The 132,265-nt window shown below is 40.1% G+C and overlaps 1 protein-coding gene and 1 long non-coding RNA gene across 4 annotated transcripts in view; one reads left to right on the top strand and one right to left on the bottom strand.

The window, feature by feature from the left end:
• The first annotated feature begins 10,601 nt into the window (after positions 1–10,601).
• Positions 10,602–97,045, top strand: MTR (5-methyltetrahydrofolate-homocysteine methyltransferase). 3 transcript variants are annotated; one of them, XM_020787259.3, is made up of 33 exons: positions 10,604–10,745; positions 12,930–13,141; positions 27,596–27,685; positions 29,655–29,724; positions 31,845–31,937; positions 32,402–32,508; positions 33,309–33,368; positions 37,043–37,137; positions 44,762–44,862; positions 48,038–48,099; positions 49,952–50,019; positions 51,624–51,703; positions 52,849–52,961; positions 53,671–53,811; positions 55,721–55,906; positions 56,355–56,534; positions 57,639–57,755; positions 57,844–57,984; positions 60,693–60,782; positions 63,417–63,569; positions 64,438–64,545; positions 69,266–69,366; positions 71,084–71,151; positions 72,196–72,316; positions 74,383–74,464; positions 78,146–78,244; positions 78,375–78,450; positions 80,399–80,554; positions 81,158–81,354; positions 86,022–86,222; positions 87,826–88,018; positions 93,719–93,831; positions 94,507–97,045. In XM_020787259.3, exons 1-33 carry the CDS (start codon positions 10,697–10,699, stop codon positions 94,591–94,593), a joined length of 3,810 nt encoding a protein of 1,269 aa, XP_020642918.3. In that variant the 5' UTR covers positions 10,604–10,696; the 3' UTR covers positions 94,594–97,045. The 3 variants fall into 3 exon arrangements, with proteins under 3 accessions (XP_072849299.1, XP_020642918.3, XP_020642927.3); XM_020787268.3 differs by lacking the exon at positions 10,604–10,745 and adding an exon at positions 11,535–11,614; XM_072993198.2 differs by lacking the exons at positions 56,355–56,534; positions 57,639–57,755; positions 57,844–57,984; ... (13 more) ...; positions 93,719–93,831; positions 94,507–97,045 and having other exon boundaries at positions 10,602–10,745; positions 55,761–55,901.
• A 15,448-nt stretch (positions 97,046–112,493) lies between these two features.
• LOC144585880 (uncharacterized) overlaps positions 112,494–132,265 on the bottom strand; it is a 29,878-nt gene continuing 10,106 nt past the window's right edge. Inside the window, exon 2 of the long non-coding RNA XR_013540477.1 lies at positions 112,494–114,459. This is a non-coding gene — a long non-coding RNA (uncharacterized LOC144585880). The remainder of the gene's footprint in view (positions 114,460–132,265) is intronic.

Raw genomic sequence — 132,265 nt, 5'->3', positions numbered from 1 at the left:
AAAGTCCCATACAGAATTTGTGGGAATACAATTTGAAGACAGAGTTCCTATATCGAGCTATTCTACTAGTGATGGTGTCCATATTTGACAGTGGCCCTGGTACCCACCATGTTTTCCCAAAAATAAGGCAAGAGTCTTATATTAATGTTTGCTCCAAAAAATACATTAGGGCTTATTTTCAGGAGATGTTTTATAGTCATGTCATCTTCTGGTTGCTGCACAATGGTGGAGGGCAGGGTTTCACTTAACTAGGGCTTATTTTTGGGGTAGAGGTTATATTACAAGCATGCTGAAAAATCATACTAGGTCTTATTTTCAGGTTAGGTCGTTTTTGGGGAAACGGGGTAGTCAATTAGCCATTGTTAGTCACCACAAATTACACAAACTGTACATGAACATAAATAGAATTCTAGCCTCCACCTAGTCCTTAGGACGGAATTGCCTAATTGCAAAGAAGTACAAAAGCATAGACACACTAACAAGGCAGTTCATTTGCTTATAGCTGGCACAACAATGAGTTGCACAAGGCTAAAAGTGCCTATTCTCTGTCAAAAGATGGCTTCAAAAAACAACTGATAAACAAAACTGATAATTAGCAACCTGATGCTTCAATTTCCATTTAATACTTCCTATATGACATTGAGAAGTATACTAGCACCAACAGAAGTGGCCTTTGCCAAATGGTTTCTGATTCATGAAGATTTCTGCTTCCCAAGGAAGACTGCAGGGTAATTGTAATTTTGAGTTCTAGCTAAGAAACATAAGCAATGAATTGATTGAGTGTCTTCTCTCAAAGAAATACCCACCATTGTTTTACTCGGAGGACAAAGCATCCCCTCTGGTAAGTCTATTCTTTCTGCCCCTGCTTTGGCACTGGGGAATTATTTTGGCCTTGTACCATTTCTCTTTAGAAGTCACCTGAAATTTATGTCTTTGAAGATTCAGTTAATGTGCTATTTCTCTAGCAATCAATTTTGGTCTTTTTAAGGGGGAGATTAATGCACTAGAACAGCAGGTATCTCTTGTATTATGATGGTTTTGTTTATCATGTACAGCCTCAGAGTAGTGTTTTTCACTAATCAGGCAGTATAGCAATTCAATAAATAAATAAATAAATAGATAAATAAATAGATAAATAGATAAATAAATAAATAAATAAGCAAACAAAGTTAAAATATTAAAACAGCTGGGTTTATTTTAAAAATTATACAATTATCACAAAGTTCAGATACTTTAAAATTGTTTTTAACACTGGAGCTAGGGTGCAACTACATTGCAGCTCATTGTTAATTTTGATGTATTTGCTGTTGACAACATGAGATAAAGCTAGTTGCAAGTTGATCCAATCCTTTTCCTTGGCTATTCAGTATGTTTTATTCAACTAGCAAAGAGTAACTTTATTTTTAATTAGTGTCTCCACTTGCATTGTGTTTTTTTTCACTTTCTGGTTTGTGTGACCAGCTCTATTGGGCCTCTGGGACAGTAAGTGTGTGTGAGTTCTTGCCACGAAGAAGATGTTTTCAGTGAGGTGGAGTGTGATGGTTTAGCATTACTTTCCTCAGCATCACATCCCTAGGGACACCAGCCCCTTATGTTTCCTAAACAGGGTTTTTCTTTAGATGTTGATTTCCTAGTTGAACACTACATGAGAACACTGGCTGACTGGGGATGTTCAGAAGCAAAGCCCTTTGAGTATCAAGTTGCATGCAGCACACATGCACATGCTTAATGCTGTCACACACATACCATTGTGCCTAACAGACCTGTAAGGAGATTGAAGAGTGAAAGAAAGTCACCTACCCATGGAATCCTCCATCTCCTCAGCCAACCCTCCCACTCTCTAATTGCCAGCCCTAAATAGTGTCTGAACAGCACTAGGAGAATGAAGAGAGAGAAAAGGAAAGGATGAAGGGAAAAGAGGTGCTCCTTCCCAGTTCAGTGCTGTTTCAGAAGAGTGCTACACCACTTGCAAAACATTAAAAAACACACACAAAAGAATTGAAATACCTAGTGATAGGCTACGGGAGGACAAGAATTTTGTATTATATATATATGCACATCTAACACTTTTATATGTGTTCCAAAAAACTTGCAGTAATTCATTTGGCCATCTCAGCTGTTTGGGGGAAATTGGCAGTGGCAATTGCTGTAATGGGCCAATGAAAGATTTGGAAGAGACGGTGACAGTAGTAGAGGAGGGTAAGGGTCATATAAAGCTGAGGAGAAATGTAGCTGATTTGACATTTGAAATCTTATATCGACATTTGAAATGCACCTTCCAAGATTTGTGAGCAAATGCAAATGTAACTGAGAGAAACTGGCAGATATTCAATACAGAAATCCAGGACAATCTCCTATGTGATCACGCCCTAACAGAAGTACTGTAATAGATTAAAAGTAGAAGCCTGGACATGTCTGTTAGGAGGTACATTCCTCTTAATAGTTTCTGGTAAATGATTATAGGCAGCCATCCACAGGTATTGCATACCACGTTTTTGCCACAGCTATTTATATATCTAATAATTGGGGACTTTTGATCACAAAAGAAAACTGGCATTTATTTTTTAAAGATATATACCAGCTTTTAATTTTTTTCCCCAAGGCTGCTCACAAAGGAATAATACAAATAATTATTTGGCAGCCTTTATTTTTAAAGAAAACTGGAAGTATCAACAGCTATGCTCATTTCCTGTGGATGAACCCTGACACTAAAGGCCCAACATAGTTGCTTTTGTTTCATCAGAGCTCTGACCTCAGTGTTTCAAAGTGATGAAATTCACACCATAATTCATACGTAACAAATATGTGAGAAAGTCAGTACACCCTCCTTGAATTCTTGGGTTTTACATATCAGGACATAATAAAAATCATCTGGTCCTTAGCAGGCCTGAAAATCAAGTACTGTAAATGCAACCTCAGATGAACCACAACACATGACATATTACAATGTGTCATGATTTATTTTACAAAAATAAAGCCAAAATGGAGAAGCATGTGTGAAAAATTAAGTACACCCTTACTGCTTCCATAGGAATTAAGAAGCTAAGCAGCACACAGGTGCTGCTAACCAAATACCCTTGAGTAACTGATTATCAGCAAGTGTGCCCACCTCTATAAAAGCTGAATTTCTAGTTGTTTGCTGGCTGGAATATTCAGGTGTATGTTAACAGAATACCAAGGAAGAAACACATCATCAATGATGATAGAGAAGCAATTGTTGCTGCCCACCAATCTGGGAAGGGTTAAATTGTTTCCAAAAAATTTAAAGTCCGTCATTCTACAGTGAACAAGATTCTTCACAAGTGGAAAACATTCAAGATAGTTGGCAATCTTCCCAGGAGATGATGTTCAAGCAAAATTCACCCCAAGGTCAGACCATGAAATGCTCAGAGAAACTGCGCGCGCGCGCACACACACACACACACACACACACACACACACACACACACACACACACACACACACACACTTGTTACATCTCAGACTCTACAAGCCTCAGTTATCATGTTAAATGTTAAAATTCATGAAAGTACAATTAGAAAAAAACCAAACAACTATGGTTTGTTTGGAAGAGTTGCCAGGAGAAAGCCTAACCTCTCTAAAAAGAACATGGCAGCATGGCTTAGGTTTGCAAAGTTGCATCTGGACAACCACAAGACTTCTGGAACAATGTTCTTTGGATGGACAAGACCAAAATGGAGATGTTTGGCGAAAACCAAACACAGCATATTGGCACAAACACCTCATGTCAAGCATGGTGGTGGAGGGGTGATTATTTGGGCTTGCTTTGCAGTCACAGGACCTGAGCACCTTCCAGTCATTGAGTCAACCGTGTACGCCTCTGTATATCAAAATATTCTAGAGTCAAATGTGAGGCCATCTGTCTGACTGCTAAAGCTTTGCCAAAACTGGGTCATACAATAAGACAATGATCCCAAGCACACCAGCAAATTTACAACAGAATGGTTGAAAAAGAAAAGAATCAGGGGATTGCAATGGCCCAGACAAAGTCCAGACCTCAACCTGGCTGCAATCCTGTGGCAGGACCATACAAGAGCTGTGCATAAACATATGCCCACAAACCTCAATTAATTGAAGCAACTTTATAAAGAAGAGTGGGCCAAAATTCCTCCACAATGATGAGAGAGACTGATATAATCATACAGAAAATGATTACTTCAAGTCATTGCTGCTAAAGGTGGTTCTACAAGCTATTGAATCATAAGGTGTACTTAGTTTTTCCACACATGGCTTCTCCATTTTGGCTTTATTTTTGTTAAATAAACTGTGACATGATGTAATATGCTAATTTTCAGACCTGCTAAGGACCAGATGATTTTTATTATGTTCTGATATGTAAAATCATAGAATTAAAAAGGATGTACAGTGGATGTACTGCGCGCAACCATTTCGGGGCTTCCGGCAACGTTTTCGCGCGCTCCCCTTGCTTACCAAGGGCGCGAAAACGCTGCGCCCCGGCCCCTTTCGGCTGTTCTGGCGGCCATTTTGGACCCGCCGGACAGCTGATGGCAGCCATTTTTGGCGCCCTCGTTGTGCGAGGGGAGGGCGCGAAAATGGCTGCCGGCCCCTGGGAAACATCGCACTATGGTGAGTATTCTATGGCATTGGAACGCATTAAACGCTGTTTAATGCGTTCCAATGCCTTTTGGTGTTCCGTAGTGCGATGTTTCCCACAGCGAAGGTTAATCCAGAACGGATTAACCTCGCTGTGTGGGGCATCACTGTACTTTCTTTTTCATGTGGCTGTGAAAGAGTAAATCCTATGGAAGATAGGGGGACTTCTAAGTAAATATAGATAGTACAAATTGCATCAGATTGCACTGCTAGATTGCAACACATCAAAGGGGAATTATTTCTGAAAGAAACATGGGTAGAGATACATAGGATTGCACTGAACACACTTATGTAAGAAGGTTTACACATAATTCTTCTCTTCCCTGCCTTATCTTCAAAGCAACCCTGTGAGATAGGTCTGGTTGATAAGAGTGTGACTGGCCCAAGGTCATCAATGGGTTTTATGAGTCAGAGTGTGACTACACAGTGAGGGAACTGCCAATTAATTTGCGTTCTGTCATTGTGAAATCTATTTGAAGTGCCTGTAGGTGTCACGGTTCAAAAGAACTGCCTTAAGAGAAAATGAATGATTGTTTCATTCTTCAATCACTCATTTCTTCAATTTATTTTGCCATGGTAGAACTCCATAGGCTGTAACAAATAAACAGGAGCTTTGCCTAGGAAAAGCTATTAAAAAGAAGAAATGGAAGAGAGGCTTTGTGGAGAGAGGTGAATGCTGACATTGCTTGCTTGTATGTGTGTATGCCCTTCTTTGTCTTCCCTTGTGAGGTAGGAGGCAAACGGGAATATACTTTGCCAAAGCAGTATTTGTGTGCATGCTTGATTGGCCTTTCCTTTCTATGAAGTGAAAGGATTTCAGTTTTAAAAAACGGAAGGGTCTCTGGTGGAGAAGAGTAAATATAGACTGAGGCTATGGGATCCCCAGCTGATTTGCATTCCACATTGCATCACATGATCAATGGAAATGAGCCTGCTGGAAATCTGTAGTATTTCCCATAGTTTTGCTCTGTGGTCAGGCATTCAGTAGGGGTTTGAACTCATGATCTGGAATCCTAATTCAACAATCTAACAACTACACTATACTGCCTCTCTTGTGCTCCACCTCTTAGTTACAGCAGTCTCAAAGCAAATCCCTGGAAACAAAACAAAGCTATATCAGTATTTTTATAGGAAGCCAATATGCTGTCAAGGCCTTGATTAGGAACATCAGGGTTTGTTTTTTGTTTTTTGGCCAGGATTTCTGCTCTAGGTCATGAAGTCAGAAGCCCTGTGGGGCCAAGGGCATAAATTCCATACTCAATATTTCCCCACCCAGATGTACATCAGATCACTGGACGGTCAATGCAAAGTTCTGAAGAGGTGCATTCAGCTGAATATACTCACAGCATTTTCATAACCAGCCGTGTTTTATCAGAGCTGCCTGTCTCAAAAGTGCTGGAACTCAGCTGAATGTGCTGACAAAGCACCTCTTTAGACCTGTTCATATTGAACTGCAGCTCTATCTGCTTTTGGGTTACAATGTCTGAATACAGTACAGCTACATACTGTAGATACAGGCATCAGGTTTCTTTCAGCTGCATACATATACAGTTGTTGAGGACAGGCTGCCTTTTCTCAAACCAAACTTTCGCCTTCTGCGAAAGTCATGCTGACCTTGTCTTCTGCTAAAACTGCTCTATTAAGCCATATTCCACAAAGAATTACTGTTTGCCATGTAATTTGAGGTGTTTCACTGACACGGTCATTAGAGGCTTAGAACATCTAGTAACAAAGTGTGGCACATAAAATTTTGGCTGTTACCAACATATTTACTATAATTGCCTAATAACTATCTAAGCCTGTAATCTGTGGAAATGTACATGCAGGCAGTATCAATTTATGGAATTTGCTGACAAGTAAATATACAGTACTGTATACACAAATGGGTTGCAAGACTGTTCTTCAAACAGTTAAACAGCATGACAGCATGCTATAATCCCAAAAAGCACTAGCCCCCCTCTGTTGCGCATTGGTGAGGCTTCATTTTGAGTACTGTGTCCAGTTTTGGACACCACACTTTAAGAAGGATGTCAAATTGAAACAAATTCAGAGGAGGGAAACAAGGATGATCAGGGGAAACCAAGTTTTGGTTGGCTTTGGGAAAAGACGATTGAGGGGAGATACGATAACACTCTGCAGATACTTGAAAGACTCTTTTATGGAGGAGGAGCATGATCTGTTCTCAGTCATCCCAGAATGCAGGATATGTAATAATGAGCTCAAGTTACAGGAAGCCAGATTTTGGCTGAAGATCAGGAATAACCTCTTAGCTGTTAGAGCAGTACCACAATGGAACCAACTACCTTGAGAGATGGCGAGTGCTCCAAACCTAGAGGCATTTACAAGACAATTGTGCAGCCATCTGTCAGACTTACTTTGATTTGGATTCCTGCACTGAGAGGGGATTGGACTAAACAACATTAGAGACCCCTTCCAACTCAATTATTCTAAGTGTTGGCAATTTCAAGTATATCTTGTTTAAATTTTATATCATTTTCCAGAACTGGATTAAGCATCATGGATTTTCCACCATATATGGTGGTCTCAAATCCCCATTTGTCCAAGAAACTCTCTAGGTGACCTTTGTCCAGAAACACTATCAGATTGTTTATTCATTGCATTTATATGCAGTCTTTCTCCCAGTACAAGCACCCCATGCAGATTACATGTGGTTAAAAAATTGGTCCTGCAAAAACACAATGAATTATAATATTCAAATGTATTATCATATTAATGTAAAAAGGAGATAGCTATGTGGGCAAAACATAAATTTGACACCCTTTACTAAGGAGACACCTATATAGCCCAAATAAAAATGTACAAAAAGTATACAGAGCACATAAAAATACCTTTGGAAACATTTTGCTTTGGCCAGGTGAGATCTTAAAAACAAGCAGCAGAGAAGAGGGGGTGAGAAGTGGGCAGCAAACACTGAGCTTAAGTACTTCTCATCTGCCTGCTGCCCCAAGGTATGATGGAGGAATGAAGTAGCAAAGGATTCAGTCCTATCATGTGCTGTAGTATTGTTAGGCTTCATCCAGGGTAGCCCACAGACTTACTGAGGACTGGAAATCTTAAATAATATGTTTCCCACACCAAACTCAAAACTGCATTTCTCTGTTGTGAGCACACACACACACACCTTTGGTGGGTTACCAGGCAGGCTTCACGTTGCCCATAATAATAATAATAATAATAATAATAATAATAATAATAATAATAATAATAATAATAATAATAATAATAATAATAATAATAATAATAATAATAATAATAAATGATGATGATGATGATTTCTGTGCTGTGAAGTCAATTCTTACTTATAGTGACCCCTTTCACGGTTTCCTAGATATGGTATAGTGTACTCAGTAGTGGTTTCCCATTTCTTTATGCTATGGGTGCCCTGGGACTGTGCAGCTTGCCCAAAGTCACACAGGCTGGCTCTTCTCCCGGGAGGCGCAGTGGGGAATGAAACTCTTAACCCCGGCTCCACAGCCGAATAACTAACCACAGATATCATAACTGTTGTAATGAGGTATTTATTATTATGGTCTTGGACTTCACAAACAATCCATTGTGCTAGTATGCTGTCTGTTTAGCTACAAAGAGATAGCCAGAACACAAAACTAGTATGAATTCTCTATTACTGCCAATATCCAGAAGTAAGATATAACTAGGTTCCTGAGATGTTCTTGAAGATAACATATTCAGTTATTAAAACTCAAAGTGCTGAGCTTCTGTCTACAGGGAGGAGCACTCAAACTAAAATGTCTCTCAGCAGAATATGCCGCCTGTGATTATTCAGAAGGGGCTCCCCTCTTACAATATCTCAGTGGCATGCAACTCTGGCAGCAGTGCCAATTCTCCACACAGTGTGGGTCCTTATGAATTATTACAATTTCAAACCTAGTTTTCTAAGGGTCAGCTGCATTACTCTCATGTTACTCAGCTAACACAGAAAGGGGCAGAACTGTCAATAAGGTTAACAGTAGAATCCAGTTTTAACAAGGACACACACTTCATGTATTTTTCTTGATTGCATCATTTACTATATTTCCTAGCTATCTTCCTAAACTAGTTTATAATATATGCCATGAAATGCAACACAGACCAGGGTCCTGTTGGGTTTGCACAGGGTAAACCCCAAATTGTGTAGTTGTTGTGCATGATCAGTCTGGCTATTTGGTACACACTAGGATGCATGCAGGTCATGTACTCTTAGAGTGCACCCCAGTGCATGACAGAAGGCCAGAAAATTAAGAAAAATCACTTTAATAATAATAAAAATAAAAATAAAAATAAAAATAAAAATAAAAATAAAAATAAAAAATAAATAATAATAATAATAATAATAATAATAATAATAATAATAATAATAATAATAATAATAATAATAATAATAATAATAATAATAATAATAATAATGTCAATTTCTCTTACTCTTCAAATGTTTTAAGACTGGGGCTTAGGTCTGGTAATAATGCTGAAGAAGTGGTATAACCAAGTTGGCTGGACCACCAGGGGGTGGTTAAGCTCACCAAGAGCGTGTGTGGCTGATGGGTTTATGAATCCTACCACCTGTGTGGCCCTGGGGGAAGTATAGATCACAGTGTGTTATTGGAAACAGAGAGACAGATAGGGCAGTTCTCAGTACTTAATATCTAGAAAATGCTGGGAGGATTACCATAAGTAAAAATCGACTTGGCAACACCTTATAATAACAAGAACCACAATCACCTCAAATAGATTCAAGGTACTTTGCTTACAAGTTAAGCTTTTATTTGTATAAAGTACTTTGGTAGACCTTTTATTTGTGGAGAGGCAAGGGCCTATGTAGAATCACAAAGAAGCAGACCTGCTCCTCACCTTCCAATGTGTTGGCCAACATTTCCTGTTGTTAGTCTCAAGGACACAGGGGCCATGGTGGATTTGATTTAAATTAAATCAGTTTACATCATGATTTAAATTTTAAAAATCATTTTATTATTTAAATTTTAAATATTAATTTTTAAAAAATTTAATTGATCTCTTTTTTTTTGTTAAAAAATGATTTTTATCCACCTTGATAGGGCCCCTGCCATAATCCTGAAGTGGCAAATTTGGGGTGACCTAAAAGGGTGGCTACTATATATGGGGGGAAGCAACACCCAGCACACTGACTCTGGGAGTAAAATGTTCAGGCTCAGCCCCCACCTTGAGGTTTAAGATTTCAGCCAACTGCTGACCTATCAATCAAGGCAACCGACAATGACAATTCTGCAGCAGTTGGCAACTTCGTTCAATCAAGGCAGAAATGCATTCCCTGCATAGTATTCAGAGGATTTAAGAAAGAATAGAAATGTTAACTAGATGGAGCAAAGTACTGATCCAGTGTAACTTTGCCTAATAATCACTGTGTATATGTTTGTGGGTGTGTAACTCTACTATTCACTCACTGTGCATGTGTGTGTAACACACACACACACACACACCCGGCTCCACTTTCCACACCCCACACTACTAGTACCCGTCAGTTTCCCTTAGGAGCTAAAAATGGCGGGGCGGGGTTTCCATTTGGAAAACGTCTCCGAAACAAGGATCTACGGTTGTTTTTAATCCTCGTCGGTCCTGGCCGTGATCGGATACTTGTTACACCGAAGGGACGGAAGATCCCCGCCGTGCCTCGCTCAGGTTGGTCCTAGAAACACCCGCCCGTCAATGTTGTGTAACCAACCAACCCACAGTCACACGAGGTTTCTGAATATACACCAAAAGTGTGGAGAGGAGGGGCCCTGTTTATAACCACGAAGAAGAGGTATCTGCCGGGAGACCTCTAATCCGAACGATCTACTTTCCCCTCCCTTGCACCTGAAGCTGACCGACGCAAACCGGATCGGGGCCGACCCAAAGACCACAAGAAATACAACGCGTAGCAGGGCATGAATGGAGACGAAGGCGCGTCGTCTGCGCCTGCGCGCTCAGGCGACGTGACGCAGGCGCCCTCTGCCGTGCCCATGGGCCATTCTAGGCAGCGAAATGCCCGCCTCTTAGTGCAACTTCGGGAGGCGCAGCTGGAGGAGTCATGTCGCCTACCATCCATGAGCGGGCTGAGCCCGGCCAGCCATCTGCCGGTACGTGATCCCAGGAAAACCGGTCTCGGTGTCGCAGGGGCTCGGAGCGTGGAAAGACCCTGTCTCCGCTGCTGCTTCGGGTCCGGAGGACCGGAATGCGTGCGCCGCTACTTCTGCTGTTACTAGATACAATTTCTCTCTCTCTCTCTCTGTCCATCTATCTGTCTTTTCTCCCACTGCTTAAGGAATTGATCTCCCAGACAGGCTTTATGGAGAGATTATTTCTGTTTCAGATGGTGGTGAAATGAGGTTGCAAACTCGGCGCTGAGTTTTGTTCAGATTTGTTCCGCTTGTCGCTAAACGGCTTTTAAAACTTGGTGGAAAATGGGAGTAGGCTCTGTTGCTGTAGTAAGTTTTTGCAGGTGATCAGAAGTAATTCGTGCCGACGTCGGGTGAACCCTGTTAAGATGTGGGAGGCCGAATTCCCCCTCCCCCGCCCCCGGTTTATTCATTGCCGGCTCTCATAGCTGTCTGCTCTTGGTGCAGAAAATGATGCAATAAAGTTTGCTCATTAGATAATGCAGAGATGAGCTTAGATCTACCAGAAAATAAATCGATTCTTTTTAAAATACTGTACCGAAAACCCAGTAGCAGCCAGGAAATCACAAGACACTGTGACCTGGCTTTCAACTTTCTGTACGTTTCTCTGTGTTGGAGATGTCATCCTGCTGTGCGTGCATTTGACCCACGTGTTAGCACTCTGACTTGACTGCATTCCTTTTCTGTAGTGAATCTAGTCAGCCAGAGTGGGATCGCCTATTCATTGCCTTGCTTTGGCAACTCTTACGGGTGATTTGAGACGGGACACCAACCGACTACCTTTGAAGGAAAGTGTAGTCACAGCAAATACCCCTGATTGTGTTCCTGAGGTGAACTAGGCACAAATTATTCTCTTCAGGACTAGCAAATACAACAATAGCAAAAGCAAATCATAGTTATTTGTTCTTAATATTTCTGTACCATTGCTATGCAAGTATTTTCACGCGCTCTTCCATTTATTTGCAAAGCTGTGTAGCTTGTAATAAAACCAAGCAGACTTTGCAAGTATTTGCAGAGTAATCATAACAATACATGTTTGAGGAAAGAAGTCAAGCCCCTGTTTTTTAAAAAGGCTACTGAAAGTCTGAACTTCTGTAAGTTACGTATGCAGATATTTGGTGTGAGTCTGATCCTATGAAAGGCAGAAGTGGGGGACAGTTTGAGAAAGGAAGTACCTTAATGTGGCCATGTGCTTTTATTATCATAAAGAAACAAATCAATGTGAAATAGTTGATCATGCTCAAAGGTATGTGTAGAAATTTAATTTGTGTATCCTATGAGCAGTTGTTTCCATCTTGTGAAAATTATCATTGGCGGTTTTGGACCAGAACAAACATGTTAGATGCAAACTCAGGTCATAATGTAACACTGCAGTATTTGTAATGACTCCTACTTTTTTTTTTAAAAAAAACCCAGTTCTTTAATGTAGAATAAAGAGTTTTCAACCTTTGCTTTCTTACATCCCGCCAGTCACCCTGTAAGAGAACTTTAGAACCATCGTGGCAGAAGCAGATAATCCGTTTTTTCCTGAGAGAGAGAGAGAGAGAGACAGACAGACAGACAGACAGACTTCATATATGTATTTTATGTGTAATACAGTATTATATATTACATATACGGTATTTTGTTGCCATATTTATCACTCAGACTGCATTGGTGGGCTAAGGAATAGGGGACTGTGAGGAACTCTGTGGCCTCAACTACATTACTATTCCCAACCATAAAATATTATTTTAATAGTATTTTAATTGTTTTATCTTTTATTGTATTTTTTATTGTATTTTAATTATTGTAAGCTGCCCAGAGACCTTTGGGTAGAGTGGGTGGCATATAAGTGAAACAAATAAACCAGTGTAGACTAGTTCAGTGGAACATGCGTTATTATCGACTTAGCCCTCAGTGTCAAAAACTAGAACTAGAAAGAAGGTCACAGATGGATAATTTGTGACAGATAGTAGGAGATGGCATGTCCTACTTTTAGGAGGCCATGGAATTGAGAGAGAGACAATCTTCTTGCTAATTATTATGAAGGTCCTCTGTCTCTTCTAGCTCACTGTGTCCCACCAGTGTTATGTTTACCACAAAACTATGTAGCAACTGCTTTGAATAGATATTTCCCACAATTTGACTCTGTTTTCCTAACAGCTACCAAGAAAAGCCTCAAACATGAAATTGAAACAATTTTACGGGAGCGCATTATGATTTTGGATGGAGGCATGGGGACCATGATCCAGCAGCATATGTTGTCAGAAGAAGAATTTCGAGGGCAAGAATTTAAAGATCATCTGAAACCATTAAAGGGAAATAATGACCTATTGAGCATAACACAGACTGACATAATCTACAAAATTCACAAGGTCAGTATGCGATTTTACAGGGAATATTTATATTTGTTTAAAATGGGTAGCAGATTCATATGTAGACATTTCTAGTAAGTTATATAAATATAACAATAATAATAATTGCAAGATCAATATATAATTATTTAATTGAAAACTCTATACTCAACTGAACAGAAAGAGAACTTTAAAAAGTCATGAGGCAGGAAAGATTACCTGCTTATTGATAAAATGACACTAAATAATGCAAGAAAAAAAAAGAAAAACAAAACTTAGCATGGCTTGGATAGGCTATAAAATGCATTTGACTCATTGCCACCCAGCTGAATTAACACCTGCCTAAAAAAAATTGGGATTAGTAAAAATATTAAGAAGTTACTCAAGAAAAACATTGAAAATTGTCCTAATGGTCTAGGGTGAAGAAATCTGGGAAATTTGGGCTGAGGCTGAATCCGGACAAGACGGAAGTTCTGAGGGGAGTGCCCCCATGGTCGGCGGCACCCCCATGGTCGGCGGCTTGGGGGACTCCCTTGTTTGGAGGGGTGACCTTAGCCACCAAGAGTGGAGTTCGCAGCTTGGGGATCCATCTGGACCCAGCGCTCACCATGGAAACACAGGTGGCGTCGGTAGTCCGTACCGCCTTCTTCCATCTCTGGTGGATTGCCCGGCTGCGGCCCTACCTCGATACGGGGGCGCTCACTACCTTGGTGCATGCGCTCGTAATCTCAAGATTAGACCACTGTAACACACTTTACATGGGGCTGCCTTTGAGGCTGATGCAGAAGCTTCAGGTGGTGCAGAATGCGGCGGCCAAACTCCTTACTGGAGTGAGAAAATACCAACATATTTCTCCTACTCTGGCCGCACTGCATTGGCTGCCCATCCGGTTCCTGCACCACACTTATAAAGCCCTAAACGGTTTAGGACCTCGATATTTGGCAGAATGCCTACTCCCACCAAATTCTACCCGGATCACCCACGGGAGTCGGGAGGTGAGGCTGAGGAGCCTGACGCCGAGAGAGGCCCGGAAGGAGAAGACACGAAATCGGGCCTTCTCAGCGGTGGCTCCTCGCATCTGGAATAACCTCCCTCCGGAGATCCGCGTGGCCCCTACGCTGGGTACTTTTAAAAGCCAATTAAAAACATGGTTGTACATTCAAGCCTTCCCTCCTGTCAGCACTTGATTTTATTTTCTCTCTCTCTTTATTTATTTCCTCTTCATTTTGTATTTTAATTTCTTATTGGATGTTTTATGTAGCATTCTTGGTTTTAATGCTTATGTTATGTTGTAAGCCGCCTAGAGTGGTCGTATAGACCAAATGGGCAGGGTATAAATCAAATAAAAAAATAAAGAGGAATATTTTAGGGGAATTCTTGGTCACCACTGCTTTTCAACATCTCGCTAATCCCCAGTCAATAATTTTAAATAAAACTGGATTGGACTACCATATTTCAGAATAAGCAGGAAAAATCAATCATCTGTTATACATGTGTGATCTAAAACTATATGCAGAAAGTTCCACAGAGATAGAATCTGTGCTAAACACAGTGCAAATATTTAGTGAAGATATTAAAATGAAATTTGGAATTGACAAATGAGCAGCTCTGTTTATACACTGTGGGAAGGTCCAAAAACTAGATGGAATTGAGTTAAAAATGGCAATATTATGAAATCACTATCAAGTGATGAAAATTATAAATACCTTGGAATACTAGAAGCGGATAACATTCTGCACACAAAAATTAAAGAAAGAGAATATATCAAGAGGCTGTGGAAAATCTTAAAATAAAAATTAAATGGTAGAAATAAAATCAAAACCATAAACACATGGGCAGTTCTAGTAATTAGATATCCAGCTGGAATAATGGGACCCAAAATATATTAGAAGAATTGGTTCAAAAAACATGGAAACTAATGAACAAGCATCACACACTACATCCAAAAAGTGATGTGGATAGGTTATATTATCATATAAATTGGAAGTCATGGATTACTGCAAATACAGCAGGTGGTAGAGGAGGAAAAAAGAAGCCTAAATGATTATAATTATTATTTATTTATTTTTCTATTTACCGTATTTTTCGCACCATAAGATGCACTTTTTCCCCACAAAACGGGGGTGGAAAGTCTGTGCGTCTTATGGAGCGAAGAAAACAGATTATATTTTCCTGTTTTCTTCTCCTAAAAAATTGGTGCGTATTATGGAAAGGTGCGTCTTATGAAGCGAAAAATACGGTCCTGCCTATCTGATCATTATATCAGTACAAGTAGAGAAAAATTACTTAAGACAGTCAAAATGGAGAATATTTTGAAAATAACAGGAACAAAGGCTCAGCAACAATTTGAAAATAAATTAAACAGTTGGAAAAATGAACTCAGAAATATTGATGGAAAGGATGATCATAATCCAACATAGGAATGGCTAAAATTGGGGACCCGAAGGCTTGATTTTTTTTTTTGCCCAAGAACAAGCAGTCCAAACCAACGTGATGAAAGCTAAGATCCAAGGATTGATTGATATGCCGCCCACACTACCCAAAGGTCTCTGGGCGGCTTACAACATTTAAAATACAATAAAAATTCAGAACAATTAAAATGCAATTAAAATACAATTAAAATTGCCATCATCAGGACCCACAGTTGATGTTATTTCAATTAAAAGCCTTCTGGAACAGGAAGGTTTTGACCTGGCACCGAAATGTCATCAACGTCGGAGCCAGACGAATTTCAGTCGGGAGGGCATTCCATAGTCCGAGGGCAGTTGCCGAAAAGTCCCTTTGTCTACAAGCCATCCCTCTTACCTCCTTGAGGGGCAGATCTTTCAAAAGGGCCCCCTGGCTAGATCTTAACTGCTGGGTAGGCTCATATGGAAGGAGGCGGTCCTTCAGGTATCCAGGGCCCAAGCCGTTTAGGGCTTTATATGTCAAAACAAGCACTTTGAATTGGGCCCGGGCAGCAACTGGTAGCCAATGTAGCTTAAACAGAATTGGCTTGATATGTTCCCTAGCGGCCTCACCACTCACCAGCCGCGCAGCTCAGTTCTGGACCAGTTGCAGTCGCCGGACCGTCTTCAAAGGCAGCCCCACGTAGAGCACATTTCAGTAATCGATGCGGGATGTTGCCAGTGTGTGCGTAACTGTCATGAGACTCTGCTCGTCCAGGTAGGACCGTAGCTGGTGCTATTTCCGTAGCTGAAGGAAGGCGCCTCTTGCCACCAAGTCCACCTGGGCTTCCAGTGTTAGACTGGGGTCTAGGAGCACCCCCAAGCTGTGGACCCTGTCCCTTAGGGGGAGTGTAACCCCATTCAGGGCAGGGAAATAGCCCTCCAGCCTGTCCAGTGAAGCACCCACTAGCAGCACTTCCATCTTGTCTGGATTGAGTTTCAGTTTATTAACCCTCATCCAGTCCATGATCAGGTTCAGACACGAGTTCAGCACAGAAACTGCTTCACCTGGATTGGTGGAAAACGAGAGATAGAGCTGAGTATCATCAGCATATTGCTGACTCCTCAGCCCAAACCTCCTGATAACCTCTCCTAGCAGTTTCACGTAGATGTTGAACAGCACGGGGGGCAGTATTGAGCCCTGAGGAACCCCATGACATAAACGCCATGGGGCAGAGCAACTGTCCACCAGCACCACCCTCTGGACACGGTCAGCCAGGAAGGAGCGGAACCACCATAAAACAGTGCCCCCAACTCCCAACCCAGCCAGCTTATCCAGAAGGACACCATGGTCGATGGTGTCGAAAGCCACTGAGAGGTCTAGGAGTATCAACAGGGTCACACTCCCCCTGTCCCTCTCCCAGCAAAGGTCATTGTACAGGGAAACCAAAGCAGTCTCTGTGCCAAAACCCAGCCTGAAACCTGATTGAAATGGATGCAGAAAATCCGTTTCATCCAGCAGCGCCTGGAGTTGCCCAGCCACAACCCGCTCTAACACTTTGCCCAAATAAGGGAGATTCGCTACTGGTCGGTAGTTAACCACCAGGCTTGGGTCCAGATTAGCCTTTTTAAGGTGTGGTAGGGACCACTCTCTCAAAGAGGTGTTCACGGCCTCCTGGACCCAAGTGCAACCCCCCCGGCTGATCTTCCAATTAGCCAGGATGGACAAGGGTCGAGCGAAGTGGTGGTAGAATGGACAGATCCAAGCAGTCAAGGGAGTCTCGGCATGAATGTTGAGGTCCCACAGCACCAACAGCCTGGGAGTCCTCAACACCAGGTCCAAGACTACCTCCGTCAGCTCAGGCAGGGAAACTGTTGGTATGCAGCAGGGTGGGTGGTACACCAACAGAATCCCTAATCTGTCTCGCAAGCCCAACACACAATACAGGCTGTCAAGACCTCCTCTCAGAGGGATAGGAAGCCTGGTGAAGGAGCTAGAACTCCTATAGACTATAGCAACTCCCCTTCCCTGATTCTCCGAGCGACATTGGTGCTGGACCGAGTACCCAGGCGGAAACAGCTGGGAGAGGGGAACACCACCCTCCTCTCCCACCCAGGTCTCAGTAATGCATGCCAGGTCAGCATCCTCATCCAGAATTACATCATGGATGAGGGCAGTTTTATTTTGTACTGACCTGGCATTCATCAGCAGCACCGTGTGGCTCGAAGGTTCATTGATATGGTCCCCTGATACCATCTGGTTGGGGGTAGGACTAGGATAGATGTAAGATATGTAACCTCCCTTCTCCTACGTGGGCATGTTCGACCCCCACTGCCATTCCTTCCCCTACCCAGCACCACATTAATGGTTGCCCCCTCCAATACCCTCCCCCCCTTCCTGTTCCCTCAGATCTACTGTGGCAGTTGATAATCACAATAAAAATCCCTTCTAAAGCCCCTTCTCCCCTCCAAGCCAGGTGGCTAATATTGAGGAGTGGGTGGAGCAGCCAGAGGCAGGGCCCAGTTCCGCAAGGCTGAGGGAGTCCAAGCCAAACTCCCCCAGAAAGGCTGGCAACCAGCCGCAGGACAGCCACACTGTCTCTCACTTAGTGCCTAAGTGATGGCAGATGATGGACTCCCCCGAAGGGCAGGAATGCTGGTCTAGTTTACTGTCTTACATATTTTCTCTCAATGATATAAGCCACCTTGGTTCTTTTTAAGGAGAAAGGTGTGGTTAAAAGTATTTTAAATAAACAAATAAAAAATAAGGGGGGGGAATATAGTACAATGTTCCCTTCCCCCATCACTCCTTACTATGGCTTAAACAGAGCTGTGAAATTCTGATTCCAGACTGGCTGGAGCCCTGGAAAGAATTCCTAGACAAAAGGTTATATGAGTTTGGATATGGCTTCTTCTAAATCCTGCTTATAAACTTTCAGTACCTTATCTTTTTTTTTTTTTAGCTTTCTAGGACTAGAAGAGTGTGTACAAGTTCTTTTTGTTTGCTCTCTGCCTTAGTGAGCTCTGTCAGCTGAATGTGTATTGCTGAGCCTGAGATAATCTAAAACATGTCTGGGGGCCAAGAATTGCAATCAGTGTCTGTACAGTACATTTCTTTCTGGGTGTCCTTGAGGTTAGACCAAATGGGACGGTTCCTGAGCATGAAGTTTTATGCTCCTGGACAGTGCTTCACAGCAGTCAATTACAAGTAAAAAGGTTTCCTTTAATATATTATTTCTTATGATAATGAGGGCATAATGACACTCCTTTTGCAAAATAATGCAACACCTGGAAATGTAGGTTTTTTTTGTTGTTATGAGTAATGTTTTGTAATTCTAAGATGTTCATTTGGGGAGCACTGAGCGGCATTTTTCAGTTTTAATGTATAGTTTTGTACATCAATGCTTATGCCATGTACTGTCAAGTCACTTACAATGTATGGTGAGTCTAGGAGTCAATGGACCTCTGGAAGGTCTTGTCACATGGCCCTGCACTGGTCTTGCAAACTAAAAGCTACGGTTCCATTTTTTTGAGTCAATCCATTTCATATTTGGGCCTCTTCTCTTGTTACAACCCTAGATATTTCTTGTGAATTTTCTATTTCCATGGTATCCCTAGAGTACCATAATTAGGATGCAATAATAGTGAAGTAAAAAGGAAGGTGTTGTTACTCTTAAAATAAGAAGTAACAGCCAGTGTGTAGTACACTGAAAAAGCAATGAGTGTACTTTGTGTGTCACGTTTTTAAACAAATGTTCCAAGCTCTGCCTCATGGCGTGAGGATTTCCAAATGCTCCTCCCAACTGAAGATGAGCAGTGCTACCAGGTTGTGTGCCCAGACGTCCAGGTATCTATATGCTGAACAGGAGTTTTTCTGGAGTTTCCTAGAACAGTCAGATAGTGAACTGGGTCTCTAATTGTTTTCACTGACCCACCAAGCTAGATGTGATAGGCTACCCATGAGTATTTTATTCATGTGTCTGTGTTTATATATGTAGGCAAAATATTATTGGGGGGGGGCTTGCATGAAAAAAAGTGAATAGAAGGGGCAATGACCTCATCCATGCCTTCCTGTTCACTTTACTTAAGAGTTTTCTGTGGATTCAAACTATTCTTTCATCTGCTTGGAAATGTACAGTGGGGTCTTGACTTAAGAACGGCTTGAGTTAAGAACATTTTGACTTAAGAACCACTCTCATAGGAAAATATTGACTTGACTTACATACTTAGATTTGAGTTAAGAACTGAAAAAAAACCCACGTGGGAGGCAGGGAAAGTGCAGAATTTGAACTTTCAGTTAACTGTTGGCCAGTGAAAAGGGTGCCTGTCTGCTTCCTCACTCCTCCCAGCGTTTAGAGAGTGGATTGGGAGACAGTCTTCAGACTGCCTGGACTGTATTTTCCCTGCCTTCCCTGAACCTTTCTTGACCTAAGAAAAAAAGAAACAAAATATCCCCCTCTAGTGGTCGAAGGCGGAATAGCAGCTTCCCATTAGTTTCTATGGACGGAAAAGAGCAGATACGGATCAAATGGTTTTCAATGCATTCCTATGGGAAATGCAGATTTGACCTGAGAACTTTTTGACTTGAGAACCGCCTTCCAATACGGATTAAGTTCTCAAGTCAAGACCCCACTGTACAGAGTTGAATTACACACAAGATTGACTGAAACAATAAAGAGCAGTGAAAGAAGGTGCGGATGGATGAGATCTGCTTTCAGTCTCCCATGAACTCAGTTTCATGTGAGAAGATGCCATTCTATGAACACAGGAAACTGGACAAAATTATTGGGGATTCTGGAAGTTTCAGTGGTGAGGTGCCATGCATGTTTCATGTGTGCAGCTGGAAATGTGACTATGCATGTGACTTCTAGGTTGTCAATTAGGTATGGAAACTTCTGCAATTGTTCTTAGGAGTACGTAACTGTCCAGTAAGATTCTGGTCACAGAGCAGAAAAGTTTCCTCTTGTCCATCATTTTGATGATTGGCTGGCAGTTGCTTTCTAAGGTCCAAACAACGGTTTTTTTTAGACGAGGCAGGGGTTGGTGGGGACCTTTTTCATGCAAAGCAGGTGCTCTGCTGTTAATTACGGTACTCTTTTCATATTAAAATACACAAAGTACATTTGCAACAACAGAAGGTAGTACTTGTGACCGACTTAAAAACAACAACCCACACACTACCTTTCTTGTCACCAAAGTAGTCATGGGCTTTTGCCCTCCATTTTTAGAAAGTGTGTGGTCAGAAGAGCCTCTCCCCTTGTCCAATTAGTTTCTTTGAAAATCTAAATTGGATATTTCTTTTTGGCAGCATCCTGATTACCATATAATTAGCTGCAATTACTCTTGTCTTAATTTATTTTCTTGGTTGCTGAAAAAAATCCCAAGAGTTTAAACTGAACTATACACTCACATTGATGCTTTATATAGTAAAATCATTACTGGTAAACCTTGGAAGAAACACACACATTTCTTCCAGGAATTGAGGTCTGTTCATTTTGAGTAACAGCATGACTGTTGAAGAAGAATTACTGCTATTGCCACCTTCACTTATAATTTAATTACATAATTTATGGTCGATTTTCTTCTCCCACTGTTCATATAATGAGTGTGTGGCAGCTGAATTTGCAGATGGTTAAAACTTACAAAGCTTTTCCTCTAATCTCTTAAGATTAATAGTTGAATTACAAGTGATTACAGAGAGAATGAGCTCCATTTTACACCTGGTTACTTATCAGCATGTAGACAAGCTATTAAATGTATATAGAGGCCATTCAAGTAGATATCAGGGAATTCTGTATGCATATGGACGACATTACTTTAGATTTTATTAAAGCTACCATATACTCACAGTGTTATTAAATACCATTCCTTGGTTACAGAGTAATTGTCTTTTAATTACATGTGAACCTTTTTGTGTGTTTGTGTTATATTTAGCATAGCTGTTTTTCTCTTTGTCGTAGGTTTGAAAACTTTGTGTGTTTAAGAGAGTTATAAAAATTAAAGGGGGTGCAGGAAAATAATTTTAAACCTTGCTGCTTGTAAAATAGTTTACACAAATCATTGCAAAGCAATTAGCCAGCTCTAGTAAAACAAGGTAAATGAATTATAAAGAACTTTGGCAACTGAATGAATGTTTTGCTTATGTTTTGCAAACTTATAGATAAGATAATTGTAAATAGCAGGTGAATAAATGAAAGGGGGCATTGTAACCTTATAGCACCATCTTTTGGAAAATGTAAGTTCTATGTCAGGTAGAAAATTCCTGAGGTAGTAAAAATAGTTAAAATATATGTGTTTGCCAAAAATTTTGTTAGTAGGCCAGGGATGTGAGTACATGCAAAAATTATGAGATTCTATGTTACATTAGCACATACAGTGATTTCCTAAAATTTGTTTATAAATAAATCTTACAATAAACATATTTTTATCTCCTCACCCAGATTTTAGATAAGAAGAAAAGGAAAACAATTGATAAGAGATATAAATAATTGAGAATAGATAGCTAGATAAAGTAGCAAAAACGTTGCCAGGGGAGGAAATCATAATGAAGTAGCAAAAATGAAGCAGCAAATAATAATGAATGAATAAAAATGAAGCAGCAAAAAGACACAGAAGTAATGGATTTTCCTCCATAGATTTTAACTGACAGAGGGATTAGCATTTAGAACTCTGTGTGTGTGTGTGTGTGTGTGTGTGTGTGTGCGTGTGCGTGTGCGTGTGCGTGTGCGTGCGCGCGGGCTTAGAGGCTAAGAAAATTATTTTCTTTAATATATTTTTACTTTTAACATTTTTTATATTTTAATGTGCTTTTTAAGTACAACTAAAGAGTACTTAAAGTTATAATGCTGTTACTAAGAGACACATTGTCTATCTTTTGTTTCTGGATGTGCCTTATTAGGCTATAAGCTCTTGCATTTTTAGGATGTAACTTAAAACATTATTTTTAAATTATTTTATTATACTCCTATATTTTGGATTGAATTCTGACTTAAGTATTAGCCTAAAACTTAAGCTCATTTTAAATATGTCTTTAAGTATTTGTGCCTACAGTTTTCTTTATAACTGTAAGGTGTTTGTATTTTGTAACAACTTTGCAGTAATGTTGTGTATAGGGAATGTAGAAACAATGTAGATAAATAAAGCTTTTAGAAATAGACAGGCTGAAATTATTACAACACTGAAAAGACTTATACAGTACTTTGATATACTCAGATGGATTTTGATATGATTATCTGTGATTGTTTGGTTTCATTCTAGAGTTTACCCTTTGTTGGGATAAATGACAGTTGTGAGGAACACAGACTTCTGATTTTTTTTTCCCTGGGAGATTTATGAAATGTCCATAAATTGGGAGGTGAGGTTCAGGAGTTAGCTGAGCTAATCTGATTTTTTTTCAGTATTGTATCATGAATGGATTGATATTCAAGGTTTAGCAGGGTCTTGTGGGCAGTAGCTCATCTTCTGCATCAGAAGTTGTAAGGCCCTTAGTGTAAGGTTAAGATTAGAGTGGGAACAGTTGTGATTAAGGTCAAGGAATACATAAGTGTGGCAAATATGATGAAGTTCCTCAGTTTCCAGGATGAAGAAGAGGCCAGGAGGGCTCCATATATTGTTGGAGTACATCTCCAAATGTGGCCAATTTAGTTTAGCCATTCTTAATTTTTTTAGACTATGGCCTAAACACAGTATAAAAGAAATCAGGATTGTACAAGTCATATGATGAACCTTATATAGTGATGTGTGAAGAACTGTTTCCAGCCGGTGGCCCCCTTCAAATATGCCATATGGCGCCCATTGAAAATATCTGATCTAGTAAATCAGCAACTCATTTTGCTCTTTTCAGCTGGCAACGAGCTATTCAGGAATTGCTCACCTTTGGCTCACTCATAGAAGACAACCTATAGCGAACCCTCTGTATTACATAGTTGATTAAAAGGAAACTTTATAAACTGTATATTGTGAGGGTGATTATATGCAGTCTTTCTTCTTCACTGATCCTAAAATTTCCTAAAGAGCTATCTTATTACTGGTTTATTCAGTAATGTGTGAACTTTCTGATTGATGATATTGAATATATAGGTATTGGATTGTAACCTGTGAGTGTGCTAAGTCCACTGTGGTCTGTAAATTTGTTGTTGGCACACAATCAGTGAGTTCAAAATACTTTATTAAAGCTAACTTTCCTTCCCGACCAAAGAGTTCTGCTAAGTATTTTTCTTGTTAACTCTTGATAGGCCAGGTTACTCCTTGGGGTCTCTACACAATCTTAGGGCAAGGAGTCTCTCCATTGATCCTTTACGGTGGGTCCCGGTTATTTGTTTTAAACCTTTCCTCCTTGAACAGGTACTGTTCTCCAGAGTTGGGTACATCATGCTTTTTCTCAGGGTTGGAAGGCCCAAACAGTTGATGTAAACCCTATGCTAATTCTACACTCCTTCCTATAAAGAGGGAGATAAAGTATTCCTTTGTGGCTGTGTCAAGTGGCTGATGATTCCCCAGAATTTCTGGTGTGCGGCAAGGAAAGATGTGGTAGAGCAAAGCTATGCCACCTGTGAACTTGCTTGGGAAGTTACTGGATCTACTAATGCTGATTTATTTAAAATATTTATATTTTGCCTTTCTCCTCAATTGGACACAAGATGGCTTACAATACTAGAACAAACAGTATTACACGCACACACACAAACACACACCCAAAACACACACAAAACACACACTACTGAGGTAAAAGCTCTTTGCCTGCTTGTGGAAGGACAACAAAGAGGAGACCAGACCAGCCTTCCGTCCAAGAGAATTCCACGGTTTAGAAAGAGTGACAGAGCTGTGGCCCCCTCTTGTGTCCTCACCAACATACCTGTGAGGGTGTTGGGATGAAGAGGAAGGTCTCTCCTGGTGATCTTGAAACATGGCTTATAATAGAATATGTATTATTTCAGGTAGCTTGGCCTGAACTCTTCTGGCAGATGACTGCATGCCCGGCTCGTGGGCACTGGTGGCCATAGCAGCTGCTTGAAGTAAAGTTCCCTTGTTGGCTTCTGGTAAGGCTGGTGTAAAGGGAGCTGCAGTAAAGATGCTGGCCATGCCTGTGAATATGGAAAGCCAGCAAGTTGCCCCTTCCTGGCTTTTCCACTTTCCTTCTAGTTCAGTCATCTTCTATTACACCGTGCTGCAGTTACAGCCTCCTAGCTGCTCTCAATTACCTGCCTCTGCCAGCAGTTGAGTTGCATCTTATCTTCTCCTTCTTGGCAGGTGCTATCACCCACCATAGTTTTGAGCTGTGGTGGCATTCCCTGTTTGTCCTTGTGGCGTTTCCCCCGTGGCCCCTGCTTGTTTCACCAAACCTCATGAAGGTATCTCAACAGGCCTCTTGACACGCTGCCACCAGTTGATCTCTTTATCAAATTATATTTCTTTATGAAAGACTAAGGTCCATCCAGTACTGACTTTTTAACAGAAACAGGTTTATTGATTAAACGTGGTTTCAGGAATAATTCTTAAGCACATTCTTAAAGTTTCACAAAGCTTCAATTTTTTTTAGTCTCTTCTATATTAATTAACACAGGTCACACTCTGACTAATCACTGCCTAATTACTCCTTAAACACTCTTTGCCTCAAAACCCCAACCTATCCTCTTCTCTAGCTCTCCCTGACTCAGACTCTCTCTGACTCTGACTGAACTTCTCTCCCAGGCTCCGCCTCTTCGGCAGCCCCCTTGGCTCCACCTTACAACCATATTAACATACAACTTATGAATAATGCATAACTTATAATACATAACTTAGGGTGGACACCACAGTCCTCTTCTCAGATAGAAGCTGCTTAGTCTTCTCAGCTCACGAACGACAGTGGTGGCTCGCTTAACGAGCGCACCGTATAACGATGAAATCGCATAGCGATCTCTTTTTTGAGATCGCTAATGCGATCGCTTACCGATGGCCTCTATGGAGAAAACTCGCATTGCGAAGATCGGTAAGCGTTTCGCTTACCGATCTTTGCATTGCGACGCGGGGAAATCAGCTGTTCGGCGGGTCCAAAATGGCCGCCGGATGACCCAAAATGGCCGCCGCAACCATTTTCGCTCCCTGCCCTCGCTTACCGAGGCCGCGAAAATGGTGGCGCTATGAGGAAACTTCGCTTAATGGTGAGTATAGAAGCCATTGGAACGCATTAAACTAAGTTTAATGCATTCCAATGGCATTTTGCATCCCATTTAGCGATGTTTCCTCATAACAAGGGTTAATCCGGAACGGATTAACCTCGCTATGCGGGGCACTAATTGTTTCCAAAGAGCTGGGGCCCATTTTCCCTCCCTGGGCCTTGGGGTATGGAAGGGTCACCCTCTTTAACCCATTTCAAAAACATTTTCTGCTTCCAGTTTGCAAATTGCAGCCCACAGGGGCCTGTGGGGGCTGCATCTTGTTCTTCAACGTAATTTCAGATGTCCACCACTGACCTATTATAGACCTCAAAGGGACTTTAAAAAAATAAAACATGAAATGACTGACTGGTCACTTCCGGTTTCAAGAAGGTAGTCTTTAAAAGAAGGGATTATGTTTAAAATGCAGATTAGATTCCTCCTCTAATTAGGCCTCTAGCAGATGTGTTGGTGTTTAAAGACGAGAATATTTTAGGGATTGAGGGTAGGTGGTACCTTGAGGACAGTTCCTTTCAACAGAATTTGTTAAAGATAATTTGTTAATATTTGATAAAGCAGTGCTTTTAGAAAGATATATAGCTGTCTGTGTACTTCAGTGATTGGGTTGCTTGGATGAGAGTTTGATTCTCTACTGTGGCCCTGAGGGAAAATGCCAGCGTCTGTAGCCTTAGGGAAGCTGCATAGGATCAGAGTACCTCCCAGAAGGTAGGCCATTGTTGAGTACTCTGTATGTAGAAAACCCTGGACAGGGTCAGAATAAGTGGGAATCAACTTGACAGTACATTGTTGTTGCTGCTGCTACTGCTGCTGTTATAAAAACACTGACTGGTATTATATAAAAGATACAGGTTTTAACCGAAAACCTAAATAGCTGTTAATTATTGGTGTGCTATGTATGCTGTTCCTAATGTCATGTATTGTTGTTATCAAGATATGTAAACTTTTTAAAAAGATGTTATATCTGTGACATTTTCTGTTCTCTTTTGATCAAAGATATAGTGGTACCTCGACTTACGGCCATAATCCATTCCAGAAGATGGACGTAACTCGAAATGGCCATAAGTCGAAGCACCATTTTCCACTGAAATGCATTGGAATGCGATTAATCCGTTCCGCCCCCCCCCCACAAAAAGCAAGCCCCATCGGAAGGAGCTGGAGCTTTAAAAAACCCAAAAAAATCACACATTTAGACCCATTGGAAGGCACTGGGGCTTAAAAAAATTACCAAAAATAAACAACACAGCAAGCCCCATAGGAAGGCAATGGGGCTTTAAAAATAAAATAAAGCACACAGCAAGCCCCATCGGAAGGTGCTGGGGCTTTAAAAAATAACCAAAAATAAAGCACACAGCAAGCCCCATTGGAAGGCGCTGGGGCTTTAAAAAACCCAAAAATAAAGCACACAGCAAGCCCCATCAGAAGGCGCTGGGGCTTAAAAAAAAACCAAAAATAAACAATACAGCAAGCCCCATCGGAAGGCACTGGGGCTTAAAAACCAAAAATAAACAACACAGCAAGCCCCATTTGAAGGCACTGAAGCTGAAAAAATAAACACAACAAAACACCAAAAAAAAAAAACACAGCACAAAAACATAAACCCCCCAGCCCTAATCCATCCTGCAAAACCCTGTAAATGTACTTACTCAGAAACAGAAAGCAGCACCAGGCAGTCTGAAGCCTCCTCCGACGCACACACACTAACCGTTGGGGCGAAAGAGCTACAAAGAAGCTCTTTGATGACCAACGTTTAGCCCTCTAATTTGAATTCCCCACCTTTTTTCCCCTGCCTCTTTTGATCGCAACTCAAAGCTCCAGCTGCAAGTTGAAGCAAATTTTGCAGCCAGAGCTGGTCGCAACTCAAAATGGTCATATGTTGGGACTGTCGTAAGTCGAGGCACCACTGTAACTTGTTTGTGCTCTGCTTCTTATAGGAATACTTGATGTCTGGTGCCGATATCATTGAGACAAACACTTTCAGCAGCACAAGAATAGCACAAGCTGACTATGGCCTTGAACATCTGGTAAGAATTTTGTTTGTGTTATCTCGCAGTGAAGAGCAGTTTGGTTCTGAGCTTCACTAATGTTTATAACAACATTTGTTCACTTCTAATGCTTGTTAGAGGAAAAAAAAATGGAAATGATCATTTTGATTCCACCTAATAGTTGTTAACCTTTTTGGCTTGAAGTGCTATGGGGCGGTATATAAGCAGCACGCTTTGCTTTGTTTTAAAAAAAAAACAAAAAACAAACAAAAAACCCCAAGACACATCACAACACAGAAACATAACTCCCCCAGCCCAAAACCACGCTGCAAAACCCATCCAGAACAGTTTTTAAAAACCAGAAAGCAGCACCTTACCTTACCAGGCAGTCCGAAGCTTCCTCCGATCCCACACTCTCTAACTGCTGGGGTGAAAGAGCTACAAAGAAGCAGCTTTTCGCCACCAACAGTTAGCAATTTGAATTTCCTGCCTTTCCCCCCTGCCTTTATGTGTTCATAACTGGAAGCTTCGGCCGCAAGTTGAAGCAAAATTTTGTAGCCGGAGCTGGTTGTAACTCAAAATGGTCATATGTCGGTATGTTCGTAAGTACCACACTATACCACATTTGAGTGGGGTTGGTGATCTGGTTTGTCATACTTTGAGTGGCCCCATCACCTCTGAGCTCCCAATCCCCCATTTTTTCATTTTTCTTAAACTAATTTTGCAGAATTAAATGCAAATCATTCTTTTTTTTAATCATAGCTCCACCCTTTGTAGATAAACGAAATCAGGAGCTAGGTTCCTTTGGGCTGGAAGACTACAGAAAAATAATCCTTGGTCTTGCTGAGATCACCTACTCATACTTTAAACAGCAGTTAAAGTTAACCACAATTCTGAGCGTAGACATAACAGTAAACCATGACAGACTGGAAACAAAGAAAAAATTTCAGTCTCTTCCTTATAGTGGCTCCAGAAGAGGAAATAGGGACAAAAATGGTTTGTTTCTAAATTTCATGGTGTGATTCTTATGTTAACTACCTTGCACTCTTTAAGGAAATTCAGGGTGTTCATCATCAGAAATACCAGTGTTCTGATAGTATGTATGCTTTTGTTTTTTTAAAAAAAGGAGAGTACCATGCTAAAATAGTTTATACAATCTAGACTATATAGCATTTGAACCTCAGAGCATTGTTATCTACCTTTCTGTGATGGAGCTGTAAGGCCTGGAGGACCTTCAGCTTAGTAACAGGTACCACATGTTCAGAATCTCTTGCTCCTGGACTGCATTACTGTATTCAGATACATTTGTGCCCCTCAAGCATTATCAAGTCAGTGTGGTTGGTTTACTGGGATGAATGTTTCTGTACCTACAAAAACTTACTTTTCCTTGTCCTTCAGAAACATGAATGACGCGTGGCATGTGGTGAGGTCTAGTTCTGCTTATCCTGGTTCTTCTCTATGAGAAGACAGACTGCTGTTAGGCAGATAGAACCAATCCAGAAAATAGCATGTTACATTTCTTTGAAACACAGAGGTGCACATTTGTGCCCTTATAAAGGGCAGCAGTTTCCTAGAAAAATGAACAGCCACACAAGTACTCCTATTAATAGATAGCATAGTGTTGTTTTGATTGAAGAGGTGGAGATTTGGCTTTCATACATCTAGAAGTTTCCAGACCAGAGTATAAAATGCCGAAACACACTTGTTTCCATAGAAGTAGGGGTTATTCACGAGACCTGTAATTTTTCTAATGTTAACGCTTGTTAGTTGACATTTCCGGACAAAATAGACTTGAAAGCCAAGCTGAGGAGTCCCAAAATGAAGGTGGTCTCTAGAAATGGATCCCAAGTGGGAATCCAGTGACCTTTATTCTTGTAACTTATAAAGTGGCTGTCAGGTATGTTGGAGACTTAATATTTACAGTGTAGTTTAAAATGGAAGATGCTAAACTTTGAATATAACAGTGTCCTTGATGTTGTCCCTGGCTACCCACTCCTTTATCACACAGGCTTATAGGTTAAATAAAATATCAGCGCAAGTGGCCCGGAAAGCAGCTGATGATGTCACTGCTGAAACGGGTAAGTAAACTTTGTTTGTTATAAGATATTGGCGGCAATCCTGTTGTGCAAGTGTGCGTGCATAAAAGCTAATGATGTCATCAGCTATGGACTTTGATCTTTAATTTTAACTTTTGTATCCTGCCTCAAGTTCTGAAGCTATTTAGGGACTCCCATTGACCTTGGGAACCCTTAGGATCAGGGTGGTGGTGGTTTAATATCTGAAAATTGCTGCAGCCAGGCCTGGGGCAGCAATTATCAGATATTAAAGGTTCTCCGAGATTCCCAGAGTCTTCTGCAGGTCAACAGGGGCCCCTAAGGAACCATGGAAACTAGGGACAGGAAAGTTTAAAGACTGAAGATTTTGTTAACCTACTCAGAGTTGTGCAACAGTTTCCTGGCAATGGTTTTTGCTAGGGGAACAAATTGCTTAGTGTCACTGCTGGAACTTGGTTTCTTACTTATACTGTACCAAGTTAGCTAAGATTTAAAAGAATTGGCAGGGATCACTTGCAGATTCCAGTGTTTGTCAATATAGCATCAAATGCTGATGGGAAAAAATTAATTTCCAGCTTTAAGAGAAACCTACAGTATGTTTTCAAGTAGGAGTTACAGACTTTCAATAGTTTTGAAGAGAAGGTACAGTTGTCAAAATTGTAAGCTGCAAAATGTAGATATGCATACTCTTTTTTTTACATTACAATTTATAGTATAATAGCATTTTTTTAAAAAAACAGTCATATCTGCACCTGTTATGCATTTCTGTCCTAAAATGCCTAAAATTCCAAATGAATTACAGATGAAATTAAGTGTCCATACCATTGTAGCCCTTGAGACTTGTCAAATCACAAGGCTACAGTGACACTAGAAGCAACAACATCTGGAAGGATCCAACAGAACTGAGACCTCTTGTTTCATCTTTGTGCTTGACTGTTTATTTATTCTTTTGTTTTGTTAGTGTACAAGCCCTCCCATCTCTAGACAACAGCTGTTGCTTCCTTTTTCAATACATAATGGAATTGATCAGCTGATGGTGCTTTGTTAGAGCTTTCACCTGAAGATTCAACTTCCTTTTTATTATTCTGTCTCTAGTTCTCGTTCTTTTCATTTCCCCCTAAACCTTGTGTAATCCCTAATTCTCTAATCCCCTGTGAAGTTTATTTAGATTCCCTTCTCTGACTAACCTCTTGCTTCTATTCCCTGCTCCCCCCCCCCTTTTTTTTTTCTTTTAAGTCTTATTCTCTATTAATACTTTCTTCCGGCTCTTTTTTCCTAGACATTTCTGTGCTCTTGCTTCCGGATTTTTGCAGGCTCCATTTCCTATTTGTCTGTTGTATTCCATGTGATGCTTTAATCCTTCTCAGACTTACAAATTACTTGAACTGCACACTTCTTAACCCTGCAGCAACAGGACATTCTAGGTCATCATACTTGCTAAGTCAGTGTTAGAGAATTCCTCCTCCTTAGCACTGTGCTCACTATAAAAATTCTGTATTTTAAAGAATCCTTGTGGTGAGTTATGCATGTGTAAGTTGAATTATGTAACCCACTGTAGGGAATTGCTGCCAACTAATGTGGTGCTCGCCATGTCACTAGGTATGTACTACACATAGTGTTATTAGCACCACATCAGTTAGCAGCAATTCACCATGAGTTATGCAGTTTAATTTAATTTATGCATGCATGAATAACCAACAAAATTCTGCCCAGTGTCTACTTTTCTTTCTTTGTGGCTATGGACCAGAATCTCTTATTAATATAGAGAGATGTAACAATGCTAAATCACTTCTGAGTACTCTATATGTAGAAGACCCTGGAAGGAGTTGGCATAAGTTGAAATCACCTTGACGGCACATTGCTACTGCTGCTGCTGTTGCTGTTTTTCTTCTTAACAGAGTTGCAGACTGAGGTATTAACTTTGAAGATGGCAGTTCTTCCCATGGAATCTTGTGAAGATCCCTCTTAGTGATTGAATCCCTCACTATCAGAGTGACAGGCAGCTGTTGCTTTTGTTGCAACATTTGTCCTCACATTCAGCATTCTTACCTTTCCCTGAAGTGATAAAACATCTAGTATTGTCTTTCTTTTTCATCTGTAATCCAAAGCCTGTCACATAAATACTGTGTCCTTTTTTTCTTAAGGACATAAAAGATATGTTGCTGGAGCAATGGGCCCCACAAACAAGACCCTCTCTGTTTCCCCTTCAGTGGAAAAGCCAGATTACAGGAATGTTAGTAAGTACTTGAATTGTTACTCCAAATATTGAGTAAACATTATTCTTGCCCCTCTATGTACTAGGACCAGTTCTGCAACATAAACTCCAGCAATGTGTGATAGATAAGACCAGTTTCTTATGTATATGTTGTAGCCAATAAATACATTATTAATTCCAGATTAAATGCTTTTATGATATTTCCTGTGGAGACAAGCAAAATTATATAGGTATCTAGTACAATGTTTTCCAAACCTGATATTTTTGGGGTTCCAAGAAACAGAGCCTAATAATATTTGGGGAGCCAAGACTTGGAAGCACTGATATTGCATCTGGTCATATCCTGTGAAATGTTGTATCAGAATTAAAGAACCACATATCCACAGGTTACTGAGCAGATGAATACTACATTTTTGGTTGGAATCAGAATGAATTCTTCACTGTCACTTTCATTACAAAGGAGAGAATCTGTTCTTGTGTTTATAGCTTTTGATGAACTGGTGGAAGCCTACACAGAACAAGCCAAAGGACTTCTAGATGGTGGGGCAGATATCATATTAGTTGAAACCATTTTTGATACAGCCAATGCCAAGGTAAGAAAGCCAAGCAAAATCTTCAAAAGTGTATTAAGCCAGTTGATCGTGACATTTACTGTCCTCCTAAAAGAACCTGCATGAACAAGAATGTTACAGGGCACATAATAAGGAGACAAGAATTCAAAATGAACCATTTGCTTTTTATTTAAGTTTATAGTGTGACCTTTCTTTTCTACAAGAACTGAGTGCATGTGTGTGTGTGTGTGTGCGCGCGTGTGTGTGTGAGAGAGAGAGAGCGCGCGAGCATGTGTGTTGTCCTGGTTGACTCCCAATATAAGCAGGTAAAAGTGACAAGACTGGGGTCTAAAGTTCTGATGGCAGCATTTCCCAAGAGCAATACTAGGCTGAAAAGCAGGCAGAAACGGGCCAGAAATAAAATCGTTATAAGATCTGGATATGCCTCTGGGCCTCAGGGGGACACTTCTAGCCCCCTAGAGCAAAAAGAGCAGCTCCTGGAGGCCTCCAGGAGCAGAACCCCTCCTTGTTTTTGTGGTGGCTAGCTGGAGCCTTGGAAGAAATAAAGAATTGCTCCCGGGAGCTTCTCACAGCCTTGGGATCTTGGGAGAGGGAATTGGTCTCTCCCCCCTGAAATATTGCTGTAACTGGTGACCTCATCGGCTTTACGAAGAGTAGCTGCGTGAATAGGATTTCAGCCAATATAGCTTGTGGGGGCGATATTCGTTGTAGCATAACTTGCTCAATACCATTACAGAACCACTTGCAGACTATACTGTAGTTTAATGCCAAAATATAAATAAAGTGAGAGCCTAATTCTTTCCACCATTTTTACTACACAGGCAGCTCTTTTTGCACTCCAAAAATTGTTTGAAGAAGAGTATGAACCCAGACCATTGTTTGTAAGTATAAGAGATATCTTTTAAAGGGTTTGTAATGTCTTAGTTTTTTTTTAAGAGTGAGTGCTCACCTCTGAAGGTTAAAATATGCCTTACTGATAGCCTGTCACTGGAAGAGACAGTTCCTTCACTGCTAATAATGCGTGACTGTTAAAAAAAACAGCTTTTCTTATTCCACAAATTTTGCAAATTAGCCTGCTTTGTCTTGTGATGGGTCTTCAAGAACTTAATGTGAGCTTGTTTGGAAGTCTTATTTATCAGATACAAAAGTCTGCCAAAGTCAGAATTTTGTCTATAATGATAGGTTGCCTATAATGTGTAGTTTGGCCGTTAGTAACTCCATCATGAGCTGTTGGAAATGTAAGAAAGAAAAGGAGACTCATTTACAAATGTGGTGGACATGTGAAATGAGGCAGAAGGAATGGACAGTGATTTTCAAAGAGATAAAGGAAATTATGGGTATTAAAACACAAAGGTGTCCAACAGTAACTCTGTTAAATATAATTGGAAATATTCAGTTAGAACCCAGGGAGAAAAAGTAATTATTATGTGAACAGTAGCAGGATTGATATTTGCAAAGAACTGGAAAAATAAAGATCAGTTTAGTATTGAAGATTGTTACAAATAAATGTGGAATATGGCTATTAATGATCAATTGATTTGTGAACTGAAATTTAGAAAGGGAATGCTGAGAACAAATTGTTTTTAGAAAATATGGAATGCTTTCTTAACACGTGTTTGTTAAAAAATATTATACCCCAACACAAGAATCATTATATTTCTGGAAAGAGACGGGATATGTAGTATAAAATACAAAACAATACAATGTAATAAATACCGTATTTTTCCATGTATAAAATGACACTTTTTCCTAAAATAATCAGAGGAAAAAATTGAAGGTGGTTTTATACATAGAAAGCAGCAGCAGGAGACGAAGGCGGAGGAGCAGCCGTGTTCAGCCACCTCTTGCAGCTGCCCATTGACTGCTGCCTCCGCTGTCTGATCACCCCATCCAGCACCACTGCCGGGGCTCACCTCCAGCTCACGTTGCCGCCTTGTCCCCTACCCGAAGGGAGCCCATGAGTGGTGCTGGAAGAGGCGATCGGGCGGTGGAGGCAGCAGGAGGAGGAGAAGGTGGAGACTGAGGCAAAGGAGCCTGGGACAAGGCGGCGACATGAGCTGGAGGTGAGCCCCGGCAGTAATGCTGGAGGAGGCATTTGGGTAGTGGAGGCAGCAGCAGCAGGAGATGGAGGCGAAGGAGCAGCCGCGCTGGGCTGCCCCTCACAGCTGCCCATTGACTGTTCCTCCGCCTCTGGCAAGGGTCAAAATTAGAGGGTTGTCTTATACATTGGGGGTTTTTTATACACAGAAAAATACGGTAAATAAAAGTCCTGAGGGGGAGCACAGTATATTGTGAGATACGTTTGTATTTTAGTTTATGTTTTTGTTAAGTTTTGTTTATTTTGGAAAATAATTTTTAAAAAATCAAAAAAGTAACTCCATCAGGAGCAGTTCATGGAAACTGAAGAGAAGGACTGTGTGAGCAAGTTAAGAGACAAGAGTTTGAGCAGTTCATGTTGCAAACTGCATAATCTTGTCTGTTAACTTGCTTACACCGTCCTTCTCTTCAGCTTCCAAGCCCATGTCTGATAGGGATATGAATTCTGATGGCTAAAGGAACGTGACTGAGAATATTGCCTCTTCCTTTACATCTCATTGCATTTTGCAGGTAAACTCAAGGTGTCCTGTCAATTACATTGCTAGGGCAGAGCTTGGGAAAATGATTGAGGGGGGCATAACTCCCAGAATTCTTCTAGTTTGCTCCATTCTGGGAGCTTTAATTAATTAAAAAAACTAATGCTTCCAAACGTTGTGCTAACATGCCAGAGTACAACAATGTGTGGCTGTGTAGAGAGTGTTGCTCCACAACTTCCTTCCCCTGGAAACTTGTCTGTGACCAGAATCTGGGCAGTTTTTCCAAAGGAATAGAAGGCTTTATTTCTGCTAACATGGAAGGTGTCAATGCTAAAGAGAATAAGTTGTGATTCCACAAACTATTATGGATTTCAGTGTTTCAATTTGGCTGTTCTGCATGTTTAAAATGAACTAGCTCCTGCGTAGAATCCCTTCAGGCAAAGAATATAAATTATATTCCTTTGCACAGTGTGCAATTGGGCCTTCTATATTGACAGAATTGGTTCCCACTGGATTCTTAGATCTTAGAACTGCAGAGCTGGAAGGGACCCTCTGGATCATCGCATTCTGCCCCTCTCAAGGAGGCACAGTGGGGAATAGAACCCCCCACCAAATCCCCAAACAACTGAGCTATTCAGCCATCTGTGACATCCTTCTCCTTCCTTGCTAGCTGCCTTGCTGAGTCTGCTCTTTCAAGTGTGTGGTAATCCTGCTTGGCCATTCAGTGGCCCCTGAAGACTTCCTCTGGCTCATTACCAGCCATTCCATATGACCTCCATGTATGAGCCTTTCCTTCCTGTTGGGAGCAGCCTGCCTGCTTGCCTGCCTTGGGTGAAAGTTGGCAATAGGAAGCTGTTGGTACAATGCCAATGAAGTCTTGCTGTTATGGAATGGACCCTCTGGAGTGCCAGTCATTCGAAAGAGCATAGTAGAGACAGCTGGCTGAGGAGGAGAGAGTGATCATAAAACCCTGTGAGAAAGGCCTCTGCACTCTGGGACTTGAATACAGAAAACAGCTATCAGCGTTGCGTTATTTTTTTACATACAGATATGTTTTTATATTGGATGCTTGTCTTTTGTTGAGGGTCAGACTCAGATAAGACAACCTCATGATGCAGTACTGTATATGCAGTTATTTGATGTGGAGGTAATATGTATTTAACTTAATGTATTTAATGTATTTAAATTAATGTTAACCTTTGCTACGATGTGATGCCCAAATCATCCTGCAATCCTGTCTGTTCTTCATGAGAGCTTCTTTTGGAATTGCAGCTTAGGAAAGGCATCAGCCTAGCTCAGCCGAAAGAAAACAAAACCAAAATCTTACTCTTGTCCATGTACTGTATCGCATTATATGACATCTTACATTGTAACATGAAGGAATAGGATTGGTGGACTAGAACTTTATACACAGTTAAAAGGCTAATACCTGCTTACCCTGTTTGTGTAATACACTGTTGTTTCCATGGAGATCTTTAAGAATTATGGAGATTCTTCTGTATTGAGAAGATTACATCAGTCAAGCTCCAATTATATGCAGTGTTGGAAGTACAGATGAAAGAAGCCTTGAGGCTCTGTATTATTTTTGGGGGCAGAGTGGCAAAATGGAAATTTCATATGTCAGATTATAGGCTTAATATTGAGATGAGGAGAAGGAAGAAATACAGGATTTGAAGCTGCTTTATTATGGACCAGAGTTTTGGTTCATGTTGACCCAGTATTGCGAGCACTGACACTCTGTTTCTTAGATTTTCAAAGAACCTGGTCACATGTGATCTCTTCCTTTCACCTGACTTTGTTTTTAGAGAGAGAAAATGAGTCTTTCACTATTTCTGATCGCTAAAGCATGATTTGCAGAGAACTTCTATCACATTGAATGCCTCTTCTTAATTTTTAATTAGACAGTGTTCATTTCAGTTTGGCTTTTACTGCTTGTAGCTTTTGTGACACATAGTTTTTGTCTTCCTCTTTGTGGTTTTTAGGTTTCAGGAACAATTGTCGATAAAAGCGGCCGTACTCTTTCTGGCCAGACTGGAGAAGCATTTGTCATCAGCATATCCCACAGTGAACCACTCTGGTGAGAGAATACGATGTGCTGAATTTCACTTGTGGTACAGCTGTGTGGCAGCGATAGGGCAAATATCCATCTTTCTGAGAAATATTCAGAAGTATGAAGTTTGTGATGGTACTGATCATGTGTATTGCCTGCATGTTGTTCAGCCTCCCGTCAACTGTAATTAGATGTTTTCAGAGAAGCAGTAATGACTGAAAGTCTCCTCTAGGTGATGAAATCAGTTGTCCAAGGAGTCCTAAGTCATCCCAGTCATCTCCTGAGGTGCATCTGATGGAGAGGAGATTCTATTTACCTGCAAGTCTTATTGACTCTTATCAAGTTCAATTTTCACTCGAATACCAAGGATCAATGTGCGAACTCTTCCTTATTTTCCTTTTTAGCCTTATCTTTTTTTTAAATCCTGGATATTTTCTCTGTAGTCCCCTTTTAATGCTTAAGCACTATGTATGAGTCCATTTGAACCTGTTCCTCTTCCCCACCCCCTTTCAGTCTTTGGCCACAGCTTGAAGACAATTAATGAGCAAAAAATAAATGCTTTGCATCCATCACTTGGGGAGATAGGAACTGTTTCGTTTCTTGACAGTGAAATTTCATGCCAAAAAATCTGAAAACTCCTGATAAGACTCTGGTGTAATTGAATGATCTAACCAAGTCAAAGGAATCCTGCATAGGCCCTGTCTGCTTGATTCTGACTTCAAGTGTATCTGCCATGTGTCCCCTCAGTTCTTCCATATTTGACCACATATCCGATCAGAATTCAAAATGTATATACGTATGTGTGTTTATGTACAGTGGTGCGTCGTTTAACGGCGATAATCCGTTCTAGGAAAATCGCTGTTAAGCAAAAACGTCGTAAAGTGAAAATAAAAAGCCCATTGAAAACCATTGAAAACCGTTCAATGCGTTCCAATGGGCTAAAAACTCACCGTCCAGCGAAGATCCTCCATACGGCGGCCATTTTTGGTGCCTCTATAGCGAGGAATCCATCCCTAAACACAGCGGGGGGCCATTTTAATTACCTGGCGGCCATTTTGAAACCGCCGATCAGCTGTTTAAAAAACATCGTTTTCGAAGAATCGGTTCCCAAAGCAGGGAACCGATCGATCATTGCGAAGCATAAAACCCTATTTAGACCATCGTTTTGCGATCGCAAAAGCGATCGTAAAAATGTCGTCGTGAAGTGGATTCATCGTAATGCGGGGCAATCATAAAGCGGGGCACGACTGTATTTAAAATATTTTTAAACCACTTGCACAGTCCCAGGGTGCCCCTAGAAAAAGAGAATGGTAAACCATTTCTGAATATTCTCTACCTGGAAAACCCTGAAGAGGGTCTCCATAAGTCAGAATTGACATGATGCATCATCATCATCATCATCATCATCATCATCATCATCATCATCATCATCATTATTATTATTATTATTATTATTATTATTATTATTATTATTATTATTATTATTATTATTAGGACCTAAGGTGGCTTACATCATTAAAAACACAACATATAAACAGAAAACAGTAAATTATTCAAATAAAGACTTGAAAACATTATATTAAAAATGTTAGGTAAAAGCATTATAAAAAACAGATTTAGAAGCAACAAAATATAAACCATTGCATTTGTTGTCTCCTAAGTCAGTCACTAAGGAAAAGCTTGTCTGAAAAGAAAGGTCTTTGCCTTCTTTTGGAAGGACAACAAAAATGGCACCCATCTGGCCTCCTGGGGGGGAGGGGATTCTGGGAGCAGTGACAGAGAAGGCCCTCTCCTGTGTCCCCAGTGAGGATGGTAGGACTGAGAGAAAAGACAGCCCTGATGATAGCTTGGACCCAAGTTGTTTAGGACTTCATAGGGGCTGTGTATAGAACTTGCAGAAATTGGGGGTTTTTGGACTACATTCCCAAGATCCCTCGGCCAGCACTACTGTGGGGCATGCTGAACAGGGCATGCTGGGAAATGTAATCTAAATAGTAACTTCTCCAACTCGTTTCTGTATCTGTGCCATGACTTTTGGCCACACAGCAGACTTATGAAAGTATACTATATTAGTCATCAGAAGTCATCAGAAAATAAGTCTTCGATGAAAAGGGACAGAAAAATGCATAGAATTTGGGAGAGACTTGGCTCAGTAATATTACATGTGAGAAGGATCTTGGGATTGTTATAGATCACAAACTGAATATGAGCCAATGTTGCAATGTGGCTGCAAAAAAGGCAAATGTTATTTTAGGCTATTAGCATAAATATAGCCCCCAAGTCATGTGAAATACAGTACTAGTTTCCTTCTCTACAGCACTGTATATAGCACTAAGTCTACATCCTGAGCTCCAGTTCTGGATCCAGTTTTGAATGCCACACTCCAAAAAGGATGCAGACAACCTGGAACATGTTCAGAGAAGGACAACAACTATGATCACTAGACTGGAAACCAAGCCCTATGAGTAAAGACGGAAAGAACCAGGCCCATTTAGCTTAGAAGAAGGAAGACTAAGAGTAACAGTCTCCAAATATTTAAAAGGTTATCATACAGAGAAGTGCAGGATCTGTTCTCAAACGTGTCAGAGTGCAGAACACATAATAATGGGTTCAAGTTAGAGGAAGCCAGATTTTGGTTAAATATCAGGAAAAATAACTGTTAAAACAGTAAAACAATGAAACCAGTTATCTCAGGAGGTGCACTGGAGGCATTCAAGAGAAAGTTAAGACAGTCATCTGATGTACTTTGGAATTCCTGCATTAAGCAGGGGGTTGGACTCAATGGCTTTTCTCTACCCTTTCCAACCCCATTCTATGATTCTAGTAATTTGTTGGATTGCCTGCCTTTTTACTCTCTTGTCACCGTGGAGCTCCAGGGAGATGAACAGATGAGGCTTGTCTAGAAAGACAGAGACAGATGGGGTGCAGAGATGAAGTCAAAAGAAATACAGCCACTTAAGGTAAAAAGGGGGGGGGGCTATAGGAAAAAAATGTGCAATCTTCTAAATCAGCCATGTCAACTGTACAGGGTGAATTGCATTTATCTATAGTTTGATAAGGGTAGCTAATGCTGCCATCCTTATCTTGGCTCTTGCATTTCTTGAGTAATGGATTTATAAGCTTTATTTCTCTTTTTTTGACATAACCCATTTTCTGTTCTAGGTTATATAAACGTATGCAGCAGTGTGGCGATAATAGGTCTCTTATGCAAGTAATCTTTATAAAACCAGTTTTATAATTATTCCAGTTAAAACAGAGGTTTTCAACATGGATCATGCCAAAGAGTGTTCAGGAATGCTATGGATTCTGGTCCATACTTTTGTCATGGGGGAGGCAACATAAGGCCCATTGGGACTTCCTGGCACCTTTCAGATTTAAGGGGTTTAAAGCCCCTTGTGCTCTGTAGGGGAAACTTTGTAATCTTTTGAGGAACACCCAGCCCCTCCACCCCCAAAATTTCTCTTTAAACTTTGGGCACAATTAAACTTTTTCAGTAATTCTATTCGTCTTTCACTTATGTAAGAAAAGGTTTGGGTGGTGGTTATGGGAATAGGTGCAACCCTCCAATAACCAGGAATGGAAGCGGTGCGTGCCTTCTGGAACTTTGTCCATCGTTGCTTTAAACTAAGGGAGGGAATACTTGGCGATTCTTTGCAGCTTATTCTTTCCTTTGGGAGCTCTGCTCTGCAGTAGGCTATGATCAGGGCTGGCCTTAGGGTAAACTGTCCCATGGTTGAGGACCACCTCAAGCTCTAGCTCCCCTGTTGTTTTGTTTCAGGGCTGCCAGATCATGTGGCTTAAGTAGAATTGTCAGGCCTGTTCCACTGATATAAAAGTAAAAACGAATGGCATCTTGAAGCTAGTTGATAGGAGTTTATTTTCATGGCCCAACCCCCCCCCAAAAAAACACAAAAACAAAAAAAAAACCATTAAAAAAGGGAAAACACAGTGGGCAATTAAAGAGCACCTCTTGGCCTTCAGCCATTTTTATTGTTCCTGCCTCTACCATGCTGCCGCATTTTGTTACTATGATAGTAACAGCAAAATAATAATTTTTTCATGAAACAATGGGGTTGGGAAACATGTGCCTTGTTTAACTGCATCTCCCAGAAAATTGAGCACCCTGTTTTGATGCCTGTATAACCACACTAACATTCAAGAGTGCTGTGAATTTAAAAGAAAAAAAAATCCTTCCGTTGCCCATGCAGCACAGCCAGAATTTTGCAGTGTACCAAGAGGATGCAGTTCTGGGGGAGTTACAGTAGCCCACCCTACTCCAACTGTCGAATTTTGAAAAAGTGTTCATTCACATTACTTTTCTAAATGATTTTACTGAAGGCAAGTACACTCAGCAAATACTAAATCACTGATTTTTGCTTGGTTACGCCGTTAGAAATCATGGATTAATTGGCTGGTGGCTCTACCCATTAAAGACCATCATTTCTTTACATCTTTACATCATTTCTAGGTTATACTTGTTGGAATTTTTGGAACCTTGCATGCTGCCTTTAGTAGGTTTGTCTGGGAGGGAACCATTTGGGGCTGAGGTGACTGTCAGTCTCTCCAGCACTGACCAATGGTTCCTTCCATGCTTCTGAATGCAAAGAGAGCCCCGCCTTTCTGCTCACTGCTTTTTCCCCTCTCTCGAGTCTGGTGAAGTCTGTTGCTGAAAAGCATTCATGTTTGTCAGTTTGTTTTTTTATCTGTTCAATTGTAAGTAATGACATCTCTTATTCTTACGTCTCAGAGTGAGTTATTGAGACTATAAATGCCAGTAAATGAGAAAAAGGGTGACTGCTCTGGGGAAGCTATTCTGCACTATGAATCCCTGCATAGATAGAAGAATTTTACCAAAACTTTGCAGCAATGCTAAGGGGACACTAGATAGAATGAAAATCAGGCCATGCAAAGATAGGACTTATGATAGGATTGCAACTAACTTCAAAGAAATGTTAGTGTACTAATTGTAAGAGTTAATCAGTGAATTCATTCATGTTTTAGATTAAACATGCATGTAGAATGATGAAGCAGATAGCTTTGAAACAAGAAGCATGTTTGTTTGGTTGGTTTTGGGGATGTTGTCACTGCCATCATGGGGGAAGAGGCATTCTTGGTGGTTTCTTATTCTTTTACTATATTTTTTATTTATTTAATGTTCATCTTCATTGGAGGGCTCCCACAGTACAAAGCACAGCTGATATCATTAGGCACTCCTGCCAATGGACCAGGTTTCATGCCTTCTAAGATCAGTATAGCAAGATCGGAGGGGGCATAAAAAACAGATTTGAAAACTATGCTACAGAGGAAGGAAGGAAGGAAAGGAAAAGTCTCATTTATTTAGCAGTTGAGTGATTGAACATTTGAGTTTCAGCTTCTGTTTCGGACTATCAGAGACGCTGGCTGCCTTTTTCAAGGCAGTGGTCGCCATTTGCAGTTTTTCTAAGCATTTTAATTGGAAATAATGTATACATCTGCTACTAAATCAAAGTACCATTTTAGTCAATTCACAACATACTTTGTACATGTCTCTTCAGAATTAAATCCAGTTCCATTCAGTGGATTTAGTGTTGCGGGCCTAGGTTTACTGTATTTTTTTCCCCAAGTAATAGGTTCTAATCTATTATATGATCATGGATTTTTGAATTTGTTTATTTTGTATTTTGGGGGGGAGTAAACGGTTAGTTGTTTCTCTGCACTCAAATTCATATGTGATCTGAGGATGTCTGATTAGAACTTGTGCTTAGGTTCTAATTTTTATTTGCGTGTCTGGTGTTGATCTTTATACTGTACGTACAGGGAACACCTTGATGGGAGATTGTTGAAGCTGTTTCTGTGTGGGAAAAATCTGTCTCTTAAGAACTGAGGCTGAAAATTCACTTGCACAATCTTAACATTAGCCCTGGGCAAGTCCACTCTCATACTCCTCCTTGTTTTAGAAACATTCTGAAACACAGTAAAATAACTGTGGAGAGGCGAATTGGGAGTAATTATTTGAAATTCTGCACTTTTCCCTTTTCAGAAGGGGGAGTGCTGTTCTATCCTTCCCTTTTCCTATGAAACATGTATGTGGTTGGCTAGTGCGGGAACAGAATGCTTTTGGCCTGACTGAGCATGACTCTTGTCAAGTTCTAGACTTTTTATTTAGTCCTCCCAGAATGTTTTTTGTATAGCACTGGACTTTCATAGTCACAGTGCAAATATTGTTAGTAGGAGATGGGGGCCTTCAGCATTTGTAGCAGTGAGGCTATGACTCCATGTTTCTTTCCTAATGTCTCATTGTTTTATACAGTGGTGCCTCGCCAGACGATGATAATCCGTTCCACTGAAATAGCTGTTTAGCGAAATCATTGTCTAGCGAAAAGCATTTCCCCATTGGAATGCATTGAAACCTGTGTAATGCATTCCAATGGGGAAGAATTGTTGTTGTCTAGTGAAGATCGGCCATAGGAAAGCCGCTTTGCGAACCGCCGATCAGCTGTTTAAATCGCTGTCTTGTGAAGCTTAGGTCCCCAAAACACCTGTTTGTGAGCGTGGAGGGAGCTGTCAAAATAGTTGTCTAGCGAAAATCGGTTTGTGAAGCAGGGACCAAACATTGTCCAGCGAAATTCCCCCATAGGAATCACTGTTTTGCAAATCACTAAAGCGATCGCAAAAAGCCAATGTCTAGCGAAAAAACTGTCATGCGGGGTAACCGTCTAGCAAGGCACCACTGTACTGTATCTCCCAGTTGTTATGCTGAGTGTGAAAGAATCATGCCAAGTGATGATATACGTATATGATCAACTTAGGCATACAGGGTACTTTAAATAAGAGCTGAGCTGAAACAAATACATTGATTCCAGTGTGATATTTCTTGCAACATTAGACATTTTGCTTCTATAGCCTTGAATGACTTTTACTGCAGGATTACCAGCATTCTGTTACCTGTGGTTTCATAATGCTTTAATATGAACAATCCTTTTTCTTTATGTTGCTGCATAATGATATAATATCTGAACAATTGAATCTGTTGCCATGACAGAATGGTGCCAGCCAAGGTGCACTTTTTTTGGTCTTAGATGCTGATGCTGCAAAATGTAGAACTAATTTGATGTATCCTTCTGAGGTTTCACTATGAAAATTTTGTTGACATCACAACAGAAGTTATCTGTTTAAAATCAGTGGGCTTTCTCATGACAGTTCAGCCTGGTATCAGAAACATTTCCATTCATCTGATTTTGTTATTGCCTGAATGTTTTGAATGGCCCTTATAATAAGGTTGCTCTAATCCCTGTAATGCCTAATAACGTGTACCTGCCTTCTACATATGGCTCACTTTATAGATAGATCTTCATTGCTGCTTGTTTGTGTATTATATTTATATCTAATACATTTGGAATCCCACCTTCCTTGGTAGCATACACAGGGTCATCACAAAGGGGCACCCATCCAGAAATAGACTTAAATCCATACTGTGATTACGGTACTTTAGCACACTCCAATCATGTCCTGGGCCTTCATGAGTGTCTGGATGATTTGTGCACATGTGCATGTGTGTAATAGATCGCCTGTAATAGACTGTCAATTGAATATCTTTAGGAAGTCATTTTGTGCGTGTGTGTGTGTTGTAGTGAAAGGAAATAATAAGCTTGTTTTTGTTTTGTTTCCCTAGCATTGGATTAAACTGTGCTTTGGGAGCAGTGGAAATGAGGCCTTTCATTGAAACTATTGGAAAATGCACAAATGCCTACATCATTTGTTATCCCAATGCAGGTAGGAATCCAGATCTGTGAAAATTCAGGTGTCCATCTGCATTAAAAAACATATGATTGTTAATCATGTGATATAGATTTAAAAATACCAATGGCATAACAAAAAACATTTATATTATTTTTTTCAACTATAACGATCATGTCATCATACAAACATCTACACACAAACCATAAAGCAAGATTTTAAAGGAATTCCTTTAAAAAAAGAGAGATGCACCTTTATTTTTTTTTTAAAAAAACCCATAAAATGTATTTTTATAGTGAAAGATACTTGTAAATAGAGAAAGGAAGAACAATGAGTAAAAAAGAGTCAGCTGCTATCTCTGGCCAGCCTTATCATTCTGTTCACTAGGCTGCAACCAAAGTCCCGGTCAGGTATCTAGCTACCCCTTGGGCTTGAGAGGATTTTGTTTGCTGTGTATGCACAGGAATATACTAGGGAGAAACATGGAGGGTGGGGGATCTATGCCAGTGGTCTTGGAGAAATATAATAAACATGAATATGTAATGTATAATAACCACAGTGCCCAGGTTTTCTCTGCCCTATTTTGAGAAGAGATGAATGTGAAAGAACTAAAAACAAAAAAGATTAGACCTTTGGTAATTTAACTTCCTTGTTTATTTTAACAAGGCTAAATTATACACTTATTAAAAATAGAAAAGGTGGCGGTGACATGAAATGCAAAATTAAGCATGTACACTTCTCCTTTGAATTGCACAGGTTGGAACAGAGCTGTTTTGGTTATGCACTGATATATTTTTTTTTTCAATCAATCAATCCTGTACTGCTATTTGTCTCCAGTGGCCTGAGAAAAGTGGGACTTGGACTCACTGAGGCCCCTGTTGTGGGCAGTGTGGTGCCCCCTCTCCTGGCATGGTGGCTCAACGTGACACTTCTAAGGCTGAAGAGGGTCGGGGGAGGTTTGTGTGCGTGTGTGTATGAGTTATATGTGTGAATCAACTATTTATGCTTTGTAGTTATGTTTTGGGGACATAAGAGTTATACATGGGTTTGGCGCTTTATAGGGTTCCAGCATCCCTAATCTCAGCATTCTTGAGTGTAATTTATTAGGACATGCAGATCCATGAAGCATTCTACGTGTATATGTATATCTGACAAAATGTGTTTGTCTTTAAAGGACCAGAAGACTTTGTAGGGTTTAAATTGTTTGATTTTGCTAAAAAAGTTGCTTTTTAATGAAATAATGTGTATCCCCAGGAACTCTGTTAGCGTCTTAGAATAAACTTCACTGCACTGGCTCTCCTGCATATATGTGTGCATGCAAAATAGACATGATAAAATAAGATAGTAGTGAGAGCACATTATAAGGACTGAGTTTGCATTTTTAAAACTTGCAGGATAGCTCTGTGAGTTAGGTAACTGGCTGCAGAGTCAGAAACTGGGAGTTTTGAATCTATTGTGCCTCCCAGGAGAATATTTAACCTATGTAGCCTTACGGAAGCTGCACAATTCAGGAATGCCCCTACAAGGAAGGACTAGTAAACCACTTCTGAGTACCTAAAAAACCCAGGGAAGGGTTGCCATAGGTCAAAATGCACTTGACAGCACAATATTTAGAATATTGGGCCCTGTAATCTTGGTGTTGCATCTTCCAGTGTGGTCACTGAAATGAAGTTTGTGCAAGATTTGCATAATTTACTACTGATTGCTGATGAGGTCTTTGGGCACTGGGTGTTGTAGGTTTTTCGGGCTGTTTGGCCATGTTCTGAAGGTTTTTCTGCCTAACGTTTCGCCAGTCTCTGTGGCCGCTATCTTCAGAGGACAGGAGTCAGAACTCTGTCTGTGCTTTAGTCCAGTTTGTGGGACCAGCTTTTTGTCCTTTTCAGGAGATTGGGTGATTATGGTGATCAGCGTGTTTTTTGTTGTGGGTGTATTGTTGTGATAAGGGGGAGAGACAATCTGTTACTGTGTTTGATGGGTGTCATTAGCTGGTCTTTTGTGTGCAGTGATCACTGGTCCTTGTGGCTGGGTAGAATTCATTAACTTTTTGGAGGCTGTATTTTTCAGTGCTGGGAGCCAGGCTTTGTTGAGTTTTAGACTTTCTTCTTTTTTGTTGAAGGAAGAAAGTCTAAAACTCAGCCACAAGGACCAGTGAGCATTGCACACAAAAGACCTGCTAACAACACCCATCAATCACAGTGACAGATCATCTCTCCTCCTTATCACAACAATACACCACAACAAAAAAAAACACTGATCACCATAATCACCCAATCTCCTGAAAAGGACAAAAAGCTGATCCCACAGCTGTAAATACTCAACTATCCCACAAACTGCACCAAAGCACAGAGTTCTGACTCCTGTCCTCTGAAGATGGCAGCCACAGAGACTGGCGAAACATTAGGAAGAAAATCTTTCAGAACATGGCCAAACAGTCTGAAAAACCTACAAAACCATCGAATCCCGGCCGTGAAAGCCTTCGAGAATACATTGTTTGGGCACTGTTCAGTTGCAGAATCAGATGTGAGACCAGGCATGCAAGTGTCAGTAGCCATAGTGACACTTAGCTGTATCACACTTAGATATGTCAAGCTATGCAAACCTTATGTGAACACTAGCAGGATTCTGGCTGTTGCGCTTGGAGCATGAAACACCATGATGAATGTAATAAACTGTTAACTGTAATTTTAATATGTATGTCTGAATGTGGTAGGCTAACATTTGTGGAGAAAGATATTAAGTTGGTTTTGGCTTGTTGACAACACTTAAGTGGGTGCCTTTTTGTTAAATATTACAGCAATTGTTTCTGCACCACAGCCTGCTAATGGCCTGGTTAAGATTTTTAATGAAAGTGGAAATTCACTTTTACAAGGAGAGAGAAACCCAGAATAATAAATAATATTGAAAAGCAACTATTTTAAAGCTAGGTCAGGCAGTTGCCTGGAAAACCTAGTTAAGAAAGGAATAATTAGTTTTTTATATATTACCCACGGAGCATGTATTCATTAATTCCAGCAATGATCTCAGGTGGTTATGGTAAATAAATGCCTCTGAAGTGATTCAGGGCCTTGGAATTAAAAAACCGTGCTGAAGATTCCCATATATGAAGGCTCTGGTGTATTATTTACTGAGCAAACTATAACATGGCATTTGACAGAAATCATAAAGAGCAAAATTATAGATTATGTGTGTTTTAAATACTATATTTCTTCAGGTCTTCCTAACACCTTTGGTGGTTATGATGAAACACCTGAAGTGACTGCCAAGCACCTTAAGGTAAGGGACATTTCCTATGTCAAGTTGTTCTTGCTGGAAAAAAAAGAAAATTATGTATACAGTAATTGGAGACAAAGTTACGTTCTTGGGGGGGTGTCTTCATATATATATATGCTTACTTGACAATAAGTCACAGTGAACCTTGTAGGGCTTACATGTGAGTAGACAGGATCTGTTGCATATTTAAAGTGCAAGCCTATACAAACAGACTGGAAATCTTTGTTTTTCTGGGCCACAACTCCCAGAACTTTCCACATATCACAGGAGTTGTATACAGTGGTGCCCTGCTAGACAATGACCTCGCAAAACAGTGAATCTGCATGACAGTGAGTTTTTGCGATCGCTAACAGCACTTCTCAGAACAGTGTTTTCTATGGGCAATTTCCACTGGACGATGTTTCGGTCCGTGCTTCGCAAGACGTGTTTTTTTTTGGGGGGGACCGATGCTTCGCAAGGCGACAATTTTAACAGCTAGGTCGGTGCTTCGCAAAACGGGTGTTTTCACAAGACAGCGATTTTAACAGCTGATCGGTGCTTTGCAAAATGGCTTCCCTATGGGCGATTTTTGCAAAACGACGATGATTTTTCCCCATTGGAAGGCATTACATGGATTTCAATGCATTCCAATGGGGAATCGCATTTCACAAGACGATGTTTTCACAAGACAGCAATTTCAATGGAACAGATTAACATCATCTTGCGAGGCACCACTGTATTAAAAATGTTTTCTCATTGCTGCTTGTACTTCCCTAGTCAAGGAAAGTTTGGTGCACTAACAGGCAATTTTGCTTGGTTGTGGGACACCCCTGGTTCCCCAAAACACTCCCATCATATTTGAGGCCCTGAAATTCAAATTATACCCCCAGTGGCCTCTGATGGGTGCAATTTATACTGTGTTCTTCTTCCTTATAGGAGCTGCTTTAGGGCTCTTTTCCCCAAATAGCTATCTAAGGCCTAAACTGCCCTGGGCAAATTGTACCCCTTAACTGTTCAGGGCAAATTGTACCTTCAGGGAGGCATTGATTTGCAACTGTGAATTGCAAAAATTGGGGGGGGGGAGGTGGAGTTTGAGGAGGGTATAGTGAGGCTTGAGGACTGCACTGGCTCCTATGGGGGACCATGTGTAGCCTGTGGGCTCAATTTTGCTCTCCCGAATATGTAGGATTGCAAGCTTATTTTCATATAAGAGAATGTTAATTGTTTGAAGAATTCCAGGATCTTTTCCTTCTCTGAATGCCAAAAATAGAAGGAATATCCTGTTGTGTCATTGTTGTGTTGAGAACAATTTCACCGTAAGCCCTTCTTTCTGATTTGCGGGGTTTATTGAAAAAAGCAAAACAAAACCAGAAAGTTGAGCTGTTCATGGTAGCTCCCACCACAATAAAGAGTAAATATGTCCTCACCATAGAGTCACAAAAACAGTTTGTTGACCCACCTGGCTGAAATTACATTCTCTGTTTCCTCAGCCACTGAAACAAATCCATGAATTCAGGCAAAGACCGATTTTGCTGCAGTCCTGTTTCTATGTGTAACCAGCTACAACACCTACAAATATTTTAATCTTCCACACTTGGCCTGTCGTAAGATATTTTAGAGCTGGGAAAGTTTTAAGAGCTGTTGGCTTGAATAAAAAAATATTGCAATGCATTACCATTGCTACTATAATGGGAACTTCTAACTTGGTTAACAACTGAATTTAGTGTTCCTGTAACACCCTGTCTAAAATGAATCTGACTATTTTATTTACCTCCTAATAAATAAAATTCTTACATGAATATGCTACTTTCCCTTTCAATTATTGCTAGTTTGGTCCCATAAAGGAAATTCAGAAAGTACTATTCTTTTTCTGCAGACCTTTGCCACAGACGGTTTGGTGAACATAGTTGGTGGATGTTGCGGAACCACTCCAGCACACATCCGGTAACCTCATTTGTACACTGGCAAGAACAGCTATCTGTAATGGATGTTCTAAAGGGCTATTTGACCAACTCTTCTGGCTAGAGCAGCCACTATATGCTTTGACATGTTGTCTTTATGAGGCTGCTAACAAGAGGAGGGGTCAAAGCAGAAGAGAGATTGTAGGGAGGAACTGGACCTGACGGTTGTTCTGGGTTTTTCAGGCTCTTTGGCCGTGTTCTGAAGCTTGTTCTTCCTAACGTTTCGCCAGTCTCTCTGGCCGGCAACTTCAGAGGATAGCACTCCTGGACCTGACCTGTGTCTTTGGCTATAGCCAACTTTATTGAGATTGCTTAAAAACTCTAATGGGGAGTTAGCATAAAGATGCATGAGGCACTGGGGTTTCATAATGCCATCTAGCTGTCAAGGATAGCTACTAAGAATATTCCACAGACAGGCTGCAAAGATGAGTTTTGGGCCATCAACACTAAAGAAAATTTCAATTTGCTGTGCTTTAAGACAAGCCTTTTTTAAAAAGGATTCAAGGAACTGATGGCCAGGTTTGTTGGCTGGGTGATATGTAAAAGCAGTGCTAATTAAACCAGAATTAAACATTTGTTCAGCAACAGCTAGTTTTGTGATGGAAAGTTAATTGGAAAACATCACTGTTTCTTTTTTGATAGGTGGGGTGTAGCCATTTTTCTCTTTTAATAGAAGTTGATGGAACAATGTCTTTACAGTTTTATGAGGGAACAGGGAATGGGAAGATGGGATTGAGTTGGGTGTGGAAAGAGAATGTTGAAAGAGAAAGAAATGCAATGGAATTACTATGCAACTAATTTAATGATTAGCCCTGAATCATAGAATACTGAAGTTGGAAGGGTCCTGTAAGCCCATCAAGTCCAACCCCCTGCTCGATGAAGGAATACAACTCAAAGGATATCTTGATGTATATGAAGAGAAACTTATGTATATGAACAGTGGAGTTATTACATCCATCCCAGATACACAGCAAAAGCAATTGGATATCTGTTTACTGAATCATTTGCTCTGTGCCTCTGTGTTAGCCACAAATGTGGGCTACTTTGTCAACAGAAATGAAACAAAACAGGGGTAACTGATATGGAAGCATCAGCATGCTCAGGGGGAACCAAAATCTTAATTAAAAGGATTGGTCTCCACTAAAAGAATACTCATTGAGGACGGAGATGCTCAGTGTTCACTCAAAGCCATGGAATGCTATTGTTGTGTCAGTAGGGAAAGAGAGCAAGGGAAAGAGAGGGTGGAAATCTTGCTTTTTATGAACGTCCTTCAATTAATCACATCAGAATCCACTTCTGAGCTGGTTTACCCAATTCTTTGATCAGGAACAGTTAACTTTAACAGATTAGCTATCAAATGTAGTGCTTTCTATGATATGAATGCATTAGATACATGAATGTACATATAGACATTTGTGGGTGATAATGATGTGTGGGAGTTGACGATTAGCATGTCAGCTGCTGTTTCCAGTCGGAGTTATATCAGTGAGTTTTTTACTTGAAGATAAGGAAAATGATGTATTAAATGTGCAGCCATCTTCACAGCTTAGTTCCTTGTGTGATTTCTTTTCCTGTTTTATAATACAGGGAGATAGCTGAAGCAGTACAGGGATGTAAGCCCCGTGTTCCTACCTCTTCGTTCTCAGAAGGCTACATGTTGCTGTCAGGTAAGAGACTGACATATCTGTACATCTCGGCCAACATCCTCCTGTATGTATTTTGCCGCTTCATTTTCCACCTGATTTATTCCCCTCCCCCCCAGAAAATTTCAGTAAGTTATTGGATATCATATAATTTATGTCATTCTAGACTGCCTATCAAATTAATTGGGGTTGCAAAGTCCTTTTCTTCTTAAAGTTGTTTTGTTCATATGATGGGTCTGTTTGGAATCCTCAAATTTTGATGGATTGTAGTTAATAAGGGAGAGAGAGAGAGTTGGTTTGCTGGGGTAGGTTCTGTTAGCTTCCTGTACACTGCTGTGAAGATAGTTCCCAAAAGAGAATAAGATTCTAGTTGTCTTTGCTACTCATCAGTTCCTCCCTTTCTACACTCCTTCACATCTCTCACAGGATAATGACAAAAACAAGATGAGGTACAGTAATAATCTCCTGACTATCGAGGGTCTGTTGTTGGGCAGTTGCTATTCCTTTGAATCTGGTACTCTGTGCTGTGTGGAACTCTTATCTTCTAGAGCAGTGGTCTCCAACCTTGGGCCTCCAGATGTTCTTGGACTTCAACTCCCAGAAATCCTGGCCAGCAGAGGTGGTGGTGAAGGCTTCTGGGAGTTGAAGTCCAAGAACATCTGGAGGCCCAAGGTTGGGGACCACTGTTCTAGAGCAGTGGTTCCCAACCTTGGGTAACCTAGGTGTTCTTGGACTGCAATTCCCTCAAACCCTTGCTAGCACAGTGAGTGCTGAAAGCTTCTGAGAGTTGCAGTCCAAGAACATCTGGGTTACCCAAGGCTGGGAACAACTGTTCTAGAGGAATTAGTGATCCTTTCCATCTCTGTGCCATTAATGGAGGAGAGGGCCAATGGAGAACATATACACAACCCAATCTTGTAGCACATTGTGAACTATGTTAAAATACTGTAAATCTGTTAGGCTTAAAGATTGATGATGATGATGGTTTGTTACATAAATTTACTTGTAAATATAAAAGGTAACCAATGTGGCTTCTTATTTAGCTTTCTAATCTGTGTATTTGAGTTGCATCTATAAAAGTTCAATATAACTTAGGAAAACTATATGGTCTGAGTTTTTCTGTACAAATGCAATATTCTTTTCTCTTTTGTGATTATAAAACTTTCTAGGTCTGGAACCATTCAGGATTGGGCAGTACACCAACTTCGTTAACATAGGTGAACGCTGCAATGTTGCGGGATCAAAAAGGTTTGCCAAACTCATCATGGCAGGCAAATATGAAGTAAGGCTTCTGTTTATTAAACTTTTAGATGGACTTGAATCATGTTTTATATTGTATAATTCCACCATTTAAGACTTAGGATGTATATAATTCTAGTAGTTAAGCAATGTATAGTCAAATTTTCTGCTGTTTGAACTGCACCTATTGGTGTGACACAGACAACATGAAATAAAATATTGATGCAGCTCTCCTACATCAATGAAAGATTTGTATTCAAGCAATCTCAGTTTAAAAATCTGTAAATTTTGATGAAACAAAGTAGGGCTTAATTTGTTTTAGTAGAGAATTGTGAGCCCTGCGTATGTGATGCTTCTTGTTAAATAAATAAATGCATTGGAGGCCACCCAGATCTCACCCTTGATCTTTAGTTTTGCCCCACCTACTTTAGATCAATTCTGCATGCTTGTTGCTACTTACCTACTTTTTGCATCTATACTAAACAGGTTCCTTTCAGACTAACACACTGCATGGACAGATGAATGACACCTGGAGTAAACCAAGTCCTTTATGCTAGAAAAGAGCAGTAATCTCCTATAAGAAAACCAGGAAAAATAGGCTACACATTTAAGTTAATAAATATTTGGAACATTACTTTGTGAAATGAATGGGAAACTGCTTATTGCTGATCTTTACTAATTCTAAATTTGTGCTAAGGAATTTGTGCTAAGGCTACCTACATTTTTGTAATGCTTCTCTGATTACTTTTTAGGATGCACTGAGTGTGGCCAAGGCTCAAGTTGAGATGGGAGCTCAGATTTTGGATATCAATATGGATGATGGAATGTTAGATGGGCCAAGTGCTATGGCTAGATTCTGCAACTTCATTGCTTCAGAACCTGACATTGCCAAGGTTGTATGCGCAGATTTTGAGGTCTTAAGTTACATGGATGTTCTTGCATTAGGTGGAGAAAATTAAGAAAAATAGCACAAGGCAGAGTCTTTAAAGCTGTATGTGATATTTAAACATGTTTTGCTCACTTGACACTTAAATGTGGGTTCCCCCTACAGTGTTGTTGTAACATTAGGAAAACACAGCAAAATGTTTTGGGCTAGTCATGGGGTGCCCAAATGTCTTGACTTGTAACCATGTGATTGTATAAAGACTGTGTGATTGACCCTGCTATGGAATAAATTGACAGAAAGTCAGCTGTCCTGCTACAGTTCCTCAAATATTTGAAAGGCACCCTATGTTTCAAAGAAACAATTACTTAATACATTTATTTCCTTAAGGAATGAAATTTTTCGATATGATTCACAGTGGGACAGGAAGATTTTTGCTGTTCAGCATGAGTTCTTATGGAGTTCTGATGTCAATGATTCACTTTGAAAAGCACTGCATAAGCCAGAAACCAGCTAGCCTCCCTGTCACTTTAATGTAGCTAAATCTTCTGTGGGCATCTGTGTGGTGATACATTTTCATTTGTTGGAAACAGAATGGTGTAACTCCAATCACCTACTTGTCAGCTTTTCTGTCACAGTGTGGTTTGTGGTCAAATCAGGTTCTCAAGTGTAGCACTCAAATTGTGATCAATCCTGAACTGCTGAGAATGTTTAGCATTATGTGCACACGTCAGAAAGAACCTGGAAGAAGAGTCGGATGAATCTCAAGTAATTATTTAAATGGCAGATCATCACGTTCAGCAGTTTGCAGTCAGAGAGCTATAGGGTGCATGTGGAAGTCTTAACTTCTTATAGAAAAAAAGAGGAGATAAACAGAGCCTGGGGTGCAGTAAGCACAATGTTATTCACTGGCTCTCCACTGGGCAGTCCTAATCCACCTACATATTCTGAGATTAGTACAGCTTTCTGGCAAATGAGTATGTCTTGGTTTCTTACCCCCTGTTTACTAGACTTTACTTCTGGCAATGGGTGTTGGATGTGAAGAATAGCTAGAAATGAAATTGACGTCAAGGGGGAAATAGATTTTCTTAATACACTCACTCTGAAGTGTAGCTTCTTTTTGTCCACCAAGCTGGTGCATGACATTTGGAACTTGGCAGGAAATTGCTGTGCACCGTGTTCTTTCTTCAGCTCTGCCTTTTGTGTGTGTGTGTGTGTCCTTTGTAAATCTAAATGTCTGTAGCAGGCAAATATTGCTGTTAGTGGCAATAAATGTTTTCTGGATGATGCCACTAAAATAAGCTCTTAAGAGAGAAATAGACTGCAGAGGTCAACAACTATCTATGTCTATGATGCATGCTGGTAACTGGTGGTGTCCTGTTCCTTTAAAGCAGGTGGAAATATAATATGTGGCCCTGCAGATGTTGTTTTTCCCCCAGCCCTAAAGAGCATAACTAAATGTCATGGCAGCTGCAATCTGACAACATTGAAAAGGATACACATACCCCACCTCTGCTTTAAAATCTGATGTGGGCTATATGATATCTCTCACACACCCCATTTTGTGCAAAGGCACACTTCTACCAGTTTAACATTGCTACCTTTGGCTTAGGTGGGACATGCAACCTCTTACTTTGCTTGAGTTGGAATTAGAAGAAAAAACATAACTTTTACACTGAAAAGAATGCTTAGATTTCTGATTTGGTGACCCCATGTTAATTCTATTTCTTACCATCTCTGTATCAGTGTTGTAATTATTTATTCATATAATTAATGGGAACTATTTTCACCGTTCACCTGTGCATATAAACTAGCAATAATGTTGTTACATCTTCCTGCTTACGATCTGCTTAGTGCTGCATAATTTTTTTCTAAGCTTTTTGTACTAAGCTTTAGATTCCTGCTCTTCTTGTTGTTAGGTGCCACTCTGTATTGACTCTTCAAATTTTGCTGTGATAGAAGCTGGATTGAAGTGTTGTCAAGGCAAATGCATAGTGAACAGCATCAGTCTGAAAGAGGGTGAAGATGATTTCCTTGAGAAAGCTAGGAAAATCAAGAAATATGGAGCATCTGTGGTGGTTATGGCCTTTGACGAAGTGGGTCAGGTGAGTATCATTTCCTGAACATGTCAGAGTTCGCTTTTATGAAGGTCTTGTATCATTTAGGAGTGAGTAGCCAGTGGGCATGGCTTGAAGGCCATTCCCCTCAGGGGTTATTTTGTGGTCCCTGCATCTCTGGATCCTTCCCATTTCTTACATAGAGCTGGATAAAAGTTATTGTTTGAGTCCAGAAAGTAACTTTTCCAAGCTCTGATCATAACATTTTGTTCCATCCATGTTCTAGAGCAATGGTTCCCAACCTTGGGTCCTCAGATGGACTAGAACTCCTAGAAATCCTGGCTAACACAACTAGTAGTGAAGGCTTCTGGAATTTTTATCTGATCTTTGGAGCAATGTGTATTAGTTATAAAGGGTGAAAACCCATATCAGAAATCCAGATAAGAAGAAGTCAATAACTCTTATCATGTATTAAAAACAACCCTTCTTTTTCCAGGCCACAGAAACAGAAGAAAAAATTTCAATCTGCACTAGAGCCTATGGCCTCTTGGTAAACAAAGTGGGCTTTAATCCAAATGATATCATTTTTGATCCCAACATTCTGACTATAGGTACTGGAATGGATGAACATAATTTGTATGCAATTAACTTTATCAATGCAACTAAAACCATAAAAGTAAGTCTATGGGTTTTATTTTTGTTGCTACCAGTGTTGGTGGGGTAGAAACTGAGTGCTGCATAATGTAAGCAATGACCTAAATAGAACAGAATAGTTCTCACTCTTTCATCAGCATCCAGTATTTTTTTAAAAAAAGAAGAATTATATAGTAGCTTAAAAATAGTCTCAACCACTAACAGTACTGTAAATATACTTATAGTGATTAAGGGAGACAGAATTCATAAAATATTGGTAGGTAGCCAAAAGGCTTTTGTTAAACTATGTGAAAGCTTGCCTCATTTAATTAGAATAAGTTCAATTACTGCCAGAATATTCAATTTCTACTTGGTTCTATAAATAAGATATTCTGTAGTCTAGCTACTCTGTTTATGATCAGAAGCCCACAAATACAAAGCCAAAATCCTGGAGGAAGGTATAATGTATGAAGTAGCCTTGAAATGGAATTGAAGCTGGGATCTCCAATATTTTTCTTTCTCCAGTGGACGATAGCTCATTGATGTAGGTGCCTGGCTATGGGGCCAGAAGTTGGGAGTTCAGTTCCCCAAGGTGCCTCCCTGAGAGGGGCTAGACTCAATGATCCACGGGGTCCCTGCCAGCTCTGCAGTTCTAAAATGATGATGATATAATCATGTTGTTGCCTCTGGCACCCATACAGTGATACAATTTCAGGTTGAGAGTTCATATCCAAGAAAAAGAAATGTGGCTACCTTATCTAACCAGTTCTGAAGAATTTGCAGATAGTTCTGGGTGAGGGGTGGCATGTTACAGAAATCAATCAATCAATCAAACAAGCAAACAAAAAACATAACCAGACAAACTAGTAAGCAAAACATGTACAATAAATAGACCTGAGAGTAGGATCAGCTGCGTTTTGAGACAAACACCTAAGAGCTTTTCTTCTCATTTCTACGTTATGCTTCAGGCTGCCAGTCTTTCTTGTCAGTGACCAGGCTGGTTTAACACAAAGTGGTTTGGCAGCTAGCTGTTCTCAGATCTTGAAAGGGTGATTTATTATTTCATTGATGGCTCATAGGCCTCTGGTAGAGAAATCTAGTTTAAAAAATATTCTCAGTTTGCTGGTATTCATCCTCTCGTTATCAGAAAACACTGCCTGGAGTCAAAATAAGTGGAGGCCTATCCAATCTGTCTTTTTCCTTCCGGGGAATGGAGGCTATTCGAGAAGCAATGCATGGAGTTTTCCTCTACCATGCAATTAAGGTAACAGAGGCAACTAGACAAAATGGCTTCTGACCAGAAGAAATATGTTGTCGTATTAATTGCTTTTCCTTTACTTCTGTATTGTCAGTGTGGAATGGACATGGGGATTGTGAACGCAGGGAATCTGCCTGTGTATGATGATATCCCTAAAGAGCTTTTGCAGTTTTGTGAAGATTTAATATGGAATAAAGATCCAGATGCAACAGAGAAGCTTTTGCGTTATGCTCAGGTAATTTTTACAGTTTTTTTAAAAAAAGATGTGAGCATTGACATTCATATTTTGATGTTCGAAAGCTTTAAAAAAATGAGCGTATCAGTTTGTCTTCCCTGGTGAGTGGCATGATTTGTTGATATGGAAGACTTGTAGATAAGTGGTAGAGCACCTGCTTTGTGTGCTGAAAGTCCTCAGATAAATCCATGGTGTCTTTAGGGAGGGATAGGATAGATTTCCTGCCCCAAATCCTGACAAGCAGTTGCCATCAGTGTCAACAATAGAGAATTAGATGGACAAGTCATCTTACCCAATATAAGGCATCTTCCTTTGTTCCTAACTTCTCAGGTCATAGATGTCAAAGGATTCTGGCTAATAACTTGTTGTGATTGCTATGTGCAGAACAACAGCCATGAAAGCAGCTGTAGCTGTTTGAAGGAGTGTCTGGCTGTTCAACCAGCATCTCTTCAAATAGGTATGTCTGCTTCATCATGCTCATTCCACATGATTCTTGCCTTTGAGGGCATCTGATACTACTGTATTGACCATGTTTGCACTGCATATGAAGTATGACTTTTGTGATGTATGAAGCTGCCTCTTTTAACAACCTGTAGTTGGGAATGAATTTTTTGGTCCTGTATAGTTGCTGCTCTACAGCTTTAGATACTTACGTTTTAATGATGTGCTTTATGGCTTCATAGCTGCTTGTCCTTACCAGCAGAGTTTGTGAGGTTAGTTGCTGCTCTTCTTAAATAAGCAAGAAATCCCCAGGATTCTGAATCCAGATGTCCCAGTACATGATCACCCCTTCTCTTTAGATGCTTGTAAGGTTTGGGGATTTTCCCCCATTAGATCTTGTTGGTGATGGAGAGACAAGAGAAAGATTTTGGAATCCTTTCCCCTAAAATATCAAAGTGGGCTGTTCTTTTTAAACTGATGAAATGTTCTGGTTTGGTAAAGCTTTTGATTAATTAGCAATCCATTATGTGACATCACAAACTATTGCCAATAAGAGCTGCACCAAAGCCAAACTAATTTGTTAGGTTCTTAAAATGAATTGCTGCTAGAGTGGGCAGGGATTAATTTAAATTAAATTTCCAGAAATAAAAATCAAAGGCTTCAACCCTCTCACCATTCCATTTTCTATTGATGAAGCACTTATGGTCTGATGCCTTGCCTTTTTTTAAAGAGCAAAGATCTTTTGAAAATAGTGAGCAGTTTTTTGTTTTCAAATACGTACAACAGCTGCCACGTAGGACATCAGTAGGGCCTGAGTACAGATGAGAAAGAATTGATGTGTTTGATTTTCATCTTGTATGCATTGGTAGAGACTGTGGTAGTGAGATGGTTACTTCTGATCCTGAACCCTCTAAAACAAAAGTGTATCAGCTTTAGTATCTTCCTGTACAATTTATGCAGTGAGTCAAACAAGGACTCAGGAGACTTGGGTTCGAGTCCCCTGTTCAGCCCTGGAGATGCCCTGGTTGACTTCAGGGTTGTCTCCTCGTTTACCTCGGAAGCGTGTTTGTGAGGCTGAAGTGGAGAATGGGCATGGTTATCCTGTTGCATACCTTATGAACCATTTTACTATTGTTGCTTTTTATTTAATATACCGTTTTTATTCCATTTTTATTGTTAGCCGTCCAGAGTAGACTTGTGTCTAGATGGGCGGGGTATAAATTTAATAAATAAATAAATATACATCCATTTAGTGATGCTTTTTTTCTGAATTTGAGGTAAGCAATACATATGAGAAATTCTGCTTAGTTATCACAGCAGAATATGGTATCACCCTATATACAGTATGGAGTGATGCATGGTGTACTATCTGTATCTTCAATTATGGATACCAGGAATTCTGCCAGGATTTTTTTTTCTTGAGGCATTTCTTTTATTTATTTTTCCTCAGTTTGGATCAGAATTAGCATATTTTCTATGTTGAAACATGGAGTAGTTTAAGATATACACACTCCAGTGGCTTTGGGGTTATATTGTGGAGTAGTTATCAGACCGTGTTCACCTGTCTCTATGTAAACTGAGAATGAAAGATTACCATAGGAGGGTTGATGTGGTGTGGGAACAAACTTAATTAGACATGATATTTATAGCATGACTGACTTTGGTGAGACATTCTTCATTCAAGATACGGCAATTTTTGTAGAGAAAGACCAAAGCCCATTTACTTATTTATACCTGCAGAAGGCAAACCGTGACACTTCCAGTGTGGCCTCACAGGCAGTTAATGAGTCCCTGCTTGGATTTTTGGGCATCTGTATACCTGCTGATGTTGCCAAGGAGGGACTTGTTAGCTGCCTAGCTTTCCAGCAAGAATGTGCTAGAAATTACTCAATTTGCCGTCTGCAGGTATAACTGAGCAATGGGATTTGGGCCAGAATCAGCAAATTAAAAAGAGTAAAGCCACAAAAGTAGGCTCTGTGATCTAATTTTACAGTATTATCTGTTCAGCCAGGCCAGGTCATTGTCAAACCAACTTGGTGCCTCTGCTGTCTGGGGATGTTGAGTGTATCTGGAGGGTGTCAGATTGGGGAAGGTCTTGTGACAAAAGACTGAACTTTTGAGAAGACTTTACCAACATATTTCTAAAAGGAAACGTAACAAATGCAAACAGATATTTTTATTTTTTTGTGCCTGATTTTCTTGTTAATGATCCTGACTCCACAAAAAACTAGCTTTCTAATTTTTAAACTCTCTGAATCTCAATGCAGACCCACGCTCAAGGAGGAAAGAAAATTGTGCAGACGGATGAATGGAGAAATAGCCCTGTAGAAGAAAGACTGGAATATGCCCTTGTCAAGGTAAATTTGTATTCATCTTCCCTTATCAGATCCAGAGTCTGTTCTCTTTAAAGCGTGGGTAGACAACTGTGATTATAGAGATTTTTCGACTGCAACTCGTATCATCCCTCAGCATTGACTATGTGCTTAGAGCAGATGCAATTTATAGACCAAAAATATCTGGAGGGCGACGGTTGCCCACCCCTGTTTCATATGGATTTCATTTTCTTGTCTAACAACATCACCAAACTTTGAACCACAGAAAAGGATTATTTAAAACTGGGTGGTTATAATTGTCTGTATTTTCTGATTAAAGATTCTGAGAATTTTGTAGGAGAGTGCCAGTTTAAATTTCGCAGACTCACACTGTTCTAAGATTGCTTATGGTGAATGGAGGCATACAGTAGAAATTGCAAAGATAAATGGCACTCATATTAAAGAATGAAAATGAGTGAATTTTAGCCATTTTTACATATGTATGTATGTCCGACAACATCAGAAATTACACAAGCTATCTCAGCAAGTCAAACAGTGGCTTGGCTCAGTCAGTGATGAAATGTATAAAATCCATGTCGCCTAAGATAAACTTGCAAGAATTCCTTGCAGATTTAGTGACTTCAGAACCTTTAATTCTGAGTACTCATCAAGCTGTTTTTGAAGCCAGTTCAGTTTACGGTTATGTTGTTTGCTGGTCAGTAGTTACTAGAATCTAGAAAATGACAGGCTGGTATAATGCAGGTCCATATATGGTAGACATCTCAAAGCAAGGCTGAAGCCAGGTGACCACATTCATTTTTGTTTATTCCCCACCCCCACCCCACTGCCGCCACCATTTACAGTACTGTGCTGAGAATATTTTAGGCTGTCAGGTAGGAGGGAGACTAGTGGTATTACCTAAAGGACCACCTGTGGGTGCTTAAACGTGCCTGAGAGTGGCCTGCCTTTTGAAATGAAGAACAGGGCCTTCTTGGTTGAGGTGCATTGTTTACTAATGCCCTTCCTCTGCTCCTTTTGTGAGACTCCTTATGAACACATGTATTTTACTTTTCTGCTGCTTTCAACTTGACTGGGTGCTGCTGTTGTACTTGCTTGGTGTTATTGCTTGTTGTATTTGTGGATGTATCTTTTCAAGTTTTAAGGTGACCGTATTTTCTGTTTGTGAGCAGTGTTGTGATTAAGCAACAGAAATATTTTACGTAATCAAATCTTGCAAACAAACCCCACTTTTCTTTTTTAATGTTCTTTTTTAAAGATATAGTATAAAATAATTCAATTATATAATGAACATGTCTGAATTAATCCTAAAGTTTCTATAATTGGTTATTTTGATGAAATCATGTCTGTGTGGTAAAAACTGACTGAAATGTGATCCTTCTGAAGCCTGGCTTGATTTATTGATGTATCTTTGTACAGTGGACCCTCTACTTACGGAATTAATCCGTATTGGAACAGTGGCTGCAAGTTGAAAAGTCTGTAGGTCGAATCTCCATTGACCTACAATGCATTGAAAACTGATTAATCCCATAACCAGCGGTTTTTATTCTATTTTTGTTCCATTTTGGTTTTTTTCTGGTCTGTAAGTCGATTCTCCGGCTGCAAGTCGACTCTAAATTTTGTGGCCAGAGAAGTCTGTAAGTCGAGCCGTCTGTAAGTCGAGGGTCCAGTGTAAAGCTAAAAAAATGGGCAGGGTCCAATTCACATCTATTTGCAACAACAATGTACAATATTTGTCTATGCATAGGACCAAGGAGGGCAGCTACATAGGGATGAGAGATAATGATGGTGCAGTGGGTTAGGATGTTGGATTGGGATGGACTGAAATACACTGTTTGCATTGTGAAACTGACAGGGTAGTCCTGGGTGAGTCATTTCCGTCTCAGCATAACCTACCTTGCAGGATGCTGTAACAGTAACTTAGGGAGATGGAAGGCTACATATTCTACCTTGAGCACCCTTATTCCCACATAAATAAAGCAATCCAAAATGTTTGGTTATGACCAGAGTCACCCTGAGGGCCCTCATCATTTGTATAAACCATCTCAGTCTGCTGAAGTACAGACACTTCACCTACATAGCTGATATATGTCAATTTGGCTGAAGCCACTGAGATACACCTACTAGCTAAAGGACAGCTTGCCAGGAAGTGAGACAATCTGGTTACAATAGACCTTGGGGGAGAGGGGAAGTATGTTTATTACACCTTCTTTTATCGAAAGCATGGAAGTTGAAGAGAGCTTGAGCAAGAAATCTGCTTCTGATTGTCCCAAAAAGTATCATGGCTGATGATGGCAAAAGGAGCCATCCTGCACATCTGTGATATAACTGAAGTGAGGTAGCTTCCATTGGTGTTATTGAAAAAGATGTAGTCCAGCCTTTCCCACCTTGGTCCCTTCAGGAACTATTAGATTATAGTTCCCATTACACTTAGGCAGCAGGGGCGATGCTAGCTTTGCATAATGGAAAATATGGTCTAGTATGTCTGGAGAACACCAGATGGAGTAAACTGGTTATAATCTACGTGAGAAATTTGCAGGAGTCTCTGTAGTGCTCATTCTTTTGTAGGTTCTCACTCATCTAACTCAAATATAAAAATGCTACACTTATTGCATACCCATACACAAACACTTAGGTACTAATGCTTTTGTTTGTGTTCAGGGCATTGAGAAATATGTGATTGAAGACACAGAGGAGGCTCGATTAAGTAAAGAAAAGTATCCCAGACCTTTGAATATAATTGAGGGGCCTCTAATGAATGGAATGAAAACAGTTGGTGATCTGTTTGGGGCTGGCAAGATGTTTCTTCCACAGGTAAAGCAAGTGGAGGTTCCTACTAATATGTCACAGATCTTGTTCCCTTACATTGTTACTTCCGCTGAACACATTTAGATCTGGCCATGGTTATGGACAGTCCCTTGGTTGAAAAGCAAAGCACAGTGGTCAGCTCGTTGTGAACATATCTGATATGTTCTGGATCATGTTTTCTCAGCTCCCAGAAACCTTCAGTTGTAATCCAACTGGACCATGTTTTCTCAGCTCCCAGAAACCTTCAGTTGTAATCCAAGAAATTAACTTTTCTGCATATTCCTTTCCATATATGATTTCCTCCTTTTCATGTGCTGTTTTAATTCTGGGCCTAAGTACAAATGCGAGCCACTGCTTTGTTTTCACCAAAGCACTTGCATATATCTCTGGTGCATCACGGCAGGGCCAACTTAGAGCAGATAGGTGCTGTGGGGGAATTCTACTTAATTGCTATTGAGATGGGATAGAGATGGATCTGTAGGCAGATCTTAGCAGGAAGGAGCCACCTGAATATTATACCACAGGGGAGTGTCTGTAGGCTAGTGGAGAATGGAAAAGATTGTATGGGTGACACTTAAGTGCTCTTCTAGCATCTGGTAATTTATTTGAAGCAAACATAGGAAGAGGAGGAGCATGCAGCTTCTCTGTCATCAGTTCTGCCGTCCTCATGAGGGGGGGGGGAACAACACCTTGAGACTGTTAAGTTTGGCTACGAATCTTGCAAATTGAGGCTCCTGTTTGCATGGATAGTATCTACCTATAGAGGGTGGGGGAAGGAAGGAGGAGCACATGCTTACTGAATGCCTGATAGTGCTACGGATCATGCAAGATTTTGTGTGTGGATAATGTTCTTCCATTGGATCTGGCCATTCAGGTGATCAAGTCCGCTCGAGTTATGAAGAAGGCAGTTGGTCATCTCATTCCTTTCATGGAAAAGGAAAGAGAGGAAATGCGTGTATTGTCCGGGAGCACAGAAGTGGAGGTGAGCTTGCATACTTGAAAGAATCTTCAATACAGTTGTTCTAGACTTTTATACAGTATTTTTCTATAGAGGAAGTATTAATGTAATGCCACAACATCAGCATTTGTGAACAGACAAATAGGTCCACTTTTTAAAGCTCTTAATTCCATAAATGTGCATTTGATGGTAACGTGCAGTGTCAGGCTTTTGACATGTTGCCATTGAAAGCAGATATATGGTAACAGTGTGCAGTGTTGCAAAGGAAATTGTAATCATGAGCTTGATAATGGATCCTTATGGACAGTCTTCTAATCATTCCATAGTATTTCACCATACTTTGCAGGTGTGTGTGTGTGTATGCACATGTACGTGTGTGCAGGACTACCTAGCATAGGATTAGCGATAATCTTTTCCTTCTGTAGATAGAGGCCAGTTTCCCTCCATATGATAGATTACCATGATGTGCTTCCAACATGAATTTGACCAAACTCCAGGAGGCAGTGGGAACACAGGAGGGCCTGGCGTGTTCTGGTCCATGGGGTCACGAAGAGTCGGACACGACTAAACAACTAAACAAACAACAACAATATGATAGACATGTCTTTGGAGCAACCCCTGACAGTCTCATTTCTTCCCATATCCCTTGTTTTATAAACAGGTTGTTTTTTAAAAAGTAACAAAGTAATAAATCCCTCAGTCTATTAAATCAAAGGAAGAGTTATGGTCACTGAAATCCACAAGCTTGTATAAAGATCCTAATTTGATGTTGAAAATTACTTATTTATTTGTTTATTTATTTATTTAATTTCTATGCCACCCAATCTACCCAGAGGTCTCTGGGCGGCTCACAACAATTAAAGTTCAATACAATAAAAAAATAAAATGATTAAAATACAATTAAAATACAATTAAAATAGCCATCATCAGGACCCACAGTTGATGTTATTTCAATTAAAAGCCTTCTGGAACAGGAAGGTTTTGACCTGGCGCCGAAATGTCATCAACGTCAGCGCCAGGCGAATCTCAGTCGGGAGGGCGTTCTATAGTCTGGGGGCAGCTGCCTAGAAGGCCCTTTGTCTACAAGCCGTCCCTCTTACCTCCTTGAGGGATGGCTCTTTCAAAAGGACCCCCTGGCTAGATCTTAACTGCCGTGTAGGCTCATATGGAAGGAGGCGGTCCTTCAAGTATCCAGGGCCCAAGCCGTTTAGGGCTTTATACGTCAAAACAAGCACTTTGAATTGGGCCCAGGCAGCAACTGGTAACCAATGTAAATTAAACAGAATCAGCTTGATGTGCTCTCTAGCGGCTCCACCACTCACCAGCCGCGCAGCTCAATTCTGGGCAAGTTGCAGTCGCCGGACCGTCTTCAAAGGCAGCCCCACGTAGAGCGCATTGCAATAATCTATATGAGATGTTACCAGTGCGTGTGTAACTGTCATGAGACTCCGCTCGTCCAGGTAGGGCCGCAGCTGGTTTAATTTAGCAGTTAAGGGTTAGTCAGGAGGGCAGTTATTTCAAAAACTGCTCTACAATTTTCAGAGAAAGATACCTATATTGATTTGGAGTGTGTGACTTGGCAGGTTAAGTCCAAAACCTGGATTAAACAAAACCCCATGGTGTAGTGATTAAACTGCTGAACTGCAGTCAAATCGTCTTCTCATCATCTGCGTCTGATCCCAATGGGTTCAGGTAGCCAGCTCAAAGTTGACTCACCTTCCATTCTCTGACGTCAGTAAAATAAGTCCCAACTCACTGGGGGCAAAATTGTTACTTGCACAATTATGTTGTAAACTGCTCAGAGAATGCTTTAGCACAATGGGGCAGTATATAGTACGATGAAACAGTGACAACCTTGAGCCTTACCTATAGCACAGCTGCTTTTGCTTTGGAGTGACAGAATTGTGTTTTTTTCCTTGAGTTTGATTTTCAAGAGAAAATAGCATATGACAGCAACATGTGGATCCTTTCCAGGACTGAATAGCCCTTGTTTTATATACCATATGTATGTATCATTGGGAAGCATGTGTCATTAGATAGGAGAGAACCAGAACATCTAGGCTTAAGTAGAATTTGTTCTTATCTAACAAGTGTGAAAATTAAATAACAGCAGTTTTTGTAGATCAAATTACTGTGAATGCTGGGCTGGATCTTGGAACATATTGAGACTTTTATGCTGTTTTTGGTGTTTCTGAGAAGACTGAAATGAGTAAATTGGGAAAAACTGTGGGAAACATTTAAAACAATCAAGTCCTAGCATAAGAATTGTTGTTGGGTTTTTTTTTATCTGAAAAAAACATTGTTGAAAGCAGGAATCTATCTATGAATGTGTGCAGAGTTAGGCCAGTCTAGTTTTACTGCTTGCTGATACATAGCTGTGAGGTGCAGTTTATTCCTCTGGAAATTGTGTTTGCCAGTTAACAAGGGTAGAGAGAGCGAGAGTGAGATAGAGAATTCTGTTTAAAAAGTATGTTAACAGTAAGACTGCAGTGTCTTGCCCTGCCTTAAAATAAGGCACTTATCTGATGTCTTGGATTCTTTCTGGAGAGCCGTTACCTCCAGAGCATTAACCATCATGCGACAATGTCAGCAAATACAAAACGCTGGTTATTTTTCGGAACAAATGGCTGTGCCTTTAGGCCTGCACCAGGATTAGAAAGGAAAGCAGTTTGGTTCTGTTCCTCGTGTAAGAGTGCTCCAAGACATTTAATGCTTGAAATCCTCTTGTTTTTCCGTAGAAGACCTCTTTAAAACCCAATATTGTACATGTTCTAGTCCACATGGCAGGGTTCTCTGGGGTCAGGTGTGTTTTCTTCCCCTTCACTGCTTCTCATTCCTGTTTGTCTCATTCCCTCACCAATCAAGTTAACAATCTCTGCTCAGCCTTTCCATTGTGTGTGTTACTTTCTTTCAGCTTGACTTAAATGAATGTGCCTTTTTGCCCCAGTTGTGAAAGCTTTTCGACATTCATAAATATAATGAAGAATGATACTGGACGGCATAGTTCACTTAGCACACTCTTTGAATCACGACATTTTAGGGAGACAGGACAGATTAGTCATTAGACCAAATGCAATCATTTTCATGCATCAAGGTTTTTTTTAAAATGAAAGCATCATTGTCTGTTAAAGGAAGTTTTGGGCTGAAATTGTATGCCATGATTACAGGGCTGTTGGTTTCAATCCATGCGTGAGCCAGTTATGAATAAAACTGGGAGCCAGAAACGCTGATTTAAAAAATGCCTTGCAGGAGGTTAGGCAGTGGAAAGAGCTGTCCAGCATGCCCAGTTCAAAACTGATGTCCCTGCCTCTTGCTTTCTGCATGACTGGGGCAGATAATCGTCTTAAACGTGAGGGGATGCCACCATCGCGTGTCACTTTGAGCCCCTCTGTGCCAGGGCCCTGGGGGCCTTTAAGGTCCATGGATTTGTTTGAAAATTCCAAATAGGCCATAGGTGCAACTTACAAAATGGGTTACATATGTGTGACCACCCACAAAATTTGGACATGGTGGACACATGAAAGACCAAGGGAAAAGGAAAAGGCCAACATCTTCTTGCGTAGTTATGTCAGTGTTAAAGTTAATGACAACTTTTGGAGGTGAGTTGCCACAATCATTGTGGCATGCTAAGAAATTATGTGTTTCACCCTAAATCATGCAGTTATGGTTACAGCTTAGGCTGCTGTGGATTGAGTGTAACAATCCAGTTCTCTAGACAAAGAAACACAGGCTATATGTGTACCCACACCTCTCCATTTGGCCTTTGTTTGAAACATACGTTTCTGCTTGGTGGGGGAGGGAAGGGTGACACAGAAAACCGGAGTCCTCTGTCTGAGAATTGGGGTGATAATTTAGTAAATTCACTAGGTTTTGCCAATTGGGATCAGATTAAAGCTGAAATAGTATTACCTAGTAGTTGAAGTCCTGCTCTGCTGATGTTGAGAGTCCATGTGTCTTCTTGTTGGGACAAGTTGTCGTATTCCCAAGGATCCTTAATCAGGCTTGGCAGTGGAGAGCTTAAAGCAAGAAGAGACCTAGCTCCCCCTCAAGCTTTCTTGCTAGATTTTAAAGCCTCACAATCTCTTAAACAAAAGTTCTAAAATGGAGACTTCCATGCTGGTCCTTAAAAGGATGTTAGTGTCTCCATCCTGGTACACTATTGCTATTTTGACACACATTAGCTACCAGGGTTCCTCCCCAAGGACTTGCCACCACTGGCTACCCCACCAATATTCTTCCTTGCTATGCTATGGTTTCCCACTTGCACTCTCTGTGAAAGGGGGAGGTGAGCAAACAAAGGGTATTTCTGTTTTGACTGGTGGAATTAGGAACAGTGAGTTTCATGGCCATTGTGGCATGACTCTAATAAGTGTGCCACGTTGGGGGATGCTGCATTCTACCAACCCAGCTCCATGCCCTTCATCTGCTTTAGTTTCTTTTGCCTTTTCCTTCTTGTGCTCATGCTGCAGTTTCACTGAATTCTATACTGTATCTGTCTCACAGGGACTTTTTTCCTAGTTCTAGAAAGGTTTTGTGTTAAGGGCTTCTGGGTACCTCCCCTCCTAGAATTAGCTGACTTAAGGGGACAGTATATGCATATATAGAAATATAACTCTGCTGCTTGATTCATGCAACTTTAAACAGCTAAACATAACAGCTGTTGCAACAAGCTGTTATACATAAAGTTCAAATTGCTCAGATGTGAAATACTCATAAATCATAAAAATTATCTTAATTCTTGCAGGACCCTTATCATGGCACTGTTGTGATAGCTACTGTGAAAGGAGATGTGCATGATATTGGCAAGAACATTGTAGGAGTTGTCCTGGGCTGCAATAATTTCAGGTAATGAGGCTTGTGTGGCAGTTCTGCCCAATTTTAAGCTTCTGTATATAAACGTATTTGTAACTATTTCAGATTTGTATATAAACAGGTATGGGTACCTGGGTTGTGGATAGTCTTGGGTGCAGTATGGAGGTGACCAGTGGTTGGGTACTTGAATGTGGATTGAAGTAGTCTGGGGGTCTGATTAAAGTTGAGATATATTACTGTTTAGGGATAAAGATCAGAAAAGAGAGATGAGATAGCAAAGGTTAGAACTTGCTTGAGAGTTAGTGGTAGTCTGTGGAAGAGTTTATGAAGAGAAGTCTGTCTATAGTGGTTAAAGAGTGTGTGTGTAAGGAAGACTGTAATATAATTATTTTGAACTTTACTGAAGAAATATACAGTATTTAGATCTAAACATTTAACATTTATGTCCAAGAAGCCACCTTTCCTTTCCTATGTATTATCCCTAAATTAAATCTTGTTTGATTGTTTAAACCAATATGTCCTCATTATTTGTTTTATGCATAACTAAAAATGAAGAATCCAGACTGCTACCTAATGAAAATATACTCTCATTGTCTGAAGCTGCACTTTACAAATAGGAACACAGTTTTTTACAGAGATTAAGAAACCCTTTCACAGAACACCTGAATTATCTAAAACAGGGGTCTCCAAACGTCTGAGCATGAGGGCCACATCATATGTTTTCAATGTTTTTGAGAGCAGAAGGAATGTGCGTGCCTGCCTGCCTGCACCCCCTTGTGTGCATGGACGCATGCACGCCCCCCCTGCGTGCGTGCACAGGCTGAAGGGAATGAGCCAGATAAAATGGCAAGGATGTGACCCACGGGCCACAGTTTGGAGACCCCTGTTCTACAACATCAGCTATAGGCAAATGAGGCTTTGTTGGCATAGTATAAAAAGAACAAAGCACTTGGAAGGGAGGTTTGGAGGTAGTTGTTTTGGCAGTTTAATGCCTTCCTTGATGGCAATAAGGAATAGGAGGATTTTAGGGATTCAGTATTGTTAAAAAGGTGCCTGAATGGTGACTGAACTGCCACAGGAGTGTGTAACACAGCTACCATGAAAATACTTGGACAGAACACTGTCTTTTGGGGCTGAAACTTTTTGTGCCCTTATGTTACCCTTCATCTTTATATTATGGGATTTGGAGGAGTTTGGTTAAGGTGCTGGTTTTCTATGAGCTAGCTTTACTGGAGAAATAACAAATAATACCCCTAAACAGGTGTTCAGCTTTCTGTTTCAAGTAAGAATGCAAAGAGAAAGACATTCTACCCTCAGCTCCTCATTATCACCTCTGTCATTTTCATCACAGGGAGAGCAACAGTTCAAAGAAAAGAGCCTCTTTTACATGTGGAGCTTCTCCATGTATAGGGGAACCCTGAAAAATCCTCTATGTTTTGCAAAGACTCTCCCCTTCACTCTGTTACTCTCCACACATGGAGAACAACAACAGAGGAGGTGGGAGTTTGTCTCTACTTTAGAGTTATCTGTTAACTGAATGGGGCTTAGCCATTTGGCAGGTTGGCAACGGAATAGTGTGGGAAGACCCAGTTTCTGGCTGTTTAGCTCTCTGGGAGGATTAAAGATCTTGTACTGTTCCTTTTGACCTTCCAGCACAATAAGAGATCCACCTAATGTGTTGCAGCAGAGTTGCTTTTAACTGAGCTTCCATGCATGATAATGAGCAAACTACTATTTCCATCCCTCCCAGGGTTATTGATTTGGGAGTCATGACACCATGTGACAAGATACTCAGAACTGCTCTCGAAAACAAAGCAGGTATCAGAATGTTTCATCTGCATTCCTTGCTTTAAACAAAATATGTATTATGATGCTGAAGTCACATCTTTGAAGGATTGTTCTCATTGACCTCAAGAAAATGTAGAATTCTCAGCAACAGATCTTTGGGTTTTTAAAAAATTGGACCAGAATTTTGTTGACTAGAACAATGGTAGAAGGACAATTGCACATCCCCCCCCCAAAAAAAAACACAGACTCTCCTTCCTGTGGCTGATTGTGAAATTAGATGCATGAATGATTGGATGACCCATGTGCCTGAAAGATAGCATGCTTGAGAGGAAAATCCACTGTGCCTTGGCATGGATTGTTTTTGTTAAGGTGTTATTTAAATGCCTTAGGACTTGTCAGGAGAGCAGAGGTATGTTGAGTTTGAATTGAGGATAACGAATGTTGCTATGGATAATAAATACTAGAGATACTAGGTTGAGTCTGAATAATGAGTGTTGCTTTGGATAATAAAAGTTGGTATATGTGTTGGGTTTTTTCTCCCCTTAATGTTGGGATATACAGCATCAATTTATATGCAGCAGTATTTGGTGAATCTTCAATCTACAGTTGTGTTTTCTTTACTGAAAATATTTATATACCATCCTTTCCAAATGTTTCCATGGTAGTTTATAAAAGGGAGATCAGAACCAAAATAAGGTAAAGTATAGCACATTTAAAAATACATTAAAAAGTGAGATAATAAAAATGACCTTGCCTCTCACAGAAGTAGCAGCTGTGTTGCTATGAGGGAGACATCTTGCATCTTACATGTCAATGCACATTTCGGAGGGGAATACGATGCCTAGAACGATATCCATACTGGTGTTTGTGCAAACACCTATATCTGCTTGCTGCAACATGACAGATTATGTGAGCTATAGGGCAACATCTCTGCAGCACATCAGTTTGAGAGAAAGCTGGTTTAACTCAAGGCCCCAGGCACAGCTGGCTGAATGTTTTTGTTCTACTGCCTGAAATGCCACATGGAATTTTGAAGATGGAAATATTTATCTGTATTATATCTATATTTAATAGATATCATTGGCCTGTCTGGTCTCATTACGCCTTCCTTGGATGAGATGATTTTTGTTGCCAAGGAAATGGAGAGATTAGAAATAAAGATCCCTTTGCTTATTGGAGGAGCAACTACGTCCAAGTAAGTTAATTCTTCTTTGCTGTGTCCAAGGGAGAAGTAGATCTAAATACAGAAGATGTTGTGCACCATGGGGAACATAAATACATGGTGTGCAGTATGATTTTTTTTAAAATGCTATTACTGAAATCAGTATTATTTATTCGTTACTGTATGTATCCACTAAGGACGTAAAGTGGTTAAGGCAATATATAATTGGTTACAAGTCCACAAAACGTCTTAAATTCTGTGCCTAAGTTCAACAGGAATCCATAGGCACCATATGGTGTAAAACCTGTAGAAACTGATTCTATTAAGCAAGATATGTGTACTACTTAATAAGTAAATGTGACATATATCATAATAATTTTCTTACAATATTTTCTGGATAAACTAAGAAATGTAAAGATCCTTTTAAAAGAAGTGTATGTAGCATGTGGCAGATAGAGGGGATTTATCCATCCCTATCTGATAAGTCTATATTTGCTATGTTGAAATGAAGGTGTTTTTAAATATATTGCTAATAGGTAAAACTATGAATTTTAAAATAGTTGTAAATGTGCAAGTCAAAATATGTGTCATCACTGTAAAAATAAATTTTGTTGTTGGTGGAGAAAAGTTGTGGTTAAATGTGAATTACAATTTAATTTGAAATTTGTCTCTGAGGAAAATGCCTTACAATTTCCTCCCAGTTACGTTGCAGTCTGGCCAGGCAGCTCATTTGCTTCTGAAAATCATGGTGGAATTTTTTTGCCATCTTGCATTCAGATTTATCTCTGCAGTCATGAAAATGAAATCACAGGGTTTTTTTTTAAAAAGCTGGCATAGCCAGGATTCTGAGAAAACATGATAGGCTGCCAGAAAGGAGACATGCAGATCAATACGTAGCTTAGCTCTGCTTTTTATCCCAGCTTAAGGGAACACATTTATGATGCCAAAAATAAGAAGAAAAAGACTGTCAGAAGACATCCTTAGAAGGTGACAGCTGTAGATACTGTAGCTGTAGCATAGTAATGCATAGTTTTTCTTTCCCACTGTTTATTGTATCACTAGCTCATGTGCTGCAGGGAAGGTGATGTTTAGAATAAGACCTGAACTGGCAGTGCCGTTACATACAACTAGAGATGTGGAGAGTTTATGCTGAATTACTCATTAACAGTGAGACACAAGGTATCTCAATATGATGAAACAGCTTGTTGAGAAACTTGCTGACCCTTAAAAGATCTGTTTCATTCAGCATGAGAATGAGATAAGGGACCTTTTTTCCCTTTGAAATTTCTGCAGTTTGCACAAAATATCTTTATACAAAGCTAGTGTGTTTTCACTTTGTGAAGTCAAGCATAAGTATATGACAAGCATCGTTGATGGATAAGGAAGATACATATATTTCACCAGATGCTTTTGATTTTTAAAAGTCCATGCAACAAAGAAGCAATCATTTGTAGTGTTTTGAAATTTGTACAGTTTGCATGAAGTAAGAACCTCCATTGATACGGGCAGAAAAAAAAATCTCAGTGTTTTGCAGTTGAGGAGAAAAATGTGGTTTCTTGCTCTGGCACACAAGAATGGGATGAACCGATATTTACCTCTTAAGGCCCAAATATGCAAAAAAAAAAAAAAAAAAAAAAAAAAGGAAGTTCTTTGGTACAAATACCAGTTTCACCTGCAGCACATACTTCTTAAAAAAGGAGTTCAAAGTCAACTTTTAAAGTGCTCCATCAAAAGTGAAAAATTAATATACAGTATTTGCTAATTTTCAGGAATAAGGGATAGATAAATAGCAAGAGAGACAGGAGGACCTGAGAGAACATACTTTCTTGAATCCTGACATATAGTTATGTGACTCCTTGGAAACCATAGGGCATTTGCAGTATTGCAAATTAGTGTGGAATTTGTTGCTGTGCACCTTTATGATTCGCAGATGGACTAAAATGTCCATGAAAAGGAAAATGAGCACACAGAATTGTATGTAATTTATTTTATGGCTTTCCTGCTGGTGCATAAATTTTTTTTTGTACATAAGCTACTTGATGACATGGCAATTTGTTCTATATTATTCTTTTCCTCTATTTTCTTTTTTGCCATTTCAGAACTCATACAGCTGTAAAAATTGCTCCTCAATACAGTGCACCTGTTATTCATGTTCTAGATGCCTCCAAGTCTGTGGTGGTGGTAAGTTGGGGAAAATATTACCAATCAAACCGTTAGACTAAGTCCATCGTTAGTTTACTCAATTCAGCATCCTTGTCCAATCAACCCAATTAATATGCTTCAGGACTTTTAGCAACATTGTGGATTAATAAATGAGACATTTATCTTTATCATCATTTTAGTGCATGAGGCAGAGGTTTTAGGTGGAAGTCTAAGCTTTCTTATATAGCCTATTTAAGGAGGGTGAAGGAATCCCGTCTGTAAATATATGCATTCCTTCATTTATTTAAAAAATGGTTGCTGCTTGTTCCCCCAGCGAAAAGGGATTGCTCAAAGCCTATATTAAAAATGAGGAATTACAATGATCATTTAAAAAAACATGTGCAGGAACTAACAATGGGTTTTCCTCTTAACTGTGCTGTGTTCATTGGGTGTGAATTATTATCAATAATAATAATCATAATCTTAGAACTGCAGAGCTGGAAGGAGCCCTATGGATCACCAAGTCCAGTTCCTGTCAAGGGGGCAGAATGGGGAATTGAACTCTAACCTCTGGCTCTGCGACCAGATGCCTAAACTACTGTTATCCAGCAGTTCATCATCATCATCTTAAAACTGCAGAGCTCGAAGGGACCCTATGGATCATTGAGTCAAGGAGGCATAGTGAGGAATTGAACTCCCAGCCCCTGGCTCCGCAGCCAGATGCCTAAATCATCTATGAGTCCTTGTTTAGTCCCAACTGTGAAAGGCTAAAATGTTGTTGTTGTTGTTGTTGTTGTTGTTCATCAATGTCTTAGTGCTTTATTATTATGCAGTCATTATGCCTGTTTCTCTGGAATGGAACATGGACTCCAGTCCTTCCTGGAGGAAACAACTCAGAAGGTGGCCCTGGGGGATTTCTCCGGGGTCCTTCCAGATTATGTTTAATCTCTTACATTATTTAACATCTTCATGAAACATCTGGGAGAGGCTGTGCAGAGTTTGAGGGTTCGGTGTCAGCAATATGCCACAGACACCCAACTCTGCCTCTCTTGCCATCTAAATCCAAGAAAGTTCTTTCAGCTCTAGCTCTGTGCCTGGCATTGGTGATGAACTGGATGAGGGCGAATTAACTGAAACATAATCCAGACAGGACAGACATGGTACTGGTCAGTCAAAAGGCAGATCAAGGAATAGGGATGAAGTCTGTGCTGGATAGGGTTATGCTCCCTCTTAAAACTCAGGTGTGCAGCTTGGAGGTGCTTTTGGATTCATCTCTGAGCCTGGATGCCCAGGTTTTGGCATCGGCCAGAAGTGCTTTTGCACACTTCAAACTAGTGTAGCAGCTGTGTTTGTTCTTAGAGAGATCAGATCTGGCCACGGTGACATATGCCTTAGTTACATCCCGGCAGGATTATTGTAACACACTCTATGTGGGGCTATCTCTGGAAAGTGTCCAGAGCCTTTGGTGGGTCCAAAATATGGTAACTGGATTGCTGTTTGGGGCTAGTTACAGGGATCACATAACACCCCCCCCCCCCAATTACAGCAGCTCCAGTAGCTGCCAATCCGTTCCTGGGCAAAGTGCTGGTTCTAACCTGTAAAGCCCTAAATAGCTTGGGCATAAACTATATCAGGGTCTGTGTCTGTCCTGCTCGGGTGTTAAGATCAGCAGGAGAGGCTATTCCTTGGTCTCACTACCTTTACAGGTGTGTTTGGTGGGTACATGGGAGAGGGCCTTCTCTGTGGCTGCTTCCAGGCTTTGGAACCTTCCCACTGGAGGCCAGACTGGCCCCATCTTTGCTATCCTTCTGCAAGCGATTGAAGACCTTTCTCTTCAGGCAGACTTTCCCTCAGTGATTGGCTGCCTGAGTGGGTTTTTTTAATGGACTTCTGTGCCTTACTGTTTTGAATGTGTTGTTGGAATTTCTTTTGTTTATCATTTTTTGAGTGATACTTGTTTTCTCCTTTTCAGTGTGTATATACTTATTGCTTTTAGCTTAAAATGTTGTCTTTCAATGATGTAAGCTGCTTTGAGTCCTTTTACAGGAAAAAGATGGGGTAAATTTTTATAACTAACTAATAAATAAATAAATTTTATCCAGCTTATTTAAAATCTGCACAGTGTGATATCGGTAACTGAAAGAGAACAGGTGTTATTTTCTGGAACTGCACTCATCTGGATAACTCTTGCCTATAATCGTTGATGTGAAAAAAATATCCCAAGACACCCTTGAGCTATATTAACTGCTAATCTTTTATCAATAGTATAAAATATCTCTTAATTTTTTGCTAATGGTATATTAGTGTATATTAATTGCACATCAAAATGTGTTAATTTAGCTGTGAAATGGAAACTATTATGAAAATTATCTTAGTTTGTAAAGACATCTGTGTGTCATACTAAGCATTTCTGTTTGAGGTGATGCTTAAGGCAGTTATGAGCTTAATTAAATTTGACTAGAACAGTTTCTTTAATGAATAATGGAACTTTCAGATATGACTTGTTCAGCTCATGCCTTTTCAGATTGTTATCTTGTACAGATGAGAAGTGCAAGTCCACTGAGTCATGTCACCCAGAATTAAAATGGCTTCTACTATTCCTGTATATTGTAAATAATAATGTTGTGACATCAAGTCATTTCCATCTTATGGTGACACTCATTGCATTTTCTCAGTATAAAGTAATCAGAAGTGATTTGCCAGTTCCTCCTCCTGGTGGTGTTCTGGGACTGTGCAGCTTGCTTAAGGGCACAGAGGTGGCAGGGCACATAACTCCATCAGTTACACTGCTCCAGGTGATCTTGGCTATTCAGCAGACATACTGGGAGTTCAAACTCTTGGCTGATGGCTCTGCAGTGAGGTTAACCAACCAGCCATTTATTCCTCTGTTCATTACACCAGCTTTTCAGTTTGTGCTGTACATGATGTAAAAGTAAATACAGATGCTTCTTCCTTCAACAATTAACTAAAGTTTCTTACATGAATGAAACTGAGAAATCTAAAGCCTTCAGCACTTTTGAAAGTGACAACAGGACCCCACTTAACCATATATAAATTTTTAAACTAGCTAGCCAATCTAGTGGCATGTTTTCTGCCTTTAATTACTGTAGTTTTTAGAGGAAAACTTGAAGAAAAACCATTCCCTATCCCTTCTTCTCATTCCAAGCCAAATATCATTACTTATTTGCTGAAATCCTGTTGCTAAGTGTAGTACATTGCACTAGAACAGGCTCATTGAATCATTGGGGATTTGGTTAGTCACCACCTCTGTATGTTTCATTGATTTGAATGGACCTACTCTAGTTCTGACTTACTACATTAAAGGAAGTAGCAACTAGAGCAGGCCCATTGAAATCAATGGAACATACAGAGGAGTTGACTGACCAAATTCCCAGTCGATCTACCGTTATTGCAACTTGCTAAGCAACAGGATTTCAGCCATTATCTGTTCATCTCTGAAATTTGCATGTGAAGTGTTCAATAATCTACTTTGGGGTTGAATAATCTTTGTAGAAAAAGATGGAGAGATACCATATTGAGAAACATTAGTCTCCCCAACAATATAGTTTAATCTTTAATGTTTTTTAAAAAGTTACTACAAGTATTCTTACAGAGTTTATGACTTCCTGGGATAATTTAAGTACTTAACAAAAAGAAGTGGAAGATATTAGATTGCATGCATCAACCTCAAGTTTAATTGCCATTCTGTGTTTGTTGCAGTGCTCTCAGCTTTTAGATGATAATTTAAGGGATGATTTCATTGAAGAAATACAAGAGGAGTATGAGGACATTAGACAGGACCATTATGACTCTCTCAAGGTAAATAGAACTAAGCCAAGTGTATTTATTGATCATTTATTGTTACTAGCGCTATTGTCATGCATACTTATTAAACCAGCTGACAGAGCTATGTATTGAAAACTCAACCTTGGTGTGTTTTTCCACACAGGAAAGGAGGTATTTGTCACTAGAGCAAGCAAGGAGGAAGGCTTTCTTTTATGATTGGATGGCTGACTCTAAACCAGGTTTGTATGTATTTTAATAATTGATTTTGTGCGTTTTTGAGTCACAGATGTATTTCCAGATGTTTTCATTAATTTTACATAGTTTTCTTCCAGTTTCCTAACTATTGTGGTATACAGTAAAACACATATAGGTGGGCATTGCTTTGCATAGCAACAGGGATGATGTTAGCAGTGGCATATTACTGTTGACTGAAGGCTCTTTTTTGGTGATTTTGGGGGTGTTTGGAACTTTGTTGCACTGTGTAAGCGTTTCATGCACTCCAAAATTGCCTCTAATCAGCAGTGTTTTCCTCCTGCTGCTAACATCATCCCCATTGCACATGCAGAGCCATGCAACAGGATTTCAGATGCTGTCAGTCAAGATTTCATTTTGCAAAAGAAAGCCCTGGTACTTGTATGCTGTTCTTGGGACTGTTTGGAGAGTCTCATCTGTCTTCTTATGGTGGCATCATAGGGAATCACTTGGTGACCCTGAGTTGGTTCTCAAGAATTACAGTGGTGCCTCGCTTAACGATTGCCTCGTTTAGCGATGAATTCGCATAACGATGTGTTTTTAGAAAATAATATGCATCGCATAACGATGTTTCCTATGGGCGATTTTCGCTTAGCGAAGTTTGGGACCATGCTTTGCATAACGAATGCGATTTTAGGTCCCCTGCTTCACTTAACAATTTTTTTTCAATTAAAAAAGTGTCTTAGAAGGGTCAAAAACGGTTCTAAATGCTTGGATTCGTTAGAGGACCCCTTAAGTCATGTGCAAACCTGATTTGGCTTTGATCTGACTTTTCGTTAATTTTTTGTGAATTTTTTTTTTGGCCCATAGGAACCAATGGACCTGTCAAAATCTGACAGCTCCATGCTTTCCTATGGGGGAGAAAACAATTTACAAAAGATTAACGAAAGTTCAGATCAAAGCCAAATCAGGTTTGCACACAACTTAGGGGGTCCTCTAACGAACCCAAGAATTTAGAACAGTTGCTGACTCTTCATTAATTTTTTGTGAATTTTTTCTTCCCCCATAGGAAATAATGGAGCTGTCAGATTTTGACAGCTGTCAAAAGTTGGGGGGAAAAAATTCACCATAAATTAATGAAAAGTCAGATCAAAGCCAAATTAACTTTTGCATCCGTTTTAGAGGGTGCAGAAGCTAATCCAAGCATTTAAAACCATTTTTGACCCTTTTATGACACACTTAATTTTGCAAAAATTGACTTCGCAAAGCCATTAAAATGTATTGAGTCAGCTTCAATACATTCCAATGGAGGATACATTGTTTCGCTTAGCGATGTTTCCTATGGGTTTTTTCGCTTAACGATGGCAATCCGTTCCAATTGGAACGGATTAACCGGTTTCCAATGCATTCCTATGGGAAATGGTGTTTCGCATAGCGATGGTTTCACATAGCGATGTTTTTTTTGGAACCAATTAACATCGCTATGCTAGGCACCACTGTACTTGGTTCTCTAGTTGCTTCACCTAATGCACTGGGACTAAATTGATCCTAAGATATACAGGCCCAAACTCAGTGAATTTAAAAAAACCACACATATGGAAGGGCAATAACTTAGTAGCTTTTCCCCTTCTGTGTACCCCTCATTCTCACATGCCTCAGTGGCCTTGGCTGCCAGACGGGCAGTATACAAATCAAATAAATAAAATAAATTTTACAACCAGTGTGAGATTGGGCACTATTAAAAACAGAAACTGGCTGTGTTATAACTTGAACCCACCTGCTATTCCATGCACTCTTTTTCCTTATTCTCTCAAAGAGGCAGACTTCTCTAGGCTAGGCTAACGTAGCTGAATAAAAATGTAGTGTAAAGTGGCTGTAGTAAGATTCAGCAACACAATAAGAGCATAATGAAATGGATTCTGCTGTTTAGCAAAGATGAATGTAGAATGCAGAGCATGTTCTCAGTTCCAAAACTTGCACATGTTGTTTTTACAGTGAAACCACAATTCCTTGGCACCAGAATCTTTGAAGATTATGACTTGCAGAAGCTAATAGAATACATTGACTGGAAGCCCTTTTTTGATGTCTGGCAGCTTAGAGGCAAATACCCCAATCGGGGTTTTCCTAAAATCTTCAATGATAAAACAGTGGGTGAGTATCATCCTCTGGTACAGAATCTCAGAAGTGGATTAAATATCATTTTAAAGTATCATCCGATGTTGTAAATATGCACACAAGAGAACCAGTGATGAATAGGGAAACAGCCTTTAATAAGCTAGAGTTTTGTCAGCCATGTTAACATTCAGTAAAGTACAGATGCAATGGGAAAAGAGTGGGAATTAGTGAAGCATCCGTTGAAAACTGTCCACTAGCAAACCGAAGTGAAGAATAAGTAATTAATCCACTTGTTCATTTAGACTGAACATGACAGACACTTCTTCCAAGCAGCATGGTATTCTGAAAGGCTTGTGAACAGCCACATAGCAAGTCTAGATTTTTGTTTTCTCCCCATCGCCTTTCCCATTTCTAGGCCATATACTATTAGCATGGCTACTTAAATGTAGGAAAGCATGTATGAAAAGTTATGATGCTGCCACAACCTCTTAACTGCAGGCACATTGTGACTTGATTCCCATTCTGTGGTAGTGGAAATAAAGGGAGTGAACTTAAGCATCTAGTTGTAACAGAAAAAAGGAAAATAAAAGCTGATAACTGTTCTAATGTGTTTTTACTGAATTTTTTCTCCTATTTTAGGAGAAGAGGCCAAAAAAGTCTATAGTGAAGCTCAGAACATGCTGAAAACATTGGTTGCAGAAAAGAAACTTAAAGCAAAAGGTCTGGTTGGATTTTGGCCAGCTCAGAGTGTTCAAGATGACATATATTTATATGCCACCACCAGTGACGTGAAATGTTCAGAACCAATAGCAAAGTTCTATGGCTTAAGGCAGCAGGTAAGATGTAAGCCTTTTTTAAAATGATGGAACATGTTTATGTGACCTTGTGAGCTCACTAACTTTGTGACAACATGTATACAATGGAGAAAACTCCCTTTCGTTTTCCACTGCAATTTTTCTGATTTCATTAAAAACAGAACACCTAACGAAAACTACAGACATTACTTTGCAGTGTTTGAGAAGTGGAAGCTTCATTTCTTCGTATATTTTATCAGCCAGAAAGCATAGTTTTCCATTTGGAACACTTGCGGAGCTTCTCTGGTGAACACTTTGCAAACACCTCTTTCAGGCAATTGTTTTATCTCAGTTAAAAATATTGGTGCTTACATTTGAAGATCTAGGCAGATCATGACTTTTGGACTGTCTTCTTTTTTATTAGTCTGCCGTCAGAGACAAGGTGGATGGCAACCAGAGAGAGTATCATCTTTGGTACTGGCGTATCACCCCAGGGGGGTCTCTGGGTACAGAACTTCACCTGGCATTTGCTTTGCAATCATTTCAGCACCAGAAAGATCTTTTTGTCCCCCCATGCTTTTAGACAATGGTTAATTTTAAAGCACATTTATTTTAAACGGATGTAAATTTTTACTGAACAGTTTTTATGTTGTACTATTGTTTTGTTGTTTTATTTCTATTTCTATTTCTCTTTTTAAAGTCTCCCTAGAAATGCTAATAGGCTATAAGTGGACAAGATGCAAATAATTTTTACTGAACTGTCTTTATGTTGGGCTATTGCTTTGTTGTTTTTATTATTTTTATTTTTAATCCTTCCTGGAAATGCAAGCAGGGCATCAGTGAACAGGATATAAATAATAAAAGTAATAAAAAATAATGGCCAGTATCCTGTTCAGTCTTGATGCACTCATACACCATTAGCTTCAATCTTATTACTGGGGGCTTCTGCCTGCAAATTATGTGTTCTACCTCTGAGCCTGGCCTTCCTTCTCAGGGACCAAAGTCCTAAGACTCCTAGGTAAAGCTCAGTATTAACAGCAGATGGCTTGCTAAGACTAAATACTGTAAAACTGAAGGTGGCAACATTTTTGCAGTAAATAGGGACATTCTAACAAAGGTAATATTGAGCAATGGGGGGGGGGAGTTCAGCACTTTGTTTTGTTTCAGCAAAACAGTATCCCTCAACTGGATTACGTACTGAAACACAAACCAGACCAATTTATTGTTTTTTGCGGTTCATAATTCGGTTCGTGCCCATCTCTACTTATGGTATTATGCTGAAAAAAGTCTAACTGGCAGAGGTCAGTTGGCTCTCTGTAGAACAATGGTTCCAAGTCTTGGGGCTCCTGATGGTCTTACTTAGAGTATAATTTGCTACATCCTTGAGAAATGCCATAGACTCTTTGCAAACAAAGTCTTCTGGCTCTTATAGTCCAAAGCATTTAAAGGGCAAAGTCTGGGCTGCCTAATGTAAATCTAGTTTGAGAAGGGGCAGAATTGATAGACCTATGCCCTCTGGAGAGAGTCATTTCATAACTCGTATTTTTAATGATTAAAACTACTGTTAACATTAATCGGGATGTGGTGGCGCTGCGGGCTAAACCGCAGAAGCCTGTGCTGCAGGGTCAGAAGACCAAGCAGTCGTAAGATCGAATCCACGCGATGGTGTGAGCGTCCGTCGCTTGTCCCAGCTCCCGCCAACCTAGCGGTTCGAAAGCATGCAAATGCAAGTAGATAAATAGGGACCACCTCGGTGGAAAGGTAACAGCGTTCCGTGTCTTAGTCGCCCTGGCCATGTGACCACGGAAGATTGTCTTCGGACCAAAACGCTGGCTCTATGGCTTGGAAACGGGGATGAGCACCACCCCCTAGAGTCGAACACGACTGGACAAAAATTGTCAAGGGGAACCCTTACCTTTACCTTTACTGTTAACATTTCTTTTGAAATATTGTTTCTTGTGAAATATTGTGGTTAGACTTTAAGAGACTTTTTTTGGTGTGGTAAAAAAAAAAGAATTTAACAAACCAAAAAAAGTAATTTAACAATAATGTGCTATTTGTAGCACTTTGCATCCAGGCTCTGAGACAGAGCAGAGAAGGTCCTGTGCCTGAAGACATAGTGATCTATCACCAGTGGTAAACTGCAGAACTAGGTGGATCAGTCGTCTTCCTCAATGTAATGCATCTTCATGTGTCCATAAAAAGTTCATTCAGTAGACTGAATGATGCTAGGGAATGAATCCAACTATTAGTCCCCCCAGCACAATAGGCCTATGGAATAAACGGAACTTAACAACAAAGTTGAATTTAAAAATTCTATTCATTTTATAATGGGTCTGTTCTCATATGGGCCAGCAGTAGTAGGATTTGGTCCTAGATTCCCTTTGAGTTTTAAGAGGCAAGATGTTTTGCTGAAGCCACTGTCTAAGAAGAATCACAAAATATGAATATGAAACCTTGCTGGTTAAGAAGCCAGAGAAAAGTTTTTATGTGGTATGCCAGTTGTTTCAACTTTCAGATAATAAAGCTCCATATTAAATACATAAATGGTGGATGAATTTAAAGAGCAATTAACCTCTGGACATTTGGACCTACATCTGGATGAAAATTACTATTTTGCATTTTATTATAGAAGAATTGTTTTAAAACATTGCCACAGTAATATCTCATAACCTGTAAATTAGAGATAATTTATGGGAGTAGTACAGCTCATGGTTAGGAATTCTTTTCAGAAAGCAAAGGCTTTTTACAGTGTTGCTGGAGAAGTGCTGTAGCAAATGGATTTTGAATTTTTTTTAATGGCCTCCTAAAACATGTTGAAGGTTGATTGTATTTTAATTCCAAGAATCTACTTGCAAACATATTTGAAAGTTGAAGTAACAACAGATACATAAATGTTCCTCTTTTGTGTGATGTTAATAGCAAGATAAATGTGTGCAAAATACTGGGGTGTGTGTGTAACAAGTCTCCAAAGATCTGTTTGGGTATTCAGATAGGTAACACAAGAGCTTCTGCCCTATTCCCCTTCACTTGTCACTTGGCTCACAAGTTTGAAGAAGAAATTTTTGTCTTCATGGAGGCTCCGAGCAAGCCAGAACCCAGATTTTTTAAATTTATTTTTTATTTATTTTAGCATTCTTGCTTGCGCTGAGAGTTTTCATTTGGAATTGTCAGTTGTATGAACTAACCATAGAGGTGAGAGTCCTCCTTTTTCACCTGTTCATTTATCTGATTTTAAGAACATCTGAACAGAGTTTTTGTTTCAGGGAAGTGTATATCAAATCTGGCAATCCTGGGAAGTTTGACAACTTAATTTACTAGCCCTGCTCACTAAGGAATTGATTCATGAGAGCATCCTGTATTTAGGTATGCTGCTGGCTCTTATCCCTCTAAGGTCTGTTATACACCTCTATATAGTCTACTTAGGAAGAGACTGTATGTGAGCATCTTCAGACAGACTGTGCCTGTCTGAGGACCTAAAGAAACAAGGCCAGCAGTGAAGGGCTCAGGCTCAGTGACATGGTCCTGTTCCCTGTCGCCTTGTTATGCTTCTTTTATATGACTTGCATGTGGACGCAGTGTGTGTGTGCGCATGCATTAGAGTAAGATGCAAGGAAGTAAAAAAGTTAGTTAATTTGCAGACTGAGAGTCTTTTGAACAGAGTTCTAAGCTAAATATTATGACAGGTAATTCCCTCCCTCTCCATATCAGGTTGAGCATAATGTGGTTCTTGACGTCATATTGCAGCTCACAACATTTCTCAGTGTTGACTGTTGGGATTCCTGGCAGTTTGAAACAAACAATAGTCAAAGGGCTCCTCTCTGCCAGTGCCTTCCCAATGCTGTATAATCATTAACACCTTTTGGACACATTTGACCCAGGATGTTGGTCCTCCCTCCCTCCCTCCCTCCCTCCCTCCTGTTTGCAAGTGAAAGAAGACTTAATAAAATTTATGAAAATAGCTATTTAGTATCAATTTATAGATGGCTTTCTTGTTTTGAATTTTAACTATTGCATGTAAAAATTAGGGTAAAGCTGCTTTACTGGTTGACTAGCATATGATTGATAAAGAGATGCAATCTAATCATTAGCTGCTGTATTTTGTACATCTTATTTTGCAAAGAGGAAGAAAGGAGGCAGGCTAAGAAACACTGAATGTTCCAGGGTACACCAGTTTCACCGAGACAACAATATTAATCTCTGTATACTAGGGAGGAGGAAAATGTATTGGCACGTAGTTGGTTCCAATGTGTTATTCCTTTTCCTCCCTAGTTTCTTCTAAGAACTGCTCTGTGTCTTTTTATAGCATAGTTCTATGCATTTGTACTTGGAAATATAGGTGCTGTTCACATTTAGGTGTTTATAGGATGGCTGTGTTAGAATGTGATGGTTCTCATTGTAGTTTTAACTGCTGATCCTGATGGAAAGTAAAGGAAACCAATTAACTAGCTTGAAATTAAGCAATCTAATAGAAAATCTTGTTTCTTAATTCTGATTAAGTGAGAAAGCATAATGTAATTGGTCTGAATACATTAAAATTGCGGTCCTTCCTAGCACTGAAAAATGCCTGGTCCCTGAAACAGGTACTTTATATTTTGAACATTTGATCAAATACATTGCATTGAATGGAAAGCTGTGCTTCTAATTTACACAAAATCCAATTCAATAATATTTATAAATATAATGTTGTGCTCCATTTATTCTTGTAGGCTGAGAAAGACTCTGCTTCCACAGACCCCTATTACTGCTTGTCTGACTTTATATCCCCTTTGGAATCTGGAATTCCCGACTATTTGGGTCTGTTTGCTGTGGCATGCTTTGGAGTAGATGAATTGTGCAAGGAGTATGAGAAACAGTCTGATGACTACAATATCATAATGGTAAAAGCCTTGGGAGACCGGTTAGCAGAGGTAATGAGTTCCATTATTAGCAAGTAGCCAAGTTTTCTATATCTTCTTGAGTTACTGTCAAATTAATTGCAAGGTGGGTTCAGAAGTTAAGTTAAGTAATGGGAACATACATACACAGATAAGATTAGAAAAGTTACTTTCTTGCAATACAGACTCTAGAGATGTGCCATTCCACCTTTTTTGTACTCCAACTCCTGGAATTTTAATTAATTCCCCAGAGATGTGAGTTCCACTCAATAGATGGATACCTACAGACACCCATGTTTTGTTTGCCTGGACCAGCGCTTATCTCCAAGGCTGCATGGCTGTCTCAGGCCTTTCTTATTGTGGTTAATGTAGAAAAAAGGAAGCTTCCATAGTGCTACCTGGGAGTTTTGGTCTCTCTGCCCTTTAGGTTCTATAGAAGGTGATTCCCAAAGAACTGCCAGCCCCAAGAGGCACCCAGCAAATTCATTTTTTGTACATGATCAACAGGAGGGGAAGAAAACAAGGCCGGAGACTTTGAAAGAGAAAACAAGGCTGTTTTTTCTTTCAAAGTCTCCAGTTTCACTAGTCCTTTTGTCAGAGTTTAATAATCTGAGTTAGCTTTTCCATAATTGTGTGACACAAACATGCAAAAGTTTGTGTAGTACTACAGAAATTGTGCTTTTTAATTGTTTGAATATGTTTTGACCTGGTCATGGCTTACAGGGGGTATAGAAATCATGATCTTGGGGGAGGGAGGGGGTTGTGTGCACATGTATTTCCACTGTGGCAATCCCCTCTGAAGCCCCTATTCCCTCAGGTCTTCACGAGGTTCTCGCTCTTCTTCTTTCTTCGCTGCCACCATGTATTGCTCCTTCAATACCATTCAATCAAGGAGACACGTGTGCTTTTAAAACTTAAGTTATTTATTAGATCAGGGAAGTTCATATAGGATTATTGCTCAATAGGTAAATCACAGGTTGCTAATCACTGGTATCTAAGTCAATTCTACTTTAACTTTAAAACTCTATTAACTCTCTGTCCCATTTAGCGTTCTCACAGACCTCTAACTCTCTCTAAGTTCACTCTTAAGTTTCACACTGTCTCTCACTCACAGAATCTCCCTCATACTCCAAACACCAGCCTTTTTATCCAGCCCTCTCCCCCCTTGGCTCCACCTTCCATCCTCTCATTGGCTCCTACTCCAGTGTTCAGCGGTGACGGACAGGTGAGGGCAGGGCTGTTTGCTACATCCGCAAACATGTATACAGAAACGAGGAGGTTTCTTCAGGGCTGTTATCTGATAGGTAATAAAGTAATAAAGTGTAAAGGATTGAATCCAGCAGTCCCCAAAGGGAGGAACTTTGATTCAGCAGAGTTTTCCCTCAGCATGTGGGGTCTTTTAGAACACCACGCACTGGAAGTGCCAGAGGAGTCAATGAAAATGTCACCCCCTCCTGTTCTGCTGACGGCACCCTCTGCTGAATCAGGGAGACTTCAGTCAGCAGAAGGGGACCGTTGGCTGCAAACCATGCAGTCTGATTTCATGTATTTAAAAAAACACAGGTAAAGCAAATTGTAGGTTAAATCATTGATTTCAGCCATGCCAAGAGTGAAACTTGCTTTCCTTTGTTCCAAGGCATTTGCAGAGGAGCTTCATGAAAGGGTCCGCAAAGAATTCTGGGCCTACTGTGAAAATGAAGAGCTGGAATTTTCAGACCTGCGGAAGATTAGATACGCTGGCATTCGCCCAGCTCCCGGGTACCCCTCTCAGCCGGACCACACTGAAAAAGTCACAATGTGGAAGCTTGCTAACATTGAGGAAGTGACAGGTACTGAAGGTTTGGCTATAGAAAGCTTTATTTAAATTGCTTTTGATAAACAGATTATCTTTCAGTACAGTATTTTCATTCTCTTACTTTTTCAGCTTTGGTTGAAATACTGATTAATATTGAACATTCCCTTCATTTCACTACAATCCTTTTAAGAATGTTTATTTTATGGGAGTAAAGAGCAGATGGGCTGTCCTTCTGCAAAGCTTGTTTGTAGAATAGTATAAGAATTGGACTTCTCTCTCATAACTACCAAAGGTTGAAAGAGCATTTTCCACAGGAGCATTTGAGATGATTGGCTCCTTAAAGTGAAGAAATAATGTTTTTGGTCTGCAGAAAGAGCCTTCAGTTCACAGGCAAATCAATATAAACAGCAAGGCAAGACTACTTTGGGTGCACAGTGACCTAATTTGTAACACCACAAATCTTGCATTTAACTCACTCATGAAATGTTACATGTATATAATAGATAGCACAGTAAAGCAAAATTATATAAGAATGTTATAGTGTTACAAATTAAGTTACATTGCAGTGTACCATCTTATGTACTGGGTTTCATGGGGTTTTCCCTTTCCATTGAAGGATATACCAGACAGAAGTGAAATATTGTGTAACAAGATCTTGAAACCAACTGTTTCACGTTGATTTTACAGACGTTTTGGCTAAAGTCCAAATGCCCTACCTAACCATTAGAATGCCTCATCTGAATTAAAACCTTAAAACTTGAGACTAGAGACTGAAAAACCATTAAGCAAATAAGCCAACATAAAGGAATGTTTCCAAAGTACAATTATTCAACATAATTCAATTAAGGAGGACAGAAGTAGTAATCGGAAATTATTCCTCCTACCCATCTTGAGGCCATATGATTAAAAAACTGTTCAAGAGTTTCAGGGTGTTAAAAGTTAACATACAGTAGGTTTCAGTATGGATCAGGGCAATAACACAGTGGATCCTTACATTATCTCAACAGTAACACTACTCTTCTGCATGTGAGTAACATGACTGCCAAATTAGACATTACAGCATGACTGCTGCAGTGTCTGCCCATATCATGCATTACTCTCCGCCCCTCTTGGCATAACCGAGATGAAGAAATCCGTTCTTTTAGGCCCATTGCCTTCCATTTATCAGACCACAGAAAGGTGAGCATTTATTTTTCCCATGTTGCAAGATATTCCTTAATACATGTGCTTTTATGTCTGTCTTTCCTCTTTTTTTACACAATTTTTAAGCAGAAAACTCCATGACAGAATTCAGAGAAGAGTGTCCTGTTGAAAGGAAAATATCTCCCACTGACCTTTGAGTTTGGGATGTGAAAGTTAGGGGCACTTACTTAGAAGTACAGATGAAACAAAGGCATCCACATCCCCAGTTTATGTTTGTGGGCGAGAAGAGCTTTGTAGAATTGCCTGCCTCTAAATTCAGGGCTTTTCATGGTTTCCCAACAGCAAATAAAAAAGAAGAATTCATTCTTAGTATTTATATCCTGACTTTCTCCCCATAGGGGATCCAAGACTTGTGTTACTGCTGCTGAGCCACTTTCATGCTACCAGAGTACCATATACTCATTTCTTTATTAATGGAGCACTTGCTCTTTAATGCAGGAATCAGTTACATTTTCACTACCTTGGTAATTCTCAAAACAGTGGTAAGGAAGTCTCTTGTTATTAGATCCATAGTGGGCAGTGAAGGTGAAGGTTGGAGGCTCAGGCAGTCAAGAGACATTGGCATTTGGGGCCCAGCCTGCTTGCTTCCTGTTCTGTGTCATTCCTTTCCCAGTCCTGCTCACTAACAAATATTAGATCTGGATTTTAGCCTCTCTGTCACCTGCCACTGTTAAATGAACTGGGTAGCTTAGGATCATGTATAAGGCACATTGAGTGGGATTCTAACAACTTTATAATGGGTTCACCATTTTTGTCATTGCATTCATAGTTCCAAATGTTGATATGGCTGTTGAAATCTCCAACTAGAAAATTAATGTTTTGTTTTTTCCGTATTAGATGGCTTCTTAAAGTAGAATGGTGTATAAGGTGGTTTATGTGGATGTTACTATACACACAGCCACCTGTCAAGGTTTCTCTTTAATAAAATCTGTTGACTGGACTACAATACCTGGTCTTAGATGCTGTGGAGCATCTCAGCCCCTAGACACAACCCATAACCTTTTGGTCAGCACCGATCAGCTCCTCTGTGAATGTACTGGGCAGAAAGGATGTCACATTTTTGTTCATGGCAAAGTGAAGATAAGAGTTCATGTTTAGATGAAGAGATACCCTCTTTATTCATACAACTTATTGTTGTCTGTGGTTCTAAAAAGGACCATTGGGCCATGTTGCTCATCAGCAACTCTACAGCGCAGTGCTTTGGGAAGTGGCCTGGCTGGCTGCACACCATTGTCCAGCCTTGCCAGTGAAAATCATTAATGAAACAAAGCGAGATGATGATGATGATGATGATGATGATGATGATGATGATGATGATGAAAGGTGAGAAAAGCGCCCCTAGTTACATAAACAAAAGAGATAATCATTAGCAACTTGTACTGCCAACAAAAAGCTACAGTCTCAGCCAAAATGGATAATTTTTTTTCCAACCACTAGGTAATGCTTTTAATTTGACTGCAACTGGCTTACCTAGTATGTAAACTAAATTTTATCCCAACTTTTCTGAGAGGGTTTGCCACATTTCTATGCACCTTTGTTCCCAGCCACGAAGGAACCATGTGTTTCAGCACTGGGGAATACTGAGGGGCTGGTGGCTCTTTGGCTAATAATATTGGGAGGGTGTTCTAATTCACATTCTCAGAGGTAAAATCTGCAGTCTACTATCTCTGAGCTGAATCTACACACACACACACACACACACACACACACACACACACACACACACACACAAACATTTTAGAACTTGCTTTAAACTGATCTAGCTATGAGTTTTGGAACTTTTATGCCTCTTCTATACCACCCCCAGCTGTGTGATGCCCGGCCTCAGGAAGACATTTGCAGGAGTTAAAAGCTAGCTTCTGTATCTGATATTTTAGTGTTCTAGTAAAGATATTACCAATGTTTGTTGTTAGTCTCAGTTGTATCTCAGAGGACCAAGGACACGGAGATAGGAAGAGGAATACAACTAAGATGCAAGTGCCTGCTCCTGCCTTTTCATTTGCACTCTGACAAAATCTTTAGAGAAATATTTGCTGAATCAAAAGACAATATCATGGTCCATGGAGTAGTTTTCCATAATATCTGATACACAGATGACACATGGTCTGCAAAGATTGCTCAGTACAGGCAGGGACGTAAGAAATGAACAAAGCCTGAAAAATAGTGTTCAAATTGATTTCATGATAGTCAGCAGAAAGCAAGCAGCTGAAGAAATGCAGTTAAAGATTCAAAATGTGAAGTGTGGAGACTGTTGGCAAATATAAGTGCCCAGGAATTTGGTTCAGCGAACAGAGAATAGCCAGACAATAAAAGTCAGAAGAGAGATGGCCTGGAGCAGCCTCCTAAGAGGAGGAGTACGATGGTTAACAAAAACTTAAAATTGACTGTGAGAATGCATGTTGTACAGTGCTGTGTATTTTTGGTTCTTTTGTATGGAGTGAAATCAAAAGACTGGCTACAATAAAAAAAGTTGGAAGCATTTGAGATGTGGATTCATCACAGGGTGCTAAGAATTTCCTGGATTGACAGGGTGATCAGTGAAGAAGTACAGTGGTGCCTCACACAACGATGTTAATTGGTTCCAAAAAAATCAACGTTGTGTGAAACATCGTTCTGTGAAACACCATTTCCCATAGGAATGCATTGAAAACCGGTTAATCCGTTCCAATTGGAACGGATTGCCATCGCTGAGTGAAAATCCCCAGAGGAAACATCGCTGTGTGAAACAATGTTTCCTTCATTCGAATGTATTGAAGCCGACTCAATACATTTCAATGGCTTTGCGAAGTCCTTTTTCGCTCCTGTAAAAGTGTCTTACAATGTTTGGAAGCTGTTTTAAATGATTGCAATGGTTTCCAATGGAGAAAATTCAAAAAATCATCATAAATTAACGAAGTGTCAGAACAACACCAAAATCAGTTTGCATAGGTTTCAGGAGGTGGGCTAACCATTGCAATCATTTAAAACAGCTTCCAAACATTGTAAGACACTTTTACAGGAGCGAAAAGGGAGATCGTTGTGTGAAAATCCCCCATAGGAAACATCGCTGTGTGACGCGGCAAATTTAACAGAAAAAGGCATCGTTGTGTGAATTCATCGTTGTGTGAGGCACCCGTTGTGCGAGGCACCACTGTACTATGGTGCATTGATAAAAACTGAGATTTCATAAAATGTCGAAAGCTAGAATTCTTTGGTCACACAACAAGGAGCAAAAGTACATATTGTTACAGTTGATAATTTAACGGAAATAAATTGTAAAAGAAGTTTAGGAAGGAGATGAACTGAATCACTGGAAAATCTTAAAGACTGGTTTGGATGCAAGACATTGTTATCTGGAGCACGGATGGACTAAGTGTAACCTGTGGGCTGTATGTGGTTGACGGGGCCTAGATGCATCCCCTTCAGTAGCCTTGCCGTGCTGTACTGTGGTTTGGTCCTCTTCAGCCTTTTTTAAAAAAAAATATTGTCATTAAAGTGTGAGGAGATGGTTTCAGTTTTAAACAAAAAATATTTAGTGAGAAGAGAGCAGTTGCAGGTCTCAAGGTACAAAAACGGCTGAGCGTGAGCACTAGATGTCTGGAATATATCTGTGAAGATTCTCAGACCTCCAGGTGAGGCTATCTGGAAGCTGAGTAATGACAACTGGATTTCTTTCTTATTGGGTTTAAATGTCTTGCTGCTCATTCAAGTAGCTTCTTCAGTCTGAGCTGGTAGGAAATCCTTGATATCCAAAGGATGGGGGGGGTGAGTGAAAAAGCAGGGGTGGGATTTTCACTCCCCCCCCATCCTTTGTCCATCTAAGGAGCCTATTCAGACCAGGGGAAAGTGAAACCAACATGGAGGATATATCAAGGGTCTCAGACTGAAGAAACTACTTGAATGAATAGCAAAACATTTCAAACTAATAAAGAAGTCCAGTTGCCATGACTCAGCTTCCAGATAGATGTCTGGAAGTTACCCGCACTTGGTTAATAATTACCATGGCCAAAGTCAGTATAGTTGTGATGATATACTCTGCTATTCTGTCTGGTAGCAGAGGAGCTAGAAGAAGAAAAATAATTGTGTAAATTACACGCGATCAGTGGTTCCCAAACTGTGCACTCCGGTGGCCTGGAACACCAGCAATCACACCCAGGGGTGCTGTAGAATCCTCTCATCCTTTGCTGCTGCCTCCTTGGCTGTTGGGTCTCCCTGTTTGCTGGCCAGAATAATTCCTAATGCCCTGCCTATGTCCAGGCACAGACCCTGGGGAAGCCACACCGATGTCCCAGGACACCCATCTGCGCAGGAGAAGAGATGGTGGTGATGGTGGTGGGGGCCCCCTTGGGGCCCTTGGCATGCCAGGGAGGCTCCAGGACAGGTTAAGAGAGCCATGAGTTGGAAAAGTTTGGGCACCACTGACTTAAGGCATTCCTCCTTTACATGGCAACTTACAGTATCTGTAACATAAAGTTTTGCCCTCTTGGACACAACCTCAAATCTACTCTGAAATAGCCATGATTTTTATTTTATTTATTTATTACTTCCATAGGTATTCAGCTAACTGAATCCCTAGCAATGTTGCCTGCTTCAGCGGTATCTGGCCTCTACTTTTCCAATCCTAGATCCCAATATTTTGCTGTTGGAAAAATACAGAAGGATCAGGTAAGACCTGTCAAGCACCACAGAGAATTGTATAAAATACACAGAACTTGAAAAAGCAAGTGTTTGTGGTATCAGTTTGGTGAAGGTGAATTTTTTTTTTTGCCACAGGTGGCAGGACTGTGTAAAAAGAGAAAATGTTTTGAAAAAAGTGATCAGATCTGTCAGTGAGATATTGGTGACACAGCATTCTTTAGATTCTGTGGTCTGTTATTTAAAGAAGTTTGTTCCAGAGAATTTTCGAGATCTAGTTCTGTGTGCACAAACTCTGTTTGCTTCATATTGAAAACGGAGAGACTTGAAAGGGTAAAGAGGTTGAACATTTTCTGAGAACAAGTGAAAATCATTAAAATGAGAATATAATGTGTAGTTTGAAACTGAGCTGATAGAAATATGTAGACCAGTTGTTGAAATAGTAATATTTTGTATTTTGATCTTAAAATGTCCAATTTAGGACTGGAGCTTATTGGATCCCAATTTAAGTGTTTTATTTTTGATGCAGTTGTCAGTATGGCTTCAGTCATTTGTATCTAAGAAAAAAAAGTTTTAATACATGTCTCTGATTCTAAAATACTTGTTCTCATGCAGAATAGTTGGTAATAGTTGTTTTAGGTCACACTGAAGTGAAGCTTTACCCATTAAATTGTTAAATTGGTAATTCTCTTGTTTATTCTGCAGGTTGAAGATTATGCCTTAAGGAAAAATATGTCTGTGGCAGAAGTTGAGAAATGGCTAGGACCTATTCTTGGGTATGATCCAGAATAACAGTGTGAGGGAATACATTGTTTTTTGTTTGTTTTTGTTTTGTTTTTTAGTGATGGTTAGTGTTATCCACTAACAGAGAGGGAGGGAGGGAGTGTTTTTGGTAGTGCCCTGTCCACCACCGACATAGTCCAGAAGATCTCCATACCCTATTTTTCTGATGGATGCCTTATGTCAGTAGACAGACTCCAGTTAAATCCTGACTTAAGTCTTGAGGGGCAGGAATTTGAGAAGAGATTAAACTCAGGGCTAATGCACCAAAAAAAAAAAAAAAAAAGATACCATGTGGAGACCATTTAAAAGGACCACCCATGACAGTCATTTCCACAGTCCAGAGCAAGCAAGTTATGTGTAATGTCTTCAAACTTTGATTGGACAAGTGATGATTAAAATGAACAAACATTTCATTTCCATTTTGAGCAAATGGTCTTCAGGATTGGATTTTAGACTCTTGACTTCATGAGATGAGTATATACAAAACATCACTCCCCCCCCTCATTTGCTAAGTTGTGTATTTTAACAGATGTGTTTCACATTTAAATATGTTCTCAGTTGAGCTCTGATTAAATGCTAAACAGAGCCCATAACCCATGATTATCTCATTGTGAGAATAGTGTTACGGGGTTGAGTGTATGTTTCTAATTTTGTTGTAGCCATAAGGTAATGCAGATATTTGCACTGATTCTATGAGAGTGGGTGGATGCTTAACAGATATTTAACTGTATTGTGTATACATTGATAACAAATATTCTCCGAATCAAAGGAGCATAACAACATGGAGCCTAAATAAGTGCCCTAATTCTAATTTTCCTTTGCTCTGTTTATATTCAGCCTTGATTTTCCTAAGCAAATTTTCTGACTCCTCATCCAGATTAGTTATTTGCACTTGCAGATCCAGGGAAACCATGTTGTTCATGGAACTTTTTGTAACCTCTATTTGTAATGATAATTATACTTAACAAATGGCCAAACCTTCTGTTTTCTTACTACTGAAACATACTTTATTGGTGTCTATGTTTTGCGTCATATACAAATACCTGCCTGGTCTGAATAGCTCCTTAGAAGATGGTTTGGGTCACCTATCTTCTGATTTTTACATTTTTATGTGTAGGTTCACACTACCTTTTCTTACTACATAATGAGACCACCCTCTTAAAAGCCCTACCAAGTTTTTCTTTGCTATGCATTTGGGTTTTTTTTTTTTGGAGGCCTGTCATTATTTGGGTTTTTTCTACAGTGTCAATGTCCAGATAGATCTTTTCAATTGGTAGGATTAAGTTAGAAGTGCTTCAACTCCCACAATGGGATTTTTCCCTTGTCTGTGGTATGATAATAGCGCTCTTTGGTACTCAGCAGTTTAGCATTCATGAAAGGTTTTGATAGATTTCTGCTTGGAGTTTAATTAAATTGAAGGTGAATAGATGTATATTTCGCAAGAAACAATGCAACATCTAGTGTTTTTAAGCTGGATCCATAAATTAGGGCAGATTCCAGAAAACAAGGTTGAAAATTGAACTACTTTTGCCATTCTTATAAGGTATGTCCATCTCAAGAGAAGTCCCTAGAAACTTTTCCTGATAAATAGAGATCTGGCTTTTTCCTTGTGGTCTTGTTTGAACAGTTATAGTCAATAATGCTTGATGAAAAGTTGCTTGAGGGCCCTGGTGGCATTACTTGAACAATATGGTACTTGAGTAATGTAGGAAGCCTTGGATCATAGGGAACAAGTCTGTGGTGTGATTTCCTCCTTCCCTCCCTTTCTACCTGGGAAGTCCAGTCATTGAAAGGAGGAGAGAGGTATCTGCACTTTAAGTGCTTGAATCTGGGGCTTGCCTACTACTCAAATTGTTCAGGTAAAACTGAAAGGGACCGAGAGGAGTAGATCAGATGAATCCTTTGCCACGTCTGTCTGATTCAAGGGGTGTATTTCATAACTGACTTCCAGAAAAGAGCCATGAAGAGGGAGGAAGAGACATATCCTTCACAGGGAGGGCTTCTTTTGCTTAGGAGAAAAGAGAAATGAGAGACCAAGCGTCAGCAGGGCTCTGTAATCTGCATACGGAAGCAGTTGGAGAACAGAATCAGTTGCTTGCTTCTTAGAAGTGTATTTTTTGTTGTTGTTCCTGAGTAGCCAGTCAAGCTGTGCACTAGGCCCTGTGCTCCCCTAAGATGCTTTTGCCTTGCAGTGCAACCTGCAGGCATCTGGTATCAGTAAAAACAAATATTTTTATTATTTAAAAGTTGAACAAATGAAATGCTTAGGGCATTAGAGCTCCACAAGAAAATAGTGAAACGGTTATTCTAATGTACATAGTTTGCAAATGAATTCGTAATCGGATTATGGTTTATATAATTGTACATTCTTCTAGTTTGCAGAATGACTTGTATTGTAAATGCATATTAAGACTGAATTTCAAAAGCTTATATTTGTCAATAAAAATTTTATCAATGAAAACTAAGCTCACCTGTTTTCATTTCTGTTGCATTGACTGAGTGGAAGTAGAGTCATAATCCTCAGGCTAAAGCTAATATCAAAATAATTATTTGAAAAATAACTCTGTCTTTGGTCTCTTCCCAGCTTTATTTAAAGCACTTAGAGGCCAGCCTTCAGGACATAGCAGTTGTAGGTGGCATGCAACAGTGAGACTGAAATATAATTAAGATGAAGTAGCAAACCAAATAAATACTGCATTATAAGAAGGTATAGAACAGGCCTTGAAACACATTAGAAGCCCTATGTCATAAGAACCTCAGCGATGCAGGAAAGGGAGATTACAACTATGGGGACATTGCCAAGAAGGCTATATGTCACTGCCAAATGTTTTCAGCTTCCTTATCCTACTGGAATGCCTCACACTCAACTACGTGCCATTCCAGCAGGTCCCTCAGCCTCCATATGTGGCTTTTGTGCATGCTGAAGCTCCTGTCTGTTGAATGAAGTCATCTCTGGATATATGGCAAGATTTACCTCCCCACTCATCTGCAAGGGATCAGTTTTTCATCTGTTGCAAGACATGTTTCTTACGATCCCTTTTCTAATGTACAAGATATGAACTTGGCAGCCAATAGCTGCCATTAGGAGTTTGAAACCACTCTGCCAGTGGAATGGCTTTGTTTCCTGCTTTTTCAAGAGATGCTGTCATCTCTGACATTGCAGTTTGCCTCACTCCTCCTGTAGAGTATTATGCACTGAGTCTGTATACAAGAGCCAAGACCACCTTTGGCAAAGTGCTTCTTCACTATCTGTCATCCTATCCTTTTCCAGGACACATCAACTAACCCACGTCACATATATAAGCATTATAAACAAGATAAGCTTGCCTGCAATGGGTGTTTTTAAAAGTTATTGTACATCATAATAAAGAAGTCATGATAATTGAGAAACATCTAATCAAAACATGCCTTGTATTTGTTCAGTTATTTTGAATGACCCTCTACCCTATTCCTCTATTTTTGCAACAGGGTAGTGAATTAAGTCCAACTGGAAGAATTGTTGTTGATCAGATGGATTGTTCTGTGAGTTGCCTCTATTGCTGTATGCAAAGAAGGGGAACATCTCTCTCTCTCTCTCTCTCTCACACACACACACACACACACACACACACACACACACACACACACACTATCTATCTATCTATCTATCTATCTATCTATCTATCTATCTATCTATCTATCTATCTATCTATCTATCTATCTATCTATCTATCTATCTATCTATCTATCTATCTATCTATCGGCAAGCCACTACTCTGGCTGACAAATGAAAATAGATACAAATTCACAAACACAAAAACACCCAAATCATAAGAAAAAAACAACAACAAAGAGGAAAAACCCAGCAAGCCGCCCAAAGATATGGCATACAAAATTCTAGTTCAATCACATGGCTCAGCGAGGAGGAGGATGTTCCTAAAGGCCTCCTTGAACAGCTCAGATTCCACATGTTTCCTGTGAATAAGAACCTCCAGCGCAGGCGCATATAACAACTGCTTGGCTAAGATCTAGAAAAGCCATGGAGGTGTTTCTGTACAGGCCCAGAGCTCATATATGTACAAATAACTGGCTTTTCGTGCTTCTCTATGTTTCAACCCTCCTCCCATGTACCAACCATTTGGACAATTACAAGGCTGCATGTTTTCTTCTTCCTAGTGATTGTGCCTCCCTGCTTGCTTCTAGTCCTGGCTATTCCTCTTTCCTAAGCCTAGTAATACTTTCTGGAGATCTCAAGATTTTCATGGTGAGAATTTACTCAAACCCCCATTGGGATTTTCTGTCTGTTTGCACCTGCTTTTCTGATCATCCTTCTGGCTGGCTGCCACTCCTCCAGGCTTCCATGACACAATTTTTTCATATGTTTACTTTAGAATTTGTAAATCTTTTATGAAGTTAAATGGGATTCAATGTTTTTCCAACTCTGTCAGCAACAACAAAAACAGAATTCCTCTTGTGTGCTTGATTCATTTCAGTAGAATCTAATGCTGCTAGAGTTTTTTTTTAAAGGATAAATCTGAAATCACCAACTACTTACTTATACACTTTTCTGCTTTTGAGAAAATCCCCCAGTAGTCTAAGGGGAAGATAGTTAGCAAGAAGCACTAAAAAGAATGTCTCATTCCTCAACATGCTTATTTAATAAACTGCTTGTTACATACATGTTGGTACAAATTTGAGTCTGGTTGTTATAAATGATGCTTGTTATAAGAGCTCTTTCAATATTACTTGTACTGAGCCATTTGGAACAGAGAAGGAGTTACATATATGCAGAGCACCCACATATATGCAGTTACACATATGCAGAGCTTGTATAAAGTCATATAGACTTTGTACAAGCTGGCAGAAAGGGCTACAGACTTTCCAGCTGGTGGAGTGTACTCGAGCTCCTCATCTGGTTTCCTCATCTAATTGGGAGCTTCCTTCCTAGGCTATTAACAGTTATTTGGGAATTCTCTTCAGCATGGAGGGTGTAGGTGATTAAACCCTTTTACACATGCCACAGCCCCAATCCAGCTTGTCTTCTCTGGTACTGAAATGATTTAAAAACATCCAAGCATGCAAAAAACACCACACCGCATTTGACCCTCTTTGCAAACACTGAGCCTTTTAAATATCTCACTACAGTTTTGTATGTGAGGCTTGTTGTTGTTGTTTAGTCGTTTAGTTGTGTCTGACTCTTCGTGACCCCATGGACCAGAGCACGCCAGGCCCTCCTATCTTCCACTGCCTCCCATAGTTGTGTCAATTTCATGTTGGTTGCTTCGCAGACACTGTCCAGCCATCTCATCCTTGGTCGTCCCCTTCTCCTCTTGCCTTCACACTTTCCTAACATCAAGGTCTTTTCCAAGGAGTCTTCTCTTCTCATGAGATGGCCAGAGTACTGGAGCCTCAGCTTCAGGATCTGTCCTTCAAGTGAGCATTCGGGGTTGATTTCCTTTAGAATTGATAGGTTTGTTCTCCTTGCAGTCCAGGGGACTCTCAAGAGCCTCCTCCAGCACCACAATTCAAAGGCATCAATTCTTCGGCGGTCTGCTTTCTTTATGGTCCAGCTCTCACATCCATACATCACAACAAGGAAAACCATAGCTTTGACTATGCGGACTTTCGTTGGCAAGGTGATGTCTCTGCTTTTTAAGATGCTGTCAAGATTTGTCATCGCTTTCCTCCCCAGAAGCAGGTGTCTTTTAATTTCGTGGTTGCTGTCTCCATCTGCAGTGATCATGGAGCCCAAGAAAGTAAAATCTCTGTGAGGCTTAAATCCATATAATTTTCCAGTGTGGAGGGCTTAAGAACACACATATTTTTCTTGAATCCTTTTTTGGCAGAAAATGACACACTATTACAACTGCCACAGATGTGTGTTTTTTTTTTCTTTAGCTAATGGCTTGGTGCAATCTTTTTGAAACTGTCTTAGCAAAGATTAGGAATAATTGCCTTGCGAAACCCAGCAGCACAACTATTGATTTGGGTTGCAGCCTGATTGATGAAGGTGTTCAGAGTCTCCTGATTTAATACATGACAGGTATTTATATGTACAGGAAGCTGGTCTTTTTTTCCTCAAGTCTACATTTCATTGTAGTTGTTCTCAATGCTAACTATTTAGAGGATTCAGAAGTCTATATGCCATTGAATTTTCTGCCTCTTCTAGTGATTTTACTTAGTGGCTATTGTTATGGTATGGTAACATGAAATATGCAATAATTCAGTACTAGCTTTGCTACAGTGATGCACATGGGTTATTTCCCATTTTCCCTCCACCTTTCAAGGTAATTACTAGGCTACAACTATACACTACACAGCCAAATCAAATTCCAAACCTACAACAACTATCTTTCCATTTCAAAGAAAGAGGTAATTTGGGTAGAGGGTGGGTTGGAAGATGGAAGTATACTCACTCCTTCCTTCATCTATTGCTTTCCCATTGTAAGTTTATTTTCCATCAGTTGGAGGCAGGAGGTGGGATATACATTTTTCTTACAGTTAATCTTTCTCTGGCAGAAAACAACACCCAGTCAGATTAGACTGCTGTACTCAATTCTATGGATTGATTTTAATTGTAATCATTTTCTTGTTCAGATTCTTTTTAACCTGCTTAATATGCTTTTAATTATGTTTATTAGCTGCATTGAGCACTGTTCCTTAGTGAAGAAGGAGTCAAAATGTAGCTGACAGCAACGATAAAAACAGCATGTAATTCCCAATGACTGGGAAGAATTTCTTGATGAGCAAATAACTAGTATCAGATCATCCTCCTTCAGGTCTTGCATTTCAAATCTGTATAACTGTAAACGCATATACTAATACTAGCCAGTGCATAATCATATTCAGAGACTAACTTTGTCAGCAAATATTTTATAGGATTGTATGTTACACTGTTATTAGAAGATTATTTTATATAGAAAAGCATGGGTAATCCTTGTAACAAAAATGGGAAAAATCCTACATCAGACTTCATTGTTTTTTTGTGTGGAACAAGCCACTTCAGTTCCACCTAAGATTTCTTTTATGCTTATTCTGCTTGGGACCACTTCAGCATGCTTGATTCAGTCCATAAGACAGGAAAATTTGAATTCTAGCCCCAGGCAAATTCTGACATCTGAGACTCTCCTTAAGCATTGGGAAATATATTCCCCTTTCTGTTCTCCAATTGTTCCTTCAATACGCTTATCAAACCTTGCCCATCTGTGCTCACATTCCTATGAAACTTGAAAATGATCTGCAAAGGTGTGTATCCCCCGTCATATATTTTCTTTTAATAAGCAAGACAGCTGTATTCTGGCTTGTATAAGCACTTTTATATGCTTAAGATGTCAGAAGAGAAGGATTCACAATGAGAAAGTCTTGCAACCATTTCATATGTGCTACACCATGGCGGTGGCACAATCTTTCTTTCCACCTTACCCATCTTTTATTTGCAACAGTACATAGTAAACCTAAAATAAGACATTAAACTTAGTGAAGAAGGAGTTACTTGATGCAGGAATTGTCAGAAAATTATCTTAATATGTCATCTCAATTAAGTCATAATCTCTGCTTTTCACATCTTCCTTTGGGGATGTGTGTGCAAAGCATATTGCTCTGTTAACATTGTCTGAAGCTGCTAGTCAACTAGTTTGTGTCTACACTTCAGATTCAAAGTCAACTCTATGGCATAACAGCTCCAACTTTAGGGAGCCAACAATTTCAAAAGCTCAATCAAAACTATCCGTTCACCTTCTGCATCCAGGGTCCTTCTCTGATAACTCCCTTTGCTCCTGTCAGGGCTGCACATATTTTGATTTTGGTGGTCTCCCATGTGGACTATTCTTTGCCAACTTCCAGCTGATTTTAGTCTCATTTCTGGTGTGTAGTAAATGTTCCAGTTGTACGAACTGGAAGTTCCCAAACATGAAAGGGGGTAAGTGATACTTTTCTCCTCCCCCCCCAGACATCCCACATATTTGTGGGGGGCATGAGGCTTCATGAAGGGAGGAGTAATCAGTGCAAATGATCTTCCATTCCATCTATGGGAGAATATAGTTGACAGGGTTATATTCTGTATAACTCTGGATTTAACTCATTGACATGTTGTGCATTCAAATTACAGTGACTAAGAAACCCTGTAGTTCAAAGCTCTCTAGAGACTGCAACTATAGCAAAAATCTGAATTCTATGGATTAATGTCAACACACATTAATAACAGTATAATTAGCTCCAATTAACATGCCGACAAAACGATTAAATGCATCACATGCAAAATTAGCACCTGTGAAGCTAAAAGATGTATTCAGGCCTCTGATACGTTAATAGGAACTGTCTTGGATTTTAACCTCTGATGAAAAATGCTTTGACCATATTATCTGTACATGAAAGAGCTGAGCAACAGCATGAAGGAGAACTGAACCGCCACTATAGGGAAATCAATAAAGCTAGATAAATAAAATCAGTGAACCACATCCTTTGTATCTGAGGATTTGTGAATACAGGAGCAGTAAACATTCTAGAAGGTTAAACTCTATGTCTTGCTGCAAAAGATTTAGTTTCATCTCTTATTTTGTCCCATGTTTATGAACCAAGCGCAATTTAAAGAACAATTTAAAGACAAATTGTTTCAAATTAGTTAACTTTTTATTTGCTTGATCACATGGGCACAACCTGTATATTTTTACCTGATTTACCAGGTTCCATGTTACAAAATTTTGCAGGTCACATGTAGTGTATTCTACGTAGGTGTCTCTCTTGAGTGGCCAGTCCTTTTACACTGGTAGGAGAGAGTAAAGAGCAATCCAGTCTCTTCAGTGTCAGGATGGTGGAGCCAGATATTGAAGGCTATGCATTCTCTTTGGTTATATAGCAACAGGATGAGTGCAAAACTGGGATGGTAGTGCAAGAATGGGCCTTTTTTGTGATTCTATGTAAATATGGATTAGAAAAATACCAGTTTTTTCCATGGAGTGTGCAGGGCCTTCCAAAGCCCTCAAAATTCGTCACAACAAACAAGCAAGCCTGAAGTGCATTGTAAAAAATCTTTGGGTCCAATGTGGCAAATCCCAGGCAGAAATTGGGCTCCTGAGTCATCTGAAGTTGCCTTCTCCTGATTTAGTTCTGTGCAGCCTGGCCTAGAGGCACTTGATCATCCCTAGTAATGCCTCAGGGCTCACACAGGGCCCAGAAGCATTCTGAAAAATAATTAAAAGGGTGAGCCCTTACAAACTAGGGGTTTCAATTCACAGTTGCCTGGAGGAAGGAAAAAATAGGTTGGGAGGGGTAATAAATTTCAGCAGGCACCAAAGAATCTGTGGGTGCGATGGTACCCCCAGGGACTCCCAGTGATAACCAAATTATCCCATTCAGTCCAGTTTAAATATGAACAAAGTTAGTGGCAGATCTGTCTCATGAAGGCTTTTGCAAAATGACACAAAGCAAGTTTATCTGAGGAGGTCTGACTATTATGGGTGCTTCGAAAGTGCTTAGACTCAATTATTTTTTTAAAAAATTATATGACAAGATGTTTATTCGCTTTTAAAATATTGTAATTAATTGTATTTTAAATTTCATCCATCTTTTGTAAGCTGTCTTGTATACCTTTACTGGGATACAGGAAGCTGGACTAGATGGGCCCTTGGTCTGATCCAGCAGGGCTCTTCTTATGTTCTGATGTTCTAATCCTCAGTCCTGTTTCTGACTTGAAAAGTGACCTCCAAACTGGAAATTAAGCAACTTATGGATAAATAAATTTTAGTCCTAACTAAAGTAAGCCAATTGAGATGTATGGGAATAGTTAGACATAAGTCCCACTGATTTCAGTGGTCTATTCTGATTTGAATTAAAATTAGATTTACTCAGGATGGGCAATTTATGGCTCTCCAGATGTTGATAGAATGCAGCTGTTGTTTGTTGTTTTGACTTGTATACAATGGTGCCTCGCAAGACGATTGACTCGGGGGACAAAAAACCCGCAAGACGATAGTTTTTTGCGATTCCGTATGGTGCCTCGCAAGATGGTTTTTTTCTATGGCTGTGCTTCGCAAGACTTTTTTTTCCCAAGACTGATGCCTTGCAAGATGAACAAACATCATTCATCTTGCGAAGTTTCCATAGGGAACCTTGCAAGACGATTTTTTTTTGCAAGACGACAATTTTACGCAGAACGAATTAAAATCATTTTGCAAGGCACCACTGTATTGCCCCATAATGCTAAAGCACTCTCTGGGTGGTTTACATCCCAATTACAGTGGACCCTCGACTTACAGACGGCTCGACTTACAGACTTTTCGAGTTACAGACTTCTCTGGCTGCAAAATTTAGGTTTGACTTGCAGCCGGAGAATCGACATACAGACCAGAAAAAATCTAAAATGGAACAAAAATGGAACAAAAATGGCCAGTTACGGATTAATCGGATTTCAGTGCATTGTAGGTCAATGGAGACTCGACCTACAGAATTTTTGACCTGCAGCCACCGTTCCAATACGGATTAATTCCGTAAGTAGAGGGTTCACTGTACACGAACAGCACTTTGCCCCCCAGCCAGCAGGGTACTCATTTTACTGACCTCAGAAAGATGGAAGGCTAAGTCAAACTTGAGCCAGCTACCTGAATCTCTTGGGACTGAGCTCAGGTTGTGAGCAGAAGCTTGACTACTGTACTGCAATTTAACAACTGTGCCATGAGGTTCTGCGCCTCCCATGATCTTTAGTCAGCACAGGCAGTGGTAAAGGATTATAGGAGTACCAGTCCAACAATCCCTAGAGGTCCAAGGACTGACAATAAAAATGTATTAAAACCCAAATATAATGATTTCAACAGCCAGATATAAGCAAAACCCCAATATATTCAGTAACATAAACAGATCTCAGCATAGTGGAGTGATGTCACCAGTATCAGCTTTCCACAGGTATACTTTAAGACAGGAGGATTTCAACCTTTTTGCTCCAAAAACAGAAAAGTGCCTTTGCTCCTGTGGGATCTGTTCTCTTGGGATCATTGCACCGAACATGTCATTAATTCAATCTAGTTGATAAAGTATGATTTTGTCCAAGGGATTGTCCACCAGATCAACATTTTTAACTCCCTTACCCATGTAGCTGAAGCCATCACATCCCTTTAAATCCCATATCATACTATAATTGTGTATGTGCAACACACACAAAGACTTAATTCCCTGCTTGCTTTGTTGTCTTGCTTATGCTGCAATGGAGGCTGTAGCCACTTAAGATAGTGGCTGACTTTTTTGACATTTGTATTCTTCCAATGTTAATTGTTGACATAAGAGCATAAATAGAGATAATCATGTGTGGAAGATATTGTCCATACATTTATCTGAAGTGGGGAACATGAAGTTCTAAGGGGCTTAAATGCAACCCTCCAGGACTCAAAAGGTCCCTCCAAAATGGGGGGGGGGGGAAGAAGGCTCACAAAGTCCCCTTGTGCCCTGTAGAGAACAATTTTAACTAAGTTTGAGGAGTCCCTAGGACTTGTGGGGTGCCACAAACATGCCTGGTTTTGAAGTTTAGAATTTTGGGAAATGTTTTGCTACTACAGGGGCAAGGTAAAAATGGTGGCAATGTTATCAGTTTCGAATGTTACTATTTAATTTAATTTAAAGCTTCTTATCCTCCTCTCCTTCAGGTTCTGAGGCTCCCTAGGGACCTGGGGAAGCCTTTAGGAGCCTCGGGATGGAATGGGGAGCCTTTAATATCAGAAAATTGTAGCTGGATTGCCACTGACAATCCTGATCCCAGTGGCAACATTACAGAGGCAGTTTTATAATATTAACGGCTTCCTCAGTTCAAAAGGGTTCCTGAGGGCCTTAGAACCTGAAAGGGATGATGAGAAGTGTAAATTAAATTACATTAATTTGTAACATTGCAGGCTGATGACATCATCATTATTTACACCGGTGTAACAGTTTCTCAGTGACACTCATTGTGGTGTAGTGAATAGAGTGACTGATCAGGATTTGGGAGGCCTGGGTTTGAATCCTCACTCAGTCAGGCAAACTCACTGAGGGATTGGAACTGGTAAAGCCACTCCTTAAATACCTCATATTGAAAGCCCTATCGTTGTTCTTATGTGTTGTCAGAATCAACTTATAGCGATCCTAACAGGTAAGTGAGATATTCAAGGAGTGGTTTCATGAGTTCTGTTCCCCCAGAGAGTTTACATAACTGAGTGGAGATTCGAACTCAGACCTCCTGAGTCCTAGTCTGTTATTGATCTATTCACTACACTGTGAAACTGAAAGCCCTATTATGGTCACTATACTGTACAGTATGTTGGTTCCAACTTGATATAACAACAACAGTTACTCAACAGAATTTCACCAAGTATCATGGAACCCAATTTATTATGTCTGACTAAATATACATAGGATTGCACAGCAAATGCACCATATTTCTTGTAATGTTAACATGCATGCTGTTTCTACAAAATAGAAGTGATAGCACTATGTTACCTGGCAGAAATGTGTGTTAAATAATATAACGTGTCTCTGTATAACTTAAAGCTACTATAATTACAGTACATCCAAATCCTATGCAAGCTACTTGGAGGTAAGCAACAGTAAGTTCACATAACCTTGAGTTAAGAGCCACAACTTCACATTGTGCATACATTCTCATGCACTACGAGTCTGCAATGCAAACTGTGCTGATAATATTTGGCAAGTATAGACAAAGCTAACATTTATTTTATTGCTACTATTTTAGTTTTATACAGAAGCATATTTAAAAAGTATGCTGCAAACTGAAATTATGGTTAATTGAATAATGGCTGGTGGGCCATCTCATAATTAATTTTTCGAAGTCAAGGTTATGAAGCATGAATATTTCTAAAATGTATAATGAAAATCAGTTGCTATAAAGTGTATTGCCTTTGCATCCTACACCCTCAGAGTGCATAGATAATACAATTTATAAGTCTTTCATGCTCTACTGGGATTTGGTATCCTTTTCCTGCAGTGTGCTAAAAACCAGAAAGGATACCGAGTTCAGTCAGAGAGGAACTCGTTAATGAGGATGATTTGTTTTCCACTGAGGTGTGAACAAAATTCTACTGAAACTGATTGTCTGAAATATATTAATTCCATTTAAATTAGAGATAATCAATGGAAGAGCTTATTTAGAATAAAAAATATTTTGGTTGACATGGTAATTATTGAGGTTATATAATTTCTATCTTCTACTGAATTGTTTCTTTTTCCTGGTTGCTTATAACCTTATTGATTTTTTTCTGCACTATTGTCCTCGCCCTAAATTAGTTATTGTTGTGTTCATTACCACAGGGTAGGTATACAGGGTTGTGTCGACAGTACAGAAAATTATTTTTGCCCAGTATTACGTGGTGGCTTGTGCCACTGTATAGTTGTTATGGTTGGTGAATTGTTTCCCTGTTGTCTCCCCACAGAAAACAACGGCAGTCTGTTCTTCTCTTCTTCTTTTTTGTAACCTTTTTATCACAGCTATTATTCATTGGGTGATTCCCAATGTGATGTAGTGGACAGAGTGACGGAGGAGGACTCTGAAGAAAAGGGGTTGAATCCCTCTTCAGCCATGGAAATTGACTAGGTCATAGCTCACTTACCTTGAAACCCTATTAGGGTCGCTATAAATTGGTTCTGACTTAACAGCACAGAACACCTACACCTACACACACATTATGCATGGGTGCTACAGTTGTATCTCTCAGTCTTGACACCTTCTGAGATCTTGGGGCTTTTACTCAAATGGACATGGTAGAGTGGCATTTATGGATATTTTTTAAATTTTTTTTTTTGCTAAGATTAGCCTTTCGTGGAACACCTCAGATCCTCAAAAGTGTTTCCCAGAGGAATATTCCAAACAGTCCACCAGTAACCTGGGGAAATAGATTTATGAGTTTCACATTGTAGTATGCAGTACATGTCTCTTGATGAGCTTAAAAAGCAACTCCCTCTATGCCTGGGTGGGTTTCCTTGAGAGATGCAGCTAGAAATTAAGACTGAAGGAAGATGGTCTCTCTTGTACAACAGGCCCAAGGTTCTGTGTTGCTCTTGGCTGTTTGATTTGCTTATTTATACTATATAGTGGTGTTTTAAAAATACTACCTTTTAATTGATGTCTATGTGTTCCTTCATGACAAAAAAACGCCAGTAAATCCTCTGAAGATTATATAAAAATATACAGGTTGTGTCAGGCGGGCCCTGACACATTTGAGGGGGGCCATAGACTGGAAAGAATTCTTCGCAAACCACCTTATAAAGTTTGTTGTCCAACTTATATAATCCTGATTTGGCCTATATTTCTTTCATACTGTGTTTTTACCATGGCCTAAACAATAACAACAACAATAATATAATAATAATTTTTATTATAATAAATAATAATAATAATAAAAGGTTGAGAATGGCTGGTTTAGAGCATTATTGGCCAAAACTAGGGATGTGCATTCAGATTTGGAAATATTTGGAATTCACTAAATAATACCATATTCCAATAATTCCAAATATATCCAAACCTGAACTTGATAGTTCTCAATGTCTGTAATAATCATTTCTAATATTTGGAATCCTATTTATTATTCTAGCAGGAGATTTCCTGCAGTGCACGTCACAAATCAGCTTGGTTTCATTTTGTGATCACAATTTCCTATCTAATTAATGTCAATTCTGATAGTTCAAGGTGATAATTCTGAACACATCAACTATTAAGATCTACCACATTCAGTGGGATCTGCTTCTGACTAAATATGCTCAGGCTTGTATTTCACATGATTAATACCTTAACGATAGTTTGACCTTACACTGATATTTATCTGCCTAGTAGCTCATTAACACTGAAATATTGTGACAATCCTATAAATATTAATAAGGAGGAAATGGGGGGGAAGCATGCAGCCATTTATATTAAAATATATCTTCCTGTCAAAATTCTAATGTTTTCTTAATATAATATATATATGTTTGCAAATAATTAAAAATAGCCATTTGCTATCTACTGTCTTATAGTAAGATCAATAGTCCATCCAGCCCAATGCCATATAAAGTGTCGCTAGCAAAAGATGTTGAATAGCTTTCTTTCCTGATCCTATTGCCTGAAAATCCCTCTGAATGAAAAGTATCTGAAATTGATGCTGTGAATCCAAAACATTGCATGCAGGTAGTTCTATGGCATCTCTCTTTCAGAAGCAGAAATCACAAGAGGTGCTTGTTAAAATGAAGCGGGACTTGGTATTAGATGCCCTCTTGTCCAAGCCATGTCACTGTCTGACTGCTTATGCAATACAATATTGTGCAAACACAGAGGCACAATGGGAAGCTAGCCAATGACTACAACCCTTTTAGATGAATCCAGTTAAAGGCAGAAAGGTCACCCTCAAAATTCAATGGCCAGTTCTGGTAAGTAGGGCAGAAATATATTCTAATTCTTATGGATGAATAACTGGAGAACTGCCAAATGTTTTCATGACTTTCTGACTTCCATGTACTCTGCCGTCAACTAATTTCTGGATTTTTAGTCAGAAGCAAGTAGAGCAAAATCTGAAAATATTACATGGTGTTCCGTAAGAGAGGAAATGCAGTTAAAACATTGTAAATTCATCTCTGCTTACCTTTATATTGACCTTTATGAAAGCAGGCAGACAGACAACCTTGATAACCCCTTGAAACAACTGCCATATTTTCAACAGTTTTTTCTGATCCTATTGCTGTCCTCTGAAGATGCCGGCCACAGAGACTAGCGAAACGTTAGGAAGAACAACCTTCAGAACACGGCCAAAGAGCCCGGAAAACCCAGAACAACCAGTTTTTTTTCTCTTCTTCTTACTTTTCTTTCTCTTTTCTTATTGTTTATTTTTTTAAATAAAAGGAACAGGAAAATTATACATTTCGATGAGTGCTTCTTGCCCTGTATTTTGTTATTATTGCTCTGTTCTTTCTTTCTACTGTATTCTATCTTCCATCCGCTGTTAAATCACATTGCTGGATAATGTGTCTATGCCACAAACACTTTTGCCATCCAAAAGGGCCCAAAAATATATTCAAGAATAACAGAGATGGAACAATAAGAATTTTCAAAGTTATCTCTTACATTTTCTGCTCCTGGGCCCATCTCTTAGAAATGTTGATACAGCCTTTCTGAAAGACCAAGTTATTTCTAGAAAGGGAACACATGACAGAAAAGGAAGACTGAATATCACATATAGAATGCCTGCTTCTTGCAATCCTACTCTCCACCCCCACAACAACACGCACATACACACTGAGCATCTTTGGCAAATATAGCCAGCAGAGCCAAAATAGCAGCATGGAAGCAGCAAATCCAGCAAAAACAACCGGCAAAGCCAAATGAAAGTGGCTGAAATCCTGTTGGTGTAAGTATATCTGTAGAAGGATGGTGATGTCACCATCAAGGGGAGATTTTTTTTTTTTGGAAAAGAAAGACTTCCCCCTTCTCTCCCACAGCTTTTCTGATTCGTAAACAATCCCTTTCATTGAAATGAAGCTCTGGGAGCCACAGGATGGGAGAATTAAGTCTTTCATTGCTGAAATCCCTGCTGGCAGTTCTGTTACTGGCAGGAGGAGATTTTTGATCAAAAAATATTTTCCCCCCTCCAGTTCTGTGGCTCCTACAGGTCCAGGGCAAGAATAAAAGCTCCTTTTCAACAGAACTTTATTAAGCAAACTAATGAAATAATTCAGAACTACTCTAATCTACCCAAGCTTTTGTGATTATGGGCAGCATTTACGTCCCATGATGGTGAATGGCTATGAGTTTCTAAAGGCTTAAAACTATTGTAGCCAATGCGCTGTCCTACAGGAGGCAAATGGCATCCATTGAATGGCTAGAGGCCCTGCTTCCAGCCACCAGATGTGATTAAACTGCCACTGCCTCCTCCATCATCACAGCTGTGTTGGAGCAGGAACTTGTTTCAGGTAGGATCAGTAGAAAGTGAGCGCTGTCATTGAGCAATGGTATCCCTCAACCAGCTCAAGCAAGGGGACATGCGGAACCTCTTCAGATGGTTTGAACTGGGGCCAATCGGGTGCTTCCACCCACTCTGGTGTTACAAATCCCTCAAAATCACCTCATTTTGGCCTTAGGCCATTGTATAAAACAAATGCAACAAATATACATTTAAAAATGGAAGAGGAGGAACACAATTGCATAATCTGCCTATGGAGAATATAGGGGTGGTGAAAATGAAGCTGAAGAAGGGAGATATGTAATGAGAATGTGGGAAATCTCTTTCCACTTTGGAGTTTTGAAAACATTTCCCTGAGTGAGGGTCTTTTTTTTTCTCCCTAATTATTTTTGTACCTGTGTAAACTAGGGCTCACCCCAAAATCTGGTAATACTCCCTTTTGTGCATTGTTGTTGCTACTTTGACTAAATAGATGGCACCAATCAAGGGAATTGACTTGGCATTAGGGTATAGGATAATTATTTGCCAGACCAAAGCAGACAATCTTAGGGAATCAGTCCATTTGAAAGAAAATAGCATTTACCTCTAGTGTCAATTCTTCAAATAAATTGTAAAGGAGAGGACTGTGTTGCAACACACCTATTCAATCAGCAGTGATGCACTCTCGCTCGGTTGTTGTCTTTGGCTGAATCAGCCACTGTTACAATCAAATATGCTTTTATTCTCCTGAGCACTTGTGGTGAAAACTGTTTTTTTAATGGATGGTCTTGGCACAGTAACAATTATCATTTAGATGTGTAGGCTATCATTGACAATACACAGCCCTCTGATATTTTAGCAGTCTTGGCAGGAAGGGGAAATGTTACTCGGTGATTAATCACACCCCATAAATAATAAACATTAAAACAGGGTGAGGCATAGCTTTAAATGAATAATCATTAAAATGTAACCTAAAGATATTTTCTTCTGCAATGTCATCGAACAGTTATGAATGTCAAGTCAAACAGCAAAAATCAAAACTCACTTTATGCAATTGGTTTTCTTTATTATATTGTGACTAACAATTCATCCAAATTATGAATTCCAGCTACTCTTTAACATTTTAGCAATTCAGATCAGAGGTCTGGGAATTCCTACAAGCCTTGAAAGAAGTTCTGTATCAGCAGAAAAAAAAGAAGCATTTGTAGAATGTTAATAGAATAACAGTCACAGTTGGCTATACTGTAGTGATATTGTACCTATGCTCACAGATATACACAATAAAATCTGAAAGCAAACTTGAGCCATGTTATTCTGTTCGTTAAATTCTGAATTACAATAATATAATTAAACCACCGTTCTAGCCAATATAGTAAACTCAGTTTGACAGCTATTTATTTTCAAAAACTAAATTATGTTGGCCAAAATCTTGCTGGTGTTCATGAAAGGTTTGCATAAATTGCCATTGCTAATTGTGGTTAACTGCCGAAGTGTCACTAGACAAGCATATTGATCATGTATCTGCTCATGCACCTAAGTGCCCCAGCGCCTCATCAATTAGCCACAATTATGTACAACAAATTATGCAGTCCTTACATAAACACAAGTAGGATTCCAGCCATTACAAAATCAATGTTTTCTGAGTCTTCCTTGATTGCATTTATGTGGCCATTCTCCACAATTTTTTTGCCTGCTACCATGGTCTTATGAGGTACAATACAATATCATTTATTGAAGAGTAAACTAGACTGAATACAATATGATTTTGATTTGATTAAAGATCCAGGGGACTGCCCTGTCAACTGCTCTATCTTTATTTCTATCTTTGTGCTCATTGGTGGCATTTGAACTTTTATTTGTCAATATAACACTCCTTAACAAAATGTTTAAATTGTGTAGGTCAATTGATTTATGAAGTTATATATTGAGATTATTTCTCTCTCTCTCTCTCTCTCTCTCTCTCTCTCATGTCACTTTGCTTCAGTTACCCAAATCATTGTCCATATAACCAGATGGATGGAGGGCTTTTTCAGGCATTATACTCTGATCATTTTTCTCCTAATATGAATTACAGGAATAGAAACTACTGGGAAAAATATCCTATAGAATGGAATGTTTCTGCTCAGATTTACAATCAGCCAGTTTTGTTCTTTTCTGGGAATTTCATTTGTCTCTTCTGCTGTCCCCTTTCTTTTCTTGTGTCCTACAACATTCAACATTCTGTGACCAGTGATCACCAGACTGCTTGGATTTTAGTTCCTTCCCCTACACATTTTATAAGCTTCTGTAAACCTTAGTTTTTACTTAACTTTCCTTCTCTGGTTTACAGAATCCACACTCAGGGGATGGGTTTGTTATTAGTCTATTATGATTCCAAATAAATTTTACCATCCAGTTATTAGTTTTAGGTACAAACACATATGCTATTCTGCTTTCCTTTGCCATTTTATCATATATGTGGTTCACAGGGCTCCAACCTACAGGAGCCCTATGAATTAATTATCCTCAAAACGTCCTATCATTAACACTCTTGTGCAGGCCTTGCAAACAAAAGCCTTTTTATTGATTTTGTTGAGTTTTAATTAATCAATCCACCATATGTTAAGTTTTGCTCTTTTCAGACTATTTCCAGCTTGATTGTCTTTTCCAGTAACTCTTGATTTTTCATGACACGTACAAAGTACTCTATTAATTTTAGCTTCTAGGAAAAATTCAGCCTCATTTTGATGTAGAATTTATTTGTCTTTCTGGCAGTCTAGAGTATCCATAAAGTCCACTTTCAACACCATACTTTGAATTAACTGATTTTTTTTCTTTTCACAATTCTTCATTATCTAGCTTTCCCTTCTCTGTGTAGTAATCAGGAATATGGATGATTGTGGCCTTGGTCTGCAGTGACGCATCCTTACTCTTCAGGATCTTTTCTATTTTTTTTTCCATAATTCCCTTCCAAATCCATCTTCTTCCAGTTTCTTGGCTTCAATCTACATTTTAACTGATGGCTGAATGGAGGTACCTGGAAATAAAGTAATTAATTTGGCTGTACAACATTTACTTGTTTTTAGCAGCCTTGAAATTACTCAACTAATACAATTCAGCCCCCAAATGGGGGTTTAAATAGGTGGCAAGAGATCTTGACATATTCATATAAATTTATATAAATGTAATAACACATTTGTAAATCATTTTGATGCTTTTAATACATCATAAAATGGAGAAATAAGTGCATTTCTGAGATTAATACCACATTAAAAGTTGTCCCCAAAATATAATGTTTGAAAAGTCTTGATAAATTGATTTTATATGATCAATTCTATGCATTTATTTGCCGATTTTGAAACTTTTCTATAAATTCATAACAAAACAATAACAGTATAGCTGGATATATCACAGAAGTTACAAATTGGATCAAGTCATTTTGCTGACTGAGGTAAAGGACAAAATAGTACCACACTCAGTTCCATGCAGGAAAACCAAATATACCAGCAATTGAATCTTCCTTCAATACTACCAATGAGCCAGTGTACTCCACCTGAAGGCAGAACTCCAGTTTGGGGCATGAAGAGCTACCTGTCTGTGCACAAATGTCACACCCAACGTTTTCTACCAGTGCTTGTCTCCTACCATCTGCCATATGGAGCAGTGCTTCACTCTCCAGTGGCAAAATTGGCCCTGAGAGTGTGCTGTTTCTAATACCATTCATGTTAGCCTAAGCAGCTATTTCTGTGTAATAAAAAAATCACACAGTCACTGAGGCAGGCATGAGATAATATTTCCTTTAAAGTTAAAAATTATCCTGATTTTCATGGAAGTTGTGGTTGTGCAAAAGAGAGAGAGAGAGAGAGAGAGAGAGAGAGAGAGAGAGAGAGAGACCAGAAGTGTAAAACAGCCTGTAGAAAAATATAGAGACGCTGATAAGGTAATTGAAACACTGCTGTTTATAAAATAAATGCATCCTTTTCGGTGAGTTCTATTTAATGGGCCTGGAAGCTTTAAGACTTAAAGAGCCTGATCCCAGTCAACATGATTAAACAGTTTCTGGATAGCGATCTTGAAGACTTTGGTGAAACTCTCACTCAATTAAATGATAGGTAAACTGAGTTCAAATAGTGCTACTAATCTGTGGATTTTGCATTTCACTATTATAATCTCTGTCAAAAGAAAACAGTAACAGGAGAATCCCATTGTACAGGACAACAGGATATATCATAAGCTACATCATAAGGAACAGTGAGGAATTAAACTCCCAAACTACTGAGCTATCCAGTTGTCCTGCTAATTTATGACACCTCTTTATTGCTATTGTTTTATGATATATTTATTGCTTTATATTTTATATGTGAAGCAACAATTTACCAAAGAATGACCTACATAAAATAATAATAGAATAAATAATTTTAAAATGTATACTCTGTACATAAACCAGCAAAAGCATTCTGCCAAGCATGACATATGTTCTTCAACAGAAAAACTGATAGACATGCCAAAAAAACTGTGTATGTGTATGTGTGTATCATGTGACTGGGAGAATAAAATATCCTTCATTCCAAGGCATAAATTGTCATTGGGGTGGGTGGGAGGAAAATTATTTAAAAGTATAGGAAGTTTAAGTTAATTGTATAGTTTAAACACACGCTAGCCAACTGGTTCATTACACTTTTCCAAGGTATATCTTTGCGCTGAACAAATTGGTTCTGGAAATTAAAAGACAGTTAATCCTTGCTCAACATAATACTTGTTCTTACATAATTCTCATAAAATCTAGCATTCCCATGCTACTTTTCAAAGCAGCTCCACAAATATTAATTACACAGAAATCAATCTTATTGAACTCTAGTTTGGTAAATGCACACATACTTTTCCCCCCTGCAAATTGCTAATCATCTTTATCATTCCTGTTTACTTGTGGATACAAATGCAAGTTTACACCCACAGAACATGTGATAATTCATGTGGAGGGAAAGAAAGATGTTCTCTTCCCACGTACGATACATAGATATATATATATACATGCATGCTACTAAATGCCAGGTCAGTCCAAAATAAATCTGAACTAATTTGTGATCTCATTGGAGATAAACTGAATAACTGAAACCTAGGTGGGGGTGGAAGGAGGGGTTAACCTTTTCCAGATATGCCCTACCCAGGATATTCCAGCCAGCGTCATGGCAGATCAGAGGGGCAGGGAGTGGGTGTTGCCATAGGAAATCTATTAAAGTCAGCAGAATCTCTGTCCATTCGGACCCAGGCCTGGAGTGCTGTTACCTGATGTTGTACCAGTGGGACAGAATGGGAACTGCGCTGGTGTACCGCACCCTCATGACCAAACACTTTCCTTACTAGGATTGATGAACACTGCCTCAGGTACACTGCTATGGTCTCTCAGACTTTTACTTCCGGGGGATTTCAGCACTCACACAGAGATGTGTGCTGCTGGAGTGGTCTTCGAGTCTTGAACACCATGGAATCCACAGGCCTATCCAAAATGTCATGGGTCCTACACGTGTGGCAGAGCACACCTTGGACCTGATGTTCATGTCTGGGCAGAAGGAAGATGATCTGAAGGTGATGAACCTTAAGCCTTTCACCTTGTGATGGTCAGATCATCACCTGTTGAGATTTGGATTTTGTACAATGATGTCCCTCTGGGGTGTGGATGGACCTATTAGAATGGTTCACACCCAAAGACTGATGGATCCAACTGGTTTCCACAATGTCTTTGGGGTTTTTGCGGCTGATGTGGTTGGCATTTCTGTTGAAATTCAGGTCACCTATTGATATTCAGTAGTGACCTGGGTATTAGACATGATTGCTTCTAAACACCTTCTTCATTGCAGAGCTCAACTCTTATCATGGTTTATGGAAGAGCTGAGATGATGAAGCAATCAGGAAGATGGCTAGAGAACAAATGGAGGGAAGCTCCATTGGAATGTAACTTGGCTGCAATCAGGACAAGATATCTGGCAATTATTGTAATTTACTTAAGGTGGTAAAAAGAGATTACAACACCAAATTGATTCAACCAACAGGCAGAACTCTTTTAAGTTGTCTGCATTGTTACAAATGTTGGACAGGTGCAAACATTACAGCCAACTTTAGAGAACTGCAACCAACTGGCAAGCCATTTCAGATCCAAGACTGAATGTATCCATCAGGACATTGACTCCTTATTCATACCAGAAGACTGGATTGAGATGTCCAGTGCATTGTCTAGTCAGGTTTTATTGGATCTGTTCGAGTTAGTAAGGCATGAGGATGTTGACAAGGCACTTGCCTGCTGTAAAGCTAGTACCTCTTTTTCAGATCCTTATCCATCTTGACTATTAAAATCTGCCAAAGATGCAATGGCAAAATGGGCTATGGATGTCAACAATGTTTCTGCTCAGGAAGGTCACGTGCCCTTCGGTTTAAAAGAAACCACAATAAGCCCCATTCTTAAGAAAACTAATTTGGCAACATATGATCTGAACAACTGAAAAGACCCATCTCAAATATTCTGTTTTAGGGAAAGCTAATTGAGAGGGTGGTAGCTGCTGCGGGTGTTCTTGGAAGAAACTGATAATCTGGATCCATTTCAATTGGGGGTTAGGCTGCAGCATGGTACTGACACAGCACTGGTTATTCTGCATGATGATCTCCTAAGGGAGGCAGACAGGGGAGTGTAACGCTGTTGATCTTCCTGGGTCTTTCTGCAGCTGTCAACTCTGGTTCCTTCTGGGAAGGCTATCAAGTTTAGGGAATGGGGGCTCCATTCTCCACTAGTCCCAGTCCTTCCTTGAGGGCCAATCCAAGATAGTACAGCCAGGGCATGCTGCCTCCACCCCTTGAGACCTCTGCTACAAGGTCCCACAGGGATTGACCATTTCCCCAATGCTTTTTAACATCTACAAGAAGCCAATGGGAGAGATCACACAGAGATCTCCTTTGCTTCATCTGCTTGTGCTAATAGAGCAATATATACATCGAATACATAAATAAATACGTACAGTACATGTATTATTGTGTCATTTATACCACACCTTTTTCCTCTGTGGGACTCAAGACAGCATACAAAATGCATTTTTTTAAAAAACAGATCCAACTAGTAAACACAAGAAGTCACAATATTAAAATAGTATTAAATGCTTTGATAAAAAACAAAACTAATATAATTTTAAAAGATCATTACCAAACAACAAGTCTTGATCAGTGGCTAAAGCCCTGTTTACAAATGTATGTCAGCTCGCAGAAGGACATAGTCTCTGCTGTCCTTCTGCAAGCAGACAGACTCATACAAGGAGAGACAGTCTTTCAGATAACCCAGATTCAAGCTATATAGCAGAACTGAGTCATCACCAGGACATTGTACTGTGCTGGGAAACACACCAATAACCAGTGAAGGTACTGTAGCAGAGAATTTCTATTCTCACTATTATTTGGTTCCAGTCACCAGTCTGACTGTATGCTGAAACAGCATGTACATCTTCTTTCCTCTACACATCCACAGTTAGGGAGAGGAAACTCCCTGGGGGGAAATTGTGGAAAGCTCTGAACCTAACTCTGGGTTAGGTCCAGAGGTTACATTCATTTTCATCTATAACGAATGACATTTTTGTGTTCTTCAATAATAATAATAATAATAATAATAATAATAATAATAATAATAATAATAATAATAATAATAATAATAATAATAATAATAATAATAATAATAATAAACAAAAACAAAAACAAAAACAAAAACAAAAACAAAAACAAAAACAAAAACAAACAAATACCAGAATGTGTGTTTGTCTATCTTTAGAATAGCTGCAAAACCATGAAATCTAGAAAACTGAAACCTACAAGGAATTTATAGGCAGATGCATCTCAGAGTTATTTGCTTTTTAAAAGCATTATTTATTTATTACCACCTCTCTGTAATCTGTAGTAACACCTTAAGTCACTGCCCAATCTTCCCTAAGCAGTGACAGTCCTGGAAGATGCATTTCTCTGTAGGGCCCCAAGCAGCTTAAAGTTATGCAGAGTTCCCAAATTCTTCAAACAATTCTGAGACACAGAGAGTTGCCTGCTTTGTGGTGGTGGTACTGGGGGTGAGAATTGGCAGAAGGAAAGGATGAATGACCACTGAGGTAGAGGGAGGGGGAAAATGGTGGGGAAGAAAGAGCAGAGGGCAAAAAGAAAAATCAGTAATGGGAATGGTGTTGAGGGGTTTCTTAACCAGTTGAAATTGATATATGACAAATGAATAGAAGTATGCAGAGAGAGAAAGACTAATGACACTAAGGGGAAAAAAGAGCAGAGCAGGCAGAGGTGAATAGAAACAAGATGGCGGGTTGCTGCCAAGAAAGGGCATCAACTGACCCCAACACATGCCCCTTTCCTCATCCACATTATATGGCTCACCGTACCAAGTCCAAGGTGGTTTCTCCATCCAGTAGTTGCAGTGTGTTTGCTTGCCCTGTAAATGACATCATGGCTGGCCCAAGGGCCAATCTTGGTTATCTCCTGTCTCCATAACAACTCCAGGTATGGATCTGCCATGATGTTTGTATGCAGCACCAAGAAGTGAAACTTAAGGTTAGAAAATAATATACTGAACTATATAAGGTAAAAAGTAAAGGTTCCCCTTGACATTTAGTCCATTTATGTCCAACTCTAGGGGGCGGCAGTCATCCCCGTTTCCAAGCCGCAGAGCCAGTGTTTGTCCTAAGACAGTTTCCATGGTTATGTGACCAGTGCGACTAGACATTTAATGCCATTACCTTCCCACCATGGTGGTACCTATTTATCTACTCACATTTTTATGCTTTTGAACTGTTAGGTTGGCAGGACCTGGGACAAGCGACGGGAGCTCACTCGGTCGCATGGATTCAATCTTACGACTGCTGGTCTTCTGACCTTGCAGCACAGAGGCTTCTGTGGTTTACCCACAGCGCCACCACGTTCCTCTGAACTATATAGAGAAGATAAAAGAAAGACAGATTTCTTTGAAGAGGAACTTGCAATTTGAGAAAGTGACGTGAAAGCTGCTCTGAAAGCTTGTGGATGAAATAAATCACCAGGAGTAGAAGGAATACCAATAAAACTATTTCAATCTGTAGAGACTGAATATGCCAACAAATATGGGAAACAAAACAATGGCCTATAGACTGGAAACATGTAATATACATTTCAATTCCCAAGACAGGAGATGCCAAGAAGTTCAGTAACTGTAAAACCATTATTCTAATTTCCCATGCAAAGAAAGTGATGCTCAAGGTATTGCAAGTAACACTTTTATTCTGCATGAAACATGAAATGCCTGATGCTCAAGTTGGACTCCGAAAAGGAAGACGATTTATTTATTTCCCTTATCTATTCAGTATGTATGCAGAACATATCACATGGAAAGATAGATGAGATGCAGATGAAGGAGACAGCAAAATTTTGGAAGAAGCAAAAATGATTTAATGTATGAAGATGAAACCATAATACTGGCAGAAAGCAGCAATGATTTGAAGCAACTTCTGATAAAAAGAAAGAAGAAAGTGCAAAAACGGAACTGCAGTTGAATATTAAGACAAAAAACATTATGACTACAAAATAAATACACAACTTCAATTATGATGGTGAAAAAATTAAAATGGTTAAAAATGTTGTACTCTTTGATTCAACCACCACTCCAAATGGAGACTTTAGCCAAGAAATCAGCAAATGGCTGAGACTCTGAAGGGTAGCAATGAAGAAACTAAAAAAAATCATAAAGAAAAAGGACACATCTCTGGAGACTAAGGCCAAGATCATCCACACTATTATATTCACAATTACTATGTATGGTATGAGAGCTGGACAGTGGGAAAAATATTGATTTGAAATATGGTGCTAGAGAAAAGCTTTGTGGATACACTGCACCACCAGAAAGACAAACAGGTGGGTCCTAGGTTAAATCAAGCCTGAACTTTGAAAGCAAAAATAATGAAAGTGAGGCTGCCATACTGGGGGAACACAAGACATGCCATAAAAGTTAAGTGACATTAGGAAGCATTGAAGGCAGCAGGAAAAGAGGAAGACCAAATGTGAGATGGGCTGACTCCATAAAGGAAACCACAGCCTAGAGTTTACATTTTAAAGGTCAAAGACATTTCATTCTTTTTGCTTATAATTGCACTAGTGAAGTCGAGCTGATTGTAAAAAATCAAAGCAATTTTGAATTATTTTATGCACGAAATACTATACTTTGACAATGTTTTGGAACAAATTTGGCTGAGAAGGTAATTGTTACATACAGCACTGATGTTACCTGTCTGTCATGGGTTGGAGGGAAAGTTCCATCCTATGGGGAGTGGAAGGCGGGACATCAGGAGGAGGGGCTGTACAGTATATATATGTGGAGCATGTGTGGAGAAGCTGGAGGAGAGCTGGGAAGAAGAAGCTGGTGTGGGAGTCTGTGTGTCAGACAGGGTACTACTGTGTGTCAGTCAGTACCAACCTGATAGGTTCAGGTGTCTGTATGGGTAGCCAGAACTGATAGGTTCAGGGTCTGTGCTTCATTTAAAGGTGTTCTGTGTGAACCAACCTGGTGTATGTATGATTGAGACTAAGCCACGTTACTGTATCTTATTCACTTGATCATTTTATTTTCCCTGTGTGTTATCTAAATAAACCTTATTCCTTTATTTGTTAAAAATCCATTCCTGGTCTGTGTGACTCCTTACAGGGAATGGTTGGTGGCAGCTTAGTGAAACTGTGGCATATCCCAGTAGGTCTGGGTTTGTCACATTGATTGGTGTCCAGCGTGTGGGATACGACTGGTCTAGTTGTCCAGTGGTCCAGCAAAGCCTTGGCAAGTGTGCCCAGAGCAAGGGGGGTCTAGTCAGGGACAATCTGAGAGCGCGTAGGTCATCTTCTATGCTTACCTCACGGGGAGGTATGCTAGTGGAAGAACGTGTGACCTCAGATTGGAGACTAGATTAGGGAGCTCTGAGGCAACCTGTTTTGGCGGGAAAAAGGCTGAGGCAAAGCTGTGTGAAGTAGCAGTAATCTAGCCTGTCTGCTGAGAGGCCTAGCAGAGGGGGGTTGGACTCTGGCTGGCAACAGTTGCAAGTTAGTGCTGAAGAACAGCAGCAATCTATAGAAGGCTGGTTCTGAGGCAAAAGAGAAAAAAAAAGTGGTCGCTTTATTTTGAGGCTTGACTTTTGAAAGCAGCCTGTTCTGGGGGGGGGATTATGCCCTTGACTCGAAGCCAAATGGCAGCAATGGGTGAGGTGAAAGACCCACAGGTGGACCAAGGTTCTGAGGAGGAATTTGGCTCAGTGCAGGATGAGAGCACGGGAGAACAGAACCCAGAACTCAGAAAAATGCTCCTAGCCCAACAGCATGAACTGAGGGTGAGGGAAATGGAAATCAGAAGAAAAGAAAGAGATGAAATCAAACAGGCAGAGGCAGATGCCAGGAAAAGGGAAATAGCCATGAGGATGAAAGTGATGGAACTGAAACATCAAATTAGAATGGTACAATTAGAACTGGATTTCCTAAATAAGTTTATTAACAATTTATCAGGGGAAGAAATGTCAAAGAAAGAAAAGTATGAGGCTCAGGCCAGACAAAGTGAGCAAGATCTTGAAAAATATAATCAGCAAAAAGACATTAAATCAAAAGAAATCAGAGATAAGACTGAAGAAAAAGTAAAAGAGATAAAAGCTAGGGCTGAGGAAGAAATTTTACAGATCAGGGCTGAGTTTGAGGCTAAGCAAAAGGAGCTAGAAAAGAAACCAAAAGAAGGCACACAGGTTAAGGCACAACGTCAAAACCTGAATTATTCTGAAGAAAACATGAGGGAAACATGGGACCCTAAGTACTCCAAAGGGTTAGTTCAGAGCCCGCCAAAAATGGGCGGCCATTTTGTTGATAAAACTTCTGGGCAGAGCCAGTCCAGGAACCAGATTTTGGAGGGAAAACCAAAACCAGATGAGAAAGACTCCAAGTACAGCAGAAAATGTTATTTTTGTCAGGGAAAGGGCCATCTAATCTCAGAGTGTGAGAAATGGAAGCAGCTAAAAGGAAATGTGCCTCATGATTTGAGTGGAACCAAGCCAAAAGCTGTGTTCTGTGTCCAGACAGAGCAAAGCTCCTTGCCACTGAGGGAGCCTGTTGCCATGGCTACTCAATCTGGAACAGTTACATCTGCTGATCAGGCTGGGGAAAATGGTCCTCTTGTGGAGGTCAAGCGCTGCTTACTAGTGAGAACAGATTCGCAGTTGTTTGAAACCGCAGGGGTGGACGTAGGAATACTTGACCATCAGTATAGGGGGCTAAGGGATACTTGTTCCCAGGTGACCCTGTGCCATCCAGATATTATTCCTAGGGAGTATATAATCCCGAATGAGAGCCTAAAGGTGGCAGGGATTGAGGGACAGGTGATCTCGCTGCCAGTAGCTGAGGTACCTGTGTACTTTCAAGGCTGGAGGGGAGTTTGGCGGCTAGCGATTTCATCGACTCTGCCAGCAGCCGTGCTCGTGGGAAATGACCTGGCTGAACATGTGAAACGGGTGCTAGTGATTACACGTTCACAAGCTACCACGGGGACAGTTCAGGGCGGTACTGATGAGCCCGAGACGGAAGCAGGTGAAGGGAGTTCCGAGGCTGTGGTGGAAACCTTAACCACAGACAGCAGATTTGGCCAAGAGCAAAAGGCAGACGCCACTCTCCGAAAGTGTTTTGAAAAGGTGACAGACGCCCAGCTAACACCTGAAACCCCAGTGAGATTTCGTGAGGAAAAGGGAATTTTATATAGAGAGACCCTGAGGAATATCTCAAAAGGGGGAGATGGGATCAGAAGTCAGCTAGTGGTACCTGAAAAGTATCGCCCCATGATCTTACAAAGGGGGCACTCTGACATGTTTGCTGCGCACTTAGGGGTGAACAAAACACAGCAGAGAATCACACAGAATTTTTACTGGCCTGAAATAGGGAAGCAGATCAAGGAGTTCTGTAAACAATGTGATGTGTGTCAGAGGCAGGGGAATAACCGTGACAGGACCAAAGCAAAGTTGTGCCCTTTGCCTGTGATTGACACTCCGTTCAAATGCATAGGGGTGGATATTGTGGGACCTTTGCCCAAGGCCACAAAGAAGGGGAACAGGTTCATTCTCACCATGGTGGACCATGCCACGAGGTACCCTGAAGCTATACCCTTGACTAACATTGAAACTAACACAGTGGCAGATGCCTTGGTGGGGTATATGTCCAGGATGGGATTTGCCTCAGAAATCATCACAGATTTGGGCGCATCGTTCACATCGAAACTCATGAAACGCTTATGGCAAATCTGTGGAATTAAGCACAAGGAAACCACTGCCTATCACCCTGAAAGTAATGGGTTAACTGAGAAGTTCAATGGGACTCTAATGCGCATGATTAGGGCTTACTTGGCAGAGAATCCAAACAATTGGGACCAGAAGCTGCAATCCCTTTTGTTTGCTTATCGATCAGTGCCACAAGCCAGTACCGGGTTCAGTCCGTTTGAACTTTTATTTGGGAGAAGGGTGAAAGGGCCCCTTGATTTGATCAAACAAAATTGGGAGCAGATCACCCAGGATGACCCACAAGACGTTGTGACATACATAGACACCTTGATGAATGACCTAAAGAGAAACCTAGAGCTAGCAGCAGAAAACTTGCAAGCTCAGAAGGTCAGACAGAAAACATGGTATGACCACAAAGCTAGAGAGAGGCACTTTGACCCAGGGGAGGAAGTGCTTTGGCTTAGGCCCTGCAGAGAGAACAAACTGCAGCTCAAATGGGCAGGACCATATAGGGTCATTTCCAAGATGTCAGACCTGAACTACCTTATAGAGCAGGAGGAGAACCAAGCAAGGAGGGTGGTTCATGTGAATGCCCTAAAACCCTACTACAGAGGGGAACAGAGGGTTTTATTTGCGATAAAAGCAGCTGAGAGTGAGGAAGCTGAATTACCCTTCTGGGAGGGTAGAGGGGAAGTAAAATACAACCCAGAGGAGGTAAAGATCAGTCCTGCACTCACCCAAGACCAGCAGCAAGAACTAAAAATGCTGCTCATCAAATATCAAAAGGTGTTTTCCAATAAGCCGGGGATAGTGAAGGGAGTGATGCATCGGATCCACACAGGGGATGCACCCCCGCAAGCAGTATCCCCATACCGAGTGACGGGACCCTATAGGGACAAGGTGCGGAAGGAGCTGGACGAGATGCTTAGGGAGAACATAATCGTCCCCTCTTCTAGTCCTTGGTCCTCTCCGATAGTCCTAGTGGACAAGCCTGATGGGAGCATTAGGTTTTGTGTAGATTACAGGAAATTAAACCGCGTAACCACTCCTGATGCCTACCCAATGCCCAGGCTAGACAACCTGATTGAAACCATAGGGGGTTGTCGGTTCATCTCATCATTGGACCTGGTAAAGGGATATTGGCAATCAAGAATTGATCGCAGGGATCAAGAAAAGACCGCCTTTTGCAGCCCTTTTGGTCTCTATGAGTTTCGAGTCCTGAGCTTTGGTCTCAGAAATGCACCAGCCACATTCCAAAGGCTGATGGACCAGATCTTAGCAGGGCTCAGTGACTTTACTGTGGCCTACATTGAGGACATAGGGATCTTCAGTAATACCTGGGAAGATCACCTGAAACACCTGGAGTTAGTGCTGCAGAGGTTAAGTGCAGCAGGGCTAACGGTAAAGGCGAGCAAGTGTCAGCTGGGTAGCCCAGAAATAAAATACTTGGGTCACATAGTAGGGGGAGGAGTGATAAAACCCCTAGAGGCTAAGATAGAAGCAGTTCGTGATTGGCCTAGACCCAACACCAAGAGAAAAGTCAAATCATTTCTTGGGTTGGTGGGCTACTACAGAAAGTTCATCCCGAGGTTTAGCGAGATTGCGGCTCCGCTGACCGATCTGACGAGGAAGAAGACTGATGACCGCATCCCGTGGACCAGCGACTGTGAGGAGGCGTTCCAGAGGTTGAAGGAGGCCCTCATCAACCATCCAGTGCTGCGTGCTCCAGACTTCGACCGGGAGTTCATCATCTACACCGATGCGTCTAACAGCGGGGTAGGAGCAGTTCTTTGCCAGGAGGATGAAAATGGTGACCAGCATCCAGTGTCCTACCTGAGTAGGAAACTCCAGAAAGGTGAGAGACATCTGGCAACCATGGAAAAGGAGTGCCTGGCCATAGTCTACGCGATCCAGAAGGCCAAGCCTTACATCTGGGGAAGACATTTTATTCTGTGCACTGACCATTCACCACTGCAATGGTTAAAGACAATGAAAACCCACAATAGCAAACTTATGAGGTGGGCTTTAAACCTGCAAGACTATGACTTTGAAGTGAAGGTGGTCAGAGGGTCAGTGAACTGTGTTGCTGACGCCTTGTCAAGAAGACCCGAAGAATGAAGACGGCGAAAGAAACATGGACTATGTATATATTTTGGTGACCAAAGGTTAAATGTACTTGTTTATTAAACATGTTTGGTTTGTATGAATAAAGGTAACTTGATGTATTGTAAATGGTAAATGTTTAGATGCCTAATTGATATGGTTATCCTAGTGTAAGTATAAGTAAGTATGGTATTGTATGTTATTGTATAAATGTGTTTGTATGTTTTGGATCCAGGTTGTTTTTTGGTGAAAAGCACTTTAGCTTTCCCCCTACAAAACAACTTATAAAGAGGGGAGGTGTTACTTACAGCACTGATGTTACCTGTCTGTCATGGGTTGGAGGGAAAGTTCCATCCTATGGGGAGTGGAAGGCGGGACATCAGGAGGAGGGGCTGTACAGTATATATATGTGGAACATGTGTGGAGAAGCTGGAGGAGAGCTGGGAAGAAGAAGCTGGCGTGGGAGTCTGTGTGTCAGACAGGGTACTACTGTGTGTCAGTACCAACCTGATAGGTTCAGGTGTCTGTATGGGTAGCCAGAACTGATAGGTTCAGGGTCTGTGCTTCATTTAAAGGTGTTCTGTGTGAACCAACCTGGTGTATGTATGATTGAGACTAAGCCACGTTACTGTATCTTATTCACTTGATCATTTTATTTTCCCTGTGTGTTATCTAAATAAACCTTATTCCTTTATTTGTTAAAAATCCATTCCTGGTCTGTGTGACTCCTTACAGGGAATGGTTGGTGGCAGCTTAGTGAAACTGTGGCATATCCCAGTAGGTCTGGGTTTGTCACAGTAATGTTAGCAGATGAACAGACCAGCTTGTGAACCAACTGGATCACCCTCACGAACTTGGAGGACTGCCTATTGACCATTACTTATGGTAGTTGTTCTGAATTTTTCTTGGCCAGTGTTGTTACTACTACTACTACTACTACTACTACTACTACTACTACTACTACTACTACTACTACTACTACTACTACTACTACTACTACTACTACTACTACAATAACAGAAATAATAAGGGAAAAAAGAAACATTGCAATAAATAATAAAAAGTACCTTCCATTACAGGCAAAACTAACTGTTGTCACAGGAAAAGATGAACATGAACCTGTATAGTGGAACACTGCTGTACATGCAGTAGCACCAATCAACATTTAACAACCAGAATTTTATAGTGCCTGTTTGGGAAACGAATATTTTCCAGCGGAGACAATGGAGAACATTCCAGAATCATATATGAGACGGTTTTCAAGGGAGAGGGAGGCCTAGAAAAGTAATGTAGATTTTTAAGCTTATATGCTGGCCTCAAGGAAAACTGTCTGTTCCCTTTTCCATCTAATGTTGCAAACAGCTTGAAAAGTGGGGCACCAGGCATACCACAGCACCAGCAGAAATTAATTATTCCTAACTAAGCACCATGCGAGTGGCAGAAGAAGCCACAAAGCAAACTTTGTATTTGCATTGAACAAAAGCAATTAAAACAAGCATTACATAGATGCCACTACACAAAATAGGTGACATCTTGCCAGAATTTTCAAAAGCTAAAATCTTTACAATCCGTGACATAGAGAATTGATGTTGACATCTACAATGGCATGAGGTCTCCAAGTTTGCTTACAGTCTCTATAAAGCAATTCGGCAGATTCACACAACTTCATGAGAATCAATACATCTCTGAAAATGTTGTAGATAAGGCTGTCTTAGGCCCTGGAATGGTTTCCCGGTGTGAAAGTACTTGCAGATTATACCTTCATGTTAGGTGAGGGATATGATGATGCAGAATCTAGTCAGGGATGTTTACAAAAGGTACAGGCGTTTCTACAGCAACACAGAGATTTAAAAAAGTTAATCTAATACTGAAAAATGTGATTGAAATAGAAGGATAATGGGCATGTGCCAACAGCAAAAACATTGAAACAGACCCCATCAAGAGTGAGCCAATCCATGTCAGCTCTAGTAGATATATAAAAAAGATGCAACACCTTATCAGACTCATCCATTTTTCTAGTCATCTTCTGTCCTCATTTGGCCACAGTTGCAGAATCAGTATGACAATTTCTCAGCCCAGAGGCTGACTGGAAATGCAAACCTTCACAAAAGCCATCTTTCAGTTTAGTAAGACAGAACATTACCAGTCTTCCAGGGCTATAAATCTGGACAATGACTACATTACACTGTGATGCATCTGAGGAAACATATGGAGGGTTGCAGAGTAGTTTACGCAAACCAAGTCCTATTAGAAATTGAACATGGTTATGGATGTACAGAAAAAGAGCTCTTTGCAGCCTTCCCCCCCCCTTGTTTTTTTTTTTTAAGAGAAATGATCCCATCAGTATAATTACAGTCAGGCAGACAAAGCATTATCAGACTATCAGACCACAAACTACATGACATAATAACATCAGAGACTCTTGTGAGTGTTCCAGTGAGAGATTACACTATATCAGTCCTGTGATGACAAGCAGGAGTGGGTCAGCTCTGGAGGCTTAAGGGCCATAGTGAAAAAAAAAAAGCCAATTTTGGGCCATTTAAAAAGTTTTGCTTTAAATTTTTAAGGGGGCACATCAGCCATCTCTCCAAATCACAGTAGGAAACCCACCTGGGGAGGGGACAATTTTTCCTCTGATTTTTTTTTCTCAGAGGGTGGGCTTCAAAAATGCTACTGGGAGGCCACATGTGGTTCATAGGCTGCACTTCATGTATCGCTAATGTAAAGGCTAAATAGTGTCGGGGTCATTTACTGCTTTCAGCGGATACACTGACCAGGGCACATATTCTTAACAGCTGCAGATCTGGTGAGGGAAATCCAGACACAGAATCCATCAATAAGTTACGCAATGTCAGCAACCAAGTTCCATGAAACTGAGGAGGCCACTGGGGTGGGGTGGGGGACGGTCCAGCTGCATCCAGTCAAAGAATCAGTTGTGAAAAGATAGCCTGTAAACAAGAATCATGTATTAATCTAATCAAAGGTGAGCTTACTGCGCAGACTTGAACCATATTTAGAGGTCAGGGACTCATTATTCCAGTGTCCTTAGCTTAAGAATTTGTGTGTGAAAGAAATTAATCCCACCTGGGCATTGACTTTCAGAATTACCATTGTTACAGTTGCAATCTTGAAAGAAAATTGTGATATGTGCCAATCAGATAATAAAAAAACACAAATAAATGATCTTAGAAACATATCCTTGCTTTGCAATTTAAGGTATCCCTGACACAGGATTTTCAGATAACAGACGCTAATTCCCCCCCCCCCCGCTCATTTGCAAAGAACTGGGAGTTGGACCACCATATTTCCTCTCTGGTATGTTTACAAAAGGATGGCAAGTAGAGGTGGGCACAAACCACTGACTTGGTGGTTTGTGTCGAATCATCCTTCAGATGAACAACAGGTGTTTGGCACTTCCTTGCCCTGCCTGCTCTGGGCACTGCCTCTGAGTGGGCACCTGCCAGAGGAGGTGGGGCTGGGAAGCACCAAATACCTGTTTGTCCTACGAACCATCACATCAGTGGTCCCTGCCCATCTCTAATGGAAAAGTAAAAGCTACTGTGAAAATGAGTGTGAGTGAATGTTGTTGCAACCTTATTGAAAACTGACTGCCCTCTGAGTTATCCTTAATGCCACACATAAAGGCTCCATCATAGGACTGCCAGCAAAGCACAGAAATTTAATCTTGTGCAAGATGAAACACAATATGTGTTAGTTAGTTGCACCTATTTTCAGGAAACTAGCTCACAGTCAAGAAGTAACCATTGAAAACATTCTTTTATCACATGGTGTTTCCTTTTATTACACAGTGGCTGAAATCCTGTTACTTAGCAGCGTGAGATACAACTAGAATAGGCGCATTGAATTAGTGGGGATTTGGTGAATCAACTCCTCCATAAGTTCCATTAGGCAAAATTCTGCTGACATAGTTACAATGAAGAAAACTGGATCAATGTGTCAGGGTTCGATTTTTGCCTCAGGCTGATGGGACAGAAACACAGGCTGCGGATCAGAACTGGGGTTTATTTGAACATCGAACAAAGAAGTATCAACATTAAACTTGTTAGTAGCATTGTCTCTAGCCGCCAACTGGTCAAACGAGGGTGTCCATAAATCTTGTAAAAAAGGGTTGCAACCTGATTCATACCAGGGACCTTTAACAAAGGGGTTAGTGTCCTCCTGATCCTGGTTGTCCGCACCAATGTCTATCAAGGGAAGGGTTTCTTCATCTCTTCCCTCCAAGTCGAAGGGGTCAGTTCCCTCCGTGTAGGGGTCCCAGGGTCCAGTAAATACCTCCTCTGGTGAGCCTCTTCCAGACGCCATGCCCGTCTCTCTCTTTCTTCCCTCTCTACTGCCTCCTTCTCATCTCTCAGACACCTACGCCACTCTCTAGCCTCGGTTTCTTCCCAATACAAGGGTCTCTGGGATAGACCCCTTCTCCTCTTGTAATCTGCCTCCTCCCAAGGCACTCTTACTTTTTCACACTTCCCCGTCCAGGGATCTTCAATCCATATTAACTCCCAACCCCCAGGTATGGCGTCCCGTTCCCTTTTTATTTCCCTGTTTCCCACCTCAACCAACTGTGACAACCCCAGACCTACTGGGAGATGCCACAGTTTCACTAAGCTGCCACCAACCATTCCCTGTAAGGAGTCACACAGACCAGGAATGGATTTTTAACAAATAAAAGAACAAGGTTTATTTAAATAACACACAGGGAAAATAAAATGATCAAGTGAATAAGATACAGTAACGTGGCTTAGTCTCAATCATACATACACCAGTTTGGTTCACACAGAACACCTTTAAATAAAGCACAGACCCTGAACCTATCAGTTCTGGCTACCAATAAAGACACCTGAACCTATCAGGTAGGTACTGACTGACACACAGTAGTACCCTGTCTGACACACAGACTCCCACACCAGCTTCTTCTTCCCAGCTTCTCCTAACTTCTCCACACAAGCTTCACATATATATACAGTACAGCCCCTCCTCCTGATGTCCCGCCTTCCACTCCCCATAGGATGGAACTTTCCCTCCAAACCCATGACAGACAGGTAACATCAGTGCTGTATGTAACACCTCCCCTCTTTATAAGTTGTTTTGTAGGGGGAAAGCTAAGGTGCTTTTCACCAAAAAACAACCTGGTTAAAACACACAAAAACAGTTATACATACAATATCATACTTACTTATACTTACACTCTATTAGGCATTTAAACATTTACCATTTACAATACATCAAGTTACCTTTATTCATACAAACCAACATGTTTAATAAACAAGTACATTTAACTTTTTGTCATCAAAATATATACATAGTCCATGTTTCTTTCGCCGTCTTCATTCTTCAGGTCTTCTTGACAAGGCGTCAGCAACACAGTTCACTGACCCTCTGACCACCTTCACTTCAAAGTCATAGTCTTGCAGGTTTAAAGCCCACCTCATAAGT

The sequence above is a fragment of the Pogona vitticeps genome, chromosome 1 (assembly GCF_051106095.1).
Source record: "Pogona vitticeps strain Pit_001003342236 chromosome 1, PviZW2.1, whole genome shotgun sequence".
NCBI lineage: Eukaryota > Metazoa > Chordata > Lepidosauria > Squamata > Agamidae > Pogona > Pogona vitticeps.
The sequence above is the reverse complement of the archived record's forward strand: the minus strand, read 5'-3'. Positions and strand labels throughout refer to the sequence as shown.

Coding starts and splice junctions, on each gene's coding strand:
- MTR (XM_020787259.3), top strand. CDS start 10,697: ATGTCGCCTACCATCCATGAGCGGGCTGAGCCCGGCCAGCCATCTGCC. Junction 50,020..51,623: donor ACCACTCCAGCACACATCCG/GTAACCTCATTT, acceptor TTTATAATACAG/GGAGATAGCTGAAGCAGTAC. Junction 78,245..78,374: donor ACCATTATGACTCTCTCAAG/GTAAATAGAACT, acceptor TTTTCCACACAG/GAAAGGAGGTATTTGTCACT.